The 144,179-nt window shown below is 37.6% G+C and overlaps 1 long non-coding RNA gene and 1 pseudogene across 1 annotated transcript; one reads left to right on the forward strand and one right to left on the reverse strand.

The window, feature by feature from the left end:
• The first annotated feature begins 4,776 nt into the window (after positions 1 to 4,776).
• LOC147584296 (large ribosomal subunit protein uL6 pseudogene) lies at positions 4,777 to 7,768 on the forward strand (annotated as a pseudogene).
• Positions 7,769 to 66,378: 58,610 nt separating this feature from the next.
• Positions 66,379 to 105,757, reverse strand: LOC147584297 (uncharacterized). Its single transcript, XR_015248179.1, has 3 exons — positions 105,581 to 105,757; positions 82,077 to 82,397; positions 66,379 to 66,774 (listed from the first exon to the last, which is right to left on the reverse strand). It is a non-coding gene; the product is annotated as an uncharacterized LOC147584297 (long non-coding RNA).
• Between the last annotated feature and the right edge of the window lie 38,422 nt (positions 105,758 to 144,179).

A 144,179-nucleotide genomic window follows, 5' to 3' on the forward strand; every position in this document is an offset into this window, starting at 1 on the left:
GCTTTGAAAACCAGAGGGCCTGAATTTCACAGATTCTTACAACCAGCAGTACTTAAAACCTGGAATTAAAAAAACAAAAACAAAAACAAAACAATTGGCAGGCTAGGCTCTGGAAGAACCACAAGGGCAAGAGAAAACTGAGTCCCCATACTTAAAGAGACAGTACAACAAATAGGCCAGCAGAGATACAGCATAGAATCAGACTTTGAAAGTCAGCTGGAGCATACAGGAGAGAGGGTTATTTACTAATCTCAGAGCAAGTCCTGGAGGGGGACAGAAGTTGCTGGAGACCTCCAGGAACAAAGGGACTGGCAGGTGCCATTTCCCTCCCACACCCCCTAGGGCAAACATATGGGCACCTACGGGACCCAATACCTAACTTCCTAGCACTGCTGCCCTGCCTTTCCACACTGTGCTTCCACCAATCCACCCCTCCCAACAGCCTGCCTCAGTCCAGGGGGCTGCAGAACCCCTCCTGCAGAGGACCAGCTGTACTCAAAGCTAGCTAGCACTGCTGCCCCACCCTACTGCCCCCATGCTGGGCTTTGGTAGATCCACTATCTCCAATACACCTTTGGCTAGAGTACATACAGGGCAGTGTCACAGGCCTGGCAGTGTGCAAGCAGCTGCTATAGTGACCAGCACCACTTCAAAGTGATTCCTGCCCCCAAAGAAGGAAAGTTAACCACACACCAGTCAGATGGAGGCCCCAGCAGTGGGCTGGAAGCAGACACTAGTCTGACAGCAGGTCCTGCCCACCAATGAAAACTTCTCAGGGGATAACACAGGAAAAGTACACTGCGGTTTGGTGCTACTGCATTCTGGCAAATGCCTGTTCGGATTCAACTCAAGCCCAAGGTGGCCCAGATTGGCCCACTGACACCACTGGAACCAAATATTGCCCACGACAAGCAAAGAGCCATTGCAAATGACTGGTCTAAAGGAAAAAAGTGGCTCAGCCACAACAGCAGGGTGCATATATCACACAAAGGAGACACCAAGTGGCAGATTCTGATGAACAGGAGATACTGCACAGCAGGACACTACAGGGCCTCTTCTTCATAAGGACATTACTTTCAAGTGCAGATATATCTGTCTTTCCTAACACACACAAGCAGACACAGAGAATTAGACAAAATGAGGAAGCAGAGGAATATGTCCCAAAAGAAAGAAAAGAACAAAATTGCAGCAAGAGATCTAAGTGAAATGAAGATACATAATATGCCTGATAGAGAATTTAAAGTAATGATTATAAAGGTATTTACTGGACTTGAGAAAAGGGTGAAAGACATCAGTGAGACCCTTAACAATGAGATAAAAGAGAACCAATCAGAGATGAAGAACACAATAAGTGAAATTAAAAATACACTAGATGGAATAAATAGTAGATAAGATGAAACAGAAGAATGAATCAGTGAGCTAGAGGACAGAATAATGGAGAGTAATCAGGCTGAGCAGATGAGTGAAAAAATAATTATGCAAAATGAGAATAGACTTAGGGAACTCAATGCCACCATGAAGCAGAATATTCTCATTAGAGGGATCTCAGAAGAAAAGGAGAGAGAAAAGGGGCCAGAAAAGTTATTTGAAGAAATACTAGCTAAAATCTTCCCTAATCTGGGGAAAGAATCAGAAATCCAGATCAGGAAGCACAGAGATCCTCCTACAAAATCAACCCAAAGAGGCCCACACTAAAACACAGTAATTAAGATGGGAAAAAGTGGTGACAAGAGAGGAATTTTGAAACAGCAAGAGAAAAGAAAGAAATTACATACAAGGGAATCAGCAGATTTTTTAGCAGAAACTTTGCAGGCCAGAGGAGAATGGCATGATATATTCAAAATGCTGAAAGGAAAAAATCTGCAGCCAATACTCTATCCAACAAGGCTATCATTCAGAATAGAAAGACGGATAATGAGTTTCCAGACAAACATAAGTTAAAGGAATTCATGACCACTAAATCAGCCTTACAAGAAAAGTTAAAGGGGATTCTTTGAGTGGAAAGGAAAGACCATAAGCAAGAGTAAGGAAGGTAGGAAGCACAAAATCAGTAAAAACAAGTACATCTGTAAAAATCAGATTCACAAAATAAAAGGATATAAAGTATGGTACCATATTCCTAAAACATGGAGAGGAGAGGAATAAAGAATGGGTTCAATCTTAAGCAACCATCAACTTAATATAGACTGCTATATGCAGAAGATGTTATATGCAAACTGAATAGTCACCAGAAATCAAAAACCAGTAATAGATATGCAAAATTAAAGAGAAAGAAATCCATGTATGTAACTAAAGAAAGTCAACTAATCTTGAGAGAAGAGAGCAAAAGAAGAAAGGAATGGAGAAAAACTACAAAAACAACCATAAAACAAGTAACAAAATGACAATAAATGCATACCTATCAATGATTACTTTGAAGGTAAATGGACCAAACTCTCCAATCAAAAGACAGAGCGTGATAGAATGGATAGAAAACAAGACCCATCTCTATGCTGCCTACAAGAGACTTATTTCACACCTTAAAGACATATGCAGATTGAAAGTGAAGGAGTGGAGAAGCATTTATCATGCAAATGGATGTGAAAAAAAAAGCCAGAGTAGCAAAACTTATATAGGACAAAATAGACTTTTTTTAAAAAATTTTTTTAACGTTTATTTATTTTTGAGACAGAGAGACAGAGCATGAACGGGGGAGGGCCAGAGAGAGAGGGAGACACAGAATCTGAAACAGGCTCCAGGCTCTGAGCTGTCAGCACAGAGCCTGACGTGGGACTCGAACTCATGGGCCGCGAGATCATGACCTGAGCCGAAGTCGGACGCTTAACCGCCTGAGCCACCCAGGCGCCCCCAAAATAGACTTTAAAACAAAGACTGTAGCAAGAGACAAAGAAGGACACTATATAGTCATAAAGGGAACAATCCAACAATAACAATTGTAAGTATTTATGCAGCCATGATGGGAGCATCCAAATACTTAAAGCAGTTAATAACAAACATAAAGGAAGTAATCAATAGTAATAAATAATAGGAGAATTTAACACCCCTAAAAAACCAATAGAACAGATTAATGAAACGAGGAGTTGGTTATTTGAAAAGATCAACAAAATTGATAAACCTTTAGCCAGACTCAAAAAAAAAAAAAAAAAAAAAAAAAAGAGAGAGGACACAAACAAAACCAGAAAGAGGAGAAATAACAACTGACACCACAGAAACACAAAGGATTATAAGAGAATATTTTGAAAATTATATGCCAGAAAATTGGACAACCTAGAAGAAATGAATAAATTCCTAAAAACATACAACCTCCCAAATTTGAATCAGGAAGAAATAGAAAAATTTGAACAGACCAATGACCACCAATGAAATTGGATCAATAATCCCCAAACTCCCAACAAACCAAAGTCCAGGACCAGATGCTTCACGTGTGAATTCTACCAAAAATTTAAAGATAAGTTAGTACCTATTCTCAAACTATTCCAAAAAATAGAAAAGGAAGAAAAATTTGGAAATTCATTCTACAAGGCCTGCATTACCCTGATATCAAAACCAGATAAAGAAAAAAAGAGAACTACAGAACAATATCTCTGATGAACATAGATACAAAAATCCTCAACAAAATACTAGCAAACCAAACCCAACAATACATTTAAAAAAATTATTCGCCATGATTAGGGATACCTGGATGACTCAGTCAGTTAAGCATCTGACTCATGATTTCATTTCAGGTCATGATCCCAGGGTTATGGGATCAGATCTCCTTTGGGCTCCATGCTGAGTGTGGAGCCTGCTTAAGATTCTCTCCCTTCCTCCCTCTTCCCCTCTCTCCTGCTCATGTTTGCTCTCTCTGTCTCTCAAATAAAATTTAAAAAATCATTTACCATGGTCAAGTGGGATTTATTCTTGGGATGCAAGTATGTCTCAATATTTGTAAATCAATGAATGTAATACATCACATCAATAAGAGAAAGGCATGTGATCATTTCTATAGATGCAGAAAAATTATTTGACAAAATACAACATCCATTCATGATAAAAACCCTCAACAAAGTGGGTTTAAAGGGAACATACTTCAACATAATAAAGGCCGTATATGAAAAACCCACAGCTAATATCATACTCAATGGTGAAAAACAGAGCTTTCCCCCTAAGATCAGAAACAAGACAAGAGTGTCCTCTCTCACCACTTTTATTCAACATAGTACTGGAAGTCCTAGCCACAGCAATCAGAATGAAAAAAGGAATAAAAGGCATCCAAGTTAGTAAGGAAGAAGTAAGACTTTCACTACTTGCAGATGACATGATATGATATGTTGAGAACCCTAAAGATTTCACCAAAAACTACTAGAACTGATAAATGAATTTAATAAAGTCCAGGATACAAAATTAGTGTACAGAAATCTGTTGCATTTCTATTCACTAATAATGATGCAAAAAAAGAAAAATTAAGAAAGCAATCCCATTTACAATTGCACAGAAAATAATAAAACACCTTGAAAGAAATTGAAGATGACACAAACACATAGAAAGATATTCCATGCCCATGGATTGGAAGAACAAATATTGTTAAAATATTTAACAAATATTGTTAAAATGGTAGTATTACTCAAAGCAACCTACAGATTTAATGCAATTCCTATCAAAATACCAGCAGCATTTTTCCTAGAACTAAAAAAAAAAAAAAAAAAAAAAAATCCTAAAATTTGTATGGAATGACAGAAACCCTGAAGAGTCAAAACAATCTTGATAACGAAAAATAAAGTTGGAGACGCCTGGGTGGCTCAGTCAGTTAAGCGTCCAACTTCTGCTCAGGTCATGATCTCGTGGTTTGTGGGTTTGAGCCCCACATCGGGCTCTGTGCTGACAGCTCAGAGCCTGGAGCCTGCTTCGGATTCTGTGTCTCGCTCTCTCTCTGCCTCTCCCCTGCTCACGCTCTGTCTCTCTCTGTCTCAAAATAAATAAAACATTAAAAAAAAATTTTTTTAAAGAAAAATAAAGTTGGAGGCATCACAATTCGAGATTTCAAGTTATACTACAAGGCTGTAGTAATCAAAACAGTATGGTACTGGCACAAAAATAGACACATGGATCAATAAAACAGCATAGAAAAACTAGAAACAGGGGTGCCTGGGTGGCCTAGCTGGTTAAGCGACCGACTTTGGCTCAGGTCATGATCTCACAGTCCGTGAGTTTGAGCCCCGCGTCGGGCTCTGTGCTGACAGCTCAGAGCCTGGAGCCTGTTTCAGATTCTGTGTCTCCCTCTCTCTGACCCTCCCCCGTTCATGCTCTGTCTCTCTCTGTCTCAAAAATAAATAAACATTAAAAAAATTAAAAAAAAAAAAGAAAAACTGGAAACAAACCACAATTATCAGATAAATTAATCTCCAACAAAAGAGGCAAGAATATGCAATGAGAAAAAAGCAGTCTCTTCAACAAATGGTGTTGAGAAAACTGGACAGCTACATGCAGAAGAATGAAACTGGACCACTTTATTTCACCATACACAAATAATGGTCAAAATGGATTAAAGACCTAAATGTAAGATGTGAAACCATAAAAATCCTAGAAGAGAGCATAGGCAGTAATTTCTCAGATATCAGTCATAGCAACATTTTTCTAGATATGTCTCCTGAAGCAAGGGAAATGAAAGCAAAAGTAAATTATTGGGACTACATCAAAATAAAAAGCTTCTGTACAGCAAAGGAAACAGTCAACAGAAGACAACAAAAACTAAAAGACAACCTACTGAGTGGGAGAAGATATTTGCAAATGATATATCTGATAAAGGGTTAATATCAAAAATTTATAAAGAACTTACAAAACTCAACACCCAAAAAATAATCCAATTAAAAAATCAGCAGAAGACATGAACAGATACTTCTCCAAAGAAGCCATCCAGATGGCTAACAGACACATGAAAAGATACTCAATAGCACTCATCATCAGGAAAATGCACATCAAAACCACAATGAGATATCACCTCACACCTGTCAGAATAGCTAAAATAAAAAAAACACAAGTAACAAGTACTGGCAAGGATGTGGAGAAAAAGGAACCCTCATGCACTGTTAGTTGGAATGCAAACTGATGCAGCCACTGTGGAAAAACAGTATGGCGGTTCCTCAAAAAATTAAAAATAGAACTACTCTATAGTCCAATAATCCCACTCTGGGTATTTACCCAAAGAATACAAAAGCACTGATTCTAAAGGATACATGCACCCTTATGTTCATTGCAGCATTATTTAAAATAGCCAAATTATGGAAGCAACCCAATGTCCATCGACAGATGAATGGATAAAGAAGATATAGATATAGATATAGACATAGATATAGATATAGATATAGATAGATATATAGATACACACACAATGGAATATTATCCAGCCATAAAAAAATGAAATCTTGCTATCTGCAACCACATGGATGGAGCTAGCGAGTATAATGCCCAGTGAAATGTCAGGGAAAGACAAATATGATTTCACTCAATACGTGGAATATAAGAAGCCAAACAAAAGATCAAAGGGAAAAAGAGAGATAAATCAAGAAACAAACTCAACTGCAGAGAACAAACTGATGGTTACAAGAACGAGGCGGGTGGAAGGATGGGTGAAATAGGTGAAGGAGATTAAGAATACACTTACTGTTTTGGCAGCATCTGAGAGAATGAAGACCATTCTCATCAATCAAACGATTGACATTCCAGAAAATGCTGACATCACTCTTAAGGGACCCACTGTTTTGTAAAGGGTCCTAGAGGAACCCTGTGAAGGGACTTCAGTCACATCATTGTAGAGCTTGGTGTTCTTGGAAAGAAAAAGAGAAGGCTCCAAGTTGACAAATGGTGGGGAAATAGAAAAGAATTGGCTATTGTTGTTTGCACTATCTATAGTCATGCACAGAACATGATGAAGGGTGTTTACACTAGGTTTCCATTACAAGATGAGGTCTGTGTATGTCACTTCCCCCATCAATGCTGTTATTCAGGAGAATGGTTCTCTTATTGAAATTTGAAATTTCTTGGGTGAAAAATACATCCACAGGGTTGAGATGAAACCAGGTATTGCTCGTTCAGTATCTCAAGCCCAAAAAGAAGAGTTAATTCTTGAAGGAAATGACATTGAACTTGTAACTCACAAAGTCACAACAGTTAAAAATAAGGATATCAGAAAATTTGGGGATGATATCTATGTTTTTTTCCTTTCTTTAATTTTATTTTTAATTTTTTAAAAATTTACATCCAAATTAATAAGCATATAGTGAAACAATGATTTCCGGAGTAGATTCCTTAATGCCCCTTAACCATTTAGCCCATTCCCCCTCCCACAACCCCTCCAGCAACCCTCAGTTTGTTCTCCATATTTATGAGTCTCTTCTGTTTTGTCCCCCTCCCTGTTTTATATTATTTTTGTTTCCCTTCCCTTATGTTCATCTGTTTTGTCTCTTAAAGTCTTCATATGAGTGAAGTCATATGATTTGTGTCTTTCTCTGACTGACTAATTTCACTTAGCATAATACCTTCCAGTTCCATCCACGTAGTTGCAAATAGCAAGATATCATTCTTTTTGATTGCCTTGTGATACATTTTTTTTAAGTTTACTTATTTAATTTGAGAGAGACAGAGACTGTGCAAGTGGGGGAGGAGCAGAGAGAGAGGGTAAGAGAGGATCCCAAGCAGGCTCCATGCTGCCAGTGCAGGGCCACATGCGGGATTCGAGCTCACAAAACCCTGAGATCATGACTTGAGCCAAAACTGAGAGACGCTTAACTGAGCCACCAGCTGCCCCAAGACTTAGTGATATTTAAAAGATGCAATGAGGGGCGCCTGGGTGGCTCAGTCAGTTAAGCGGCCTGACTTCCGCGCAGGTCATGATCTCAGGGTCAGTGAGTTGGAGCCCCGCGTCGGGCTCTGTGCTGACAGCTCAGAGCCTGGAGCCTGTTTCAGATTCTGTGTCTCCCTCTCTCTGACCCTCCCCCGTTCATGCTCTGTCTCTCTCTGTCTCAAAAATAAACTTTAAAAAAAAATAAAAAATAAAAGATGCAATGAAAGCTGTATTGATTTGGGGGGGGGGAAGAATATACTTATCATGATGAGCCCTGAGTAATGTATAGAGTTGTTGAATTACTATAATGTACACCTGAAACTAATATAACACTGTATATTAAGTATACTTGAATTAAAATTAAAACATTAAAAAAGTAGATGTATTTCATTGATATGTTGTATTTTAAAATGAAAAAACAAAATACAGTATCTACTAAATGCATCTGCTCCAAAAGTTGACATTGAAAATATAGCTACAAATATGAAATAAAAATGGAATTTAAAAAAAAGGAGGAGAGGGAGAAGCCCAGGAAGAAGAAGAAAAGAAAAAATGTTAAGGATTATTATTGGGTGATTTTGTAATCATTTTGAAATTCAAAATATTTTTAAATTGAATTTTCTGTGTCTTAGGTCTTTTAAAGATTACACCATATTTGCAGTCAACTGATAATATATGGAGTTTTTTAGTATGAGGTTTCTAATGTATTAATATTCTTTACTTTTTAGATAAAAAACTCGAATGCATGATTAGGGGAATATATTTTACATTTTGATGAAAGAATAAATTATGTGGACTGAATGAAACTTTGGGGGCTCATGACTTAAGTATTATTTAAAAGTCTTCTCTAGAATTACTTTAATTGGTTATGAGTTCTCAGAAATAAAGTATAGCCTTGAAAATATAATCACTAAGCTATCAATTTTAAATATTTATTTTAATTATTTAAAGAAAAACTGATCTCTTTGTCTCAAAATCCTTCACTTAATCAAGCAGAAGCACTCCTATTTTATATGCTAGGTACAATAGCAGGTAGGTGTGGTGGACATCACTGCTACTCCACAGTCTTTCCAACTCTCGTCCCCTTCTGGCACATGAAATCATTATGTTTTTCTACCTCCTTGAAGTTAGGTGCAGTCATGTGTCTTGCTTTGGCTAATGTGCAGAAGAGAAGTGTACCACTTGTAGGTGGCATTAAAGAGCCTGTTCATTACTCTTTATGTTTTCTCATCCTTTTTTTTGTGTTGACCTAGGAGGGTGCATGTTTCATAGAGTAAATGCTTCAGACAGTCATCCATGGAAGACAGGTTTCCAGGACCTGCAGACTTAGGGTGAGCAAGAGATAAAGTTTGTTCCATTTTTCACGGAGACTTGAGAGTTGTTTGTTACTACAGCATAATCAAGACCCTCTGATTATAGTTGGTAAATCAAAAAAGGTGGTTAAAACAAAGAATCTTAAACATACTGCATATGTAATTCTAATTAGTTTTAGTTTATAATAAGTAGGTGTGTATAAAATAATAAATATTTTTGTTGTTGTTATCCAACAGCTTTCCTTTGAATATGAATTTGTCAACCTGAGTTCCATGCTGTCTTTCGCTCATTACCACGTAGATCATGCTTTGTATGTGATTTTCCCTGGAACAAAGAGGTAAGGACCAGGGAGATGCATTCTGAGTGAATACTCTCCTGGCTTTTTACATTGACCCCTTGCAAACATTTTGCACTTGTCTCTCTCCTTTAGGGTTTAGGTAAAGGGGATTATGAGGTACAAACTTCCAGTTATAAAATAAATAAGTCATGAGGATGAAAATACAGCATAGAAAACATAGGTAATAATATTGTAATAACATTGTGTGGTGACAGATGGTAACTACACCTATCATTGTAAGAATTATGTAATGTATAGAATTGTCAAATCACTGTGTTTTACACCTGAAACTAATATAACATTGTATGTCAACTATACTTCAATTAAAAAAAAAAAAACAGACACTTAAAAATATAAGCCTACTTTGACGGCACTTTTTACAGAGACTTACCTTTATCAAGTCTTTCTAAAACACTCTCCTTAGTTTTCATATGAATATCTGTCATTTTCACACTCTTGTTCATCAGTATATGTGGTATTTAATGAAATTGCTTAACTTTAATAACAAGTATTAATGGTAGAAAATATTAGGAATCAACACAACTGTTTCTTAACAAGCACATAATTCATTCAGCTAGAGTAGAAGACTAAAGAATACTAGAGAATAACCTACTGATCATGAGTTTTGCTGCAGAGAGCACCGGTCCAGGCTTTACATTGGAGCCTAGAGAATCAGTATATTGGACACAAATCTGGTACATCTTCTCAGGAATTCTAAATTACCTTCTTCCTTCTCCCTCTTAGGTGGCACCCACTCACACCAAGGTACCTTTCCTCTTGGGAAAGAAACTGAAGAGGTTTTCTCATAGTCTGGCTAGGAAATAGTGGAGCGAAAGTTCTAACCTAGACAGACTGATTCCTAACCAGGGTGAGAGAGGACAGGAAAATACTGAAATGGAGTTTGAGGCACATGATAGAAATAAGACAGCCTGGGTAGGAATGCTGATGCCAGATCAGAGGCTCTCTAAACAATTGCTCAGAAATTAAGCAGCCTCCAGGTAAAGTAAATCAGAGTGTAAACCTGCTCCTTTTGAAAGAGGAACTATTTCTGCTTTTTAAAATAATTTCTGCAGATGGCTGGAGTTTTCAAATGTTATTTCACTTATCCAGCCATTCAACAAATATTTAATAAATACCTGCTGGGCCATGGGAGATTTTAGGCACTGTGGATATACAGATATAATTAAGGTAAAGCCCAAACATTAAGAAATTTATAGACTGATAGAGAAGACTGGCAAGTACTCAAAAAACTAGAATAAAATAACAATAAGCATGGGGTGTGAGCAGCACAGAGGAGTGTATCAAACGCCTTGCCTGCGGCTAGAGGAGTGGAGAGACATCCCAGAGACAATGAAGAAGAGTAGAGTCCTGAGCACTGGACATCATTTTTCTAGGAGACAAGGGGGGGAAAGGACATTTTAGGCAGAAAGAATAGCACACAGCAGGAAATGGAATCATGAGTATAGTGCATTCCAGAAACAGCTGATAACATGGTGGATTTAGAGTATGGCCAGAGGAACCATATAATTCACCCACAAAACCAGGATGATACTTCTGAGAGTGAAATGGGGGTGCTTTTCATAATTGCTCTGGGACAACAGGAACAAACAGGCATTGTCCCAGGTAAACTAGGATGTTTGGTCACCCCAAGGGAGGAGGCCACAGAATAGAAAGGGTTTAGGAATCACTTAGACTTGAATTTGAAACAAGTCTTGGATGGTCAGAGGCAGAGTGACTGTGTTCAGTCAGTTACTTGGCTGACAATTTCCTCTCATCTGTAAAATGGAAATAATTTCTTCCTTGTAGGTTTGTGCTATGACTGTATGCGATAACACATATAATGCAGCTAGTATAAGCTAGATTATACTATGTGCCCAATAAATGTTTCCCCGGTGTCTACACTATCCCCACCATAGGACAGAGAAGGAGGATGAGGCTGGAGGGTTAGGCAAGTATTAGATTTCCATAGATCTTTTATATCATGCTAAGGAGTTTAAATTTCAACCTGGAAAAAATAAGCAGAGGATTTATCCAATCATATTTGTGCTTTAGAAATTTGAGTCTGGCTGCAATGTTTAAGATATATAGCAAGGCAGTGAGTCATACTGAGGAGCTCCTGATGACCTCTGGCACTACAAAACTTTGAGATCTTCATATTTTTGGATGAGACTTAACCTCTGCAGATGTTGGAAAATGGGGGTGGGTACAGCCTATCACTGTCTGGAGGAGTGGGAGGGAGAGCCAGCAATGGTGGTTTAGAATGGGAAGTTCTGACAACTCCCTAAAATCAGGTTCTCAGTGTAGTTCCAGACCTGCAGCATCCGGGAACTTGAATTTGCTAGAAAAGCAAATTCTAAACACTAAGTAGACCTACTGCATCAGCACGTCGGCGGTGGGAGGGTCCAATGATCTGTGTTTTAAACAGCCTGCTGGGAGATTCGGATAGATATGAAAGTTTAGTAAATCTAATTCAAAGTATCCTGCAAGGCTAAAAATTAAATAGGAGATCGAGGTCTGTGAATCAAGAATAGTAATGAATATGTCCCTAAACTAAGGGAGAAACAGAGGTAGGCATTGAAGCCAAAATATAAAGCCAGGGATTTGGAGTACCAGGGAGATAAAAAGAAGGCACCCCTAATTGAGAAAATAAACAAGCAGTTGAGATGGTCTTTGGGAAACACCTGGAATAAGTATTATAGCTTATTTTAGTTTCCTGCTGTAACAAAGCACCACAAACAGGGTGGCTTGAACAACAGAAAATTATTCTCTTATACCTCTGGAGGCTGGAAGCCAGAAACCAAGGGCTGCCTGGGTGGCCTGGTTAAGCATCCGACTTCGGCTCAGGTCATGATCATGACCTCGCGATTCTGCGTCTGGCTCTGTGCTGACAGCTCAGAGCCCGGAGCCTGCTTCAGATCTGTGCCTCCCTCTCTCTGCCCCTCCCCTGCTCAAGCTCTGTCTCTCTGACCCTCTCTCTCAAAAATAAATAAACATTAAAAAATTAAAATAAAAAAAAAGAAGCCAGAAACCAAGGTGTCAGGAGGGCTATGCTGTCTCTGAAGCTCTAGCTAGAGCCCTTCCCTGCCTCGTTCTAGTTTCTGGTCGTGCTCCACCCTTGGTGCTCCATGACTTGCAGGTGCAACACTCTGACCATGGCCTTCTCTGTGTGTGTCTCTCCCTCCACGTCTCTTCTTACAGCTCACAGTCATCTTGGATTGGAGTCCATTCTGATAACCTCATCTTAACTAATTACATATGCAGCATTACTATTTCCAAATCAAGTCACATTCTGAGATACTAGAAATTAACACTTAAACATATTTTGGAGGCAGAACTGGGACATAAACCAACCCATAACCCATAAACCAGCTCTTATAAGCTGGCCCTGCATAGTTTGGGTCCCCTGAGAATGACCCTGAAACAGAGATTCATGTTTAAATAGTTTATTTGGCAAGTCCAAGAAAATACCTTTGAGAAATGGGAAGGTGGGGCAGGGAAAAAGAAGGCATTCAAGAAAGTGTGTGGGCAACTGGGGCTTAATCCGTTAGAGAACTCTGGGAAACATACAGAACCTATGCCTCGAACACAAAACAAAACCCATGCCTCAGAGGGGACTCAGGTGTTTTTATAGCCCCAGATGAGGGTATTCAGGGGTGCCATGAACTCTTAGGCATTTCCAATCTGCTACAAGTAAAGGAAGAATAGGTCTTACTGGCCAGGAAGGCCCTTAGGTAAAGAGATGCTGGCAGTTGTCAGTCAGGCCAACATACGCAGAAATGGTCAAGACTGAGGGCGGAAGTAACACAGGCATCTGCTATAAGTGGAAGGTCTGGCTTTAGAAAAGTAGGATAAAATAAGGAAATAAATAAATGCAAACCTCACACATAAGTCAGGAAATTAATGGGTCAGGAAGTCTATACAATATAAAATGGACAATTTGACTTTTAAAATTTCTCACTGAGTTGAGTTGATTTTGTTTACTCTAGACCAAGGCTTTATAGCCACTGAACTGTAAAACAACAACAACAACAACAAACAAAATAGGGAAGGAAGGAAGGAAGGGAGAAAGATTTTATATGATTTTAATTATTGTAAAATTACTGATGAGACTATTTGGAGCTTTTCAAGATAGTTCATTTTTCCAGGGTTGGGAGAATTAAACAACAACAACAACAAAAGGAAAAATAGGGAAAGAGATTCTCACAGCTTCCTACACCTCAGAAGGACACACCTGGACAGAGAGAATCTAAATAACCTGCCCATGATCGTTTAATGAAGTATAGAAATGTCTGGAAACAACGTTTTCTGCTTTGGCTTCTTCTTTGCTTCTTTAGCTCCTCAGTTGTGTCTAACTTATCTGGAAGACTAATATAAACTGAACTGGTATGTGGTGCTCTTTTCTAAAGTGGCACAGTAGATTTCTTGGTATTAAGGGGTTTTTTTTTTTTAAGTTTATTTATTTATTTTGAAAGAGAGAGAGAGAGCACTAGTGTACATGCATGTGTGAACCGGGGGTGGGGTGGGGGGAAGAGTAAGGGGGGGGGAGAGTTGGGGAGAGAGAGAGAGAGAGAGAGAGAGAGAGAGAGAGAGAGAGAAAGAAAGAGGACAATCCCAAGCAGGCTCTGCAATGTCAGTGGGGCTCCATCTCATAACCGTGAGATCAAGACCTCAGCCGAAATCAAGAGTCAGATGCTCAACAGACTGAGACACAGGCACCTATTAATGTTTATTTTTAAGGTGGACACCTCACATTTTTACATAGGTAGAAGTTAATGCCACCATTATCTTATTAAAAAAAAGGAAACTGAGGTTCAGAGTTTTTTTGCTTAAGGTCATACAGCAAGTTTTTAATAGAATCAGGATTACAATTCAAGATTTTTTTTCTCTTTTATCTGCATTCTTGTCAACTAAATACAACTATTGTCTGGTTATTTAGGAAATATATATACATTATGATCCAGCCATGGAGATTGCTTTCATAAAATATACTTCACTGGAGTTAGAGGCACTCCAACATAATTTGACCTTCTCATATTTGAACTGGGTGCCAGGAAAGTGGCAAATGTCAAAAAAGGTGTTTTTCTTCTTCACATATTGTGCTTTGTAACTCAAACATTTTGCATACAGAATGATGTTTCTTACCAATATAGTAATATAAAATCCAGTGTGGTTAAATCATAATAACTTCAAATGACAACATAATTGAAGTTGTATGCAAAAAAGTTTAGCTAACAAAGAATAATTTTCAACACCAGAATAGCTAGCTGGTCCTGGAATAGTCAACGGAGGAAAGAGAATCCAATTATTACATTCCCAACATAGTATTTAATGGAGAATCAAAGCTTTATAGGCTCATAATTTATAATCATCTCATGAAAAAAAATCATGAAAATTATACTTGTGAGAAAATTTCAGTAAAGTTACACAAATAGATACAGATTTTATATTTTCTTTTGGCAATGATTAAAGTTAGAAGGAAAATTTTGTGTGAATCTCTGGATTCTTATAGATACAGTTTCAAATCCTGTCTCCCACCTATTAGTAGGTGGGATTGCCCTGTGTTTTGTCATCTGTATTCTCAAACTTTTATCCCCATCTGCTAATGTAATGCCTGCCATACATCAAATGCCATTAAAAACTCATACTCTAAATAAAACTACTTGTAAGGATTATCAAGATAAATGACAAAGTCTGATATGTTAAGTAGATACTCAATAAAAAATATTTTTATTCCCAGTCCTGGTATGTGTTCTTTGTGCTATAGCATGGTACATGTTGGGAGAACTATGGAAAGACAGAGACTTTGGAATTAGACAGACTGGGATTTATAAATCACAAATGTGCTACTTTGCAATGTAGTGGCTATGGACACATAAATTAACTTCTCACAAGCTCAGTTGTTTCTTCTCTACAATAAAAAAACAGGAGCAGTAAGCCTTCAATGTTGAGAATCAAATTAGCTTATTTATATATGTGGTTCTTTGATTTTAGTTTTTTCATCTCTAAAATGGGAATTCTGGGGTGCCTGGGTGGCTCCGTCGGTTAAGCGCCGACTTTGGCTCAGGTCATGATCTCGCGGTCCATGAGTTCAAGCCCCACATCCGGCTCTGTGCTGACATCTCAGAGCCTGGAGCCTGCTTCAGATTCTGCGTCTCCCTCTCTCTGCTCCTTCCCCACTTGTGCTCTGTCTCTCTCTGTCTCTCAAAAATAAATAAACATTAAAAAAATAAATAAATAAAATAAAATGGGAATTCCATTCTTTACTATCTTAAAATGTTGTTATGAAGGCCAATTTAAATAATGTATTTGAAAGTGAGTTTTTTAGAAGTCTAATTATTATAAAAATGTTAATTTTTATCACTAAAATTTTATTAAAATTATTAAATATTGTATCATTATTATCACTAAAATCTTTTTTTTTTTTTTAATTTTTTTTTCAACGTTTATTTATTTTTGGGACAGAGAGAGACAGAGCATGAACGGGGGAGGAGCAGAGAGAGAGGGAGACACAGAATCGGAAACAGGCTCCAGGCTCTGAGCCATCAGCCCAGAGCCTGATGCGGGGCTCGAACTCACGGACCGCGAGATCGTGACCTGGCTGAAGTCGGACGCTTAACCGACTGCGCCACCCAGGCGCCCCATCACTAAAATCTTTAAAGTTAAAATATAATCTAAACATAATTTCTGATGAATAGTAATTTCTCCTATGAAGTGTATGCTTAACTTCCAAATTTAATCAGATCATGGAGTTGTTGAATATTATACCTTATGATTCAATATTTAAAACTTATTTGTAAGGGGCACACTGGGTGGCTCAGTCAGTTAATCGTCCAACTCTTGGTTTCAGCTCAGGCCATGATCTCCTGGTTCATGGGTTTGAGCCCCGAATGTGTAGAGCCTGCCTGGGATTCTCTCTCGCTCCCTCTCTGCCCCTTCTCCCCACCCTGTGGTCACGTCTTCTCTCTTTCTCGCTCTCTCTCTTAAATATATAAAAATTTAAAACTTTTTTGTGAATATTTAAGTTTCTAGCAAACCAAATATATCTATCTGCTAATGATTATTAACATTATGATTTTATTTTTATTTAAAAAAATTTTTTTAACGTTTATTTATTTTTGAGACAGAGAGAGACAGAGCATGAACGGGGGAGGGTCAGACAGAGGCAGACACAGAATCTGAAACAGGCTCCAGGCTCTGAGCTGTCAGCACAGAGCCCGACGTGGGGCTGGAACTCAGGGACCGCAGATCATGACCTGAGCCGAAGTCGGCCGCCTAACCGACTGAGCCACCCAGGCGCCCCTATTTTTATTTTTAAAAGTTTCCTTTAATCAGTCAGCTCTACTCTATGTTAAATAATGATTTAATTGGTAAAGTGCCATTTTACAGTACTTTTTAAGGTCTCGCTGCTTTTTGAAATCATAACAGTGTAAAATGTTTTCCTGTAATGAAATTAACAAATTAGAAATATTGATTAATTCCAGTGGATGAAGCCCCACAGGTAATTTCTGAATTGCAAGGTCCCTGCCCTGATGACACTTATATATGAAGTAAGATAAAAGACAGACGAGACTAACATTGTCAGCAAAATATACATAAAGGAATGTAGTCTAGTGGGATATTAAAGCAAAGAGGGTAGGAAAGGGTGGCGGGTGGGTAGTGGGCTGTGTAAAAAAGGAGAGCTGAGAATGGCCTGGCATGTTCAGAGACTTGGGCCTTGGAAGTTATAGTTAGGCAATGGTGATGAGAAGAAACAGGAAATAAGTTGCTTGTGGGAGTCCGTGTTTCCCAGGCTTAAGAGGCAATGAATAGACACTTAGGATTTTTAGCTGAAGAATTACCAACTAAAAGTGAAGTTCTGGGGGATTAACTTGTCAGTGGCTTCTAGAGCTGAATAGAGTGGAGAAAGAGAACAGCTTCGAGGAATGTCAATAATTTGGGTATAACCTGAGTATGATGACAATCGTGGATTAAAGGTCAAGAAGCGAGTTACTACAGAATATTAAGACCTGTACTTATCAGGTGATCCAACAGGAATATAAGTTTGTCAGACAGGGGAGAAAGTTTGGAATTTCTTTGAGGGTGGCGGCTCGAGTGGGTAAAGGCATTGTGGATGATGTGATCCACTCCGGTATAGAATCGTGTCTAATCTCATGGGGCATCAAATTATAATAGTCTTCTAACAGACTAGGGCTGGAGTCGCAGAAGTGGACTAGTTCTGTGAAGGAGAAAGCATGGGCTTGTACAGCTAACCCTGGTTTCAGATATGAAGCTCAGGGAAATAGACTTGGTATGCCATAAATTTCCCCTTGATATTGTAGTCCCCTTGTATTGAAAGCTTTTCTCTAAGAGCCCCTTTTGTTCAAATTACCAGGTAAACTTTCTAGTTATGAAAGTCATTTCTAGTTATTTCAACCTTCACACGTCAACCAACACACTTATACTCTGTTAAGTTGAACACCAAGAAAAGTTGTCGGTTTTCACATTTATTGTAATGGAATGTTCTTTGCAATGCTTTAGCTATGGCCACCTAAATGTCAACATTGTTAACAACACTGTCTCTAAATTAGATACCTCCGGGAAAGCTCTTTTAGTTGGAAGACTTTGCATGTTATAATACTTCCTATATTTGAATGTATTATTAGTAAGAGGTAGCTAGCTTCCAAAGTATATGTACTTCCAGTCTCGGAAAGATATTTCCATTATTTTCATCATCTGGGTTTAAATTCAGCTTTGTATTTAAAAGTTTTATGATTGATTCGGAAAATGAGTGAACACAACCCAAAAGAATTTTAGGATTTTAGTGTTTAAAATACCTTTGCCAGTCTTGGAGTTGATTTTAATAAAAACACAACTGCAGACAATTGTCTATATTAAAAACATTAAAAAACATTCAGCTGTTTCCAGCTGTTTTGTCAGTTTAAGGGATCAGGATTTCTTCTTCCCTGCAAAAATGGAGCTTTGGGTTTAGGGCTTTATCCCCCTATGCTCCTGTGGTATCTCTTTCTCATGGTATCCACCTTAGAAAGTTATGTGAGAAGATTTTGGGGCCATGTGTTTGTGTGGTGCAAGGCAATTGAGAATATGGGTTCCTTTTTCCCTTCGGCTTTACACAAGTCATTTACATATTGAGCTCCCACAGTCATCTCCATTAGTCTTCCTCACTTCCTCTCAGTGCCTCCTCCAGGTGGGTTCTTAAGTCACTGAGGAAAATATTTCCTATCGTTAGCTGTGTTCCCCTTTGAGACATCCAAAAGCTACTGGACAAGAGGCAGTTCTTTTGTGCCTATTGAATTTCTTAAAAGAACAAAACAAAACAAAACAAAACAAAACAAAAAAACCCTTCTTACCTTTTTTTGTCATTAAGCTAGGAGAGAAGTCCAAGAGAAATTTATTTGTGCTCTCAAAGTCATACGATTCTTTAAAGTTATGATTGTTCACAGGAGCCTGGGCGGCTCAGTTGGTTAAGCGTCAGACTCTTGGTTTTGGCTCAGGTTATGATCTCACGGTTTGTGGGTTGGAGCGTTGCATCTGGCTCTGCACTGTCAGTGCTTGGGACTTTGTCTCCCTCTCTCTCTGCCCCTCCCTTGCTCATGCTTTCTCTCAAAGTAAATAAACTTTTAAAAAGATAAAAAAATAATATTATGATTGTTTAAAGTTATGTGCATTCTTCGTTAGCAGCTCACATTTACAGTTTCTAGTATTATTGTTATCCCAATAACAATGTTAGAATAAAAATTTGCACGTGTAAAACCTAATACTTTTCAGTTTTTCAGGCATTAAGTGAGAATAGGATTTCTTATCCACACTCATACAAACATCCACAACGAGTAGCAACTAATCCAAGTTTTAGGAACTCAGTAAGGATTTATTTCCCAAATAAAAATAAATGAGTGGTTGCTGATTTTCTTCCTTTTTACATACGTGGACAGACTTTAAGATCTATAATTGAAATAGAATCTATATTTAAAGTTAACATAACAAAATACTATATCTCTACTCTCTATGTATCTATTTCAACATGTACATTTACTTGCAGCTATAACTACATATACACGTGTGTTGTATCCAAACATATTTAATTTATTAGCACTGAATTTATTCTCCCAGTCTTCCCAGTATTCAGGCAGCAACATGGTTTAAAGGTTAATTATAGTTTCCTTGATATCGAAAACTGAACATTTAACTGAAATTTAGAATTAGAGTTACATCTAGAGTCTTCATTGATGTCTCCTTTCTAATTACGGCAAAATGTAAATTGCAAGATAACAACTGAATGTTTCATTCTGTCGTGCTTCACACTGCCTCAAGAGTATGTGTGCTGAGTTGGTATAAGAACGTTGATAAATATTAGCCAATAACTTGTCCAGCTGCTAATGTAAAGCATCTGCTCAAGCGCAAAACTCTCCTTCCTGGAAGTAAAGACGTGCAGGTAGGGTGGGCAGGTGAAATTTCTGCAACAGCAGCGCCCTTCAGGCCCAGGCAGCAGGAGGACACTGCAGAGAATGCCTCGCTCTTCCATTAGAATTGCTTTGGAGCTTATCCAAAAATGAAGACAATTGATCAATACTGCCCTAAACAATTATTTTTAACAAGAATATTGTAAGTTTTCAATCTGAAAATGACATATAAAGTATGTATCTGCATTCTGATTCTCCTCAAGCACTCTTACGTGCTACTGGCCTCAACGATGAAAAAACAGGAGTTGATTCGTAACATCACTGTGTATCGGAGCAGCCAAAAGAAGTTGCTAAATCCAGTCCCAAATTAAATTAATGGAACGATTTTTCTAAAGTACGTTCTTGATCACTGGAGATTGCACCCATGTGAGATCACTCGCATGATTTGAGTCCTTTACGTGCACTTGAACTTGAGAACCTCTGCAGGAGTTTTTGCCAGTCCTGGAAGGTTTGCGACTTTTCAGCACCGTGCTGTAGTATGTCTCCTTCTCCACCTGTAATAATTACTGTTATTTTCAAGCTATTGTAAATTGAGCACGGCATCATTTATTTGAGAAAGCTCTCCTGGCTTGTGTCACTTTAGCCCATTGTTCTTTCTGGCAGGTAAGACTAATCCTATAGCTTTTTAACTTCAAGCCTAAAAGAGGAAAGCAGCACAGCCTGCCATGGCCAAGACATAAATGAATCTAGTTCATCTAACTCAAAGTGCCATGTTGCCTTTAACATAATCCAAGTCATGAATGCTACCTTGTGTTCCTGGGCTTCCCTTCTATTTAGAGTAACTCTCAATTTCACACACTAACACTCTGTGCCAAAATCGAGTCTGTGACTGAATCGTGGAAAAGATGTAATTATTGCTTAGTTAGGTGCCTGCTCCATTGGATGGCCATGAGTCACTTTTGTCCTTTTCTTTCTTTCATTCTTTCTTTCTTTTTTTTTGTCACAAGGCTCCTGTCCTTTAGATTCCTTCTCTCTGTGTAAAGGGCAAAGTCTCTCTAGACTGTTCCCACAGTGTCCTCAGTCCAATAGGTTACAAAGGTACTAACACTAAAAAAAAAAAAAAAAAAAAAAAAGTGGTACCCTTGGGAAAATCCATTTCTTCTGGGGTTGTTCCTGTTCCAATGAATGAGGACTTCTTTGAGCTTACAAATACGTTTAGCAACATCTCCATACAAATGATTACAGGTTATTTCATTCAGAGTCCAGGGAAAAAGCCTTCCCTTCCTGGATATGCATGAGGTGATGAATACACTCTTTTGGAACAAGGAAGCTTTATTTAAAAGACTCTTTGTATGCTGCTGAGTACCCTAATGAGCTATCCAGGGTGGAGCATCAGTGTGGGAGCCATCAGAGAAGGCCCCTACTCTCTGTTCACTAGCCCTGCTCTCCTTTGTTGTTGACTCACCAGTACTCGTCACTCCCCTGAGTAGAAGAAAAAAAGTGACTTTCATTTTATAGCCCAAACCACCAAAGTCATCAGTTTTATATATGGCAAACACTGGACATAGGAACCTGATCTCTTGCTGCTTACGCCTATGAGGGAATCTCTCCTGGTAGGGATTTTGCGACTCCAAAAACAGATGCAGAAAATCTCAGTCTGAAAGCGTGAGGGACATGCTTGTGTGTGAAGTTCACCCTGTTTAATGAACCTTACACCACCGGTGAATCTGTTTAGATAGAGTTGGCCAGAATGGATCTATACAAATAAAGTGAATAGTTAAGACAATGATCTAGATCACTTGGGCCCCAACTGCCTATTTCAGGAGTCATTGCAGAGTTTGCGTTAGAAAGATAATGCCTCAATTCTTCACTTCATGTGACATTTGCAGATTTGGTTTTAATGGAAATGTTTTCTTATCCTAATAGTCATGGACTTAAATTCACACTGCAGTTTGTTTATTTGAGACACAATTTATAATCACACATCTCTAAATTTACAATATTTTAGTAACATAGAGCCTGTGGAGAAAAAAAAATCCAAAATTAAATCAGCTTCTAGATGAAGGTGAAATAAGTCTCTTGCTTAAAATATACAGATATTTAAGGTCAGGTGTGAGGGTTTTTTTTTTTTCCACCCGATTTATGTCAATTGTTGCCTTCAGTCTCCATTTGCCTTTTTGTGTGTAATAATGATCTAACCTGCTCCAAAACACTACTACATCTACAGACACCCAAGAAATATGTATCTGAGGCCACACGAGTACAGATAATGTATTTTTGTAGAATGTCATTTGTGCCAAAGTATCATGAAACCCCGCGTGGTTGATTTGATTAGAAGAAAGACAAGTAAGCATGTTACCCTGTTTCCTTCAGCTGGCAGCTGCCGATGTGGGCAATTCCAGGCAGAGAGTATCCTCAGTCCTTGAACATAATTTTACTCATGGAACTGAGAAGCTCAGTGACTTTGTGTGACACTCAACCATGCCTTCATGTTTTTGCTCCCCCTGCCTATATAATACTTTTCCTTTTAAGTGACAGGCTGAAAACTTGTGGCAGAGAGTAGAAATGAGTGAGAAAAGTTGTCTACAGGTAAACCCAAAAACTCACAACACAATTCTCATACTTTTGAAAAAGAAAATTACAGTTCTTCTCTCAAAATTAGGCAGCCAGGGTGAATTGCAGAATGTTTTATAATATACGACTAAAACCTGTACCTTCTGAGACGAGAAGAAAAAAGCTTGTTTCCTCTGGCCCATTAGCAGCCCCTCGAATTTTGGCACTCTGTTCTGTTTGTTTTTAATTGAAACCTCAGTTATAATGAACCCATTGTGAGTAAGGGTGGAATGCCACTCACTATCTGAACGCAGATCAGTTTGCCTGGAGTTTAAATGCAGGAGTATATTATGAAAGAGCAAATATTACATGCAGCTGACACCTTCCATACTAGTCCTTAGTAACCACGTGTCCACTATATAAAATTGGAGTTGGTGATTTAAATCTCTGTACTTAAAAAGGCAGCTCCCAAAACAAATGAAAATAGCGTTTGAGGGTGCAGTGATGGAAACAATATGGAAATCGGCTAAGAAAGTAAACTCCTGTTGTGTATTCCTGTGCTTGTGTCCAAGGTGCTAATTACACTAAAGACAAGAATTAACAGGGAGAAAATATAGACGAGAAAGAGCTGTGACACCTAATTGTATTTACATAGATAAAGAGAGACTAGATGGGAGAAGAAAAGAAACAATGAGGAAAAAGTTCTCCATTTAGTCTCTAATTAGTTAAGAAACATTTAAATTAATAACACAATCTGAGTAATGCAGCTTATGTGGCATATATCACATTTTCAATTAATTCTTGAAATAGTTACTGGTGTCCTACTTTGTTTCAATTTTGGTAAATTGGCTTACAGTCACTTTTTGATGGGTGTCCCATAAAGTAAAAATTAGTAGCATCTCATCTGCCATTAACTACTCTTCTTGTAGCAAAACAATGTTAACATATATAAAAGAAAAGACTTAAAATAAATATTGAAAGTGGCCCTATTAATTTATAAGTTTAACAATGGCATCAGAGGGGAAGAGAGGGGAATAAGTTTTATTAGCTTCCTTGTATAGACCTGTAGTAGAAAACCCCTTGATTGTCCATGTTTGATATAAAAGTGGTCACTCGGTGTTCATTATTCCTCATTGATATGATATAATCGTCATCTCTGGTATTTTGGAGTTCAGAGGAAAGGTCTGAGATTATAGTACTGCCTTTAAATGGCTAGCTTTTGTGCTAGAATTATGTAAAAATTTGCAATCTGCTGATTACGCTATTAGGGAGCTGCAGCCTCATTGACCTGATGTCATAGTTACCTTCGGAATTCTTAATGTCTCAAGGCAGACTATTACATGATCAAGGCCTGTACTAATGAAAATTCTCTCATGTGATTGTGGCTGGATATCTTTGTGCGTGCGTGCACGCACGTACGTGCGTGCATTTAATTTTGAGTGATTCGGAAAAAAACACTTTTGCGTGACCTACTTTTAAAAAGCCGTGATCTTTCAGCCTAGTGAGTCCAGCTACGTTTTTGTCTTTATTTTTTATTTTGTATGCCTTCCCATGAAAAGTATCCACTAAACCATGCATAGGTAACGGTTACAGAGGACCAGATATAAGCTAAATGGTGGTCATGTGTAACACTCAGGCAAATGATCTTGACACAGGAAAGTGAATTGAGGAAGTAGTTAGAAAAATCATCAGTTTATTTCTAAGTTTTCTTTCCTAAAAGGAAGTATTACGACTCGAGTATAAAAGCATATTTTTGTTAAATTGATGAAAAATGAATCAGAAATATTTCTTTTGATTTACAACTCTGTCATCAATGCATGCAAGTCCATGAGTACATTCTTTTAAAATTTTTCCTCTGAGGACTGGCTAATTATCTGTTACTCAACACCCTTTGCCCCCGTTTTTGCATTAATTTGTCTGTCCTAACAATATACCAGTATGGTTTAATCACATATATTTAACCTTCTCAGCCTTTTGTGAAGGACATATTTATGTCTCAGAAAACCAAAATGATTCCACTTTGTTCTGACAGAATAACCTCCATTTCCTTCAACTGCCTGTTTTTAGGTGATATTCTTAGCAAGGGATTTTATTTACTAAATGACATTTCTGCTAACCTGGAAAGGAAGATCTCCATTCTTCAGATACTATCATTACCAAGCTTTAAAAAGACTTGATTGTACCATGTTAGGGAAACAGTGTCAGATTTTCCAACAAACTTTCTCCCCCTGTAATAACCGAGCATAAAAATGAACTTCAAGGGATTGAAATGACTACAAGGCAAATTAATGCAATCAAGTCTTTAGTAACAACTCTGTCCATATCTGTTAAATATTTTCAAACTATTCTAAAAAAAACACACCCAGAAGGCAAACTAACAGTGAATAGAAACAAAATGGTCAGCAGCGTGTGTCGCATGTTATTTGAATGGAAAGTAATTTATCGCGTCTGAAATAAAAGCTGTTTATTCTTGTGTTTCACTGTCTGTAACAATCTTTACCATTTATCTGTGAAAAAGTGAGAAACTGTACCGTTATTAGCATATGAATACTTGACACATCAAATTGGCTGTACAATAACAGAAGGACATTTGCTATTGGTGTATGCACACAGACAAAGCAGCCATTTTGAAAAAAAAATGGAATGGTGTGGGTGGTTTAACCCTTTACTTATCCTAGGTTTCCCACTCCTGATTTTGACTGGAACAGTTTGGCAGTTAGAATCAGAATATTTTTATAACAGAAAAAAGTAATCAGGGGCCATTATGCTTACGATAATTATATTGATGCATTCACTCTACTAGAAAAAATAGAGCAGAATGACAAAGGAATTTGAGAGAGAGAGATTGTGGTGTGGTGTGTGTGTGTGTGTGTGTGTGTGTGTGTGTGTACATGCACGCGCAGGGTGGGGGAAGGGAGTGGAGTTTGGCAGTGTATAGCGGGTACAGAAATGAAACAATGCCTACGTACAGTTTTATTTCATGGCAACAACATAGTGGTCCTTGGGTCAGAGGTGTGAAACTATTTCTCAAAGAAGCTGCATACATAATTGAGGCCCTCTGAAGGGTTCCCAGTTGAAGTTGCCAGGCTACATTCATTTCAAAAGCAGAGCCATTTGTTATCAAATTTAAATTAACTCTGTGCACACTGAACTTGAATTTTAGAGCCCTGCTTACTTACAATTCTTAAAATAGTTGAGAAAGGAGAAAACACGGATCTGGGAAATAGAAATAAGACGGTCCCCTCAAGGAACTGCGGTAGTTCTCATGGAGGCCTGCCGTGTAACAATCTTTCACAGATTAAATTGAGAAGATCTATTTGGAATGATGAGAAACAAATCTGTATTTTCACATGCTGTTTTTTGTAGACTCAGGTTTATTGCAGAATCTTTACATTTGCACATATGCATTTCAGCGAGGTTTTTACCTTTGTTAGGGTACTAACCCCATTCCCTCCTTCCACCCCCCAGATTAATTACTCTTCACTGTGAGAATTAGAGTAGGATAATTTATAAAATTGTACAATACTCAGACTCTTTGAATATAATATACCAGCTTCCATTCTTCTCTGTAATGGAATACAGTTATTCTTTTCCTAATCTGCATGGCTTTATGCATATTTGAAACAAAGTTTGCAAAACTCACTAGTTGAGTTTTTTGGGCAACTTTTCAAATTGTTGATATATTCATTCAAACAAAAAACTAAAAAAGCCCAGTGGAATGTGTAAAATGTCCTGCTTTGGGATCTTTCTGTAACTACATAGAGGAGAAACTTGCCCCAAAAACAATGTGTGCAAGGTTTTTTTCACAGGATGCACACAGATCTAATAACCCATTAGTCTGTGGTAAAAATGTTTACAGTTTAAGCTATCTCGATTATCAGAATTTTTTCCATCACATTAAACTTGGCAAAATTAATTTTGGGACAAACTTTTATTCCTGCTAAGTTTAATACATAGAACTAAGCCGTCCATTCTAAATAATCCATGTATTTTTCCTCTCTTTTGAAATACAAATGTAAAGGTTTTAATCGCCATCCCCTCATCCTTATAAGACACTGATTTGTTATACTCAAGCACCCTGTTTTCATTGTTACAGTGAAACTTTAACTTTTTAGTCTGAATGCGTAGTAAACTTTGCTTTCAAGGAAATAACAAATAAACACAAAAATGAAAAATCATTAAAGGCTGTGATGTTAAATGTAGTCTTCCTAATACCTACTTGAAAGACCCCTATAAGCATAAAGAACATGTTTTATTCCCATTATAAAAATTAGTACTTGTAAAGTACTATGATAGCCATAGAAAACAGAAGCTGATCATTCTAACGACAATGTTCACGATACAAGAATAGTTGATATGTAATATGAAAGTAAAGAAAAAAGGGCATTATGCAATTTTAAATTACTCTAAAAATTATTGAATGAGCACATACAGAAAGTGGATATTAGTCTAGCTTCTTTCCTTCCACTGATATGTGTCATTTTAAAGCCACAAACCATTTGCTTATTTAAAGTTCTCTGCGGCCAATAATACTACAAGGTTAGTAAGTCCCACCAAGTGCTCTTTGAGAATCTTGTTTACTTACTGGATGTAGTCATGTTCCATGCTTATGTATCCATGACAACACAGCAACATAGCAGAACAGTGCTAATTTTATTTCCTTCCTCCCTCCTTTCTCTTTCTTTCTTCTTTCTTTCTTTCTTTCTTTCTTTCTTTCTTTCTTTCTTTCTTTCTTTCCTTTCTTTCCTTTCTTTCCTTTTATTTTTTCCCCAACTGCAATATGAGATTAAAAGTAAGAAGCTAAGGGGCACCTGAGTGGCTATGTCTGTTGACTGTCCAACTTTGGCTCAGGTCATGATCTCGCGGTTCATGGGTTCAAGCCCCGCGTGGGGCTTCGTTGTGACAGCTCAGAACCTGGAGCCTGTTTCAATTTCTGTGTCCCCCTCTCACTCTGCTCCTTCCCCACTTGCCCTCTGTCTCTCTCTCTCTGTCTCTCTCTCTCTCAAAAATAAACATTACATTTTTTTTAACAAAGTAAGAAGCTAAGTCTTATAAAATAGCAAAAGCTTTTCGAAAGTTAAACTTTATGGGAACACATAACAGTTGCTTGTGGTGACACATTTCTATTATTTCAAGCCTCTACTTCTGTCTACCCATTGATCATAATAGTACCAAATGGTAGAAAAATTAGAATAGATAAAACTTTGCAAATTCTCTTAGATTTTTTTTATAATACAGATAATGTGATTTGCCTGTGTCAAGACTGAATAATTAGCAATATCAATTTTGTATCCAGACTTGTATACTTTTGTCTTTTTTGAATGCTCCAAATTATTTCTCTAATGTAAAATTCTTTTAAATGAAAGTGTGTTCTACTCCAGGGGACTATCAATGTATTTGTGTCTTAACATTTAGAAGTTCTTTACTACCAACAGTTTGCACTATTGATATATTAGGTTTTTATTAGAATATTTTAATGAATATGCATAACAGAAACTTTTGAAAAATAAAGTACACATTTTCTTCTTTCCACCTTGTTTTTGTTTTTGCTTGTTGAAAGGGTAAGCTTATTATTCTACAGAATTATCTTAAAATTTAAAGTTATCTCAGTGAATCGAAATACTATGTAAATAACAACCCCCTTTGATGGTTAGAATTACTCACTGGGTCTAACAAGACTGTATTGTATTTGAGGTTCTATTTTGGACTTTTTCAAAATATGCTAACTTTTTCTAAGTCCAAAATGAAAATTTAAGTTCAAATGGTTATTAATGTTTCATTTGATAATTTTATCATAGAAATTTTATCATCATAGAAATAAACTTGAAGATAACCAGATACAAAATACCCCAAGTCTAAAGGTTCATCTATTTGGTACCCTTGTTATTTTGACACTCGATATCTTCAGAAATTACCCAGTAGTAGAAAAACTACTCTGATATGACTGAAAATGTTCTCATCACCATTCACTACAATAGAAATTAAGTTTTAAAAGCACAACGAAAAATAATTCTCTTTTCCTTCCCCTTTCTCTTCTTTCTCTCCCTTACTCTCTCCCATCTTTTACTTCTTTCTCAATCTGTTTCCTGCTTGTTTCTCCTTTCTGGAGTCTCTTATGCTAAGCCAGTGAACTCACACACATCATGCTCTGAAGAAACTGTGGCACACATATGGCAGTGAACTGGTTTGGTAAACATATGTCTTCACGGGCATTGGATGTCTTGCCAGGAATGAGATATTCCATTTTGGGGAATGAGGGTGGGAAATGCTTAACCACCTACAGATGTTTTGCAGCAAAAGCTAAAGAATTGCAGTCAAAGAGCTGCAAAATGTGTAATTTGGAATTTTTCCAGGTTTCTTTTTTTAATAAGAAAAAAGTTAACAGCTTTCCTATTCATCTCTTTTGAGAAAATTTACAGTCGTTTCCCAGTTCTGCCCCATTCTGAAGTAAGGACAAAAGGCTGAAACCGAAGCTGTCCATCTGCTCCATAACAGTAATGTTATAATGGGTGCTGTCCATTTTTATGCTATTGCTCATGTGTGCCCAGGGGACTGGAACTATTTAATTCACTGATTTCACAGCTCTGTTGTGTGTCACAAAAGGTTAAAAAAAATCCAACACACTTTTTAGCACCCTGTTTACAAGGACTCCCTGTAAATCTAACTGAAGTAACAGATTCCCACCCTGCCCCCCATGCCAGCCCCCCTATTTTTCCTTCTAATTTAGTGCATTCAGATCACAGGTAATAGATGGAACTCACACCATTAACCCGTCCTTTACAAAAAGTGGATATTTCAAATCTGCTGTGAATGTTACTTTGAAATGCTCACAAATTCCAGAAGTAGATTTGAAAAGAAAGATGTTTGTCTTTAAGATCTTGGGATTAAACAACTCTGTTTTCCCAGAAGTCCAAGAATTAATGCTCTAGATTAGCAGAGAGTTAATGAAAACCTGCAGAGGAAGACTGACGACTTCTATTCCTCTCCACTGGGCAGGAGGCTGAGCAGTCCCACACACAGCTGGTGTGTGCTGGTGTTTTGCCAAGGCCGTAATGAATCCTGTGCGCTCTGGGGCATTTTCTTGGAGAGACAGAGGTGGCGGGGCAATACCCACTTGGGTCCATTCCGTGGTCTTCTCAGAGCCGGGGTATGGGATGTTAAAAGAGAAAACATGGACGTGAAGTCAAGGATCTCTCTCCCTATTCCCACCAAAAAGAGCCTCAATGAGAATGCTTCAGAATATCATATACTTCCTGCAGCCCATTTGTGAGAATACGTTTCTTTATTATTTTTGATAGTTAAAATATTAGCTGTAGATAATGTACTATCTAGATGCAGTTGTCCCTTTCATTTTTTGTATCATTAACCCAACTCACTTTCGACGATGGCAACTATGAAGGTGCCTGTATAGATTCTTGGGAAAGCTAGTTTGTGAGTGAACAAGTGTAAAGGGCAGTTGGGTTCCCCTCGTATGCCATTTAAAAATACAGGTAAAAATCAAATTTTTTCAATTTGTTTTTCAATAATGACAGCAAAGATTTATTTTGTGTTCATAGGTTATATGAAAATAATCGATGCTGCAGGCACCTGAAAATTAGAAATTAGAAGTGCTCTCTGACTTTAGAAAAATTCCCTAACTTAGTATGTTTGTTAACACTTTGCAAATTCACTTTGTTCATTCCTTCATTCCTTTTTATGTTCATCCAAACATTTTTTGAGAATCTACCGTGTGTTAAGCCCTGATTCAGAGAGACATTAACAGGTATTTCAATAGACAGGTTCTGTTGTTAAATAGGTTTAGGAAACACTGCCTACTATATTTTCCTTCTTTGAGCTATAATAGACATCTTCATGTACCAGGAAGGCCTCTTCCACTCAAGTGGATCTGAGAAATCCTTTATTTTATTCATATTTTCCCATGTTTCCCATGTTTCCTCTAAGCCCTCTTTCCAATACAAAACAAAGTAATACCAGCTGGAATCCTACAGTACCGAAAGTGGTAGTTTGGCCACCATCCGTGTTACACAGAGAACAGGACTATTCTTGTTTCATTCATTTCCAATGGAAATTCTAGTAGTCTTGTTAACCAGACAAACGTTACTAGGAATGAAAGGCCGTTATGCTTCTGGAACACGGGTTCCTTAAAGAATCAAAGTTCTGGATTGCCAAGGCAATTTCTTTTTGCTTCAAATATATCTTTCTTATAGGCAATATAAATAGAATTAAACTAGTTTATAATGCTTCTATTTATTTTCCTGTAGAATAAACTCATCACAGTTAGTGTATTAGAAAGTCTAGAATCCTAAAACTATGGGGCACATTGAGGGAGAGAACAGTATAAATGACTGAACTGATTTTTACATGTATTTCATAAACCGATTCAACCAGGTAGACAAAGGTAAAGTTTATTTCTTGAAAAAATTGTTATGATATTTTCTGCTAAGACACATTCTTTCAACAACATATTAAATCTCTCTTGAAAATGCAGAGATGTATTCAATTGTTAGAACTTGAGGTTTGGGCAATGAATTTAAAAAAAAGTCCTAAATAAGTCTAGTCAATACATCTAGATACAGGCTAAGATAATCGTATACTACCAGTCTTTTATTTTAAATTTGAAAGTTTTGTTTTTACTCTATAATAGCTAATGTTACAACGAAATATGTCTTCTTTGTGGAGAGCTACTTTTTCTGGACCACACAAATGAGTGCTCAGGATAAGTGACAGTTTGGTCTGTCAATTCAATTTATGATGCTATGCTGTAAGGAAATTAAAACATATATTTAATAGAACATGACAGTAACAATGATATTCTACAGATCTATGCCATTTATGAAAAAAGAGGGATCCAACTAAAGAAGTTTATGAATCTCCAAGAAAAAAAAAAGGATCTCATCAGAGAACTATTACTATTATCTTTCTGATATTCTACTGAAAGTGAAACACATTCACCAATTTTCCAAAGGCAATTTCTTTTCACTTCAAATAAATCTTCCTTATAGGCAATATAAATAGAATTAAACTAGTTTATAATGTTTCCATTTGTTTTCCTGCAGAATAAACTCATTACAGTTAGTCTATTAGAAAATGATATTAAAGGATTTAATTGCCTGTGCATATTAAATATGCTTAAAATTTATGAAAATAAACATTTAGAAATTGAATAAATATTTTGCAATAATATAAATGTGAATGTGGATTTACTACAAATCCATAAGGTTGTGTGGATACACAGAACAATAACATACAGTATGTACCTCTATGAGATACGTGAAAATTCTAGAGTATAGAATCTAGACCAAACAAGGGCAAAAATTCATTCTGGATAAGGCATGTGGGATTGCTAATAGATCATAAATAACAATTCAGTTTACTTAGACAATATCTTTGTATAAAATGTCACATTTATGAGAATGAGAGGAAATTTACAACAACAGACATGGTGTTCTGTTAACCTGCACACTCATCCCCAAGAGAGAATGTGTGCTTGAATATGTGTCTTCACACTTTCAGAATAACATGTATCAGACGTGCCTGACTGACAGCTGCCAATTATTAGAAGTTTCTGTGAAATGAAGAATTGAGTTTACAATATAACGCTAATTAGGAACAAACAAAACTAATGATTAAGTAAACTTAATCAAGTCCCAAAGTCCTGGAGGTGCTATGAAACCTATCCTTGCCTTAGTTCTGGTTTCTCAAAAGCTTCTGGGAGGATCCTTTCAGGTTTTAGATTTTATTGCCAGGCAAAGAGTAAGAAGGAAGACCCGAAACCATTTTTGAAGACAGGTAAGCACTTTTATACAAACTTCGTGTTTATTCTCACACAACATCCATGCAGGACTGTTTAATACATTTTTGAGAATGGAACAAAGCTGCCAGAATGAAATGAGTCCAATTTAAAAGAATAAATCCAGGCTTAACTTTGTAAGGCAATTTTTTTTTCAAAACAGTTTTCTTCAGTTTGAGTGGGAAAATGAGTGATTAGCAGAATTGGAATTTTCTGTGTATTGTGTACTAGAGAAAAAAGGAAGAAACTTTAAAAAATATATACTTGGGGAAATTTTGGACTACAAAAGGAAATCTCAGTTAGAATGGAGTTGGGAGGCAGGCAAGGGGAACTCTCACACCCTACCACCCTGCCACAATTGCAGACCCAACAAGAAGAGAAAGGACCTTGCATGTGGACACAACTTTACTATCCCAGCCTGAGGATGGAAGATTTCTTCCTCCCCTGGCAACAGCCTAGCCAATGGGAGACAGTTACAGCTCCACCAATGAGAAGCCACTATACTTAGAACTCCCAGCTTACTCCAATGGACTTTTTGCTTATAATTGTCCTGCCCAACTCCCCCTTTCCCCTGTGAAAGAGTGTTCCTCTATTATGCTCTGGTGTAGTTTGCTTTTCCTGGATCTTTATTCTCTGTTGCTCTTGTAGAAGCCAGTAAAATATCTGGCAGTTTTATTTTTAAAGTTAACATTACTTAGCGATCAGAGGTAGGATGCAGAGAAGAGCCCCAAAAGATTCCGGGCTAGTTAGTAAACAGGTGCTGCTACCCACAGAGCTGATGGGACTCACTGCCTTCTTTCTGGCCTTGGGGTTAGACGGTAAGTTTTCTCCTGGATTTTGAGTTTCATGCTTTATGTCTGAGCTCTCCAGGCTTTATTCGGTGTTGGTTTTAAAACCTTCATTTTTTCCGGGCGCCTGGGTGGCGCAGTCGGTTAAGCGTCCGACTTCAGCCAGGTCACGATCTCGCGGTCCGTGAGTTCGAGCCCCTCGTCAGGCTCTGGGCTGATGGCTCGGAGCCTGGAGCCTGTTTCCGATTCTATGTCTCCCTCTCTCTCTGCCCCTCCCTCGTTCATGCTCTGTCTCTCTCTGTCCCAAAAATAAATAAAAACGTTAAAAAAAAAAAAAAAACCTTCATTTTTTCTTTTAATCTGTAAGAGTACTCATCTGGCTTTCTGTCTGACTCCTTTTCAGAGCTGGACTGTTCCTTCTGGAACTATGCTGGACTTCGGTCTGATTCCTTCTGGAACCAGGCTGTTCCTGTAGAAACTGTGTTCTTAGTGAGTGTTTCCTTTTGGTCTAGAGAGAAACCGCTAATAAGTCAAAATGATTTGAGGGCACCCCTCTCCACTGTTTTATGTTTAAAAGATATGGTCCCTCCACATGCACAATGAAAACTAAGTGGACTGACTTAACCAAAAGTACTTGAGAACTTCATTGGCCATCGTGGGGAATTTTCAATCTCTCCAAACTTGTTTTTCTTGAAATTAACTTGGAAGCTGCAGCTTCAAAACAAAAAACCTGAATGGGATGCCTATTTTAAATGGTACTTTGAAGCTTCCAGATGTTTTTTGGATTCTACGTTTGCCTTTTTGCAGAATAGTGTTTCTAAAGTAAATGAGGCAAACAATTGAAAGAAGTCACAATGGCTTCTGAGGTCTCTGTCCCCTCCCTCCCCCATCTTCTTTATCTGCAGACACTGGCAGCCACCTTGTGCTCAGGCCCCACCTTTGGTGCCATCTTTTTCTCTTCTCTCTGCTTTTCCCCCATCTCCTCCGTACCCACCAGGCCCCCATTCTAATGCTTTTGTCAAATTTCCCTTTTACTCTGAAACTCCCTTTACACCCTCTGCTCCTGAACCTATTAAAACCACCCCTTTAAAGTTAAGTGTTCTGAGAATCTTTTTTTTTTTTTTTTAAATTTTTTTTTTCAACGTTTATTTATTTTTGGGACAGAGAGAGACACAGCATGAACGGGGGAGGGGCAGAGAGAGAGGGAGACACAGAATTGGAAACAGGCTCCAGGCTCTGAGCCATCAGCCCAGAGCCCGACGCGGGGCTCGAACTCACGGACCGCGAGATCGTGACCTGGCTGAAGTCGGACGCTTAACCGACTGCGCCAGCCAGGCGCCCCAAGTGTTCTGAGAATCTTAATAAAACCCAAGTTTCTTATGTTCCCTGGACTAAGGACAAATTGCAAACCATAGTTAAAAAGTTTCTTAAAGTGTCTGAGGACCCCCATGATCTTGCTGAAGAATTTAACATAGTTATTCAAGCTTATCAAGCTGGTTTCTCAGATTTATATCAATTAGTCGTCGTGCTTATTGGTGTGGGCCAGGACGAACATTGGATGAAATTAGCCCAATGGGAGCATCCTCAAAGGAATTTAGAGAAACAGACCCCTTACTTTTGTCAAGAGACTAGAAACCTTGCTTCAAATCTCCACCACGCATTACAGTAGCTTTCCCTAAGTCTTTTGGTTGGTTGGAACAAAATTCAGACTCGCACACAAAAGCCCAATGAATCTGCTCATGATTATTAGAATTGACTCCAAATTGTCTTTAAAAAATTGTGGTCTGTCTTTAATGTCGAATCCACCTGGGTAGCATTTAACTCTGTGTTTATTAATGGGCCAAACCAAGAGTTTTCTCTTTTAATTAAAAGGACTAGGATGGAAAAAAAAAATAGTAAGATAAAATAAAATAACCAGGATGGAAAGACTGCTGAAGTTCTCAATTTTCAACTCCAACAAATGAAGGTCTCTAAACAAAACCCAAACCTTCTGGTTTCAGGTATTATTACAAAGACGGCTTTAAATAAAAAAGATTCTTGGGGCACCTGGGTGGCTCAGTCGGTTAAGCCTCCGACCTCAGCTCAGGTCGTGATCTCGCGGTCTGTGAGTTCGAGCCCCGCGTCGGGCTCTATGCTGACCGCTCAGAGCCTGGAGCCTGTTTTGGATTTTGTGTCTCCCTCCCTCTGACCCTCCCCCATTCATGCTCTGTCTCTCTCTGTCTCAAAAATAAATAAACGTTAAAAAAAATTAAAAAGATTCTTGCAAATTTAAGCACCTCCGGCACCATCAACTCTCTAGCCAATTTTTCTAATGTTCTAATTCCCATTGACAGGGCTACGAGGAACAACAGGGGCTATTCCCAATTTTCCTTTTTTTTTTTTTTTTTAAGTTTATTTGCTTTTGAGAGAGAGTGAATGAGGGCACGCAAGGGAGGGGTAGAGAGAGAGTGGGAGAGAGAGGGAGAGAGAGAGAATCCCAAGCAGGCCCTGCGCTGTCAGCACGGAGCCCAATGTGGAGCTCAATCTCACCAACTGTGAGATAGTGTTCTGAGCCAAGATAGAGTCACACACTTAGCCGACTGAGCCACCTAGGCGCCTCCCAATTCTCCCTCTTCATCAGCTTAGAGAAAGCACCCTCCAGATGGGGAATTAACTTCTCTCTTGTCTGAATTGACGCTGAAGCGATATTCTGGGTGCTTAGCCCCATTGCTATAAAGCAGCCCCTGCCTCAGAGTCCTAAAACGCTTCAAACAGTAGGGGTCTCTAATAAACCTCGACAGGTTCTTGTCTCTGAACCTATTTCCTTTAGTCTAGGCCCTTTGAGAGCTACTCACCCCTTTTCTCCTTAATTATTTTAAGTTTATTTATTTTGAGAGAGAAAGAAAGAAAGCACAAGCACAGAAGGGGCAGAAAGAGAATCCTGAGCAGGCTCCATGCCATCAGCATGGGCTAGGGGCTCAATCCCACATAGTGTGCTATCATGACCTGAGCTGAAACCAAGAGTCAGATGCTTAACCCCCTGAGCCGCTCACGTATTCTCCTTTTCTTCTTAATTACTCCATCCCTGTTCAGTTACTGGGCTAGGATTTTTAAAAAATGTTTATTATTTTTGAGAGACAGCATGAGTAGGGGAGGGACAGAGAGCAACACACAGAATCTGAAGCAGGCCAGCACAGAGCTGCCTGCACAGAGCCCAACGCAGAGTTCGAACCCACAAACCGTGAGATCATGACCTGAGCTGAAGTTGGACGCTTAACTGAGCTGCCCTTTTTCTTCTTGATTACTCCACCCCTATTCATTTATTGGACCAAGATTTCTTAGAAATGTATCATGCCAGACTTTCTTCCAGAAGGGGGAAATAATTCTAGAATTCAACAACAGTAATCAAAATAGCCAACTAGGGGAATTAAATGACCATTTGACATGTTTCATTCATTCTGTGTCTGATGGCACTATAGTGGAGTCTGGGGACACTGATCAGTTTTTCCTCTTGGATCACCTACCATACTCTTCATATGCAAAATCCTAATTGATATTGGTAGAATCCTCAGTGCACGTCCCATCAAGAATCAAATAGATCTCTCAAAACTCTTCCTATAATTAATCAATGTCCTATAAAAGCTCTTGAGGGCATAATAGAAAATTACAAGACTTAGGGCCTCATTAATGCCCACACTAGTCCCTGTACCGCCCCTATTTCACCCGTGAGAAAATCCAGTGGCTGAGGATGAAGGTTTGTCCAGTATTTGTGGCAATGAATAGCACTGTTATCCTTTGGCACCCTGATACTCCTAACCCCCCATATGCTACTAACACCCGTTTCCACTGAAAGCAAATTTTTTACTGTAATTGATCTATGCAGTGGATTTTTCCTGTTCCACTTGATAACAATAACCATTATCTTTTTGCCTTCACACTTGACAAGACCAGAAATATACCTGGACAGTAAGTAATTCCCCAAGGTTTTACAGAGAGTCCTTCTTTTCACAAACTTTAAAACCTGATTTGGATGTTACAAAGTTATCTGCAGGTTTTGCCTTGTTAGAATACACAGATAATTTGCTTCTCTGCTCTCCTCCTCAAACCTCTTCACAAGAAGAGAGCATCCACTTGTTAAAACTTTTGACTTTAAAGGAACAGAAAGTCTCCAAAGAAAGAGTGCAGTTAGCTCAAGCTCAGGTTCGATACTTAGGGCATCTGATCTTGGAATAAGGGCTACATTTGGACCCACATGAAACCCCTCATCATTCTTTAAAACTGACAGATTACTTTTGAGTCAATTTATAGGAAACTCATTTAGCCAATGCACATTTTTCATGGCTTCCTGATGGTTCTTATTTAAAGGATGAAAATAGTAAATATCACGCTGGATGTGCTTTTGCAACTCCGTGTAAAGTTGTTGAGGCAGTACTGATTGCCAGAACTGGCTACTTCAGCCTAACAGGCTGAGTTACATGCTCTTACTCAGGCTCATAGTTTAGCCAAGGGAAAAAATGCAAGCATTTATACTGATAGTTGGCATGCGTCTTGGAATATTATGGAAACAATGAGGTGTTCTTACCTCCAATGAAAATAATTTTCAGAATGGCTCCTATGTTCAAAATTTATGAGATGTTATACTTTGGCCAGCTGTTCTGGCTATTATTAAGCTTTCTGGGCATTCCAGACTCGACTCTCTGGGGGCCACAATGGTCTACTCTGCTGATATTTCCACCAGAAATGCTTCTCTCAGGGGGGCCTATAGCCAAACCTCTGGCATGATCCAAAGGGATAGTCTCCCAAATTATAAATTGTCCCCAGAGAAGGAAAAACAATATGAAAATCTAATAATTTTTGCCTTGATTAAAAGAAGAACAACTGAGCCAAATGACAATCTGGCCTTACTAGAAATCCTAAAATTCCCACTACTTAGACCTGTACATGCACTAAACTATTGGTCTACTAACAAAATGATCGCTTTCATGTATCCCACCAGTATTGGTGGGAAAAAGCTAACTGGATATCACGAAGTGGTGATATCCCTTGTCCCACCTGTCCGAAGTATAATCTGGGGAAACCTGTTTGTACAAACGGATTTCATACAGCTTCCCCATCTCGTGGATATAAATGTTTTAGTCCTGCTCTGTCTGTTTTCTCACAGGCCCAAAGCTTTCTCTTGTAGACAGGCCAACGCTTCTTATGTTAGAAAAGATTACCCCTACCTGGGGAGCCCTCTCAAACTTCATAGTGATCAGGAACCCATTTTACCAGTCAGATGCTTCAACAGGTCTGTGATATTTGCCTGGTTTTTAAAACACTTTAATTGTGCATTCCATCCTTAATCCTCTGAGTTTGTTGCATGCACTAACAGCTCTTTTACAACTTAACTGGCAAAATTTGTAGAGACGCTCCAAATAGGTTGGCTGAAAGCATAGCCTTTGGTCCTTCTAACTCTCAGATCTACCCCCTTGGGACCTGAGGCTGCCACCCTTTGAGATAGTCACTCTTGAGATTGTCAAGTCCCAATGCCCTTGGCCCCTGCCTCTTCTGATCCATAGTTAGTAAAAGGAGATATACTTCAATATTGTAAAATTGCTAATTGCTTCTGTTAAAGATATCTGTACTTTGGTAGAACATTGTTACACAGTGCACTCTGGGGAGATGATGACCTTAAGTATAAGGGGATTTATCTATTGGAAAAGACAACTCCAGAAAGGGTATTCAACCTCTCTGGGAAGGCCTCATCAGGAACTGCTAGCCAATCTTTGTGCTGCTAAACTCTAGGGACAGACTCCAGGATTCACATGATGCATCTAAAGAAAGCACCCAACACTGACTGGACCTGCATATCATCTGGTGACCTGAAAGTAAAGATTTCCTGGAATTGAAGCAGATGACATCTGATGAGATGTTTTTCCCAAGATGTTCAGACCAGGTCTGGATATCTTATTCTCACTATTGTTTTCTCTTTTTTCTGTGGAAAAACCATGTCTCTGTATGCATTTCCCAGGCCCTTGTGAAAAGGGGAAACCCCTTTTTTTGATTATGGCCTTTCAGAAACAGCCTCATTGTGATCCTGGGACAAGGTAATTGTCACTTGCTTTTTCTGAAGGTGTAGAAGGTTCACAATTCACAAAAGTCTTGTTTCATCTGAACTATTAAATGATTTTGGATTCTTACCCAAATTCATGGTCTCTGAATTTGCAACCTTACAGGATGTATTATCGATAAGATATTTGGTTCCAAACAGTTATTTGAGATAATACATTTTAAGACATCTTAGAGGTTTTGCTATTCTGCAAAAAGTTCATCAGCTACCGCTTCATCTTTATACCTGAACTATATCTTCCTAAAAGAACTCAGTTAATTTTTTCATTGAGCTCTTGGCAGCATTCAGTCATCTGCTTTCATGGTTGCTTTAAGTGAAAGCTTCAGGAGGCATATATGACTCTGGATTTGCTTTTATAAGGAGAACCTTTCTCCCCTAAGTTGGAATAAGTGCCAATAAATATTTCACTTGACTACTTTCAGACCTAGAGCCCTGGTTTAGAGTCATCATACAACTTGGAATTGTTAAATTTCTTGTGTTTTGTGTAATTATTTTAACTTTTGTATTTTGTTGACTGTTGAACTTTTTGAAAAAAATGTGGCTCAGTGGTTTGAGATAATCTCCAACACTTATGATCTTGGGAAGAGACAGACTTGAGGTTGAAGTACTTGATAGTTTCTCCCTCCTAACTTTCCTTGTTACTTAAATGTGGCTTTCCTTGGTTTCCAACTGGTATATACTTTCCCTCTGACGTAGAACATGGTGACTATAAAAGGTCCTTCGTGTTACTTAAGAACATACCACTACATGTAAAGAAACTGGCTATTCATTAGTGATTCTTTCAAAGAAAATCTTTATCAAAAGGGGGATATGTGAAAAATAATAAAAGGAAACATTTAGAATGGAGTCAGGAGGCAGGCAGTGGGAGTTCTCATGCCCTAGCATACTTCAACAATTACAGACCCAACAAGAAGAGAGGGATCTTGCATGTGGATACTACTTTACTGTCTCAGCAAGAGGAAGAAACGTTTCTTCCTCCCCAGGCAATGGCCTAGTCAATGGGAGACAGTTAATAGCTCCACCAATGAGAAGCCACTATACTTAGAACTCTCAGCTTACTCCAGTGGAATATTTGTTTATGACAGCCCTTCCCAACTCCCCCTTTTTTCGATAAAAGGATGTTCCTCTCCTTTGTTCTCTGGACTTGCCTATGGTTTGGCTCTAGTTTGTTTCTCCTATATTGTAATTCTCAGCTCTTCTCAAATAAACTGATCTTTGGCTGGGGTTTATTTTCAACAGCCTTCATGGGACTTACAGTCTGAGAAGAAGACAAAAAGCAAATAATCAAAATAAATGCTTGTGTGTGTGTGTGTGTGAAAATTAAGGCATCCTGAAAGGATAGAGTGACAGAGGTATTCTTTTAAATAGGTTGCCCAAAGAACAGCTTTCTGAAGAAATTACTTTTGAGGAAAGATATAAATGAAAGAAAGAAGCAATAAAATACCTGGGGAAAGAGTTTTCTAAGCAAGGGATCAGCAAGTGCAAAGGCCCTGAGATGGGGACATCCTGCTGTGTTCCAGGAGTAGCAAGGAGGTCAGTCTGCTTGGAGAGTAATAAAGTTGATTAAAATGAAGTAGGGGAGGCAGCTAAAGTTAGATCACAGAAGGTTGTATAGGTTGTGCTAAGGACTTAAGATTTATTCTAGGTTTGATGGGAAGGCAGTGGAAGGTTGCAGTCAGGGTTATGATATTTGCATTAAAAACATCACTCTGAAAAAAAAATCATTCTGGCTGCTTTTTGGAGAATAAATGGTAGGAGTGCATGACTGGAAGCAGGGAGACAATTTCAGTGGCTCTCACAGTAACTCAGGTGGAAAATGCGGGGACTTTGATTTAGACTGTCAACATTGATGTCTCAGTGGCAAGGCACAAGTTTAAAAGGACACAATGAACCTCTTTCAATCCTGTCAGTATGGCTTTGCAGCTGCATGTGTGACCTCATTTGAAAATAATGTCAAAAGTCTAAATTTGACTTTTTTGGGACTATGAGTCCCGGGTCATAAGGACCTTCTACTTACCCCCTTGATGACCCTAAAACTGGCAATGTTAGCCTCATGGAAGTGGTTGCACCTCTATCTCCATGCCAGGACAGTTTTGGAGATGCTGGTATAGCCTGGACTCATGACATTACCACACTCAACAAGTCTACTCTCAGAACCTCTGTTTCCAGTGCAAAGGCCCTGTTGATCTTTCTTGGTGGTGACATGAATCTCTTTTCACAGACAGGATACAGACTGCCCTCAAGAACTTTTCATGACTTCCTGTGCCCTTCTTTTTTTTCCTTTGCCTGCGCTTTCAGACAAAGTTGGTAGCTATGGTCAAACTTTGTGGAGGAAGGGAAGGATTAAACTACTCCAGACCCATATTTTCTGACTACAAAGTCTGTCTTCTCCATACAGCCAGCTTGAAGGAGCTTAGAGAGAAGCTGAAAGACTCTTGCTTCAGTCTTTTCAAAATCTCCCATAAAAGACAAGTAAAACCCTTAAAAAAAAAAAAAAGGAAAAGAGCAGTTTTATATATACATTTCTATGCTTTTCTAAAGGTTTTGTTATATTAATTTTTGGTATTTTTTGAGTCACTTACTGTGATGTGGAATTTTTTCCCTTCCCACTTGCCTCCAAGGACATAATATTATTGCAGGCTTTCTACTAAAAAGATAAAATTACTGCCACAAGTAGTGCGAAGTCACAGAGAGATCATATTCCAGATGGAATAGTTTCTGAACAAAGAGGATGCTTTTTAAAGATTCGACTAAATGTGACTTTGCAAGGGCCAGTGTAGGCAGTCTAGACGCTAAAATTACCCAGCCCATCTATGGATGGGAGGGGCTGTAGCTCTCCGGGAGGACCTCTAGTTACACACAGGGCAGTCTGCTGACAGCTGGAAAGAGCTTACTCTGAGGGTCAGATGGCAGAAACATTAGTTTCCTCTCCTGTCCTATCACCTTGATTCTCAGTGACTTTCATATGTGAAATATCATATGGAAAATAAAAAGGTGTTTTTATCTTGTAGTATCAGTGTTTCAAAGTATTTGCATTTTTATTGCAATAAAACATATAAATTGTAAAGCACTATGCAAATGGAAGTTGTTAGGATTGTTACTGCCTCATTTTTTCATAAAATCCTGGGAAGGGCAGGTGTTAATACAACCCCTATCATATAAGGCGGAAATTAGGATGAGATCAGAAGATGTTAGCTCCATGTCCTTCTAGTGAATGATTTGAGGATTCCACAGAGCCAGTTAAACACTCGTTGTATTAACTCTCTTCTCACCATAAACCAGGTTTGATAATAGATCTAATTAAGAATAGAAGGATGAGGGAAGTGACATGATCAAGTTTGCATTTGCATGGATACAGAGAATACATTGTAGGAGAACAAAAAGCTGGTGGTAGGAGAACCAGTTGAAGTAGGTCAGGAGAGAGAAAATGGTGGGCCTGGGTGAGGTTGGTCCTGTAAGTCAAGGGGCAACAATGTTTCAAGCATAGTGTCAAAAGCTCAAATAAAAGGAGGATGGAAAGGGTCCACTGGGCTTATCTGCAAGGTTCCTTGTCAAGAGCAATTTGTAACGAACTGGTGGGAAGCAGAAATCTTTGTGTTAAGCGCTAAATGCAAAGTGAGAAAGGGGACCCTCAAACTCTGAACTAAGAAAACCCCATAGCTCAGTTAATTCCAAGATTAATAACCAGGATTCATTTTGTATTTTTTCAAATAGGTGAACCAACTTTCAGCCTTTCTTGGACTCTTTCGTTTTTGTTAGAAGTCCTCTTTATTCCCCCCTTGTGGTTTAGTGACATTGTTTCTTCTCTAAAAGAAAAATCAGAGGAAAAATCCGCAAGCAAAACCTTGTCTTTAAGCCTACATAGAAATCCAAAGCAGTAGAATTTGCACTGGGTCTTCAAACATAAACTTATAGACATATATTTCCATAGCTACAAGTCAGCCCTGACATGATAGTTGAACTGAATTCAGTTCTACTGAGGGAATCACCTGGCTAGACAGTGGCAAGAAACTTTGTAACTTCAGAGAGTGTGAAACCTCCTGGCCAAAGTCTAGACTGTCTAAATCATTCTGAAACTAGCTATTGTAATTACTGACTAGATGGTTTGAGGAGATCATCTTGGTAAACCAAAGAATCCATTGTTTAAATTTATACTTTTTGAAGGATTGCTTTGGAATCATAAAGGCAAAACATTGTTAAAGATAGCTTTTTTAAAAAATAAAACTATTCAGTAAAAGGTTAAGGCCTATGCTGAAGATGATTTGTTTTCCTTGATAACACAAAGCTTTTAAGAAGACACTTTTCCTATGAAGACTATTATGGCACAACTGAAAAGTCCTGTCTCCCTACATACATTACCATCATAGTTCATGAAATACTTTGGTGTGCTTACTCTTTTATACGTCCATGCCCCTCCACTCTGTCGTAAGCCTCTTGGGAACAGGGACTGTTATCATATTCATCTTTATATCCCCAATAACTAGGAAATAATTGGGACTTAATACATGCATTGAATGAATGAATGATTTTTTATTATCTACCCAAATATATCTGTTAGTCTCATTTTGAATTTCCATTGGTACAATAAGAATTGGAATTTTTCTGTTTTCTTATAGAGATGACTATTTTCCCCACAATGCATTTGGAATATTATTACTAAGACAATGGAAAAGAAAATGTCACGATTCATTTGAAATGCAAAGAGCAAATAAACAGCAGTTAAATAACAGACACTAAATGTTGCACATATGTCAGGTAATAACACGAATGCTTTTCCTAGAATTTGAAACATTGATGAGTGAGATTGTTATGGCATTAGAATTTTTTTAGACTAAAAAGGATCCTGATGCAAATTAATATTATATGCATTAGAAGAAAGGAGAGAGCAGTGAATTGGTTGAATCAGTTCTACTGACAGAAGACTCCATAACTTCAAAGCTTGCTATTTGACACTTTATAAGACAGAGTAGAAAGGATGTGGCTGGGAGAGAGAATGAGGACAGTTTTCTTTGGTTGCAATGGTTATACTTTTCATTACTTCCTATCTCCTTGGGGGTTACAGTGGACCCCTCAGGAAGGACTTAATACTTTGCTAAAACAAAACATAGTTCAATAAATAACAACACACATATACACCATTGGGTAAATTCATTGAACTGGACATTTATCTGTCCAACTCAATCTCCAGTCATAACAAAAGGGGCAGTGAAACTTTTCAAAGTGATTCTGATATATTTAACAACGGTGCATTGAAGAATGAAACTTCATTTATGCTTTCTAAAAAATTGTAATAGGGCAAGATGTATTTCATTTAATGTATAACATTAAGACACAAAATTTGGACAGTGTGCACACAGAAATTCTTGTGGAACTTAAAATATATGGAATGACAGTCTTTAGCATGATTTTGTAGGATACCAAGTGCTGTGCAATAATACTTAGGAGACTTCACTAAAAATGTCAAGTAGTGACAGTGGTCATTCAATTTTTTATGTTATCATACATTTATTGAGTGCTAGGCCCTGATATCACTCCTCTAGTGATAATAAGCAAAGAGGCAGTTTTAAAGAAATAACTTGTATTGTTTTCCATAGAAAACCATGCAGATCTGTTTATTGGAATTTATCTACTTATTAGAATTCTAAGTGAACTTTTCTGTCTATAACATCTGCCAGGAAATCTTACAAGAATAAGTTAAATTGTGGAATTTCTGACCCTTGTTCTTGGATGATATGCTGTGATGTCAATAATATTTGCAGCTACTATGTGAACAGCTTTTCCTACAGAGATTCTTAAGTCAGAATCTGAGAGTGAGGAGAAGGTTCTTTTTCTCCTGATCATGTAAGCACATCAAAATGAAGTCGCTGTGATGAATGTTCCATCCTTAAAATAAATGTGCTTGGAAAAGAGCTACCTCAAGGGGATGGCTTTCTGCATATATTGCTACTTTCAGAGCAAAATAATTAGACTCCCTTCCATATCCTCCCCACCCAAAAAATGGAAAACGAGATCATATTGAGTGCCATTTAAAAATTGAAGGGTTGACTGTATGATTTTATTTGATCTCATATATCTTTCCATATTTATATATCTATCCCTGACCTCATCTAACCTCCAGACTCAAAGGCCACCTGCCTGCTTGACAGATCCACTAGAAGTTAATAGGCATCTCAACCTTAGCGTGTCCAACACTTAAGGCTTTGTCCCTGCCCCTTCCAACAATTTCCTTTCCCATAGCCCTCTCCCTTGTAGCAAAGTGTACCACTGCCCATCCAGCCAGCAAGCCAGACAAAAAACCTAGGAATCATTCCTCACTTCTTAATTCCTTTTGTGCAGACAGTTCTTCAGAAGTCTTATTAGTGTTGCCTTCAAAACACATTCTGACTGGGTCCCCTTTCAGCTCCTCCACAGCTACCACCTCGGTCTCAACCACCATCATCTCTCTGGGAGGCAAAGGCCTCCTAAAACTGATCTCTCTCCTTCCATATTTGCTGCTTTGTAGTCTATCCTCTACTCAGTACATAATCTTTTGAAGATCTAAATTGGAGTGTACATTCAGTAAATAAGACCCTCTCATGGCTTTCCACTGCCAGTTCCTTCCACAGTCTGCAGTGCTGTATGCGATTGGTACCTTGCCTGCCTCCCTAACTTCAGTTCATTCCACTTTTCTCTCTCATGACATTCCGAATGTCATGGGCCAACCTGTGAACACACCAAGCTCACGCCTCCTTAAGGCAGTTGAATCGCCTCTAATATTCCAGATCTTCACATTTGGTTGGGTTTTTTTGATGGGGTGATGATTGGGGGTCAGCTCAAATGTGACCTCCTCAGATGTCTTCCATGACCACCTAATCTAAATCTTAACCTGAATCCATTACCTAATCCATTACCCTATTGTTTTTTTTCATAGCTCATATCACAATATGATACTTTGTTTTTTAGTGGATTGTCCAACTCTCTCAAGGAAAAAATATCCTCCATGAAAACAGGCATTTGGTCTGCTACCTCAACCACAATATCCATAGCAGCTGGAACAGTGTTGGTCCCTAGTTACCACTTGTTCATATTTGTTGAATGAATAAATACATGAATGCAGCCCAGAAGTTTTATAAGTATATTTCAGAATTTAGCAATGAGTAACACTATACTAAAAGTAACAGCAGGCTGAGCTTTTGTGCAGTCATTAATTATTAATGTGTCAACTGCGAAGGGCCTAATAAATCCAGGTGATAGCACTTCATTGGTCAAAATACATTGTACTCTCTGTGGGAACTGAATCCCTGAAGAATTGTAATCCAAAAGCTCAAACTTTTTGAGGTTGTAGGTTGAGATGAACTCTTAAAAAAAAAAAATGTAGAGATCGGTTAAGAGAGGCTGACAAGGGTGCAAATGTATAGAGTGAATGGAGTATGAGCTTCAAACTTCTGATGATGAAGGATAAGCAGGGAGGTGGAAATGCATCAAGTGAGAAGAGCAACCCTTAAGAGACTTTTTACTTGGCTTGACCTGAATTGAGATGAGTTTTGATTACAGTAAAGGTTTAAGGATAAAGTTAGGAATTAACTTATGTGATAATAATGTCTTATAAGTGCAGTAAGCATTAGGATGAGTTTTCTTCTTTCTTTTTCTTTAAGTGTTTGTTTATTTTAAGAGAGAGAAAGTGCATAGGTGGGGGGAAGGAATAGAAAGAGAGAGAGAAAGAAAGAAAGAATCTCAAGCAGGCTCCGCACTGTCAGCACAGAGCCTGATGCAGGACTCAGTCTCACAAACCGTGAGATCATGACCTGAGCCCAAATCAAGAGTCAGACACTTAACTGATTGAGGCACCCAGGGATCCCAAGAGTTTTGTTTTTTAAAGAATGTCACCTTTGATCATGGTAGGTAACCCACAGAAACAGAAAAAATAATAGTCATAGAGAGTATGGAAAACAAAATCTCCAAAAGCAATATACACAGTGTATAAATTTGGGAAAAAAAATGGAAAAAAATATGAGAGCCTGAAAAGGTCCAAAAAAATAGAAAACAGAAGATGGTGACCTGGACTCATAAGAGTTGATACCAAGTTTAGAGTTAAAGACACACTCAGTCGCCCCTAATTATCCATGGCAACATGGCAAGTGGTAACCCCGGGACGCCTCTCCTCATCACCCAGCAGTCAGAATGCAATGTGTGAATTTGGAATAGAAACTCATTTCGCTCTCACAAAACATAATTATGAGGTAAATTTTCTGGAAAAACAATGCATGTAATAGATTCCAAAGTCAAGTGGAAGTGATTTTTAAATTATTTGCTATTTTGGGTTATTCAAAATAACCAAATGTTGATTTTATAGCTATATCATCACATATTTGAAATGAATGAGAGAATAAATGAATTTATATACAGTGAAACATTAGATTGGGGTGGTAATTGGCTGCAAATAGAAAAGTAGGGCAGTTTGATATATAAGCTCTCATTTCTAGCATAACTTTATGTTTTAAAATTTATAAATATTATCTATATAACATATGCACACATATGGAATCAAATGGATTTCAGACTAGAATGCACCTGACATAATCTAGTGCAGTCTTTCATCATCACAGGCATAAATTCTCAGTTTTATCTTAAACATGTACTCAAACATGATCAAAATTTATTGTGTACAGGGTGACTAAGGAACTTTAACCAGGGAGGTTGTGGGTTTTGCTCAAGGTCACACTATTGGCTTAGGGTAGAAGTGGCATGGCTCTTGACTCCTAGGGTCACAGTCTCCTAAGAAGAGTACATCCCCCCATCCATCATTGGATAATTCAAACCAATTTAGTTAGAAGTGTTTAAATAGATAGATTCTCTATCAGGTGATTATCTTTCTTACTTGAATTACCTTTCCACTGTCTTCTGGAAGCACCTGTTAGGAAAGAAAACAAGTTTGGACAATTTTCTCCAACACTCTACTTATAATAATTTAATAAAAATCCTGATATTTGAAGGAAGTAGACTTAAATTCCAGATGTATGTTTATTCTTTGGGCCCACATAACTATGGAGAACTTGTATCCTTAACAAAATTATACTGTAACTACAGCATCCTTAAATTAAAGAAATATATTTAAAATATGCTGCAAGAATTTGTCACTTTTTCATATTTTTTAACCAAAAATATATATCTTTATTTCTTTTAGGAACTCTGGAACACAGAAACGACTGTTGACACCTGATTTCCCTTTGGCAGATGACCAGATAGAATCAGCATTAACAACGTGCAGAAAATGCCAAACGCGGGGTAAATGACAAATGTGCCAGATGATTTAATATCGAGTAAAGATAAAAGGTTAACAGAAACGATCTTTTCCTCTTAGTTTGCAAAATAAGTCAAAAATGCTTTTTGCCTTTGTAAAATACTTTACAAAGCATGGCTTTAAAATGAAGGTACTGGCTTTTTAGTGGCTTTTATATATGTTGTGTAAAAGCACTATTATACACTTGATAGTCACAAAGCAGTTCAGATTAGTGTATGTCTAATAGTAAAAGGGGATATTTAAGCCCAAGATTTGAGGAAAAAGTAAATAATGAGCATCAGATAATGTATTTCTTCTACAATTTTGAGCATTCATAATCAAGCCTAAGAGTATTTTAGGAATAGGCTCCTAACCAGTCTTCCTTGCTCTTACTTGTCACCAAGGGAACTTGGTGGCAAAAGAGGACAGAAGAGCTTGAATGCAGCATCATGCTGGCTGACAAAGCATACTGGCTATGGCTTCTGCACTCATTTTATCTTCTATTTATTGAGAATATCTTTTTGTTTTAGTTTATTTATTTATTTTGAGAGAGAGAGTGTGTGTGTGTGTGCACCCAAGTGGGGAGGGGCACAGAGAGAAGTGGAGAGAGAGAAACCCAAGCAGACTCTGCACTGTCATTGCAGAGCCTGATAGGGGGCTCAAACTCACGAACCATGAGATCATGACCTGAGCCGAAGTCAGAAGCTTTAATAGACTGAGCCACTCAGATGCCCCCATCTTTATTGAGAATATCTTAATAGGTTTCTTTTAATTTCAGAAATAACAAATAGCCAAGGCAGATTAACTTCAAAAATATAGAAAGGCACAAAGGAAAAATGAACATTTTAAAAACAAAAAACCATTTGGGGCGCCTGGGTGGCGCAGTCGGTTAAGCGTCCGACTTCAGCCAGGTCACGATCTCGCGGTCCGTGAGTTCGAGCCCCGCGTCGGGCTCTGGGCTGATGGCTCAGAGCCTGGAGCCTGTTTCCAATTCTGTATCTCCCTCTCTCTCTGCCCCTCCCCCGTTCATGCTCTGTCTCTCTCTGTCCCAAAAATAAATAAACATTGGAAAAAAAAAATTTAAAAAAAAAAAAAAATAAAATAAAAACAAAAAACCATCATCAATCTGACTACCAGAATATGATCCCTGTTAAGATCTAGGTATCGCTGGGCGCCTGGGTGGCTCAGTCAGTTAAGCATCTGCCTTCAGCTCAGGTCATAATCTCATGGCTTGTGAGCCTGAGCTGCGCATTGGGCTCTGTGCTGACAGCTCAGAGCCTGGAGCCTGCTTCTGATTCTGTGTCTCCCTCTGTCTCTGCCCCTCCTCTTCTCGTGCTCTGTCTCTCTCTCTCTCAAAATAAATAAACATTGGGGAAAAAAATTTAAAGATCCAGGTATATCATGGGGCATGGTTTGTGCTCAGGTCATGATCTCATGGTTTGTGAGTTTGAGCCCAGCATGGGGCTGTTTGCTCTCCTGTTCAGCAGAGCCCGCTTCAGATCCTCTGTCCCCTCTGTCCCCGTCTCTCTTTGCCCCCCCCACTCATGCGCACTCTCTCTCTCTGTGTCTCAAAAATTAACATTTTTTAAAAAATGAAAGACCTTGGTATGTCATGACCATTAGGTTATACCATATATTCTGTTTTTACTTTTCTTATCAGTCATGTTATAACCAATTTCCCATTTCAATAAATATTCTTCTGCAACATCCTTTAAATGGCTGCATGCTATTCTATGAATATATATTACTTAGTTAACCAGTCTCCAGTAATTAGAGTTCTAGACTTTTATTTTTTGCTATTATTGATAATATTAGCACATTAATTTTTATTCTTCGGTATCCTTTTTTTTTTTTCAAATAACAATATCATGTAAAGGAAGAATAAGGAAGTATCATTTATTTTTACGAATAGAAACAGTCATTAGAATAAAGGATTATAGAAGTTATGTAAAGTGTCTTTTAACAGATCAGCACAGTGATATAATATTGAAGTAATCATTAAACTAGGTCTGGTTTTTGGGCGCCTGGGTGGCTCAGTCAGACATCTGACTTCGACTCAGGTCATGGTCTCACAGTTTGTGGGTTTGAGCCTCATGTCAGACTCTTTGTTGACAGCTCAGAGCCTGGAGCCTGCTTTGGATTCTGTGTGGGTCTCTCTCTCTCTCTCTCTCTCTCTAACCCTCCCCCACTCATGCTTTGTCTCTCTCTCTCTCTCAAAAATAAAAAACATTAAAAAAAATTAAAAACAATAAATTAGGTCTGGTTTTACTAAAAGAAACTGGTGTATGTATATTTTTAGACTCCTGAGTTATGGTTCTACCATATAATCATAATATTAGAAAAATCACATTTTTGTGGAAGTTTTTATTGTCAGAGATAGCTGTAAAGTTTATACAGAATCTTCATTAGCAGTCTGTTGAATACGGAAACACTGTAGTTGGGGCTTTCAGTTATAGTTAAATTGGCAAAAAGTTATAAATCCATATGATCTCCTAGTAACAGAGGGAAGTAATAGGAACCATATTTTGAAGCTATTCTTGTATCCAGTCATATATTTTAAAATATATTGCAATGTTTAGTAAAAATGAAGCCTTTGGAAAATTTTGACCAGGAAAAGGAATAGAGAATGCTTACCTACAACATCTGTAAATGGTGGCTTAATGTAATGATATAGTAGAGCTCTATTCAAATGTGGGTTTAAGGAATAAAGATAAGACCCAAGTAAATACATTTTCTGAAATACAGTGACAACACTGGTAAACTGGTTTTAACATGGAATAACTAAATTTGTTAACAAACAAGATTCTTTCTAATGAGTTTATTTTATGCAAAATTATGTGCTATGCTTTTCTTATCCCCCCAAAACAAGGCTTCACTTTACTATGCAGTCTTCATGGACATTATACTATATGAACTAACAAACACACGCTAAGAATTTTTGCAAATCTGTAAAACCTTTCTTTACTTCCTTGATGAGTTCCACTGAGGTCACTTTATAAACTAAACATTATGAGTGGGGAGGATGTTCCTGTATTAGAGTTATGAAATAGGTTAATAATTTCATATTAGATGATATTGCTCTTCCAGGCAGGTATGTTTCCCAGCCAGTAACATAAAATCAAGAAACTCATCCAAACCAAGAACATATTTTGTTGCTATCTTTTAAGAAAGGAAATATTATTTCTTTTCCCTAGAATTACTTTCTTGACTCACAGCTGTAGTAACTTCCATTTTTCTTTCCCCAAACCTAATACAAATTCCACACATCTTCTGGATCAGAACATAAGCCTTTTGAAAAATCTATATAAACCAGCTGTTTACAAATTTTCTTTTTTTTTTTTATTGGTTAGCTTCAAGTGAGTTTTTACATAGACCCAGAAATGCAGACAAAATTCTCTATAGCCACTCCAGCACACTGTGTGACACAATATTGTAAAAAAGGTACATATTGTTTTCAGATCAGATTCTTTAAAGCAGATGCACATTAACGATGATCTGATAGTAAATACCCAAAGCTGTACATTATCACATCTTTGAACACTTTGTGCACATTATACAGATCATACAAATAGACTGTGCACTTTGAGATTAACATGACCAGCAGATAATGATGTCTGCAGCACTACAATATGAAAAATATTAAAAAATATTCCTGTTGTGTTTACTCTCAATTTGGAGTTATGGTGCTAGTATCAATTTAAAAATCCTATATATTTTGCTACCAGAAATATATCTTCATAAGCAATATTTCTGGTATTCTAATAAGACACTCAAACACCTGATCAGCACATATGTATACGTATATAAATTTATATATATGTCATGGTAAAGTTATTAAACTCATTGATTTTGCAAAAAAAAGAAATATTTATTTATCTTGAGAAAGAGCTGAGGAGGGACAGAGAGAGAGAGAGAGAGAGAGAGAGGAGAGAGATACAATTCCAAACAGGCTCTGTGCTGTCAGCACAGAGCCCCATGCAGGGTTTGAACTCATGAACTGCGAGATCATGACCTGAACCAAGAATAAGAGTCCCAGGCTTAACCGACTGAGCCACCAGGCATCCCCGATTTTGCAAAAATGTTTAAATTATAATAATTTCTTAGATTATATGCACAGTAATCTTTTTTCCAAGCCTGTTCCCAATCTTTATGCTGTAATCACATAAATAGAATCGCATGTGATGCACAATAAAATACTAGCTATAAAATCTGAAACAATTCTTAGTTCTTGATAGTACTGTAGTGTAACACAAAAGTAATGCATTCTTTGTTCCCTCTTCTCTGAAAACCACAAAAGTCTATTAGCCCTCTTAGTACATATACCGGAAGCAATATTGGTAATTTTTAACAAGAAGTATTCCAAAAGTGTAATGACATAATTGGAGGGATTTTGTATGAAAAAAAGTAAGGAACTTAACTGCTAATGAGTAACTCTCTTAGATTCTCATTAAACCAAAGTTTACATAGATATGAAAATGAATAAATGTGTGAATGACCATAGCAGCCATGTAGTTTAGAATTATCAGTGTGGAGTCGGATAATCTGAACATGGGTTGTAGGTGGAGAAGAGAGTAAAGGGAGTGTATGTATGTTGTTTGTCCTCTGCTGTAATCCTAGGTGTTGGTGCATTTCGTCCTGGTTCATCCTCATGATGAGGCAGGCAGATATCATGTGCTCCATTTGACAGTTGGGCAAGCAGAGGCTCAGTGGTTGGATGTAACTCATTCCTAGGTGATATTGCTAGGATGGGCACCTGAATTTACAGGCAGGAACCCTCCTTGGCCCATCACATTCCATATTCTCTGGCTCTAACACTTAGAATTGAGCTTTTTGCATATTAGTTTCCTCATGTGTGGGAGAGGAATAAGAAACCTGCATTACCTATCTCTCAAGGCGTTTTTAGAATCAAATGCAATATGAAACAACTTTGAAAACCATGTGGGGCACTCCAAGAATAAGAATAAACAGAATAAACAGCTAAGCTAGGTTTCATTAGCAATACAAGCCACAGACCATATTCCATCACAATTCCTTCCCCTTTTGTCATCTTTCTATTTGTTCTTCCAGCCCGTCTCCCCGAATTCATCTGTTCCCCTCACTGAAAATCCTTCTTTCTGCGAGTTTAAAGTTGCCTGATAAGAGCCCTGAGCTGAGACCCTAGAATGTACTTTCTCTTCCCCTGTTTAGCCTTCATTTTCTTTATGACTGTTGAGACAAGGGCCATTTTCAACTTGTAGAGGCCCAGTACTTGGCTGTGGTCCCCTTTCTCCATCTTCAAAACCAGCAACAGCAGGTTAAGTGTTTCCCATGTCACCTTTCTTCTCTGCCACTTTTAGGGACTCATGTGGTAAGATTGGTCCCAGGATAATCTCCCCATTGCAAACCTTAATCACATCTGCACAGTCTCTTTTGCCATGTAAGGTCACTTAGTCATAATTTCCAGTGATTAGGGCATGGGCATCTTTGTGGGATCATTATTCAGCCTGTGGCACAAGTCCTAATGATATTACTCAAACCAAAGAATCAGCTATGCCAAAGGCCAGCTCTGTGCCTAAACTTCTTCAACTGTTGAGAGGATAACTCCCATTTCCCCTTCAATCCACCTTGAGTCAGGTATTTTGTCACTTGCAACTTAAGAAGCCCTAACCACTACATAATTTGACTGAACCTCAGGCTTTTTTTATTGTGTATATTTATATCCCAAAGAGCTGCTATTTGAAAGCATACACTCTAGGGAATGTTGTTGATTTTTTTTCCCCCAACTCCTTGATTTTATAGAAGAAACCAAGACCCAAAGAAGAAAACTAATTTTCTCAAGGTCCCAAAGCTGTTCATTTCAGAATCAACAATGAATCTCCAAATTCCAGGCTGTCACTACAATGTTTGAATTGATGAAAATTTTCACCTTCATCAGAGATGTCTTACTTCCCCTGCAATGGCCACCTCAACACCTCCTTCCATGACAGCATGCCCAGTCCCTATCTGTGCCCCAACAACTGCCATCTGGATTTTACTTCCAATTGCAACTTCTCCTTTTCTATCTAGCTAGAGAAAGTCAAATGACTACTTGACTGTTGGACTGATTATTTATTTCCTCATTCATTTCTCCTTTTTTAAAGAACAATATGGGGCACCTGGGCGGCTGGTCGGTTAAGCATCCGACTTTGGCTCAGGTCGTGATTTCATGGTCTGTGAGTTCGAGCCCCGCGTCAGGCTCTGTGCTGACGGCTCAGAGCCTGGAGCCTGCTTTGATTTCTGTGTCTCCCTCTTGCTCTGCCCCTCCCCTGCTCATGCTTTGTCTCTCAAAAATAAATAAACATTAATACAACAAAAGTACTTAGCTGGCACTAATAAACTAAATTGCCATCTCATATTTGTTAGATATTAATCAAATCTCCACATGTTACTATGTCTTTTTTAAAAAATGTCAGAAATTTTTAATAACAATATTGTCATCTTCCTGTAGACAAGTGTCTGTTACTGTTTTAGTTTCTGATGACCTGGGCCAAGGTGACCTTGTTCAGCTTCTAGCTGGGAAAGTATCTGTTTTCCTGGCAAGGATATAAAAATGCACAATGGAAAAGGATTTCTAATTTCTGGGACTGAGAACAGCTTAGTCTCACAGCCACTCATGACTTGCTCAAGAGGTGTCTGTGATGTTTGATTCTGTTCCCAGATATCAGCAATGGATTAAAGAAGTGAAATAATACATTACCACTAAATGAACTTAGGAATTTTTGGAGTTACAGTCTATTAAAATATTATGCCTGCAAATTTCACTTTCTACATGTTGTTTATTTTTTGAAAGGACAGAAGCAAAATGCATTCCCTGGTGTTTCTCTCTCTTCTTAACCTCTTCTTTGCTCTTCATCCTGCCAACCTAAGTGCATCCTGACACTGGGCTCCCTCCCAATCTGGCAAACTCAGAACCCAAAAGCCTCCGTATCATCCTCTCCAGTGATATTTGAAGGCTACTTCAGGGTAAGGTTTGTGAGGACCAGATGGTCCCACAATGGGAGAAGGAAGGTGTGCTCCCTTCAGATCTTTCCAACAAATTGCTGTGCCTTCCATGCCCAGGCCAGAACCCACTGTCAGAGTGTACTTATTTTTAACTTGTTTACTCAGAGCTACTGCCTCGGTTTCAAAAAGCCAGGTTTTGGGGCGCCTGGGTGGCACAGTCGGTTAAGCGTCCGACTTCAGCCAGGTCACGGTCTCGCGGTCCGTGAGTTCGAGCCCCGCGTCAGGCTCTGGGTTGATGGCTCAGAGCCCGGAGCCTGTTTCCGATTCTGTGTCTCCCTCTCTCTCTGCCCCTCCCCCGTTCATGCTCTGTCTCTCTCTGTCCCAAAAATAAATAAACGTTGAAAAAAAATTAAAAAAAAAAAAAGCCAGGTTTTTCCCTTGAAATGGAGATGACATGTATAAGTTATCACTGATTTCCGAGACCTTGCTTTTCCCACTGCTGCTTAATTAAAATCATAAGTTAAGTATTGTTTTATTTCCATTTGTTTTCAGTTTTAGTAGAGAAAAAATCGTGTGTGTGTGTGTGTGTGTGTGTCTGTTTTCTATCTTCTCACGGTAATAAGAGGTGAAATCCACAAACTGTTTAAGTTTAAATTCTTATCCCATCTCCTAACTGCATGGTTCTAAACAGGTTATTCAACTTCTGTATTCCTAAGTTATCTCAACTGTAAAGGGGAATAATAAGAATGCCTTCCACCTGAGTTGTCGTGAAGATGACGTGAGAATACACACAGGATGCTTGGACCAGCATCTACTTTGTAGTAGCACTCAGTAAGTGTTGGCTATTTGTTGTGGTGGTGGTGGTGATGGTGGTTTTCTAAGAGGAAAGTTCTGTGTCTGTTGTGAACCAAGGAAGGACATAAACGCTGAATGGAAGCAGAGGAAATAATAGTAGGGAAAAAAAAAAGACGTGTGTAGGTCACCAGGAAGAAAATGAAAGAAGCTTATGACCACTATTTTTTCCTCTAAACCACAGAAGCTGTAGTACATCCTTCCAATAAGCCCCCTGTCTTTAGGCTTTTCCATACAAGGGGATTAGATTCTCTAGGTGGAGAATACTAAATTGAGGAATTCTCTGGTGAAGAGGGCTTCTGAGGACTAATTTGTTTACTTCATTACTATACTTAACACTATTTCTATGGGAAATACATTCCAGATTACAAAGAAACCAAGCTAGAAAAGAACTTTTCAGATGAGACCCCTCAGTAAACTAGGGAAGTCAACAGAGGACATTTTTGTTTGAGAAGAAAAGAATGTCGGTGCCATTTAGATGGTCATGGTCTTGTCACCATCATGCTAGATGTTTTCTGCTGCTTTTTATATGTAAAAAAAGAAATGAACATAAATTTTAAAATTTCAAAAAAAAGGTGGAAGTAATGTCTTCACTAAAAATTTGCAAATGAAATATTTCATTATATTCATCTTTTTATGCAATAATAAAATTTCAAACAGGAATTCTTAAAGTATATAATGAATTTGGCATTATAATGAAATTCAAATAATATTTCCAATTTTAAAGACATTAGAAAAGAAGAGAAATCAAAATGGTGATTATCAATCATTGCTGAATAATCTGAGGAAATAATTATTCCAAAAGTACAGTTGCAGCTGGCAGTAAATGCTATATGTTATAATTATTCTTTATTTTTTCAGATTTTACTATTAGAAAAAATATAATTTAACTTGGTTAACATATCTTGATATTTACATAATAGAAAAATAGTATTTTTCACAAAGAAAGACTTAGCTGAGAGACCAAAAGTTCAATCTTTTTAATTATTTACAATTTTACACAAATGATGAGAAAACACTATGGAATATTGGGGTAAAATATCTTTTTAAGCCAGTAGCTCATGAGGAGTCTCAATCAATCATTTTTCATATTATTGAAACATGTTTACTTATTACATCCCATTGGGTAAATGCAGATGGCATGGGATAGATTGTTTTTCTAGAATGGGAACACTAAATAAACAAACAACAAGTCCGTCGTAGCAGAATCCCTTTGCCAAGATGCAATGCAGTTGCTGTGTTCCTCTTTAACGATGGTTCTTCCACTGTAGCAGCCAGCCCCCACGATGGCCTCCAGTGATCCTTGTCTTTGGGTATTGACACCCTTCTGTTGATTCATCCCATACTGAATGGAGTTGGCTGTGTAGCAAACCGGATATTGTGAAAATGACAGGGTATAACTTCTAAGTGTAGAAACAACATTAAAGCTTCTATCCTGTTCTCTTGTATCACTTGCTCTGGGAAAAGTTGGCTGTTACAATGTGAGGTCACTCAAGAAGCCCTATGATGAGACTGTTATGCCAGAGAGCTCTTCAGACTTGAAAAACTTTGAGCCGTAGGGGCGCCTGGGTGGCGCAGTCGGTTAAGCATCCAACTTCAGCCAGGTCACGATCTCACGGTCCGTGAGTTCGAGCCCCGCGTCGGGCTCTGGGCTGATGGCTCAGAGCCTGGAGCCTGTTTCCGATTCTGTGTCTCCCTCTCTCTCTGCCCCTCCCCCATTCATGCTCTGTCTCTCTCTGTCTCAAAATAAATAAACGTTAAAAAAAAGAAAAAAAAAATTTAAAAAAAAAAAAAAGAAAAGAAAAACTTTGAGCCGTAACCACCATCTAAACCACTTCTGAATTTCTGCTAAGTTTGGGGAGATTTGTTACACAGCAAGAGAAAACTAATATTCTCTTTCTTCAGAACACCTTAATTATGTCATGTTATGAAGGCCATGGTTTCTTGAAGCTACTTTTTATACTATTAGTAACATCTGCCAGCTTGCAATGTTGCTTGGGTTTTATAATGTCAGATGTCTTCCACCAATTTCTAATTCCCTGTTGGCCTTCAGCCTCTATTTCCTCTATTTCTTTGAAGAAAGGAAGGAACTTTAGGTGAAAGCTCCAGAACAACCATTTGCAACATTTGATCATCAGTATGGGCCAAAATTATTCACCAGAACTAAATTAATGGAGTAACTAAACAACAACAGAGGGAAGTACCATTAAGGCAAAACACAAAATGGTATATGAATGCTCACCAACTGAAAGCTTAGAATGATACCCATCATATATATTGGCTTACTGGCTATGAGGAAAAAACTGAATATATTTATATTATATTTGTATCAATCAGGAAACATGGATTTTGCTGTAATGTAAATAATCCTCAAATCTCAGAGATTTTATAAAACAAAGATTATTTCTTGCTCACTCTACTTATCCATGGGTTTACTTGGAAGTTTACTCTGTATCATCCTCACTTAAGTCTAAGATAAAAGCTCTTGGAACATTTCCAGTCACCATGGCAAAGAGAAAAAGCTATAGCAATTTATACTCACTTTTGCTCAAATTCCATTGGGCATAGCTAACTTCAAAGAGGAAAAGGAAATATAATTCTGCTGTGTGCACAGGAAGAATATTTGGCCAACAGCACACATGCCACCATATGTATTCAAATTAATATCAAGTATTACTGACATGAATATACAGTACTATAATAAACCACTATATACACAGTGCTGTATGAGACAGACTTACAATGTGACTTTTTTTCTGGCAAAGGTGGGAGTGGGTAAGCTGGGAATAAAATGCAGTGGTGAGAATATAGAAGGAACAAAAAAGGTTACAATAAACTTTATTGTAATAAAAGGATAATTAATTTTATTTGTTATTTTGTATTAAAGACAAATGTTTTAGAGCACAGAGAAGAGGAAAGAATGATAGTAACTAAATGTTTGAAGAATCAAGGAGTGAATGGATGAATGTATGAAGCCCTAGAATTTTAGTATCTCATTAATGATCCTGGGTGGTTCTAAGACCCTGAAGTTGACCCAATCCCTGTAATAGTCTCTTTGATTAATTCGCTACCATTCCTAGAATGCTCAGTACTATGAGTGACTTGGATCAGTCTGGAGTCCTTGAATTTATGGGAAATTGTGTGAAGTCTGGACTGTACTGAGTTTGGCACATAGTGAGCTTGGCCATTTCTCATCTCTTTGAAGTCCCTTCATTTTAAGTTGTGGACTTTTTTCTTCCATTGCAAAATTTGTGAGAGAATCATAACCCTGGCCACACAGGATATTTACCATTAGCTCATGAATACAATTACAAGAGAAATGTATTTTCTTTGTATGTTCATTATATTGAGATAGATGCTAATTCTTTTTTTTTTAAGTTTTTTTTTTTTTTTAAGTTTATTTATTTTGAGAGAGAGGGGGCGGCAAGCATGAGGGGGAATGGCAGAAAGATTGGAAGAGAGAGAATCCTAAGCATGCTCTGCACTGTCACTACAGAGCCTGATTCGGGGCTCGAACTCATGAACTGTGAGATCATAACCTGAGCCGAAATCAAAAGTTGGGCACTTAACCAACTAAGGCACCCAGGTGCCCCTGTTCCTTTTTAAATAACATTCTGTTCTTGTTTTTTGGATGCATTATTTTCTCATATATCTGAAGGTATAGAACTATAGATAATTTTGAATTTTTTCTCTATTCTTTGGGTCACTGTCTTTCCCTCTGAGTTTAGATTTTTTTGTCCTCATCTGTCATGTTGAAGACTTTTCTTCTGTGTCTGGTAATTCTTAGTTACCAATCATATTTTAAGAATGAGACTTAAGCTGAATGAAAGCTCAGAGCACGGTCAGAGTTTGCGGACGATAAAGTTCACTGTAGGGAGATTGACTAGTAAGGCAGCATTTTCCTAGGTGAACCCCAGATTTCAATTTGTATGAGTCTTTCCTTGGGGTCCTTTCAATTTTTTCAGAGAGGTGTCGAAGTCTCCTACCTAGAAAGGCCTGTTCCTTGCTGTCAACATTTTGAAAGCAGAGCCAGAGAAGGGGATGGAGGTTTTACAATTTAGTACTAAACTTTCATTTATTTTAGTCCTGTGTTTTAGCCTCAGCCTCTGCTATGCCTGAGATCCTTAAAACTAGTGGCCAGTATAGTCCATTTTCTTTGGAGAATAATCCCCTCTTTCCTACAGGGTAGTATGTGTGTTGTGTGCGTGTATTGTGTGTATATATATGTGTTTGTGTAGGCGGGGGTGGGAGGGGGGTTCATCTTGTCTATAGTCAAACTTTCTACCCCTCCTCTGGTTTTTAGCCCTGCACTTCATCCTTGCTTCTATATTCAGCCCTTCAGGACTTTTTGACCCAACCTCCTGGCTTTGTCCCTCTGATCTGCCTATACTTCTCTACCTGCTTCTTTTCTAAATAGTTGTTGAAATCCCATGTCCTCTGTTTTTTTTCTTTATCCTTTTCTTGTAGGCAGATACCTTTGTTTTTCTTTTGCTATCATTTTGGCAGAGGTTGTAGAAGGAGAAGAGATGAGTGCATGTAATTAATTCACCATTTTTAACCAAGAGCTCCTTAAGATTTTTTCTCTAAAGCACCAAGGCAATCAGACTTTTCACAAGAGCCCTTGATCCTTACATTCTTTTTCTCCCATCATTTGGCAAAGTAGAAAAACAAATTTACTCTTTGATCTAGTAACATGGCTGAAAAAATCTAAATAAATAATTGTCTGCTATAAAGCATTTTCTCTTCAGCTGTTTAATAGTACACCCTATGTACACCCTCCACAATATTATTCTATGATTACATATTTTAAGATTTTTTTGAAAGAAGTGTAAAATATCAAACAGGTTTAAAATGCTATTAGCCACTGAGTAAATGTTATATGGTGTTTAAACTCCCCCTTTTTTTTAATGGGCCACCAAAAGGTAAAAATAGAAAAGAATTTTGTGAGTAACCTGATTTTTTTCCCATCAATCTTTTCCAGTCTTTCTGGGACCATTTAAAACAATTAGTATTTCAAAATGTCAAATTTTAGCATTTCTTCAATGTATATGTTTATCAAATTTTCATTTAATAATTCTGTTATTCTTTCTGCCTGTCATCTTTTTTTGTACGTAAGATTAAAGCATTGCATGTATGTAAATTCCGATTGCTCTGTTATTTATTTTGTGATTAAAAAGTATTTCCATAAAATATTTAGAAATATTCCAAGTGTGTATGTAAATTAGACTGTTAGACTGATCACAACTGCCAGACTGGTACCCTTTCAAAGTAAGTTATTTATCTATAATTTCAAATGTCCTAACAGAAGCAGTCTCAGGGTTTTCAGCAACTTACAGTTATTGATATTATTGGAAAATATTTTTAGACTGTATTCTAGAATATATACACAAGGTTTCATCTCTGGGAAATTATAATTTAAAGTATGACTAGACAGGGATGCCTGAGTGGCTCAGTGGGTTGAGCGTCTAACTCTTGATTTCTGCTCAGGTTCTGATCTCATGGCTGGTGGGTTCAAGCCCCACATGGGGCTCTGTACTAACAGCCTGGAGACTGCTTTGGATTCTGCGTCTCCATCTCTCTCTGCCACTCACTCTCTCTGTCTCTGTCTCTCTCAAAAATAAACATTAAAATTTTTTTTTAAGTATGACTAGACAAAGAAATGTGAAATGATATAGAATTGCTAAGATGAGGAAGGAATGTTCTCAGAAGGAAAAAACCACCCAAAGGCAACAATTGAGGATGTAGAAAGGGTTTACCAAGCTGGTTGCAACTTCTCTTAAGAGACAGGACTGTCAATTGAGAAAATGCCAAGGATGAAAAGCTGAATATTGATCATTTCAGTCGTTGATCATTTCCTCCCACTCTTTGACCCAGAAAAGCAAATTAAAACTTTGAAAGAAAAGGAATGAAAAAGTGATGTTCTAATGGTGGGACTCCTTTCCTTGGACAGGGAACCTAGGTAAACGGTTACTCATTGTTTTTTCATCTCTGAAGTAAGGCTGGTAAATTACATAGGTGAACACTTTTAACACATCACTACCACAACAAATGGTAAGTGTTAAATGAGTTAAGTAAAAGAAAAACTTAGCCAAAACGAAATGAATCCATTTCAAGGTAAACAACAGGTTTCCATTTCCAATGAACCTAAGACACTGCAAGGGGACCAGACAACATTATCCGCATACAATGAAACCACCTGTTATTCTAGAGTCTAAATTGAGAAATCCAGAAAGTCTCCAGTCTCTCAGTTCAGGATGCTTTAGATTTAACAACAAATAAGAGTTTCAAATCTCAAGATGCTAAAGAAAGTGTTTATGATGTAATAAGTAGCTGATTATAATATTGGGAAAAGATTTGTTCTGATAACTATTTTCATGCTTTGGATTTACTTTTTAACATAAAATACTGGTATTTTATAATATCGTACCTAAAGTTTTGCTTCCAAAGTTGTGATAAAGTCTCAAAAGGTAGAATCAAATGAGGATGTAAGATGAAGCAAAATGAAGGATAATAAAAAATAAAAACAGTCAATGTGAAAGGCAGTGTCTTATCTATATATTAATAATATTGAGGTTAGGACTTCAGGAGCAAGATAACTAAATTTTGGGATTATGCTCCAGAATACATAGACATAGTCACAATGAAGTACAGACCTAGGATTTGGATGCAGAGTCTTTTTCACATTGCAATATTGGGCAACTACCTGACCAGGGATCCCCTCCCCTTCTCCACTCACATGGATGCACACAAAGGAACAGTTGGAAACAGAGCAGGGCTGCCAGTGTCCCACAAATAGGATGGCAAATTTCCCAAGAATTGCACGTAGAGTTAGAGGAAACCAAGGATGGAGAATGCCTTAAAAAAGAAAATCCACAAAGAGATATCTGACCCTAACCTCGGCTACAGGAGCTAGAGAGAAGAGAAACAAAGACCTAGTTATACAGACGACGTTAAAACAAACACATGTACAACATTGATAAGCATTTTGCTTAAAGGAAGAAAAGAACAGGAAGGGCTGAAAGTCTCCACACAGACCAATCTGTTTGATGAAAACATATTTCCTTTTTTCTTCTGCTCTCCTCTAGAAGACAGTGTACAAAGTGCTCATTTATATTTTCTTTGTTTTCATCCCAAAGCTGGAAGATCAAAGAGTTAATAAAACCTCCTTGCTATAGAAGGTCATTACAAAACTAAATGCAGCAATTCAAAGTGGAAAATAGAATGAATGCCAAGGAGATGTTTAACGAAGTAACATTCTACATGTATTCTTTGAAGAACATTTGCAGACTCGTTTGATTGCTTTAGAGCTCACAGGGCACAATGCGTCCTGTGCGGAGCCAACAGTGACTGATGGTTGCGTTCTGCGGCACTGAGGCCAAGCCACTCGGAATCACAAGTATATTTGAGAGTGAATTACCTAATATGGTGGAAATATTCATGAGTATTTTACATAGCAAAATGGTATTAAAAACTTCCACATTTTTCCCCCTTTAAGACTAAATGTCCAAATATAAGACATGAGTCTATTCATTTGAAAAATAATTTGAAGCCCTATTTTCCCAAGAACGGACAGGTTGGATGGCAAGATAAGGGATTAGCTTGATGTTTCCCATTAGCTTTTGAGATCCTTTTTTTTTTTTTTTCTTTTTCTGTTTCTTTTTCTTATTTTTTGGTCCTTTTTTGGCACTTACATTCTTAGAATGGGAGCAAATATGGAATATAGAGAGGTAGCCTGTGGAATTATCAATATTGTCATAGGATTCATTTGACAGAGACAGGCTGGTACATTGCACTTGCCTTACCGTGTGACATAAGGCAAGAATTTGCTATTCACTGTAGCCCTTGAATCTTGGCTTTGAGACCCATTGGTTTTTTTCCTAGAAAAGATGCACAACAGTCTAGAACATCAGAAATCACCAGCCTGCTGGTGGACCCATGACTATGTGGTGAACCCATGACTATGTGGTGACACGGAGGCCAATGGTAGAGATTATTTAGAGTCTCCGAGGTATAATCAGACTTTTTTTTTTTTTTAGTGTTTAAAAACTTGGGAAATACATGTTGTTTTTCTTTTCAAGACGATAAGGTTCTTCTCTAGGATAATTTGGGAAAACTGGCAAAGCAGGTGTTCAGATAATGATTCCACTCAGAAGAGGAGTGTAATTAAATAACAACATAGGAACATAAAGATATCTGAGATTAAGTTTAAGCCATTAAACTTTTTAATTATTTGGAGCGAATAATTGACCTATTTTACCATAAAATGAAACTTTTGAAGTACTGTTGAATGTTGTCCTGATGCCAGTAGTCTTTTTTTTCCCCCCTTTTTGCATCAGTGGTGCATGTCACCTTCCTGCGAGGCAACCAGTTTGCAGATCTGGCCAGAGGGAAAATTACTGGGCAACAGAATGAAAAGGAGGCATAAGTCAGCTCAGCTCTCTGAACCCTAGAAAAGGCAACTTCCCTCTAGCTCATGAAAGAGGACGATTGTGCTCAGTACCACTTATCCGGTGCCAACAATCTGGTAAGCCCTCTATTCAGCGCCACACCAAGGCTCTAGCAAGGTGACCCAGAGTTTCGGGCTGAGGTCAGGGAAAGGTCAATGCCTGAAAAATGGAACTAGTCAAAAGGAAAGAATCCTAGGAATGGGTGAGGTTAGTCACCCACAAGAGTAGCCCGATCCACAAAATGGCATAGAAAAGCATTTTTTATGGAATTTAAAGTTCTAAATAATCTCTCTGGCCTCGGCAAGCTGGGGCTAGATGCTCTGAAGTATGCTTATAGTAAAGCATTCTGTCATGAAAATTCCCATGGACTTCGTCCATCTCTTCATTTCTACTTTTCCGTTTCTTCAGTTCCCTCCTCCCCGCCACTCCAACCTTCGAAACTAAAGACCAGACAATAGGCATGAAGACACTATCACCTTGTTATTAGAAACCCTCTCTAAAAGCTAGTCAGCTTTCCCTTCTCCAGTATCTTTCTGGTGCCTCCCTATAAAGGCAGAGTCAAATACATGCCTACATGATGACGTTAGTTGTGCACGGTATGCCATGAGTACCCATTTTAAATAAGCACTTTCAAGGTAAATGGAACCTTGATGTTTGGAATATTCATTTGTCCTTTCAGAACTGTCCTTCCCTCACGTTATACATATGAGTGCTTCTAGGGTGCCTGTTATGAGCAGAGGTTATCAGGATGAAGGAACGTGGGCTTAGGGTTATTTATTTTCAGGTTAAAAAAAAAAGACATTTCTTCCCCTAGATGGCAAAATGAAAACATTTTACAAATAAATCCACAAATAAAACTTGATCACTTTAAAGATGTGAAAAGACTAGGTATACTTTGAAAAGGAGTTTTATTCTAAAGAAGCAACCAGAAGCTGATATGCGTAACTAAAATGTTTACTATTCATCTGCTTTCTTTTTCTAAGAAATCCCAAATCATGAAGTTAGAAGGTATTTCATTACTTCTCTTTAGTATGTGGAAGGATGGAGAGAGAAATTTCAAGTTCTTTTTGTTTTATATTTGTTGTCAAGAATTCATATAAGAAAGTCAATTTTATACAAAATAATTTCATAAAATTACTTTATTTTTTTTTTTAATTTTTTTTTCAACGTTTATTTATTTTTGGGACAGAGAGAGACAGAGCATGAACGGGGGAGGGGCAGAGAGAGAGGGAGACACAGAATCGGAAACAGGCTCCAGGCTCTGAGCCATCAGCCCAGAGCCTGACGCGGGGCTCGAACTCACGGACCGCGAGATCGTGACCTGGCTGAAGTCGGACGCTTAACCGACTTGCGCCACCCAGGCGCCCCTCATAAAATTACTTTAAAGAGAGTCAATTTCCATAGATCAATTTCAGTAGGTCATAGAATATAAGCCTTTTAATATGAGCTCCTTAGTTTTATTAGTACATTATAAATTATTTATCTTGGAAAAAATACATTAAAAACAGAATTAGAATGTCTTTGGTTTATATAGCTCACAGCATTAAGTTAAAATAGTATAATACATGTTATACAGTGAGAAATGTAAATGTGGCCTAAAAGAACATTTTTGAGTCAGTTTCACATTAAACATTGAATAGAAAAGTTGACTTATCTTAAAATAAAGCAAGTCACTATATCACTCTGCTACAAGCAAATGTTTCGTTTGTAAATAAGGATGAACTGACAGTGCTTGAAAGTGTAGTTCATCAAAATCACAACAAGAAACCAAATATTATGAATGTGTAAAATTCCATGTTTATTTAATATCCATTACATAGCCGGTTCATTGAAACCAGACTTTGTAAAGACAAATAACATTTCTGATGAACATAAACAATATCATATAGTTGAAATTCATCCTGTATTTTCACATGAATAAAGATGTCATTATGCAAGAGTTTCAACAATAAAGACCTTGCTGTGAATTGGCATGGCATGCTTCAAGGCAGCACCAGCCTCCGTCAGCTCAAGAGGGGACATTAGCAGCTCTGCGCCAAGGAGCTCAGTGATCCCATGTTCACACTCAACTGTTGTGGAACCTTTCCCTGATATCAGAGTTGGTGTCCCGTGTGGTCTGTGTCATGGGTACTTCCTCAGAGGACACATCCAAAGCTCAGGCTGGGTATTCCTAATACAAAAAAAAAAAGAAAGAAAGAAAAAAAAGGCAGAAAACCAATGGCAATATGCAGATAATGCACTTCTCTAGTGAAGGAGAAGTAGAAGTATTATACTCAATAATATCAATGATTATCTTTATAGTTGCACGTATTTATTGAAGTTTACTGTGTGCCAGGTACAATACTAAGCCCTTAACATTCACTGTTGTATAAAACAGATGAACATAAAGGAAGGGAAGCAAAAATAACATAAAAACATGGAGGGGGACAAAACACAAGAGACTCTTAAATATGGAGAACAAACAGAGGGTTACAGTAGGGATTGTGGAAGGGGGGATGGGCTAAATGGATAAAGGGCATTAAGGAATCTACCCCTGAAATCATTGTTGCACTATATGCTAACTAGAATGTAAATTAAAAAAAAGTTTTTTCAATAAAAAAATAAAAAATATTATGTCAAAAAAATAAGAAAAAAAAAGATTTATATCTAAGAAATATTCACTATAGCATTATTTACAATGGTAAACAAATGGAAACATTCCACAGGGGCAATAGTTTGGGAATTAGAAATATGTCAAATTCATAATCAGAACACTATGTAGCCATTAAAATCATGATATGAGGTAATGTCTGTAATTGTCATGTTAAGTAAAAAGAATACAAAAGTTCACAGACTATATAATGTGATATTTGGTTAAAAAAATCCTATATATCTGTGCAGTTAAATTCTGAAATGAAATTTAAAAAAATTCACTGTTGTATAAAATAGTCACAAGAATACTTTAAAGTAAACACTTCAGTTATTTGTGTTTTATAAACAGGGAAGCTAAGCTCGACAGAAGTCAAGAAACTTGAACGCAGTTTCACAGTAAATAGTAGAACCAGAATGTCCTTTGTGGCATCAAACATGGCTCAGGGAAGACCAGTAGCTTCCTGTGTCTGACATTGTAGATGAGCTGATAGCTTCTTCCAAGCTATTTGTAGCCCTTTTCCACCTTGCTTTCTCTATTATGGAGGCTAAAATTCCTCACATTCTACAAAGACCTTTTTATGTCTTTCTGATAATATTTTTTCTTCTAATTTTTACATTCTGAACCACAACACAGGTCTTCCTGCTCCTAGGAGTGACCATGTGATAGATTCTGGCTAAGATGTATGGTGAAGTTGCTAGCTAGGTTTTGCAGAATGTTTTTTTTTTTAAAGAGACAAACTCAGTGGTATGGTAGGTCTCTAGCTAAGAGGGTAAACCCCATGTTAAGTATTCTATACAACATATGTACACCACACACACGCATGCACACACACAGAGCAAGGAAAACAGACTCCTGGTCCTTTCACCCCTCCACCCTTCTTCTTTACCTATCCTGGATTATCCATCTTCAGATTGGTTGATACATAAAAGAAAAAACAATCCTTCTGGTAAGCCATGTTAATTTGGTCCTTGTGGCTGACTATACTGATCACCTAAAACTGCTTTATAAAGTTTTGTGACTTACTGGGGGAAATAGTCACTAATATTTGTTAAATAAAAGTGTAAATGATTGAGCTGTATATCTTAATTGAGGTATATTCTGTTCTGTATTTCTACAATTAAATTAATGCTGGGTGAATTTCCTTTTATTTAAATACTAAACACAAGCACATCTGAAATAGCTATCAGTTCTTTTTGCTCTAAGTGTGTAGGTTAAAAAATAAGACAAGCCCTCTGGGCTATGTGCACAGAAAGAATAGCTATAGCCCTGATCAGAGGGTGCCAAAGTCTAGAATTGAATTCATTGTTGGGCCCAACAGAAAAGGAAAGGAGAAAATCAAGGGGAGAAAAGAAGACATTTTTGGAAAAGGTGAGACACTCAGATTAAAAAAAAATTCTGTGAAATTGAACAAAACCCACTTTCGCACCCCCTCCCCCTGTTAATGATTGGAATCCCATTTCCAACACTCATTGGGTGTATGACCAGAGATAAGGTTGTTTCACCTCTGTGAGATTACCAGTTGTTTTCATATATAAAGTCAACATTTTGCAGCCCTTCTCATAGGATTGTTTTGGGATTAACTAAAACAATGAATATAACTTGTCTGGTGCTGTGCCTGACTCATAGAATACAGTTAACAGATTTTAATTCTGCCCCCCACCCAGCTCCCCATTACCCATCCCCTTTGACAGAAAGATGACTTCAAAGACTTCTGTCTAATCTCTGAAAGCATTATTTTTCTTCACAGTCTAGTCCCTATACAAAGATAACATTTGGTTGGACATAGATATTAGTGAAAAAAATGCCTCCAAGAGGGATATAAGCTTCCTGAAGGCAGTAACCATGTCTTATTAATGTTTAATTCTTCAAGAAGTTGAGTTTCTAAAGAATGTCCAGTTAAGGTATTTAAAGAGAAAATAACTTTTGAAGCCCCCATATGACCGTTTAATGATTTATCAAGTCTAAAGCCTCCTCTTTTTCAAGGTGTAATCTTGTCAGCATTTACTACCCATTGAGCACAATACTTGAAGACTTGTAAAGTAATTCTGAACAAAGGTAAACCCATATTGTCCATAATAATAGGAAGTCATGAAAAAACAAAAAATATAGTATAATGGTTGTTTACTGTGAACTATTCCCTATGCTAGGCTCCTTTATACATCATCACTAATCATGTTCACAACTATGCAAAATAGGTGTCATTAGCCCCATATTATGAAAGGAAAGCCAGCCATCAAAGACTTGATTGGCACTAATAAATGAATGCAGAGTGCCTTCATCACAGTTTGACTTCAGATCTCTCATATTCCAATGTTGGAGCTCTTCACACTCTACCTACTGCATCCCAGAAAAACATGCAGACTATGAATTTCTAGAAAAAAGAAAAAAGTAAAGGAAATCAGACATCCAGTTTGGTGGAAAACAAGGTTTGGAGACCTTAATTATTCAGATCTATAATGTCAAAATTATTAATTGCTAATAAAAATCAATAATAGGGTAGGTCTATTTTTAATTTTTTGAGGAACCTCCACAACCCCAATGTTTATAGCAGCACTCTCAACAATAGCCAAATTATGGAAAGAGCCTAAATGTCCATCAACTGATGAATGGATAAAGAAATTGTGGTTTATATACACAATGGAGTACTACGTGGCAATGAGAAAGAATGAAATATGGCCCTTTGTAGCAACATGGATGGAACTGGAGAGTGTTATGCTAAGTGAAATAAGCCATACAGAGAAAGATACCATATGGTTTCACTCTTATGTGGATCCTGAGAAACTTAACAGAAACCCATGGGGGAGGGGAAGGAAAAAAAAAGAGGTTAGAGTGGAAGAGAGCCAAAGCATAAGAGACTCTTAAAAACTGAGAACAAACTGAGGGTTGATGGGGGGTGGGAGGGAGGGGAAGGTGGGTGATGGGTATTGAGGAGGGCACCTTTTGGGATGAGCACTGGGTGTTGTATGGAAACCAATTTGACAATAAACTTCATATATTGAAAAAAATTTTTAAAAATAATAAAAAAAATAAAAAAAAATCAATAATGCCCAATAATACTATTAATAATATAAAAAAAGTCTCATTTAATCTTCACAACATTCTGTGAGACAGATGTTATTGCCTCCTTACCTGAATAGATGTTGACATTTAGAGAGAGCAATGGCTTTTCCAAATAACAGATCTTGGACTTAAATTCTGACTTCATCACCTAGTCTAGTCCAGTCCATCACCATCACCTTTCCAGTATACCACCACATTCTGCCTGCCATGCTACTTTGCCTGAATTTCAGTGAAAAAAGGACAAAAGATATGGCAACATGGAGTAAACACCGTCTTTGGCACTTCCAAAGGGCCTTTACTAGATCTAAATGCTTTCTGCTGACAAGGCTTTTTTTTTTTTTTTTTTTTTTAATGTCTTCTGAGAAGGCATTCTGATAAAGTATGGATTCAACAGAACAAGTCTTCCCACTGAGCAAGTATTAAAGCGATTTTCTGAAGGTCTTTAGTTCATGCTTGGTTTTCAGTATGTCCTTTTCCTTCTTAACATCTGTTTTCAAATGAGCAGTGAGGAATCACTTTAAGGACTAGAATAGCTCTGGAATATTTAACAGATGCTGGAACTCATGTCTTGGGCGCCAGTTCAGATCCAAAGATATATGGTTCTCTCCTCTTCTAACCTATGACTTTAAGCAGTAAGAGCAGACCAATGTGTTTAAACTAGTATATTGTACCATAAAACCATTGTTTCCTATTTTGATTTAGAGATGCTGGTGAGGAATCAACTAGGATTGTTACCACTGAGAACTTGCACGGCAGTAACCATCATTCACTCTAGTGACACATGGTGTGTCTCTTGTGCTTTTTGAAGCAGGACAGCTGGATATAAGCAATCAGGTGAGGTGGGATAGCATACATTCCTTTAAAAAATCTTTCTGAGTTTGGAAAAGGTGGAACTAGGGTGAACAGCAGATAGAGCAGCAAGCAGTAGCTAACCAAGAAGAAAGATGATAATTCAAGCTGGGACTAAATTAAAATGAATAGAAAGAAAGCCCAAATGAGCCAATAGCTAAACATGGGAGTGAAAAAGACTTAAATGCCAAACATATCAACCTTGAAGACTAGAGGACCCTGGACAATACAGGTGACAATCAAAGCCAAAGGCACTCAGCACTCAGTTATTCTTTCTTTTTAAGGTTATGTATTTATTTTAATAAGGAGAGTGTGCATGCTAGCAGGGGAGGGGCAGAGAGGGAGGAAGAGTGAGAGAATTCCAAGCAGGCCCCATACTGTTTCTGCATAGCCTGACGTAGGGCTCAGTGTGGGTCTGGAACCCATGAGCTGTGAGATCATGACCTGAACGGAAATCTAGAGTCAGACGCTCAACCACTGAGCCACTGAGGTGCCCCAAGTTTTTGATGCCCCTTAAGTGTTAAAAACACTGTCTTCCAATTTGACAATAAATTTCATATTTAAAAAAAAAATTAAAATTAAATTAAAAAAAATAAAAAATAAATAAAAACATTGTCTTCAGATATTATTAAGGAAAGATACCTGAATCAGAAAGACTCAATTATATTTATAGATAACATTCTGACTCCTGGAGTGAGCCAAAGATGTAAAGGCATCCTTCAAAACCTAGTGTTTGCAAAGGCTTCTTTCTGTTTGTGCTCTACATTACATAGTTCTTTTATTCCTTCTTGAACCCCTATTTACTATTGTGATATACCATATTAGCAAAAGCAAACACTTTTGTTTCACTCTTCTAACATATATCTATTAATTTAGCCTTCACAACAAACCTCTGAGATAGGATCTATTATTATCCCCATTTTACAGATGAAGAAACAGCACAGAGAGGTCTGGCAGGTTCCCAAAGTCATGCAGGTAGTTAGTGAAACCAGGCCATCTTCTCCAAGTCCTTGCTCTTAACCACTACACAAAGATGCCTTGCTTAACTCTTTCTTTAATGCAGTTAAAATATTTGACAGTCCTCTAAGAATAAAATTTCACTACAAACAAACTTATAGGTAACTTCCAGGTATTAGTGGGTCCATAACTGACCTGAAAAATCAAATTGTTTTTATTAAACTATGATTTAATTTCTAGTCCCTTTTGGTATGCAATTATATTGCATAAAATATAGGAATAAAATATATTGTTTTACTTACGTGATGATAATAATCATTAGAGAAATCTGAAAATTTCAGGAAGAACCTAAAAATTATAATTTTTTAAAAGGCTGAGTTCAAAAAGCCAAGCTAAAGCTAATGGGGCACCTCTTTGAGATGTGTTTAGTTTACAAATAACAAAAGACTCCTATATTCCTACCATCATTTGTGGGCATTGTAAACATTGTATTAATGAAAATGCTAGTTCTGTTGGTGGCATTTTAAACAAGGAAGAGGCGGCTGTACTTTAGAGCTGAACATACACATAATTGGAAAAGGTGATGATGAACTAAACCATATTTACACAAACATTTGAAGTAATCGCTCGTGAGTCCTGTAGAATAGTTTTCACCTTTTAAAATGATCACACACAGTACCCTATTGGTTCATTTCTTGGCATCTTATTCATGCTGTAAAGCTCCCTGCTGGATAGGAAATCTAGTCTCCATCACCACCTTTTTTTCAAATTAAGTTTCTCTCTCTTGCTGGGTGTATGAATGAAGTAAAATCTAAGGATTTTTCAATTTGTTTCATAATTTTTTGAAATGGGAATTTCAACCAGTGGCCATCAGAACGACAAACTCCAAAACTTTATGTCACAGTAGCAAAGGATGTGCATAGGGGAGTGTGTGTGTGTGTGTGTGTGTGTGGTTTATTTATGTGCCCAGCCAGAGACTATTGCAGTGATGACAAAAATTGGAGAATAGAGACTGGTAAATATGCTCTCTGTGGAGAAAAAAATGCAAATTTAAAATGAGTTGGACTTTCCCTCTACTACATATTTATTTACCAAAGTCATAGAAAACCCGAACTCATTTCAGGCTTCTTGAAAAGTAAACCAAAAAATGATTAAGCATCTCTGATAAAAGTGTGCATATATGGCTAGAATGCTAAATATCACAGATGGAAAAAAAAAAAAAGCAACTTCCTATACTTTCAAAAAAATCCCCCCAAAACCTATTCTGACCAAAAATCATTTCCAAGCAATCTAGTAAGTAAAGTGTGAATGTATTAACCTGATGGTTTTCTGAAGTTTTCCTGAAAGTTGCACGTGTAAAGTTTCCATCTCTTACCTTTCTAGAAGCATGAACTGTCCATCTGTGTATCCTAGACACAACAGTATCCAAGATGACACCAGCATAAAGTATAATGAAGTAGTGTTTCTCAAAATGTGATGCAAGAACTCCTCGAGTTCCATGAAAATCCTACACATAGCCTGTGGATGGTCTTTGTAAGGTTAATCAAATATCAGTGGCAATGGCAACACTCTTTGTGCTGGCATGAGCTAATAATCTACTTATGATATATACTAAAATTAGATGTCAGTTCATTATTGCCTCATCAAAAAGAGCACTAATTCTGATGAATTACTTTGATGGGTACGGCTGAGGTAGGAGCAGTAGGGTGTGGATTCTTTAGTTTTATCCGAGTAGTGTAAGGATTCAAGTATTTTTCGACTCATGTTCTTGGGATACCCATTTTTGTAGCCTCCTGAGATTTCCTAAATTGTTGTTTTACTGATCCTGAATCCAAAGAGAAAAAAGTTGACACCTTCTAAAAGAGATAGGTTTCAAATGACTATATGGGGTACAATTTACATTGGAATGATTTCTCTTAATTTTGAGCATTAACCATTCCCATTGTTGTAGTACCTCCCCAAAGGAAGAATGGTTCATAGTCTTCAGACTGCCTTTTGGCACAGTAATGTATTCTCAATCTCACAGTAGTAGCCTGAAGGGCAGGAATTGTGGCCTCTTTTCTTCCTTCTTTGTATCCCTAGCACCTAAGAGTGTGCTCCATAGAATCAATTTGAATCAATGCCTGGAGACACCTAAAGTAGATGATTTGGTGTATAGTTATACTCGATTACCTAAATGTAAAATTACTATCGTATAGAAAGTAAAAAACATAATCCTAATGCTTTTCAAAAATGTACAACCACTTCATGACATGCCAAGATGGCTCCTGATATAGAGTCCTTCTGTGACAAGCTCACTACCCCACATAATCATTTGCAGAAACACTGGCCCCCACTTTCATGTCGCCTCCCCACCTTACGTATGTAATTCTATATGAGTTTAAAAACCTCTTCGTCCCAAGATTTAGATCCACTAACCTTAGGTTTCGCTAACCAATTCCATGTGGTTTTATAATAGCATCTATTCTACAGTGCTCAACATCTTACAACATGCTTTTTCATGAGCACCTGTGTTTTGGAGAAAGTGACCAGTCTGTCACCATGCAGGCCCCCTAATGTCAGCTCACTTCTCTTTTGGCACCTTTCTGGCCCACCAGAGATTGTGGAAGAGGGATACTGTGAAAAGACTATTTAAGTCCACTCATGAAAGCAATTTAAGTGATGTATTGGATTAAAGTGTTATCACTATCTTAGCCAGTTAGGCTCCTGAATGGACTGGAGGAGAGAAAACCTTTCTGATGTACTTTGACTTCAAATTTTAAGTCCGAGTTATTTACCTCCCGAACTTACAATCTCCAACTTTCCTATTTCTACACTTCTGAATAATTGTTCCCTCTTTCTGGAATGTTCTTCCTGGCTCCTCTGGGATAGCAACTCAAATCTTCTGGGACTATATCCAATGTGATCTCCTCTGGGAAATGTTTCCCAGTTTTGTCATTTGTCACAAGCACATTTGTCAACATGTGCTTGTGATTGGTTTTTCTTACATATTTTCTTGGGCAAACTCTAAGGCCTGTGTCTAATTCATGTTCATGTCTATATAATATTGAAGAGAGTGTCTGATTAGTACTTAGTAGATACTCAGCAAACATTATGTTAAGTGTAAATAATTAATGACTGCAACCACCTCTCAGAGATTTCAATTCCTTCTTCCTGGAATGGAATGTAGAATTAAGCCATGAAAAAGGAAGTGACCTTAAAATTTGTTATTTTTTTTTATTATTATTAAAGAAACTACTCTTTAAGGAGGGATGGAAGAAAGAAAAATTTCTCCTTGGGTCTTACTCGGAGAGGTCACATCTTTGTTCTTTCAAAGTCGGCAAACATCAAACAGTTATTATTCAGGCTAATTTAATTTTCATGGTACTGGGCTATTTTATTATAATTAGCTTCTTATACTACTAATAAGGAAGAGAAAAACATATACAAGGTGAAAGCATCTGTCTTCACAAAACCAAATGCCAACAATTCCAAGATCTTCACTCTTTCCATGGTGGTTATATATCTGAGCTTGTCAATGTTAGACTTTAAGCTCCTGGTCATTTCCTCAAGCAAATATGATGAAACCAAAGGATCAAATAACGTTTTCAATTTATAATGTCTCACTACAAATTTTTAATTTTTTATAAATGAATTATTAAAGCTGCAAATGATAGTGGCTTCCTTTGAAGAATTATTTAAAGCTCTCTTTAAGTACTTAAAAGATAATAAAGAATAAGAAAATTCTGTGATTGGTTAAAGGGCAAAGGTATGTGTGCTATTGATGACGGCAGGAAACAGTCTGCCAGGTGACTTCAATTCAGCTGAATCACGTGACCCATATTTGTTGAGTAGAGGAATCAAGAAGTAGGCCAGTTAAAGAGGCTTGACAAAGATTGGAGACCCTTGGGTCAGAAACCCTGCAAGCAAAGAGAAGTGATTTTTTTTTTTTTTTTTACTGAAAAGGATCAATACCTTATACATCTAACTAAGCTGTCTTCTCCATCAGCTAGAGTATGCCTTTTAGTCTTCTTGAGACTCAGTGCCCTCATTTGTAAATGGGACCACTGTAACATCCTTGATAAATGATGAGGACAGGCAGACCTGAGATAACAACCCTTTCTGAACTCACCTAGAAAGGGGAAAGCTAAGAGAGAGAACCCTACTGGGAATTATACTTCGAACGGGAGGCTGAATGTTGGAGTAGATTCCACACAGCTATGGGATGACTTGGTTTTGGTAAGTAAATAGCTCTTTCTGTCTGATTCCTCACTGATGGAATGGGGAGGTTTTTCAGGAAGTATAAAACAATTGAAACCTATAAGTAAGAGCAAAGTCATAAAAACCATCTGCAGTCGCATAAATTAACGGGACTCACTCTGACATGAATTGCTAAAGAGGCATTGTGGAATCTTCACATGTAGTGTGGCTTCTAGTCTACTCTCCTACCCCTGTTTCAGGGAGGATTGTGAGAGAGAAGTTATAACGACTGGGTACCTGAGATGAATCCTGAATGGCGCAGGGTGCATGACATGATGCTCCTGGCGTCAGGACAGAATGCTCCTGAGACCATGTCATGCACAGCAGTCTCATGAGTGAGCCAAGGGGTTGTAGAGATGGGTTCCAGGCCTTTGTGAGAATGGTTTGCAAGTGATCCCCAATTTCAAATGGCGATCATTTTCACTCTGCTCAGGTACTCTGCATCAGAAACGAATCTGCTCAGGAATTCTTAGAAGACAATCAAAGAGGGTGCAGCAGCTTCTTCCTTCTCTGGGGAGTTATGCTGAGCAGCCTCCCTTCCACATATATTGTGCTGTGCGTGGAATGGCGGGGGGCGGGGTCCCTTGGAATTCTTCAGAGACTGAAGCCTCTCTAAAGGCTATTTGGCTGGGCTCTCAGAATCAAGAATGAACACGTTAGAGTCAGAAGTGGGTCTGAAAATGGGAATCCTCAATTTGGGAGAGTATTAGTAACTTAGAAAAGGTGGTGAATTTATTTTTACCTCATTAAACAACCTGAATGTTATTTAGACATTAAGAGAGAGAATCAGTGTAATTGTTTCCCATTTCAGCCCTTGGACTTTCTATTTCATTAATAGATGTTAGTTACTTCTTTAGACACCCAATATATAACACAGATGCCTATTAGTCCCAACATCTGAATAAAGGAAACTGAGGCAGAGCAAAGTTAAGGAATTCGTTCTCATCTGACTGGAATTCTTAAATATATTAAATGCCTTACTCTGTTTCACCTCTTTCCATATACAGCATAGATTTTAACACCTAAATGATTAATTCACCAGCTTGACTCTGCTACCCACCTCCTCTCTTCCCCCGCTTTCCCACTGGGAGACTGGCTTCGGTTCGTAGATAATATATGGACAAGAGGACAAGAGGAAAGCTTTTATTTATTTATTTTTTTATAAGTCAGTAGTTCGGTGACCGCTCTGTCATTCTGAAATTCTGTTCCTTGTGCTCCAGAATGTCTACTCAGCTGGAGTGGCCAGTACCTTAAGAGGCCGTGAGTCTCTGTCAATAGAAGGAACTTGCTCCTCTATCCCCCTCAGACCTCACAGAAATACTTTGTCAAGAATCTCTGGATTTCACAAAGACATGTAGATTTCTTATCTCAAACTGCAAGTTTCACTATAGTATTTTTAAGATCTTTAAGACCCATAATTTCCCTGAATTCAAATCTCTTTCTAGTAGCATTTAGGTTTGTATTTCGAGACCCTATACGTGTGAAAAGATATATATTGCTTAGGAAATTAGTCATTAGGTTTACAAGTATTTACGACTTGTAAATTTAAAACAAAACATATTTTGATTTACTCAGACGCTAGCCTCAAAAGAGAAAAAACACAAGTTTAGCTTTTAATTTAATCTTAAAAAGTTTTATACTGGGGAATTTTTTTCTCCACTTTGGTTCTCAGCTAGCCCATGTCTCACAAATATAGTTTAATTTTCCTAATATTTACAGTTCCTCTGAAATAATCTTATCAAGTCACTCCTGTCATTCATTGTTTTTCAAGCTCAAAGTTAATGTGTAGTATTCACAAAGCGATAGGGGAAAGGACATTTTATTTTATTTATTTTAAAAAATTTTTTTAACATTTATTCATTTTTGAGAGACAGAGAGAGACAGAACATGAGTGGAGGAGGGGCAGAGAGAGAGAGAGGGAGACACAGAGTCTGAACCAGGCTCCAGGCCCTGATCTGTTAGCAGAGCCCAACACAGGGCTTGAACTCATGAACCACAAGACCGTGACCTGAGCCAAAGTTGGATGCTGAACCAACTGGGTCAGCCAGGTGCCCCGAAAGGCCATTTTATTTTATTTTATTTTTTTAATGTTTATTTATTTTTGAGAGAGGGAGAGATGCAGAGTGTGAGTGCGGGAGGGGCAGAGAGAGACAGGGAGACACAGAATCTGAAGCAGACTCCAAGCTGTCAGCACAGAACCCAATATGGGATTCAAACTCATGAACCGCGAGATCTTGACCTGAGCCGAAGTCAGATGCTTAACTGAGTGAGCCACCCAGGTGCCCCCGAAAAGCCATTTTAAGTAAAATGATTCAAATTAGTAATTTTCTGGAAATGATTCAAAAACAGAAGTGACATTTACTTGGCAAATGGCCTGTGGACTACAGACTGTCCTGACTGGGATTTTCTGCCCTCTCAAGGCTTTGAGTTTCCCACCTATCCAGTGAGTCAGTCTCCAGCTCCCCAGCACCTTTGTGACTTTTACTGTTTCAATGACTATAGCCTTTATGTAATATTTGCATTGCTGTCTTCTCTGAACTAATGTTTACTTAATTTTTGTCCTGAATTAACTTAAAATTTTTTTTAACTTAACTAAATGTATCTTAAAAGAAAGTTTTGTGTCTCCGCCATAAGTAAATGGACAAAATTTATTTAGTGGAAACCATACAGTGTTATTAAATTCTAGCTCCACAGGGTTGTCTGCTGAAGACTGAGCCTGAGGCTTGCTTTCTGTTTCTTAAAAAGCAAGAGAAAAGTGGTAGAGAGTTCTTTGTCTGCCCCAGTCTGAGACTTTCTTCCTGATATAATTAGAAGTCTCAAAAAACCTGAAATAATGCAAACTTTCTTATTGTGTTCTTTGGTATCGATATGCCTGCTAAAATTATCTTGTATACACCAGTGGTCCATATATATCCCTCAACCTGGGAAACATAGAGTTGAGTGTTGTCCAAGACCTCTGCCAGCTATAGCTTTTTTTTCTTTTTTTAATGTTTAATCTATTTTTGAAGCAGAGAGAGAGCGTGAACGGGTGAGGGGCAGAGAAAGAGGGAGACACAGACTCCAAAGCGGGCTCCAGGCTCTGAGCTGTCAGCACAGAGCCCGATACAGGGCTCGGACTCACAAACTGTGAGATCATGACCTGAGCAGAAGTCAGACTCTTAACCGACTGAGCCACCCAGGTGCCCTGCTATCACACTTGATTATACTGTAAACCAGGAATTTCAGTTTGTAGACATGTAAAAGACACAGAGGTACGTTTCTCTTCCGGTGCTTCGAAAGCTGAGACACAAACCTCTTGTAGAAAGAACCGACTCTTCTCTCTACTCCATGACTCTGGCTAACTTGTTCACACATGAGAAGGTAATGAGGAAATGTGGGTGGATAAGAGCAGGAATTAGGATTCAGCTGGCCCGTCTGATTTGGCTGTTGCCCCTTATCTAACCATCAAATTGAAAAATGTCATTAAATCAGTTGAAACTTTTTTGAGCAGTGCTGAAGGTCAAATTCTGGGATCAGTTTAACAAAGGTACTCTATTTTGATAAGAGAATTGATGCCGTTTTGATAATATTGCCAAGCTTAATTTTCTTTACCTTGTTCTGACTGCCCAGTGACCATTTACATGATGGAAGTAAATGTTTTAAAAACTGAAATGAGGGGTGCCTGGGTGTCTCAGTCGGTTAAGCATCTGACTTTTGATTTTAGCTGAGGTCATGGTCCCAGGGTCAAGGGATCTAGCCCAGAGTTGGGCTCCATACTGGGTGTGGAGCCTGCTTGGGATTCTTTTCTCTCCTTCTCTCCCTGCCCCTCCCCTGCTCACACTCGCCCTTTACGAAAACCAGTGAAAACTGAAATGAATAGCCATTTCTGTTTAGAGTTTTGTTTGTGTTTGTTTTTTTGCTATAATTTTGTACACTTAGAGTAAAACCTCAGTTCAAGAACTTTCTTTCCTCCTTTGCGGAGTGCTGCTAGAGTCACACAAATGACCAAAACTTAGAACCGTTTTGTTACCCAGCACAAAGTAAAATGAATTATTAAAGTTGACTCATATAGAAAGTAGCCATGGAAAATTAGTGGAGAAATTCATTGTTATTTTTTGACTTCTATTACCAACATAAAACACCATAATGGCAATTGAGATATCATTATTTTTCAGTAATCCCTTGTACCTGGCAGGAACTCCAAGGAGTTCTTCCTTCTGCCTGAGACCTAGAGGTGGTAGTTTTTATAAGATTAAAGTTAGTGCTAGTCATTTCAGATACTCACTTCCAAGTAGAAGGTGGGGGCTTACCCTCACCATAAGTAGCCTCAAAAATGCACCTGGCTCCTGCCACCATGAGAGAAAATTTCCAGTTAGTGCAACTGCTGCTCCTTTCTACTTACCTACTTAATTCCTACGTCACTTTGCTTAGAAAACAGTACAGGAAATAAAAGGCCAGGCTCATAATTTGCACAGCAAATTACCCACAGCATCTGCAGAACCAGACCCTGGGTTGGAATCTTGAAATTCAGTGGCTTGGAGTCTTGAAGAGCAGTGGCCTGGGAATCAGGAGACCTGGGTTCTGGGTCAGCTTCACCACTAACCATGTGATACTGAGAAACCCTATTGTCTTTAGTGATGTTCAGTGTCACTTTCTCCAAAAGAAAGGGTGAGAAGAGACCTATGTAGCCATTTCTTCCCTTCACATCCTATGATTCTATTTCCTATAGTGTTACAGTGATATCTAGCATTAAAAATAATGTTCAATTATCTGAGACTTTGAAGTAACAACCCAGCGTGGCATGAGATTTTAAAAAGAATAGGCAGCATAAACTCTCATCAACAAGTCACACACTTCATTAAGAAATTAATAATAGGGGCGCCTGGGTGGCGCAGTCGGTTAAGCGTCCGACTTCAGCCAGGTCACGATCTCGCGGTCCGTGAGTTCGAGCCCCGCGTCAGGCTCTGGGCTGATGGCTCAGAGCCTGGAGCCTGTTTCCGATTCTGTGTCTCCCTCTCTCTCTGCCCCTCCCCCGTTCATGCTCTGTCTTTCTCTGTCCCAAAAATAAATAAACGTTGAAAAAAAAAACTAAATAAATAAATAAATAAAAAGAAATTAATAATAGACCCACAATTAGACAGATATTGTATTTCTGATTTGCTGGTTAACTCATTGACTCTGCTATATATGGACCTTCAGAAAGCTAGGGAATGATAGATAGGGGCCTAATCATTAAGTAGTTGATCTTCAAACATACCTGCATTAATATTTTATCGATTGCATTTCATTTTAATTGTAGTGTGGTTAAAATTCCAACGAGATAAATATTTTCCTTTATGTGAGAACCCCAGAGAACAGTAGCTTTGAAACATTTATCATAAAAATAAACACAGACTGTTACCCAACAAATATGCATAAAAATGTCTGTGAATGACTAGATTAATAGAGGCCTTCATGTAAAACCAATGATCTACATTGAGCTTTACAGGAAGAGCATGTTTCCACAGATACAGAATATTCCCAACCTGGAGAGCTGGCTGAGAAAATGCAGCCAGAATATTACTCATTTAGTCTTTTCTACAACAGCTCCATCCTACAGCCTAAAACTGAAAGCCAAAGACTACATTTTCCAAATATTTGTCAAAAACAAGGGAATTGTGCTTATTTATTTTAAATTCAAACCCAAATGTGCTCATTTTTAATCCCACAGTTTTTAACTCTGATATTCATCTCTTTTCCATGAGCAGTAGTCTCACCTCAAGAAAAGAAGCATGTGATAGTCCTTTCAGTCAGCCAGAATCTCTCTGTTGAAATGCAACTATTCCAAGTCAATAAGTGGTAAACTTTGGTAGGAGTCTGACTCAACTTGGTATTAGAGTTACTCCTGAGAAAGGGTCTTCAGTTTGGTGGAGCTCCTTTCTTCTGATCATTCATTCAGCGAACTCTTGTGTCGGGCACATACTAATCTTCTCACGCACGTTACTTATCACACTGTATTTTTCCAATGGAATCAAATCTAAAACACCTAGTGACTGAATCCTGGAACCATACTCCGGAGGCCATATGTCAGCCTACTCCTATCAAGAGAGGGGGGGGGGAAAAGGAAGTCTGAAACTAGAAACCATGAGACAGTATTCTGTGCTCTCTTCTCACTTTCCTGAATTATGTATTTGTCCACACCTGGCTTTCTGCAGTGGGAGGAGGCAGCATAGGCAAAGAGTAAGAACACTGCCTCTATGACCAGACAAATTTGCCGTAGAATCCTTGCTTCCCCAATTACTGGATGTGGAACTTGGCAAGTTTTTAAAATCTCTTGAAGCCTAAGTTTCTTCTCTAAGTTGGAAATAATAATATCCTACTTGAAGTTGCTGCAGGGATAAAATGAGATAATGTGAGTAAAGCTCTTAGTACCGAGTCTGGAAATGATAAGCACTCTGGAATGTGCAGCTTCAATTTAATCTTGTCATTAGCGGAGCATAGAGATGACAGATGAACTAAGACTCATTAAGTGCCTAGTACTCCTTGGGCGAAGAGAGACTCTAGATATTCCCTCTCTACCTCCACCTCACCCAAGTTTCTTCTTTATGAATTTGAGAGCGAATTCTCTGGCTTGTGTGCCATCTTTCCCTTTATCTCCTCTTTCTAATTCCTTGTGATTAATTTTAGCAATAGCACTGGATATCAGCAAAACCGTCAACGGAGAAAAAGAAAAACAATACAAATTCAAATCATTACCTAAAATTTATTTATTAGTAGATATTTCTAAGTGGTGGAAGTAATGATGATTTTTATCCATTTGACTTTACTCTTTATATTTTCCAAAATTCTGCACTGATATATATTACTTTTATAAGAACAAAAAAAAAATGTATTTAAAAGTGTGTGTGCATGAGTGTGTGTGTGTGTGTGTGTGTGTGTGTGTGTGTAGCTGGGGGAAGTTACTTATAAAGGTCAGTAAAGATGTGGTTGCAGGGGATTGTCTGAAATAATTGGAGCACAACTGAGTAGTAAAACAAAATTATTTTAGAAGCAGCTCGGGACTTAGAGGACATTGGTTTAAATCTTAATATGATGATTTAGTAGCTGTATCACCTTTGTTGCTTAGCCTTTCTAAGCCTCATCTCTCTCATCCATTAAATGGGGTAGTAATCTCATTCTTCTGCAGTTTCTTGAAGGCTGAGCTTACATGTGAAAAAGGTATGATGTATGGGACTGAGTTAGAGTTCAGACTTATGACCTGAAGAGTATTTAAATGCTTTATTTAAAAAAAATAATTGACTAGAAAACTTAGACAAAAACTCCTGCACGAATTAAAATTATTTCATACATTTGAATGTTTCACCCATACCTGAAGTGTATAACATAGTAAAAACTAAACTTAATATTTTTTCTCACAGTCCCTTCCCCAAGTAGCTCCTTTTCTTAGATTTATTAGTGCTGTTGATGAAAAGATCAGCTTCATGGTTCCCCAAGCTAATAACATCAACTCATTCCAACTTCTGATTTTGCAATATTCAATCTGTTCCTTATTCCAGTTGAGGTTCCCTCTGAAATATTGGTTTGATTCCATTCTTTTCTCTCTCCTTCAGGGTTTCTCCACCTCAGCACTATGACATTCTGGGCTGGGTTATTCTTTGTGATGAGGATCTGTTCTGTACATTGTAGGATGTGTAGCTGTATCCCTGACCTCTGTTTTATGACAACCAAAAATGTCCCCCAGACATTACCAAGTATCCCCTGGGAGGCACAATCTCTCCCAGCTGAAACTCCTGCTCTGCTTTGCACATGTCCATAACAAGAGCACACCCACATCACGGGTCCACATGATACTAAAAGTTGTAAGAGCAACTTTTAAAAACATTTACCCCAAATTTAGTGTTTGAATCTAAAATTCTTACCATGAATTTCCATGTAACTTTCAGAGAGTTGCACAGGATACAGAAAACAATGTGTTGATATCTCTGATATTCTCTGAATAGCGTAGTGCTAAACATTGGCCTTGTTCAACGATGTTATGCATTATTAAGCGAAAAGGTCTCCCTCATCACTGAATCTTATTCTGAGAGTAACCATTTAAAGCCAAAATGTCTTCTTTATATTTTTGTTGTTACTTGCATCTAATATGTATTTTTTACATATCTTCTTGCTTATTTACGTTAGAACGCATATTCATTGCAGTGTAGAAGCAAAATGTAATCTGTAATCTCATAACGTCTTTCATCCACACCAACATAATCACTAGTGTGTTCATTAAATGTTAAATAATCAAGAACTATGTATTTTTATAATGCATAAATCCTTAGTAAATTATTATATAGATGTGTTAGAGTGTGTAAATGATGTTTAGGGGAACTGGTTGGGGTTTTCACTTATACTAAGAATGCATTATTATTTTTCCTATTTAAAATAATGAAATATTTGCTCTTGCAACAAAAAATTTTGCTTTCCCACACGTTTTCAGAAGTGGATTAGAATCACATATGTAGGAAGGAATACCTGCGGTTATATTACTTGAGCATTTACTATGTTGGCTTTGTGCTAAACATTTCATATACATTGTCTCTTGAAAATAAAGTACCTCAGCACAGATACCTGAGAGAATAAAGAATAGATACAAAAGAAAGGTAAAAGACTTCATTTTAAATTTTTTAGAAAATATATAACTAATTTTGGCTCTAATCCTGAGATTTAAAAAAAAAAAGAAAAAGTAGCTGTTCTCATTGTAAGCATGAAGGATTCCATTCCCTTGTTTTCCATTTACTCCTCCTTCATCGGAATCTGGCTTCTGTTCCATCATTTTACTAAAACTCTACTAGCCATATTCATCAACAGCCTTTTGTAGTAAACCTGATTGTATGTTACTTCTTCACTTTATTTAAAATACCTTAGACCATTTAGCTTTTTTAAATACCATATTCTCAAATGCACATCCCAAAGCTAGATTTCTTGCCTGATATGTAGACCCTGTATTTAACTATAAACTGAACATCAGTATCACAACTTAGATGTCTTACAGACAAGCCTATGATTCAATTATGCAAAACTGAATTCATCACATCTCCTTCACCCAAAATCTGCTTTTCCTCCTGTGTCTCCCATTTTAATAAATGGCTTCATGATTACCTCCATTTCTAGAGCCAGAAATAAGGTATGATCCATGGCTTTTCCCTCTCCTTTATCTCTTTCAGCCAATCAGTCATCAAATCCTATTGATTCTCTCTCTTCAGTAGCTCTTAAGCCCATCATATTTCCACCCTCCTGCTATCGTCTTAGTTCTGAATCTTACAGTCTTTTGACTGTTTTATGCAGTTATTTCCTAATTGGCCACCCAGATGGTCAACTAAATATTAAAATAAACTGCTTATTTTTCTGAATTGACCAAATACGTATGCTAGCATAGATAAAAGAAAACACCGGACATAGCTGTCAGACCATGCGTATTATGGGACTGGTGCAGCAAGACTGTGGGGAGGAGCCAGTGAGAATACCACTAAAGAACACGTGGGATCAGTTGCAGGTGGGTTATGGCAGCCTCCTAAATTTGATTACCGCGAGTCATACAGGAAATGCCAAGGACTGAAGTAAAACCAAGAACCAAAGATCAGTGACTTTTTAAACCAACCAAGGTAACCTACACACAGAACCCGGGAAGCAGCAGTTTCTTATCCAGGCCATTTTTAGCAGACTAGGTGCATACTTGCTGGATCTTAAACAATGACATATTAAAAGATGTCGTGCAGTAACGTTCTTGAGATACGTGGTCTCAAGCCCTATATGTGTATATAGAAGTTAGGAAGCCACTACCCTCCACTGTATATAAAAGTAGGAAATTATTGGATTGAGCCATACATAAATCAATTATCAGTAGAAGGTAATAACAGAGCTAGTTATTTGGGGAAAAGGTAAATTACAGGTATAATTTTATGTCTTCTGTATCTCCTCTAATCCAACTTCATTTTAGGATCTCTTAAGGCAAAAACTTTGCCTGTATCTGTCTCTGCTTATAATATCTGCTTAGGTTACATCAGTCATCCCCACAGTATAAGTTTGCTTACTTTGAAACAGTATTCTGTATAATTCTTGCCGCTTGACATTATATTAGAAAAAGTGTTGACATGATATGTTAGTCTTTGGAAAGGACAGTAAACACTTGTAAAAATAATTCGTTGCAGGTAAATAAGGTAGTTAGCAAAGGTTGCCATTTTAAAGTAAATACATGGAACTTGGATATTCTAAAAGGCTCTCCTAACTTTCCTCAGACATAGATTGAAATAGTATTTTGTTTTCCGATCAACATCAATTTCTTGCAAATAAGTGTCAGGCTCTGAGTTAAAAAACTACTTTCTTTTGATTTTATTTTTTACAAAAATTTGAGTGAAAGTAAATAAAATTTTTGTTGTCTAAATATTATAGATCTCTGAGTAAAACTTTGATATTATCATATTCCTTGCATAGTTGATGAATAAAAACACTGTACAAAGTAGAATTTGAAGATTGCATTGATTTTTCCAATTTTAAGTGATTTAACCTGTTGCAGGCAAAATAAACATGGGGATTTGCAATTCCTGTTTGGCTCTTCATTTTGAAGTGCTAAATAGTTTTATTTCTTTGTTCTGTCTATAGTCCCTAACTGATTTCATGAGTTCCACTGTCTCAGAGGCAACTCTGAATTCTCTTTCTAAAGATGAAGAGTTCTGGAACAGATTATATGAAATACTGTATAGTTTAGATTAATTAATGATTATAATAGACATTAATTAATAAATCCATTCTAATTATAATTACTTATAATAGTGAATTAGAAAAAGACTTTATGTTAGTGGATCAATGAGAGAAAAGGAGGGTCTGTAAGTTTGCTGGAGAATGGGTATGCGGTAATAGAGGATAGGGTTTATTAGCAATATCACCTAAATCGCTTGTCCATGGACATTTTTCACATATCTCTAAGACAAGATTTTTTTTCTGATAAGATTTACCATGTCCAAATGGTTCAGTGCTGACAGACTCTCTCAATACTTCCTCCAGATTACATGGGAAAACATCACAAGGAACAGCTTGTTAGCCCTACCTAATGATCTGATTTTCTGTGAACTAAAAAAAGTCTGTCTGCACAAACAAGGTGTTTGTGTCAGGACCTAAAAAATGAAGGTCCTGAATTGATCGATATGTACCTGGCTGATAATGCTATATATATATACCACATCAGTTTCTAGTGTTCTATTGTTTCCAGTAAACAATGCTCACATTTTTATCACGTTTTTATAGTTTGCAAAGTGATTTCACATACAGTACCACATTGGGCCCTACAGAAAATACAATGAGATGAGTAGGGTGGATTTTTGCCAATGTATACAGATGAAACACCTAGATATCTGGAATGTGGCCATAAAATACCATGGCCACTTTAAATCTCCCTTCAGGTAAGGAGTGCAGGAGAAATAGAAGTTGACTGAGCATCTCAACCACAAGCAGCCATCGCTGAACACCAAGAGATTATTCCACAGAGCAAAGAAATCTGCTCTTTTAGTTGTCTCTATACCAAAGGTTCGTTGGATTATTCTAGCAAGAGTCCCCAGTTCCAGGAATCTAAGTACAGGGTTTCCCCTGTATGTATCCACTTCCAGACAGCTTTTTTTGATTCTTACCAAAAAGTATGAAGGGAAGAAGGTGTATTCATCTGACTAGATTATATGGAACATCAGAAATTAGGTAGGGAGATAGCAGTGGTGGGACCTCTTAAAAACCTTTTGTTTGTTTTTTATTTATTTTATTTTACTGTTTTCTTTGTATTATTTTTTCTTCAAAACCCTTTGAATTCTTTTATCACCAAACTGGTCCTGGTTAAATTAAAATCCAGTGCTGAATGGTAACAAAAGAAAACAATCTCACAGACACTGTATCTGAAGAGCTCTTTTAACGTCTAAGCACAGTGGAGAAATAGCGTGAGGACTTGCCTAAAGCAATTGCATCTTCAAGGTTAAGACAAAGTCTTGGTCACTGACCCACATTAACAATAGCTGAAAAAATCAGAAGCTAAGTAATGAAGTGACAGAAAAAGAAGGAAGAACAGAGGAAAGAAGACATGAAAAAGAAAACCAGGAGAAATGAACAAAGTACAAAGTAGAACTTCTCTTACTTTTTTCTATTTTGAAAAAACATCAGAAAAATATTTAACCATAGCTGTTGTACACAGGTTTAAAATTCAAGCATTAGCTACATACTAACATAAGTTATGAGTTTAAATCCAAGATCAGTGGCACATTTTTCATTTTGCAAATTTTAATTTGGAAATCTATGAGATGTGAGGATTGACCCTGGCAAAATGATGGAGATTTTTAAAGACTAAAATGTACCTAAATCCCTAAACAGAATTGTTTTCTTTAACATATTTTTAATATCGTATCTCTAAAATTAGGATAAAAAAATCATAGTGGGACAAGATGAAAAAACGTTTCCATTTCAGGTAATGTAACACACGTGTTCTTCTGCATTCAGAAATACATTCTACTCACTGACTACATTTCATTTTCAATTTCATTGACATATGTTCAAGAAACCCAGTTTTAAGCATGTTCTTTTAGTAAAATGTCACTTTTGCACATGTATTCAGTTTGCTTCCAGTTTTTCCCCCCATATGTTTTTCTTTCAGTTTAGTCACTGAGAGTCTTAAAAACTATGGGGGACTATTTTTTCCTCTGTCCCTGAGATGGGCTCTCGTCAAACTCAAGTTATGCATCTAAAAATTCAGTTGTAAGTAAATAAACACAACATTCACTATAAATAAAATAGAACAGTTAAAAATAATAACCTGGAGTTATCTTAATCCTTGATTCTACACAAGGCATTCAGTCAGTTGTCCTCCATTCCAGGATAGAGTGATTTTGGAATATGGTGATTTTGTACCTTACAGTGTATTTTAATAAATTTTTGCTGAATTGAGTTGAAATTGATCATGTCACATAGGCTATCTACCTGAGACAGATATCTTTGGGTCATTCATGTTGTTTTGATAACAGTATCCCCAATTTCGCCTTCCCACTCCATTTTTATCACGTGCATGATAGCAAAAAAAGGGAGGATAAAATCTTTATAGAGATGGCATGGCAAAATAGACAATTATAAAACTGAAATACTTTCTAGATGAATCCCATTTACTCTAGAAGAAAATATATTGCAGTTTACCTCTACTGCAAACAATTGTCGAGTAATATTTTGACATTAGTTTTGTCACCTGTCCTAAGTCACATGGCTTGTGGCACTGTTCGAGGTAGAATGTAAAAGTTGTGATGCTCACGTTATTCCTAATTGTATTGGCTTTAGCAAGAGAAGATGGAAAATGGTTTTCCAGGGGTCATAAACATCAGGGAGGGGATGAAGAGGGCCATCCCAATCTCTACATACTTCATGGTCAACTAAATAAATGGTCCCAATTACCTGGATAATCCTGAAACCTATTGTTCAAATTCTGATTGGTGTATCCATTCTGATTGGTGTATCCATTCTGATTGGTGATTGGTTGCTGTATCCATTCTAATCAGTTCATTTACTTTTAACAGCTTTATTGAGGTAAAATGAACATATAACAAACTTCTTATTTTTAACTGTGTAATTATTTCATAAAGTTTATTTATTTATTTTGAGAGAGAGAGAGAGAGAGAGCGCACACAGGAGGGGAAGAGAGAAAGAGGGAGACAAGAGAAAATCTCAAGCAGGCTCCGCACAGTCAGTGCAGAGCCTGATGCAGGGCTCAAACCCATCAACCGTGAGATCACGACTGGAGCTGAAATCAAGAATCAGACACTTAACTGAGATGCCCAGGCACCCCTTAACTGTATAATTCTTTAAGTTTTTCCATTTGTATACAACTGTGAAACCATCACCATAGTCAAGACAATGAATACATCCATCACTCCTGAAAGTTTCCTTATACCTCTTTCTAATTCTCACCTCTTGATCACTCCTTCAGACAACTACCAGTCAGCTTTCTGTCACTATATATTAATTTGAATTTCCTAGACTATTATATAAATAATTTGTACTCTTTTTTTTCTAGCTTGTCTCAGCATATTTAGGTTGCAATCCTTCCATATTGCAAAATGTGTCAGTGATTCATTTTTTTATATTGCTGTGTAGTAGTCCATTGTTTTAATATACTATGGTGTTTATTCATTCACCTGTTGAAGGTAGAGCCATGCAGGTTAGACTTTAGATGCATGTACAGTTGTGATTGAGTTCTGCCTACTTTTTTAAGCCTAGTTCATCCTAATGTAAATCATATACGAAGTATTTCTGTGACAAAATATAAACACCTCAGGATTGGTAAACTATTACCCTTTTTTTCTTGAATTTAGGCTAGGTCTGTGTACTAAAACCATCGGTCATCTCTGTCAGTCAACCCTGAGGAAACAGTTTAGGAAAATAGCTGATCTGAGAGACTTCAAGTTACTTAAAGCTTTTTCCTGAGTTTCATGGATTCTTCCCTTACTTGCTCTTTTGTTTCCATCTGTTTGAGGAAATTATCCAAAACGTAAGCATTGGTAACTTTTTAAAAATAAAGATTAGGGGCGCCGGGGTGGCTCAGTCAGTTGGGTGTATGACTTCAGCTCGGGTCATGATCTTGGGGTTCATGAGTTCTAGCCCCGTGTCGGGCTCTGTGTTGCCAGCTCTGAGCCTGGAGCCTGCTTCGGATTCTGTGTCTCCCTCTCTCTCTGCCTCTCCCCACTTTCTCTCTCTCTCTCTCTCTCAAAGATAAATAAACGTTAAGAAAAAATTTAAAACAATAAATAAAAATTAAAAAATAAAAATATTAATTACAGCCTTATACCTGTAAGTCAGGAGTGAAAGATATATTTCATTAGGGGGAAAAACTTCTGTTTTATTTTATAATTTTAAGAGGTATTTTTAAAACTAAATAAAATTTCCTTTTGAAATTTGAAAAATCTGTTGATGTTAATCTTCTAATTGGTTGAAGGGCATAGGACTGAGATGGGGCAGATTTCTAATTTCATTGATTGGCACTGTAGGAAAATGCTCATATTTCGCAGGTATACCATTATTAATGCCCAATCCTGTAGTCCTTTTTCATGCAGAACTCCCACTGGGAGTACCACATGAGAAAGAAATGTAGGATGAGACCCGATTATTATAATTCACAAGACTAATTATGACTTTGAGTTTTCCTGGATAAGCTAATTCTTTCTGCACCCTGGGATCAGTAAGCACGAAAGTAGTCTCACAAGGATTTCGCTGCATTTAACATTACATATATTTATAAATAAATCCAAAGACATTAAATAGCCCTTCAATTCTCTGCTATTTTCTTTGTGTTGTGTTTTTTAAATGATAAGAAAAAATTAAGTAAGACAATGCCACAGGTGTAGTTTCACTAAAAAATAAAAATAACAAATAAGCTACACACCAATCATGTCTTTTTTGGCATTGACTCACTTGTTTTAAACAGACTGTTTATTTTTGTTGGCATCACTGGTGAATAAGACTAAACAGGGACATGGGGAAAGCAAGGATTAAAGAAAACTTGAAAGAAAGGAGAACCTCAGACAAATAAGAGTTGGAAGGAAAAGAGAGAAAGAGAAAGGCTGTTGTAAGATAAAAAGACTGGCAGGAGGGGCTCTGCTTAATTTTCATTTTTATTTGTGGAGGGCTTTGTGAGTGACATAAAATGATGAGATATTCTTGAATGATTTGGAATCTGTTCTTGATTTTTTGGTGTGACAAATCTCACAAACACTGATTCCAGAGTTTTCTGTGATGCCACTATCAACAAATCCCTCCAACGGCCTTTTTTATTCATTCACCCATTGTACATTTATCTGAGAGGGAATTTCTTTGTGTACTGAGTAATTTCCATGTTGTGAGGTTTCTTGTCTTCAGTTACCTCCAGTTTTATGCTTTAGTCAGAAAACTCACATAGCATTCAAAAAGGAAAACTCAAAGCAATATAGACTTTTGTGCCTCTTACAAAGAATTAGCGCTGTGTGCCCCTACCAATATAGCAATATATTATATAAGGTCAATACTCCTTTTCACATGCCTCTAATACAGATGCATTTTATGAGGTAGAGCAGCAAACACTGAATCACTCTAGTAGAGATACACAAAACAAGTAATTATCGCTAGTTGCAGAAAAATAATTATGCAGTTGTGTGATGAAAACCAGTTTTTAACTGGGAGGAGAAATTCTACCAAAAGAGCATGTGGAAAAGCTAAATGTTGTGTTCTGGAAAATAAGCCATTCTATAAAACTTCCTAATGCAGCTGTATCATCCAGAAGAGGTACCATGCTTTTTTTTTTTTTTTTTTTTTTTTTTTTATAATAGCACATTGCATACTGCATGTAATGCAGTGTGCTCGTGTACAAGGCACACATAATTACTGCTATTTTCTGTTGGCTTTTCTGTCAAAATGACCATTTTCTTTATTATCAATTCATCTAATATTTTAGTAAGAATACCCTTTATTGTCACTTAATGCTTACCAGGTAGTCCTTGATTATGATTCAATAGACACCTAGGATCACTAGCCATTCTTATTTGGAGTCAGCTATTACTATCATAAATGTTATTGCATATTCTCTGTGTCCAAGATATATACAAAAGCATTTAGTATCAAAAAAAAAAAAGCTAATGGGGCTTTATTTGTAATGCAGCATATTTTTCTTCACATTATATGGGACATCAACGAAATGTGTACGTTTCTACAGAAGGTACTTATCTCAAATATCTACGGTGAGTCCCCACTGCTCTGACATATACCTAGCCCCCATTGAAGCCAAGAGGATTTTGTTTCCCTAATGTTAAGCATGGCTGTTCTGGGCCCTTTAACTAAATCCACTACCATGAATGAACTTAGAGCAGAAACAGCAAGTGCAGCTACATTTAGGCTTATATCAGCATTTCCGTTTAACACATTTTAAAACTACATTTAAGAATGTGGAGGTTATGACATGAAGTGACAAAACCCAAGCATGTGAGCTGGATGAAACTATCTTTAGCCAGGCTTCCTGGGCCAATGTAGTGAAGTATATGGGCTAAAGAAAGAGGCTCGGCTTTGCCTCTGAATTTTCAGGAGTGTGAAGGCTCTTTTTAAAGTCTTCATATTAAACATATCTTATCTATACACCATAATGGCATCTGTGGCCAGCAAACAAGCCCGTGAAGCTTGAGGAAGTTTCCATCCTAATCCTTTTGATTGCTTCTTGCTGCTTCCTCCCCCTCCCCGCCCCCCACAGTTGCTTGTTGGACTCCATACATACCACTACAAAATGAAAAGAACAAGCAAACAAGACTTCCTTTGGGGCAATATCTGTGGTTGGTTTTAAGTGAAATATAACTTTTCTGAGCAAAGCTTTGAAACTGGTTTAGTAATTTGGGGCTAGGAAAGAACTGGTCAAGATAGGACCTTTAAAAATCTATTTTATAATATGATGACCAGTGCAAATAAATGACAAATACATCTGCATTTAGCATATCTGTACACATGTATCTATATACTCTTAGAAAATGTAGCAACCTTGATGCATGTACCTAGGGCTCTGTATTCATTTTAGCTTACTTATTATTACTAATATCTTTGGGACACCTATCAATTGTAAATCTGTCGTTATCTCTTCATTTCCTAATTAGTTCTAGAGCTTGATAGTAAATGCATATGTTGGTGTGGTATATCACTTTGCCTTTAATAATAAATTATTATACACCATATTCTAAATGTTTTGCTAGACTAATATTTTCCATCGACAATTTCAACGATGCAGTAAAATCAAATATATATTCTCAAATTGTGTATATTGGGGTTTTTAATAGATCCTAAATATCACTAAATATTTTGCTCTTTTACAAGTTATTTTATTTTAAAAGGGTAAAGTTTTCTTTTAAAACTTGGCAAAATAAACATTTGTTGCTAATCTCATCGCTTGTTTTGCTTTAAAGCATGTTAATGATTTTTCTGATTATTTAATATTAACAAGTGCTCTTTTAAAAAAGTAGATCTGCTCATTTGGGGTATTGGGTTTTAAATATAATTTAAGATTAGTGTGATTAAGTACTTTGAATTCTTAAATAATCATTTTAACCACTTCTAACAAATTTAAGTTGAATGCTTTTAAAAGTTCTTCCAAAACCATCGTCGGTTTTATTTTGTAAAATTTCCTTCAAAACTTAGTCTACCACTGTGAATGAATTGCTTTTAATAGAGAGATTGGGGGGAAAAAAGGAAAGGGAGATTTAGGAGAAGAAAAATGTCAAGTGAATCAATATGATTAATTAAATTAAATGTGGATTTATAAAACTCATATTCATAGATTTACACAATATATTCACAGTGACATTTAAAACATGTTTTGAAAATCCCTAAATAAAGTCCCATGTACATGAAGATATTTTCCATCTTTAAGAAATAAAAAAAAACCCTTAACAACATAATAGAATTATACAACTTTACTGCCATCTCCTATACATTTCAATAGTTTTTTGACAGAAAAACCACAACAATTTTAACATGTAAAAGTTTTAAAGAAAATTATATCCATTTTTGCTACTATCTAAGATGTTTATACTTAAGCCAATAGATAATCTTGACTACTAATGCAACACAAATAGTTTTTCTTGTTTTAAATTCACATCAAGGTCATTTTGATGTTAACCCATTAAGTCTACCTATATGGTGTTAACCCGTTAAGCTCGCTATGCTATTCTACTGGATGCCAAAATTGTTCAATTTAACAGGTCAAATATTTATGAAGAATGAATGTCAGTTTTTACAAGCTGTGAAATATGATGTGGAGGAAAGGAACTGGTTCTTAGGTTTCTGAAATTGCTTTTTAAAAATTCAGGTAATACAAAGATAAAAGTGGTGCCTTAAACCTACTTGTAGAATTAACATCTATGAATGATAAAAATGACAACAGGGACATTAGCATGGCACAACAGCTAAAATAAGAGATTTGGAGAGAGTATTCAGGTTCAGACAGTACTTAATAGTGTGATTTGTACGCAAATCAATTTGACTTAAGAAAATGAACAGTCTTTAGGTATTAGTTCTGAGTTATAATTACTTCCATCCTCCCAAAAGTCTGTTAATGTTGGTGTGTTTCTCCCCCCAATCCTGTATGTTTCATATTAGTCTAAAATTTTTTCTTCCAGTTTTCATGAAGAGTATAGTATGTTGCTTTCACAAAAAATTCAGTCACAGCCCAAGCTATTTTAACATATGACAATTTTTTCCCTGTAAAAAAGGCTCCAAGATAAAGATTTTTACATCACAGAAAAAAATGGAGGAAAATTGAGAGAATACTTTATTTCCTGTAGTAGCTTGCTATTGATGATGAAAAACAAGGAAACAAATGTAATTGGTAAAACAAACCCCAAGGGAAGTTTCAAGTATCTCAAACAGGGGAATATTCTTAGTTGTAAATAGCTCAGTTTTATTTCTAGAACCTAAAATATGTATCTCTGCCCCCCCCACCCCAATCTCGCTTCCAATTTCAATACTTCAGCCTTATCAGAGTAAACAAGCTATTGTTAGAATAGAAAACCCAGCTAGGTCTGAGGGCCTGCTGCCACTTCCCTCTCTTCCTAGCACAATCCAGTGCCAATAGCTTTTGGAAAAGGGAAGAAAGAAAGGTCTGCTACTGTGCTGTGTGGAAGCAAAGGGGCAGAGGGGCATCACTTCAATCTCTTGGCTCTGGTCCTTTCTCTCTCGCATCTCCAGAGAAAAGAGATGCTCTTCATTCACAAAACAAAACAAGAAAATCTCTGTAATTATTTTTGGCTCAGCTCCATTGAAATGCATTCTCCTGGAAGCATCTCTGTTTTAGATTAAAACAATGCTTAGAATATTCATTCTTTGCTCTTTCTTTCTCACTCACCCTGCACGCCACCCCCAACCACCACTCTCCCCCAGCCCACCTCATTTTTCTCTTGCTTGCTTATTTCCCAGTCTTGGTTTCTTTTGCTCTCTGTCACTGCCTTTGGTTGTATTTTCTTTTTCTCAATCATACCAAACTTAGGCCTCAGAGTTTGTTAGCATCGATACCTACAAGTGCAACCTAAGGTCTCCATGTTCAATGTCAGTTGGTCAAGACTCAAAACCTCTGCTAACCAGGAAGTTTCCCCAATCCTGTGTCCATATTTTATGATGGTTGATTTGTAATCTGATGTTTCAAAGCAAAAAGTAGGTGATTTCTAGCCTTTTCCTGTTCATTAAAATTGGGAATAAAATTTATTTTCTCTTTCCTCTAGCCCTCTTCAACACACAGTCCTCAAAAGATGGATGAAATCTTCATTGTCCTTAGTAGGTGGTGGTTATTGAATTCCAGGGGTAAGGTATGGAAAATTTTTTAAATCCAAATTCCATCATTTAGTCACTGACAAAATTGAGCTCAAGAAATCAGAATGTATCTATTAATTTTTTTTTTCTATCACCAACTTTACCTTTGGTTTTGTTTTCCTTAATAAGGGCAAACACTTACCATTTCTCTTTTTGTTAAGGGAAAAAAATTACAGCAAATGGAATATAGAATTCCTGCTTGTGTTGCATATTAATAAAAGTTATCTGCGCTATGAAACATAGGGTTCTCTTCTCTAAACAGTGGGTTCATTTGTGCCCTGATTTTTATTTATACTGACATATTTTGTGGAATTCCAACTTCTTATACTTTTCAATTCTTGGCAACTGTAGACAAAAGTTGCTGATTAACCTTTCGTAGACAGAGGTAGATCTGATACCTACTTTGATGAGCATTATGTGTTTTTCTATTTCTCACTTTCTCATTGGAATAATTAATTTGTGCTCATTTCAAATTCTTGGTTGTTAGCAAAGGCATCCAACCTTAGTACCTATCACCCATGGAATGTATCCTATTTAGGGGTGCCTTCTTGCTCCTTTGAACAATGAATGTTTTGTGTGGAGACTGTAATCACATATGAGTAAGAAGTAGCCTTCCTGCACTATCTTGACAAACAAAACAAAATCCTGACAGTTGCCCAGATGTGAAAGGTCTCTGGGATTTCCTATCTGCCCAGTAACACTAAAGTAATCTTGTAAACATGTATTTAAAAGAGTTTGAGAATCTATTTCTAAGCCCTCACAAGAACCCTGATTACTGAACTCTATTTGGTTTACCAAATAGAGAGAAAGAAAAGAAAAAAAAAGAAAAAGGAAAACCACACACACTGCAATTAATTACACTGTAAACATTTAATAAATATTCTTTCTTTCTATCCTTGCCCTTTTCAAAAGGAAAGGTGGTAATTTACATGTGCTATGCCTTTTTCTTCTCATTGTTTTATTTCTTTTCTTCCTGGCTTTCTTTAACTTGTGTAGAAAAGAGGTGGACATGTTTGAGGAGATAGAAATGTTTACCTAGTACATTTATTTTGTCATATAATAAAACAGCCTAGGCACCTTCTACTTTGTCTTAGAAGCTTTGTTAAACCACTAGTTCTGGAAGCTGCATTTTAATTACAAAATATTGTAAAGGAAATACAGTAGGAATACACAATCCTTGATTCTCAGCCAAATGAGAGGAAGTTTAATAGCAATGTATAGTTGCAGGAATGGTTATGTTGGGGATCCATATGCATTTTCAACTCACACATTCAGGCAGTGCAATAAAGCAGGGAAAAAACAGCTGATACACAAAAGGGACCGTCTAGACAGTACCCCATCAGTCTGGCTAAATTTGGTGCTGGCATTCCCAATGGGATTGTAATATAATTGTTCTGGTGTCTGCGTTCATTCCCCCTGTCAAACACCATTCCAAATATATATCCTTCTCCCCCCAGCCCTTTTCCTTCCATAAATGTGAAGCCCAAATTGTGCCATGCTAGAGAGAATGTTAGATGGCCCAACACCAAGAAAATGTTATAATTTAGCAAAATCACATTGTTCAATTTCTTAAAAAAAAAAATCCCTGTTACTTCCTAAATCCAAACAGAATTAATTCCACTCAAATTTTGATAATTTAAATTAGAACATGGAAAAATTTACATGCAAATACAAATAACCTTGAAATATTGAGCACTTCAGATGAAAGTAAATAGACCTTTTTACTCCTTTATATTTATTAACCTTTGTTAGAAAATTTAACAGAAATCAGAGATGTGAAAGTGTAATGATGGACATGGATCATAAATTCTAATGAAGGAAAGGCTAATGAAAAAATGTTAAGCAAAAGCACTGAAAAAATGTAAATTGTGTATTTTTTCTTTCTTGGGTTTAAAAGCCATAATATTTTTTGGTCTCTAGCCATCTTTTGAAAGTTAAATTTCTGTTAATTTATATATGAATGCTTCAATTTTTTTGGCTTTTTAAAGGAGAAACCAGAAATATTGATTCAGTGACTTGTGGTAATTATCAATTAATATTTTCTAAATATTCTGGTTTAAGACATCACGAAAATGAAAAGCACTACTTACAGAGTAAAATAAGCTAAACATCCTATCATTAAAATGAGTAATGCATACATTATTGATGAAAATGCTTATAATCTAAAAACTTCCACACCATTGAAATTTAGGTGGTCAGATTTATTTTCAAGAAAAATGCAGATTTTGGGATTGCCATATGAAACAATAACCAAATACACTCACTTTATTTTCTGTTCCAAAGTGTCACCTCTGGGCATTGTTTAGATATAAAATTGACCAGGAAATGTATTTTTTTAATTTTTTTTTAATTCCAAGAAAAATTATCTTGAGAAAGAGGCTGGGCTGTTTTGTTTTATTAATTATGGGTGTATATTTGTACTTCCTGTTTGGAGGTTAGTAATCCTTTCTCTGATCCTATAGAAAGAATTTGTCTCCCTTCTCAGCAGTTTTGAGATGCTAGGTAGACTAGGATCTCAAGTGAGTTAACAAAGTCCGCACCCTCATCAGGAACCACTCTAACTAGAGCAAATTCAAAGAAAATACTTCAGGCACTAGATCCTGGCTTTATCCAACTTTAGGAGGCTGAGAGAGTGGTACACCAACCAAGACTGGGCTAACGAGAAATGGCTGTTCCAGGAAGAAGCAAGACACAGGGCCTCAACCCGCACAAAGACAGAGCACAATTGCACAGAAAATCACCACCAAAGCAATCAGGAAATATTGAGATAAATTTTACAGAGGTCTTAAAATTCTCATGTAAAAATGAATGATGAAAGATTATAGAAGTCTTAAAATTCTCACGTGGAAAAATAAGATTAAGAGATTGTGTCTTCTCATTTTTAATTTTTAAAGGTAGCGACTTCATATTTTTTTCCTTCTTTGTATGATATTTTTCTTCCGACTTTGTACATGGGTATGAGAAACAGGTCGTTTAAAAAAGACAAAATAATGATATTTGAACAGTGATTGCCTAGAACAGGGTGGTTTGCTTGTGATTGTTTTTTAATCACTTTATTTTATTTTTTTACATTATGTACAGGCGGAAAGTGAAAGAAAGGCAGGTTGTAGGCCTCTCTGAGATGAAACAGTGTGGCAAAATCTGAGTTTTATACTTGATTCTCAAACTATTGAATAATATCCTATGAGACCTCTTAGGTCTTAACTGGATTAAAATGAATATATTTGTGCTCTGGCTCTTTTCAGCTAACTAATGTGCATGTGAATTGATAGTGTGCGAGGGAGCCGGTGAGAGCAAGTGTATGTGACACAGGGAAAGGATGCGGGCTCCGGGCTGAGAGTGACTATGAAGGAGCGTGCAGGACGGTGTGGGCTGCCTCCAAGAGTGAGAGCAATGAAAATTAGCAGGCCTTGGGGTCTGGTGCATTTTGTCGAGAGCCAGAAGAGAAGCTTAGCTGGGAGATGAGGAGGGAGGGGAAGCATGGTGAAGGGAGGGAGGGGAAGGGGGTGTGGCGTGTGCGTGTGCGTGTGTGTGCGCGCGTGTGTGTTGGCTCTGAGATGTCAGTTATGGCTGAGCCTTGGGTTTTTGTTTTGTCGGTTCCTAGCGTAAATAGGCTGGAATCTCAGGTTCAGGTTGGAGTGCGTGCAAAGGCATCATCGTTTGAGTTTCTTTTTCTGGCCCTTCGCTAGGGCTGCTGCTCGGAACATTGCCGCTGCTACAGAGCAGTGGGGGGAGCAGCAAGGGATGGGGGTCTGTCTGCAGCTGCCCCTCTCACACTTGAATAAAAGAACTTTTTTTCAGGGGTAGGGAAGCTGTGAATACCTTTCCCAATAAGAGATGAGGCATATTGAAAACTATATTAAATTACCCTGATTAACAATTTAGCCACGAACAGGGGAGCTTTGGGAGATCTCTATAGGCAGGACTGGGGGCTATTCATGCCAGCAGCTAAGAGGTCGAAAGGTTTCTGAAGTTCACAGGCTCAGAGCCTTTGTTATGCTAACAGACAATCTCAAATCAGCTGCCTAGTGGAGTGTGAAATATAAATGATTCCTTGAGAACTTCCAATAAGTTGTCACTCTTGCTCTCCAAATACCGGGACAGGCTGCTAATTTCTAGCAGGCCCTTTTGCAACATCGCTAGCCCTAAATGAATGCCTTTGTAGTTCAAATAATCTTTTCAAGGGAGCTGTCCTATCATCATAGCCCAAATGCATCTTGGTTTTGACTATTAAATGAAAATCAGGGCTCAGCAGTGCTTGACTTTTCCAAGTCGTCCGATGTTTGGGAAGGGTGGCGGCAGCTCTCATGCACAACAAGTTAGCACCCACTGCAGGAGGGCCAGGGCATTAATAACAGCTCGAGGCCCCAGGAGCTACCCCAACTCTCACCCCCACTCCCTACCAGGAACAATGCTCTGGGAGAGATTTACGTGGCTTCCCTCAGGCTAGACTACCTTCCTCTTTCAACCACACCAACATCTCTCTGATTTATGGACCCTCTGTCCAAGAGGACAGCCAGCTGACCTGCGAGCGTCTGACTGGTCACTTCGAAGCATCAGCTTTGGAGATGGATGTATTCATTCTTCAGGGCATGCAAGGCCAAGGGGAAGAGGGCAAGGTGTGTGTGTCCAGGCTGTGCCCCTGGTATCAGATGCTTGTGGATATTATTTTATCATTTTCCCATAAGGAAGATAGGAACATGGCTTCTGATCTTGGGTGTGACCCATTGAACATGTCCAGATGGATAGAAAGAGGTCCTGGCCCTCTGAGTCTGAATTACAAAGCTTTTTAAATGAGGAAAACCACTTCCCACTCCAAAACCAACACAAGTTGGAGGCAGTAGGAATGAGAATCTATCTGGGAAAGCATGTGCCCAAATTAAACATTCTACTAAGAAAGGACAAAGCTAATTTATACAAATAAAAAAAAACACATGAAAGAGAGGACAGAAACCAAGGAAATTAGAAATCTGTCTCCATCGGTCTTGCCAAAGGAAGGAATAAAACCTTAACAGTAATAATTTAGGTCCTAAAAATGTTGATATTTCTGACTCTATGTGCTCTACTTCTTTGCTGAAATACAAAAAAGTCCATGATATCACAGAAGTCTCTGTTTTTTTTTTTTCCAGACAGAGCAGGTTTGATTTTTGGCAGGGAATGGGGGGGAAAAAAACCAAATGGGCTGTATTTCTTAATATATTCCTAAGGTAGGTTTATAAACATATAAATGTACAAAAGCAATATATTTTAATATACCCTTAGGTAACTTCATAAATCTTGATGATGCAGCTCTACAGAAAAACCAAAAGCCTGATTCCCCTTCATCTTCTTCCTCTAACTACGATTTAAAATACTACACCAAAAGTGTTTGGGGGAGTTCATTTTGATTGGTATAGAAACTGGTGTAAGTAAACACTTTTTTTTTTTTTGCGTTGGGTATACCAAGACTTATCACTATATATTGATAATTAAATATAAAAAAGCAGTAGTATAACTTATACCAATTTTGAAATGACCTAGCTTACATGTTTAAATCTTATTTTTAAAAAAGCCAGGACACAAAATACAATAGGAAAGGACTCTGGGATTCAACTCAGAGAATCTGGCCGTCAGAATAGGAGAGAGTGTTTAGTAATCAGGTCATTATTTGTCTTTCAAATCCGTATTTGTTTCACTCAGTAAAACAATCTGCAAATAATATTGGCTAGAAAAATTAGTTCAGATTACTGACATTGAAGGAGTAAAAATAAAGTTTGTGGTTTCTTCTGCCAAATACCAGAATTAGATACTAATTTGTTACTGATCCCCTCACACCCTTTTCAGAGGGACTTAGGATCCTGGATATCCTTATTTCAGAGATAGCAGAATGATTGGCTTCGGATGCACTTCTAATTACACACAGAACTTCTAATTACACACAGAAAGGCAATAGCTCAAAGTTCAGTGGATCTGACACAACTTGCTTAAATTTAACTTTTCATCCCCTCTTCGTTTAAAAATTTTTAATTAATATGAAACTATAAGCATCTACATGTTATTGACACATGCTGGATATGCAGAAAAGAAACACCTTCTCTGTGCTTCCGAATACTTATTTTACCACTTCCAAGTGTCCTCTCTCTTTCCCGTCTTTAACACATCAAAACAGGGAAGAAAGCGCTTTTGTGTTATAACTACAGAGAAAACATTTGAGAATGTGTCAATGCTGTGAATACCAGCACCAGTTTGGGGGTTGGTTTGTTTTTCCCCCTGCCGTGGTATTTCTTTTCCCTTTGCTTTTGCAGTCTTTAAACTCTGACCACTTTGAGAAAAGCAATGGTTGAAATGAAAAGTTAGGACAAATTGTGTTAAACCTGTGTGTTGCCAGAATATGAGCATGATGAAAGCAGTGTTAGGACATTACAGACCCAGAGCAGGTCTCCACACACAGAAAATTAAAATAAAAAATAAAAAGCTGGTCTTTTTTCTTTTTTTTTACTTTCTTAAATACTTAAGACCTGAGAGAAAAGGAATCCCTATTTAAAAAAAAAAAAGACAAAAAACAAAAAACAACTTTCCAAGGTCGCCATTTCTCCAGATTGGGGGTATCTGAATGCGTGTGTTTGTGTATGTGCATGTGAGAGTGTGTTTGGAGAGAAAAGAAAGAATGGGGGAGGAGGAAGGGCAGATAACTTTACTGACATATTAATTCTTTAGATAGTAGTAAATGAATGGTCCAAATAGACATTTGTTTCCCTTAATAGGTTTTGTACAGGTCTCTTACAAGCTGTGGCATATGCTTCATTTATATGTATATTTATTTAGAAGGATTGAGAATAATAGGTGTAGTTTGTCTATAGTCGCAGTTATTATTTAAAGTCCAAAGAGGTTACAACTTTTTTCTACCCCAAACACGAATACAAAGGTCTCTTGTATGTGCTTCCTTGCATTACGTTCAAGGCCAATTAAAAATAAAGGTAATATTCTAACTCTCGAGCCTTGGGAGGAGAAAGGAGGCTAAAAGGCAAAATGACTCCAAGATGGCTGCCTCTTCCTTCTTCCCCCTCCTTTCTGCCTATTTTCCACATAGAAATTAATGTAATATTTTGTTTAGAAATCACATTGTAGGTCATTTGCAAATGAGGCAGCCTCGGAGGCACCAGTATCTGCCTAGAATACTCTCACGATGCCATCGAGGTATGGAGAGATTAAAATGCAAACATTCAAATGTATTTAGATTTGTACACAGTGGCTAGACTCACACACATACACACTTGAATGTATGAACAACACACACAGCTGCAAATGGAATAAAGGGCTGAAATCCTTCTTAATTCTTAGGACAGAGGGCAAAGGAGGGCGCCAGGCCACCTCCTTCCTCCCCAAAGGTTCGAAAATACCCTGTTCATGGTCTGGATTCGATTTTTTAAAAAAGATATATCTTACTGATGACTCTCTCATTAGGCAGACTTCTAAAGTCTGGGGAGACAAGATTTCCATAAATTATCTCTCTAGCTCATCTCATGCTGGTACAAAATGCAACGCTAAAATTGTTTTTTCTTTTTTACTTTTGCATTTTTTTAAAAGAGAGAATAGCAAGCTAACCAGCTTCCTTACTAACATGTTAAAGGATTAAGATCACTGGTAATTACTGCTATTAATTATAATAAATATATATTCTCAGTGATAAAATCCCACCCATAAAGCTGAACTAAAATCATGTCGAGAATAAATAAAAGTATATTTGGGGCTTTATAACAGATTTATAGCAGGTTACTCTCTAGACTGGAGTGCACTAGGCATAGAACAAAGCAAATGGTTTAGTTCCTATAGGAAATATATTAAAAAGGAAAAAAAAAGAAAAAAGCCCACAACCCTTTATCTAAAAGCCATCAGGGACAAGCACTCAATACAAGTTAACAAGCAGGAACTGATAAGATAACATTTATATGAGGTCAGAAGTCAAATGCCAGTCAAAGGCTTTTAACCTCTTGGGTCATAAACAGGAATAGTTAAAAGTGAGAGGTAGTTATTTATCGGATATTAAGGGTACCTGATCATTGCCAGAGAATCACCAATGATGAAACTAATTAGGATTTATAGAAAAAGAACTTTGTAGCTGTTCAAAGAAAATTAACCTACAAACCCATCATTCTGCAATTGGTAGAGAGAAAAACAAACAAAAAAACCCACCCTTCTTTTGAGGGGGAAAAGAAATCTAGCAATTTAAACAGATTTAGTAACAAAATCTCTCTCAGAAACAATATTTAAAGTTAATGTATATATTGATTAACATATGGTAAATGATAGACCTTGTAAATTCTGTATTAACCATCTTAAAACAAAAAGAAGCATCACATAATTTATTTTCAATTTTAGTTCTTTTTCTTTTATTCCCTCCTTAACACCTCCTAAATTAGACAGGATATAACTCCGATTTCACAATACTTCTTGCCCTCAGAATGCCGTCATTTATAAATTTAAAAATATATATGTATTCTAACAGCAATTATTTGAAAACATCAGAATATCGGAACTGCTTAATTAAAATTTTATCTTCATCTATCCAGAGAAACAGATGTCTCTTCCTTTATTTGCTGTCAGGATATTTTCCTTTGTTTTGATTTTTGTCCTTTTTGTCTTTTTTTTAGGTTCACATTCCAAACAGTTCTTGGTCTCAGAGTCCATGCTGGCTTATATTTTCAAAGCATACCACCCCCCCCCTTTTTTTTCTCTTTTGCAATAAAAGAAAGCAGATCTAGATATTTCTTTCTAGAGAGAGATAGAGGGATTGTTGTTAGGCCTGCTAAGGCCCACTGTTTCTTTAAACAGAGTCCACAATACACTAGGCGAACATTGTGGATTTAAAATGCTTTTAAATATTTATCAGAAGTATTTTATCATCATATTCAAATGACACCTGGAGTGCACTCACCTTTATTGACAATCTCTGTTCTGAAAGTCCATTTGCTTCCTTAAAGCCCCCCAAGCAGAACAAGGACTACCCGTTTTCATTCAGTTAATGTTTAGTAAAAAACCAAGCAACCTTAATCAGCATGCTGATTGCATCGTCAACTAACAAATAATTTACTACTCTGAGCATTGCATTCCATTAAAAGCTCATTAAATTTTCTGTTCTCCAATGGGAGGTTTAGCTTTTGAACTGCATGCTTTTGCTTCGAATGATCATTTATTCAATTTTTGCAAAATGTTGTGTTTTTTTTTTTTTTTCCTAAAGTATAGGTGAGCATTTCAATACCTATAGACTACAGGCATATGGAAACACAGTTCAGGGTTTGAGAATGTTCCATTTGATTTATAGACTCTGTTTAATAAAAATTCAACATAATCTCTTGCACTTTTAGAAAATCCTGAAATCACTGAGTATATCTGTGCTTATGTGTGACCCAAACATAGCCTCAGAAATATTAATACATAATATAAAATATCAAATCCCCTTTTTAGAGCTTCGACTTTCCTTTTCCACGTATTACAGCTATTGCTATTTTTAGGATTTTTATCCTTATAAATAGCTGTTTTCTATTGATTCAAAAAGGAGCGTGACACCACAAAGATCTTACCATATTTGATGCCAAACTTAATACCTTGGGTGTGTGTGGGGCGGGGTGGGGGGCTGGCTAGATACCCAAAGAAATCCACATTTTCCGGGGTTTACACATTTTTTACAAACTCACAATCCCCTGAATTATTTTCATGCCCAGACTCAACTAGGAAAGAGTATATTTATTATTTTTAATTTAGGCAAATGTAGGAAAATATCGGCCCCCAAATTAACATGCATCTTTGGATTGCTAATTGTGCTCATTGCAAATTTGGGTCATTTTGCATGAGTGACTCTAATGTAGGTCTGAGATTGCCATGCAGCGCAGTGGATTCCTGATTCCCCGCGCTAATCCTGAACTCGGTGATTGTGTCAGGTGCAGTTCTGTATGCTCTAGCAGCTGGCTCATCCTCATCAATGCAAATAAGGCAACTCCTACAATCAGAGCCTTGTGAGTGTGAGGCCTGATTGCTGAGGGCAGGCTAAAGCACTACACAGACTCTCACTTTCAAATCACGCTAAGTGACAAGACAACTGCAATGTCCCTCCAGTTCAAAATCAACCTTTTGAAAACAAAACAAGAAGAGGATGGCTACAAAGAAGAGGAAAACCCCAGTGTTTGGGAAATGGACTTGTTTAGATGGGCTTTATTTAGATACAGAGGTAATCTAAAGTGCATTTCAACAAATGATTCTCTAGCTCCTATTCTGTCCGAGATACTTTGTTTTAAGGGTTGCAGAGGTGAGGGAGATACAGTCCCTGCCTTCAGAGAACCCTACCGTTTGATGGCAGAAGATCATAAAGAGGAAGATAATAACATAATTGTTATTAAGGTGCAGTCACCAAAATCTTAAATGAAAGCCGTAAAACATATTTTTACAGGAAGTTTTTAGAGATCGCATTAAGGCATGGATGTCAAGAGCAAGACTTTTAGAAGCTTCGGGTTCAAATCCCAGCTTTGCCACATACTTGATCAAGTTATGTCACCTTTCCACAGCCTTAATGTCATCCTCTGCAAAGTGATGGTGACAGAAGGACCTACCTTCCAGGTGTCTTAGAAGAAGGAACTGCATAACATGCTTGCCACAGTGCTTGGCACATAGTACGTGCTCAGTAATGTCAGCTGCAATTATTATTTCCTCCCTGGCATACAAAGAAGGCGGGGGGGGGGGTGTCCAAAAATAATAATGTGCCACAGTTTGAAAAGCATTTGTTTGATCTGTCTCTAAATTCCCATTTTTCATGTAGCGCTAACCCTGCAGAAGTGAAAATATTGTAAATGTGAAAAAGCCCTGCATCTCTCAGTGGTGTCTGGACAACCCTGGCAACTCAGAACATGAAGGAGAGAACAAGAAATCCCTGTGCTTTTCCTTTTCTTCCTTTCCAAACACGTGTGCAGACTTCCCCTGCATTTCAGCCCCACCCTCTTTATTTTACTGCCTAATCTATAAAGGAGGATTAACAGCAGCACGCTGCTTTGGCACAGAGCAGATTCTGGGTGAGGACCTGTAGGTAGAGTCTAATGAATACAATTTTCTGGGACGGTGAGTGCATATTTTTAGCTACATGCTGGGCTCCAGCGTTGGCTCTTGAGACAGATGAACAGATCCTTTGATCAGACTTGGGTGTTGCTCCAAAAAGAACCTTTCTCAGGAAGTAGTTGGGGTAAAATGTCTTCTGTTTCCCTTATTCCTAATTTGTACTGTATAGATTCAGATTCCAGATAACTGGTCCCAGTAAGTTGCATTACAACACTGAGATACACCATTGTGAGGTGTAGTGGTCCTGGGCGCCAGTGCACAGATCCACTTTCTGGCAAAATAGGATGGCTGGTACCTCAAGTGTGTGGTTGCCATCCTTCCCCCCCTTGGAGAGTAAGCTAGAGTTAGTTAACCCTCCTGGGGGAGGCTTGGCCTAGACAACATCATAGACACCATATCCCCCCTGGAGTTACCAAACAATAAAACTGCTTTCTTTGCCAAATACAAAGAATGGTCTGGAGTTGGATATTAGCAAACAGCAAACCCTGTAAAGAAGAAAGGGAGGGAAGGAGGGAGGGAGAAGAAACAAAGGAGAATAGAAGGGAGGATGGAGGAAAAGAAGGAAAATTGCATGAAAAGAAGGCAGAAAACAAGGTCTTTTCTGCTTTCGTTTGCCAGGGACAAGGCAGCCATCCAATCTTGTCTTGATTTTAGTGCCATGGCGAGGATGGGGCAGCGGAGACGGGGTTTTGATGCAATGCCAAGCGGGGCAGGGATGAGGCGCCAGGTCTGTGGAAATGCTGAGACTTTAAGACCTTGGCACTGGGAGAGTGTGAGCAAGATGGTAAGTGATTTGATCTCTCACATTCCTACTCAGGACCCTCTCCTTCTCTTTCTAATAGGATTAACAGATATTTTCCTAAGCAGAAATCAAAATGTGTCAAATCATCTGAGACAGTCAATTTGTTCACAATGCCCACATTCTTGCCGTACGGATGCAGCACTATTCAAAAACAGTTTTATTTCAGGAGATACAATGCAGCAGAGAGGTAAACATTTATCTTCATAATCTTACACTCCTTTCAGACTGTTTAATTTTTCCCCGTGATTTTCCCCTCCTCTTTCACTCCACCCCCAAGCTCAGCTTCAAAACATTTAGTACAAAAAAGACATGACTTCCCCAGAGGATTCGGGTCTCAGTGATCCTGATGATGCAACGTGTGCTCTCCATTATCCCTGGGAGCTCCCCAGATCTGTTCCCGCACCCTGCCTCACTGCTTCTGTTGTCCCTGCGTCTGTGTCACTTACAAATCCGCTTCAAGCACCTGTGCAGGTTACCTCCGCCTCTTCCTCCTACCTCATTCCCAGTTAGCAGGACTCGTTCCCCACTCCACCCCACCCCCACTCTTTTTTCTCTTACTGCTGTTTTTGCTACTATCATTGTCCCCACCAGCACAGCCCTCTGCAGCTTCTCCTGAAGGAGACATTAAGTTGCCTTCCTTTGTGCTACCTTAAAACTCCAGCTGCCTTTGAACACAAGGACCAGTGTCACCTTTGGAACAATGAATGAAAGTAGTTGGATCGGGATTCCAACTTCACATTGTTGGCATTCCTGAAAATCTCATGCATTTTCATTCCTCCCCTCCTCCTTCTCCTTGAGACCCCCTAAGATAGCTGCAATTAGAAGCTCCGAAATGAATAGAAACAATAGCTACTGGTATATTTTATTCTTAGGGTGTGAATAATAGACATTTAGCGGGCAGAATAAAGTCTCATTTTTTCCCCTTTCTGTTACCATTTGTATATTCAGTACACATGTATAGGTAGTTTTTTTTTTTCTTTTTAAGTGGATTGCTGACAGCATTTTCTGCAATAACATATTTTCCATTGATGTATTTTAGGTGTCTGTTTAACCATAATGCTCTTTGTGATCATGGTGCCAAAATATAATGAATTGGCCCATTCTACCTAGAAAGGCCTCTCCACCAGTTTCTCTTGCCCCCTGTTAAAATCCTCTTCCTCCTGCAGGATCCAGCTCACACCATATCTCCTCCAGGAAATAGTCCCAGATCCTCCCAGGAGATTTCTTCTCCATCCCTCTCGCCACTTCCCATTTCAGGTCTTCTGCCTCTGCTCCGATCCGAGTTCACGTTATACTCCAGCTAGTGTTAGTGCCTGTTTGCAAAATTAGGCTATGGGGCTTGGAGGACAAAGATGTCCTCCTTTCTGGACTCTTGCCACTCCTAGAAGAGTGTCTGGCACAGTAGAAAGGAGCTATCACCTGAGGATGATGAACAGTGGATGACCGCCAAGCCTTCCCAGCCCGACAGAAGCCCACCCATTCCTGTCGGGGGTACTTCTGGAGGTGGGGAAATCAAGCCACTCCTGGCCCACTTCTCCCACCCCATTTCCACTTGTATTTGACAATGATTCTGAGACTTCCTCACATTAGAATTTTTAATATTTTTTCATCTAAGTGCTCATCTTTAGTAAATACATAACTAGATGGATTGTGAAGTGAGGGAATTAAAAAGTGCTATCTTATATCTGAACAAATAAATCATTTATATTAGCTCTTCTCCTTCTAGGCTGGTTTGGAATTGGCAACAAATACCGAGGCATCAGTACTCGTTGACATCCGGCATTCATTTATTTATTTATTTTTTTAAGTGCTCTGACAAGTTGTTTACCGTGAGCCAAATGTCAATTAGTGCTGGCCTGAAAAGGAGTTCCTGTGCTACATCTGTTTGTAGTTAGTCCTGGAGTCATCCTGATTATTTTGGCTTTTATTTGAATGAGGTATTTATCTTCCAAGACTCACCACCACCACCACCACCACCACAAAATCCCACTTAGTATTTTAACATTTGCTTAAAACCATACTTTGCTGGCAACCCTATCATTTTAGTGTTGAATTTTTTCTCCTGATAAGGCAAATGACACTTTAGCCTTAGTTAATGTAAAACAGGAAGGTGTTAATCTCATTTTCAACATGTCAGCTTTTCCAGGTAGAGTATTAATACGCAAGATCTCCTGCTGGCAGACTCAACAGAATCTTTCTGGCCGTGAAGTGAAGTCCAAACGTGGTAATTTTTGCTTTCCTTTATTGTATGTGCTCAGGTCTGCTTCATTCATTGCAAAAGATATATCAGTAGCTAAATGCATATAAAGAAACAAAGGGATGTTTGCAAACTATTGACTTAACTCTGTACTCAGACATTCTGATAGGTTTGCTGTAAAATATTCATACGCTACAAACATTTAGGTATGTTTGATAAGAAAAGCAACTAGAGGGATGCCTGGGTGGCTCAGTGGATTGTGCGTCCAAGTCTTGATTTCGGATCGGGTCATGATCTCACTGGTTCGTGGGATCCAGTCTCCACTGTCAGTACAGAGCTTGCTTGGGATTTTCTGTCTCCCTCTCTCTCTGCTCCTCCCCCATTAGTGTGCAGTCTTTCTCTTTCGCTCTCTCTCTTTCTCAAAATAAATAAATAAACTTAAAAATTTTGTTTAACAAATAAACAAACAGCAACTAGGTAAGGCATATTTAAAAGACCCTCTGAGATCTATAATTTTGCATTAGAGAACTACAGTCCAATGTTACCATTTGCTTTGTTTACTTTCTTAAAAACAATAATTGTAAAGATTTAAACAAGGAAAAGTGTGGACTGTGTTGCAGCAGGTGTTACAAAATTCCAAATCCCACAAGAAAATTTATATTCTTGAATAATGTGGGAATCGAACTTTTTATTTTCTTCTTCAGGGTGTAGGTGTGAAAGGGAACAAGGTTTTCTGGTATTCACTTGGTGTGGACAGTGTCAGAAAAAATTGTTCCCTACATAAATTTTTAGGAGTTTTGGGATTTGTCCTCCTTACCTTATTTCTGTGAATACCGTGGGGACTTTTTAAAGGGCAGTTTCAAAAAGGGGTCAGAGAGAGCAAAAAAGATATCATTAACTGTAGTGGATATAAAAGAATATTAAAAGTAAGCTTTCTTATTGATAAATATGATTAATAGGTTTTTAAAGAAAATGTCCCATGGTTCCAATTTAAGGAAGAATTAGAATTGGCATTTTAATGTGGCACAGGATTAAGATTTCATGTGTTTTTAAAAATCATAGATAAATGGATTATAGATATTGATGAGCTATTAATTCCTTTCAACTAAAAATGTGAGAGAAACAGAAAGAATAAAATGGGACGCCAGCATAGGCAAGTAAAACAGTGTTTATGGAGTGAGTAAAGGGTGGTGGTGGCTGTGGGAAGAAAAGGCACGGGCCTCGAAGGTGCCGAACCGCGAAGGCTTCTCCCGCATAAGAACTGATGTCAGAGGAGAAATATCAGCAATGATGACGCTTGAGAGGTTGATTTTTGCTAATGTCCTTCTGCTTCTTAATCACATGTTCCTGTTTCGTGGCTGGGACAAGCTTTATTATTCCCACTTTACAGATGCAGAATCACAGGGCAGAGAAACTGAGACTCCTCCGAAGTAAGCAAGCTCCAGGCCGAGGGTTTTTCTTCCTTTTTCTTTTCTTTTCTCTCTGTCTCTCTCTCTCTCTTTTTAAGGTTAAGATTGGGGCTTGAAAACTGTGAGAGGAAGGGAAGAAAGATGAACCAAAAGATGTAAAACAAAGAAGGGAAAGTCACTGAGGAATTCCGTGCTGTCAAATCTATCCAGAAAAATAAGGCAGAGAAAAAGTGAGATGATAAGATCCTTTTCTTTTATTCCTGTCCAAGTTAATAACATGTACAGTGCCTCTTTTTATTCATCTCTTGTCTGTACATATTTTCCCACACACCATTCTATAGTTATATAATTCATTTCCTTGCCCACTGGGTCAATACTTTATCACTTTACCAGTTTCTTTTTGTAATGGCTTTTTATACTCCTTGCCAGTAAAAGTGTACCCCCAGAAGAAGAGGATGACAAAAGGCAGAAGGTGGACAGGAAAAGCCTGGTAAGCAGGATCACTCTTAGAGTTACATCTCCATTGTTCTATTTCCCCAGTGGGCATTATTATGCATTTCCCCTTAAGCATGAGGCCATGTTATAGTCTGTGTTTAGCTTTTACTAGTTGCATGGATGAACTCACTTAAAAATATAGTAGGATTACATTCTTGTATTGTTCATTGCAGCTACATAACTGATATTTTATATATTGCATCTTAAATCTCCTTCTGGAAATGTAACACACTTATAACCTCTATAATTGGTGTCATTGTTGACATTTTTATTTTCCCTGAAAACAGATTTCTGAAGTTGTCTCCCCTTACCCACAGTTTCACTTTCTGTGGTTTCACTTACCCGTAGTGAACCACAAGTAGGCTGGAAGCGGATGATCCTCCTTGTGACAAATCAGTGGAAGGTCAAAAACAGCCTAACTTTACGGTCGCAGTGCCTACGTCACTCACCTCACGTCATCTCATCTGTCAGCATTCTATCATCTCACATCATCACAAGGAGGGTGAGTAAGTACAATAAGGTATTCCGAGAAAGGGAGAGAGAAAGAGACCACGTTCAAATCACTTCTACTAGAGTATGTCGTTATAATTGTTCAATTTTATTTTTAGTTATTGCTCTTAATCTCTTACTGTGTCTAATTTATAAATTAAATTTTGTCATAGGTATGTATGTATAGGAAGAAACATAGTATCTGTAGGGTCCGATACTATCTATGCTTTCAGGAATCTGCTGGGGGTCTTGGATCAAATCCCTGCTGACAAGAGGGACTACTTTGCAACTTTAATTAAAAATTTTAAGCTTCACAGGTTAGCAGGTTTGGGGTAAGATATGGAAATAGTGAGGGGCGCCTGGGTGGCTCAGTCGGTCGAGCATCCGACCTGGGCTCAGGTCATGATTTCACAATTCGTGAGTTCAGGCCCTGCATCTGGCTCTGTGCTGACAGCTCAGAGCCTGGAGCCTGCGTCCGATTCTCTGTCTCCCTCTCTCTCTGCCCCTCCCCCACACGCTCTCTGTCTCTGTCTGCCTCTCAAAAATAAAACTAAAAAAAAAAAAAAAAAAAATTTGGTTATAGTGGGAGAAAATAACCCATGTAAGCAGTTAAATGACTTGCATGGGATCACACAGCTGGCTGAGTCTGAATCAGACCCTTGGACTTTTATTCCAACTCTGCATGCTACACATTGTCTCCTACATTCAATTCTGTCAGTGCTAAGTGCTATAGAGGATCGCATTGGAATTCGCTGCTCATCGGCTTACTCTTTTATTAGGGTATGTGCCCAAAAGCTCTAGAAGGAAATTTTTTAAACATCTTTTGTAGGAAGGAGAAATTCTAAATTAAGCCTGCCCCCCCACCCAAACTTTACAAACAACCCTACCATGTATTTGTTATTATACAATAATATAGATGATGTGCTGATGTGCAAGCAAATTTTTAGTTACAAGTAGCAAAGAAAAAAAAAACCCAAAACACTGGTCTTATTTTTCTGCCTGTCAAAATTAAGTAGGGATGTAGGCATTTGAAGAAAAACAGGGGCACTAAAATGTTTTCCTTACTCAAAGCTGCCATCCCCAAATATTCTTTTTTTTTATGCTTATTTATTTATTTTGAGACTCTAGAGGGGCAGATAGAGGAGAGAGAATCCCAAGCAGGCTCTGCACACTGTCAGTGCAGAACCTGATGCAGGGCTCAGTCTCACAAACTGTGAGATCATGACCTGAGCTGAAATCAAATCAAATGCTCAGCTGACTGAGCCACCCAGGCACCCCCCACCCGCACCCCCCGCCAAGTATTCTCCCAATCAACCAATATTTAGTATTTAGTACTCATTTCTTGTCAGGCACTGTGTTTGTTAGAGTCATGAGAGTCAACAAAACAGACCTAATACCCACCCTACTGAATGAGCTAATTTGGATAACTATTCTACTTTCAAAACATAAGCAACTTATCAGCCAGTCTTATTTTGGTATGAATTACTTTGGATGAATAATTAATTTTCTTGATTCTTTGTTCTAGGTGGATATTAATTAGTAATAGCTGATTTTTATTGTTTATGGTAAGGATTCAGGGTAATATACCAAGGAGGAACAATTAAAGGTGAGAGGTAATTTTAGAGCATGGAGAATTTTGTGAGGGCATACCAGAATGTGACACCAGAGTAGAAAGTTTGTGGTTACCTTGTTCTGGATATGTAGAGAAAAGTAGGTAGGAGAGAGTGACCAAGGAAAGCTTCATCTCCTTTTTTGCCTAAGTTATTTTGGTAGCAATTTCTTGACCCAGGAATTTGTGACCATATAAACTTTAGTAGAGAATTCTGGATGTTACCAGCCTTGAGTGATATCTGCCAAATGTCACCTTCAAATGATCTTTCATGGTGATAGTTCTAGCCCCTAAAAGATAAAAAGGAAGACTGTTGTACGTAGTTGTGCAAACTGTATTCAAAGCCAGATAATTGGTATTTGAAGTGGGTTCAGAGCAGTTTTCTTGTCATTTTCCATCAAAGTACCCCCTAACTGGTGGTACAGGAGGAAGTTTGGGGTAGCAGAACTTCATCAATAGAACTACACGCGTTGTGGAAGAGAATAGGGCAACTGTTAAAGGTAACCTGAACCAGCAAGTCTGAAGTGTCTTTAAAATATTGTGGTTGTTTTCTTTGAAAATTTGAGTAATTGTTATATGCCTCCCCATAATAGGCCCATGTTTCTTTTACAAGAAAACAGTGCTTGAATTGACTTGCTATTAGTAAAATTGACTTTCTGGGAAGAAATGTCATGATTACCGTGTGGATCTCAGTCTGCCTACACATGCTTGCACACACATGGGTTTATCCAGAGGGTTTCACTGAGGATGATACTAAATGTGAGATTTCACTTGTCTGAGCAGTCACAATACCATGATTTGGTTGAAATGGGTGCACTTCACGTTTGTTTGTAAGGTGATTACCCATCTCAGGATTCCCATCAGTTTCTGGATCCCCAAATTTGTAAGGATTTTTCTATGATCTATATCTGACTGCCAGTGATATGGGCTCAGATGTTCAGGAGAGGTGGAAAATATGGGGCTCAGGTTTTCAGGTCAGAAAAACCAGCATGATGCACTGGGCAGGTGTAGAAATGAATCTGGGTAAAGCATTCTTGCCCTCCAGTTATCTTATGAGCTATTGATAGAGTTTTGCCAGATAAAGCAGTCTGGGTATGAAACTATGATGGACACATCTGAAAACTTTTCAAAGCTTTGTGAATGCTCCGCAGTTTGAGGTTTAGTGTTAGGTAAAGATTAGCTCCCCCTACAGTTTATAGTTTATAATGTACCCCTTTGGGTCTGGATTAGAGCATAGTCATGACTTGAGTTCCACAATTAGATACACCCATGTGAGCATTTGAATCAGATGCTAGTGATGCAAAAAAGGATAATTCAGGTAATTTCTCTTCCTCCCTCTCCTTCTTTCTTGTAATAGTAGCTGGGGCTACAAGGTAATACATGGCATAAGAGTCCACTTGTCCTTAGTGGCTGGAATTACTCCTTTATCAAATCCGTTCTGCAACATAATTTTGGATGCCAGTCTGGAAGCTTAACTCAAGCCTAGCTCTCCAGCCCTTTCAACAATTCAGTAAGCCACAAAATATCATTTTATTAAACTCCTTTTCTGCTCAACCAACTGAAGTCACCTTTGATTGCTTGCAACCGAAGGCCCTGATGAAAACAGACAGTAATTAGGAGAGATCAACTTTAGACAGAGTGGTCAGGGAGGTCTCTCTGAGAAGGTGATATTTGCACTGGGGTAGGAAGAATGTGAAGAAGCAAGTAATGTGAAAAGCTAGGGGGAAAGCTGGAGCCGAAGAAGAAAGTACAAAGGCTTCTGTACAGAGGTGGGGGTCCAGCAGAGAACAAAACAAACAAGCCCCCTGTCTTTGTGGAGTTTACCTCTAGTTGGGGTATTTACACAGTTAAATGTAGGCAGATAATAAGTAGTGTAATTTCAGATACCAATCGGTGTTATAAAGAAAACGAAAGAGAGAGTTATAGGCTGCAGACAAGAGACTATTTGGGATAGGGTGAGCAGGAAAGGCTTATCTGAGGAGGTCACGTTCCTCAGAGACATAGGAGATTTATGACTTAGAGAAAAAAATCCCTCGGGTACACTATTGGGACACCTTGCTCAGGGAAGTGAATTTCATAAGAGTTCTTAAAATAAAAACAAATATTGCAGTGCCATTTCTGCCCAGGTTAGGAATGTTGAGAGAATCCAACAGATGTGAAAATGCCCCTAGAGACCAAAGATTTTTAAATGTCAAATGTGATCCTCTTTTTGGTGATGTTCTCAACCTTATACTTGTCAAATACGTATGACTACATTTTTAGGGAGATAGTTCTTTAATTTATGAATATTCTTTTACAACTACAAATTGGCTTCAATTTTGTTTTGGGTAGTTGCTGTGTGAACAAATACTAAAAGCAAAATAAAGGCAATGCCGGTTCTTCATCACTTTCTCAGAAGCTCTTCTGGTTTGATGGACTGGGCTGTCAACAATGGAATAAAGCCAGTGCTTAACAGAGAGAAACCTCAGCTTCAAGCAGCAGTATTCCAAAATAATCTCTTGGTGAGTGAAGTTGCTGGTTTTATGTGAGCATGAAAAATTAATTATCAATGAAAAGGCATTTACTTTTTTCAGAGCCCATATATTTATTGACAAATAAATGTTCTTTATCTCCCCAGAGGAAAGAACCATTCTCTAAAATTGTTTAATCAATTTACCGACCTGAATCAAAGCTTTGAGGGAGAAAAGAAATGTACTTTCTTAGATCCCACAAAAGACTAAGCACGTGGGTCTTTGGTGTGTTTGTTTTTCAGTAGAGCAATTATCTGGAATATCTTCTCCCCACCAAACCATAAAATTTTCCCAGGAAAATGTAAACTGACTTACTAGTAAACATGACAAGTTGAATATATACATCTACTCTTATTTTCGTCCCAAACCCTAGAAATGGCACTAAGAAACTTCTCGGAAGCACAAACCAATAAGGACAGGGAGAACAGAAGAACAGAACAACAACAACAAAGAACAAGCAAGCAAATAAGCAAACAACCTAGAGGCTAGAAAGCAAGTGGATGAGCGGTAAAGAGAACTTAATGGACCTGAGAATACAGATCCAAAGCTGGCAAAGAGAAAAACTGTCAACTAACTTAATTTTACAGTAGAGACTGGCAATACTAGATGTCTCTGGAAATGGGACTTGAAGGAAGGTGGGTAAAATGGGAGGATACACTCAAAGTTAAAAAGCAGTCAGATCCATTAACTATGTCCCCAGTTCCCAGCATCCAAGAAAGCACTGCCTCCTCTCCTCCCCAGACCAACCCCCCATCCCAACCCTGGCAGAGGACTAGAGATCTAGTCTCTGAGGAGGGTGAGACGTAGGCTCTTGGCTAGGTGGGGGTTGAAGGTAAGGACAGGATACTGAAAGTGGGGGAAATAAGTAGAAATATGCATGCTAGATGCTGAAAACCCTAACTCTCTTTACCTTCCAAAATAGTAGTTGACAGACTTTTAACTTCAACTAGGAGATTGGAAGATCTTTCCCTACACAGTCTGATAAGCTCAGAAGAAAAGGTTTAAAGATACTGACATTCTAGGCTCTTCAAGTAAAAAGCCAAGCCAGATCACCCTCAAGTAAAACTGTTGGGAAGTTACTTTCCCACTTCTACTCCAACACCTCTTGACACACAGATGCCTGTTATCTTTATGATCTGAGAGAAATCTTTAACTTGAAAGGTAAAGAGACCAAAATAAAGCAAACAGATTAAAGCATCTTTTTTTTTTCTTTTTTTTTTGAAAGCATCTTAGAGGAAATACATGCCCTACCTGGAGAATCAAACTCCAAAAACAAACAAACAAACAAAAAAAAAACTTAAATCACATCATTAATATCCTTAAAAGTGTTAAAAAAAAAGATATTGCAATCATGAAACAAGAATAGGATACTATAACAAAATTAAAACATTCAGAGAACAAAATAAGCTATTGGAGTTAAATACACACACACACACACACACACACACACACACACACACACACGTATAATAGCAGATGAAAAAACAGATCAGAAGAATTAGAAGATAAAAATTTCTGAAGAAATTTCCCATAAAGTAAAACAAAAGAACAGATAAAAAAAAAAAAAAAGACTAGCCCAGGAAACCCTAAATCCAGATAATATTGAGAACAGAAAGAAACAAATAGGGGTGGGGGAAGGGGGATTTATATTAGACTTCTATTGCTGCATAACAAATTACCATGAACATAGCACCTTAACACATCATACATTTATTATCCCACAGTTTTCATGGATTAGGAGACCAGGTACTGTTTTTTTGTTTTTTTGTTTTTTTTTTTTTATTTTTTATTTATATATGAAATTTATTGTCAAATTGGTTTCCATACAACACCCAGTGCTCATCCCAAAAGGTGCCCTCCTCAATACCCATCACCCACCCTCTCCTCCCTCCCACCCCCCATCAACCCTCAGTTTGCTCTCAGTTCTCAACAGTCTCTTATGCTTTGGCTCTCTCCCACTCTAACCTCTTTTTTTTTCCTTCCCCTCCCCCATGGGTTCCTGTCAAGTTTCTCAGGATCTACATAAGAGTGAAACCATATGGTATCTGTCTTTCTCTGTATGGCTTATTTCACTTAGCATCACACTCTCCAGTTCCATCCACGTTGCTACAAAAGGCCATATTTCATTTTTTCTCATTGCCACGTAGTATTCCATTGTGTATATAAACCACAATTTCTTTATCCATTCATCAGTTGATGGACATTTAGGCTCTTTCCATAATTTGGCTATTGTTGAGAGTGCTGCTATGAACATTGGGGTACAAGTGCCCCTATGCATCAGTACTCCTGTGTCCCTTGGATAAATTCCTAACAGTGCTATTGCTGGGTCATAGGGTAGGTCTATTTTTAATTTTCTGAGGAACCTCCACACTGCTTTCCAGAGCGGCTGCACCAATTTGCATTCCCACCAACAGTGCAAGAGGGTTCCCGTTTCTCCACATCCTCTCCAGCATCTATAGTCTCCTGATTTGTTCATTTTGGCCACTCTGACTGGCGTGAGGTGATACCTGAGTGTGGTTTTGATTTGTATTTCCCTGATAAGGAGCGACGCTGAACATCTTTTCATGTGCCTGTTGGCCATCCGGATGTCTTCTTTAGAGAAGTGTCTATTCATGTTTTCTGCCCATTTCTTCACTGGGTTATTTGCTTTTCGGGTGTGGAGTTTGGTGAGCTCTTTATAGATTTTGGATACTAGCCCTTTGTCCGATATGTCATTTGCAAATATCTTTTCCCATTCCGTTGGTTGCCTTTTAGTTTTGTTGGTTGTTTCCTTTGCTGTACAGAAGCTTTTTATCTTCATAAGGTCCCAGTAATTCACTTTTGCTTTTAATTCCCTTGCCTTTGGGGATGTGTCGAGTAAGAGATTGCTACGGCTGAGGTCAGAGAGGTCTTTTCCTGCTTTCTCCTCTAAGGTTTTGATGGTTTCCTGAGGAGACCAGGTACTGTTAACTAGGTGTTCCGCTCATGGCCACACAAGGCTGTAACAAATGATAGGTGAGGGCTGGGTTCTCTTCAGAGGCTCATATGTTCTTTGTCAGAATTCATTTCATTATAGCATTGGAACCCCTGGCAGTGTGCTTTTTCAAGGCCAGCAGAAAAGAGACTTTTACCTCTAGACTCTCCTTTAAAAGGCTCACCTGCCAAGTCAGCCTCACTTAACATAATCTTTTGATTAATTTAAAGTCAGCTGATTAGGGATCTACATTACATTTGCCAAATCACTTTGCTTTGCTATATAACATTGCATAATCATGGGGGGGGGGGTGAAATTTCATCTCCTTTGCCATACTCTTTTGGCTAGAGGTAAATTAAAAGTTCTATCTATACTCAAGGAGATATAAAGGCGTGTATACTATTGAGTGGAGATCCTGGGGGCCAGTGTAGAATTCTACATACCACAGGAGGAGAGGGAATCACTAGAGGTATATAACACAAGACAATTATTCATACTTAAAACACTTAATTTTCTAGATTTAAATAATTGAATGAATGCCAGGAAAATGAAGATAAATCCACACCAGACTGTCAGAAAACTGTGGACCACAGAGAGGTCTGATAAGCTTCCAGAAGGGGCATGTCACAAACTGAAGATCAGAGAGGAAGAAGGCATCTAATTTCTAAATAGCGCTACTTAAATCTTGAAGGCAATAGAGCAATGTCTTCAAGATTATGAAGCAAAATGATTTCTACACTTTAATTCTATACTTAGAAAACTATCAATTTAGGACAGAATAAAGGTATTTTCAGACATGTAAGATCTCAATTATTTCCCGTGTGCCTTTTCTCAGAAGAATGCCTGAGGATTTGCTCCATCAGAAAGAAGAAAAAATTAAGAGGGAGAATATAGAAGAATTAGCAGAGTAAGGCAAAGAAAAACCAAAAATTATGGTAGAAGAAGATCCCAAACAACCATAATGCAGGATTGAGAAAACCACAACCAGAATGGGAAAATTCAGAAGACTTCAAGAAAGATTTCTTTTGTAAGATGAAATTGAGAATGCAGAATAAAATTGGTAGAATATTTCTAGCATCTTAACGTACTTGAGAGAAATTTAGGCAATTGACATAGAGTTTGGACTTGAATCAGTGATAAATAAGTCACAGAAAACTAGGAAAACAGCACAAAATGACTAATTCAAAAGTTGTACAGGAAAGGGAAAGGAATCCTGATTTACTACATAGCACAGCTATGAATAATATTTCCATAGTAATAATAATGTCAGCACAAAATTGAGCTAGAAATATATATGGAGAATAAGGAAGTGAAAGTTGTGCATGTGTTATAGGAGCATGAGGAAAGTAGTGAGCTAGAACTTCTACTTCTGTTGCACTAGATCTATAGGTAATACCCCAAACTGAAAACAAGACGAGGCTATGCAGCATGCTTTTTGGAGACATGGAGGTAAATAGTAAAACATCAACCAAAAATGTTGGAAGTACTTCTGGGAAAGAGGAAATAGAACAGGAAGAGAGAAGGCAGGAGACTACTATTTCTCTATAATAAGGCTGATAAATCTATTTTATATTTTAAACTGTTCATATAGGACTCCAATGAAAAATATAAAATAAATAAGCATAAATAGCCGTGATTAGATAAAGCAATTATCTGTATAACTGCTTTACTTTTCACACTAGATAGGTTGACTATTTACTTCTTTATTTAAGTTCACTCAAAGTAATGTTCATTTTGTTGTTTTAAAATCAAGTTTACCAGAACTTCGCATCAAGTAAACGTTTCCATTCAGAGCTTTCCCCTTAAGAAGTGAGACAGTCCAAAGTTGTTGTACTACTTGAAATATTTTTGGAACTGTTTTTAGAATTTCAAAGCCTGTGGCAAACTTCTTTAAATAACTTCAAAGGTGTCAATTCATGGATTTAATATTTTGAAAGAACCAGGAATCATTTGAAATCACATTAGATTTGACTGGTCAAGCCAACTAAAGCTATTTTGGTAAAAATTAAGGTTTAAAAATAAACTAATACCACTGATATTTTTGATGGTTTATGAATTAGCTGCAAAGTGGACTTTAAAAGGGAAAAGGATTCTAAAAGTATTTTGTCTTTGAAGCATAATATGAAGCTACATTTTTAAGAAGGGGCCCCCATAAAGAAGTTAAGGATATTCTTCATGAAGCACACAAACCAAGATATACATTAGAAACCTACAGAAGCAGGGGCACCTGGGATGCTCAGTCGGTTAAGCCTCCAATTTTTGGTTTCAGCTCAGGTCATGATCTCACAGTCATGAGATGGAGCTGTGTGCTGAGTGTGGAGCCTACTCAAGATTCTCTCTCTCTCTCTCTCTCTCTCTCTCTCTTTCTTTCACTTTCTTTCTCCTTCCCTCTGCCCCACGCCAGTTGAACTCACTTGCTCACACTTTCCCTCTATCTAAAAAAAAAAAAAGAAAAAAAGAAACCTACATAAGTGATTTTAAGAGAAAATAAAAGCCAAATGATGTAATATTGTTTACATATGGTAGGTGCTCCTCCTCCCTTCAAAATCCAAGTAGGATTGAGCCACCCACTGAAAGTAGCAGAGCACCTTACATAACTGTGATTTATTACCTTCTCTCATTGGAAGAGATACAACTGGAAGTAAAGCTATGTTTTTGAATGGACTTCTATCTATAAGGGAAGTGGAACAATTGCTGCCTCGTCAGCTCTGATATCGCTGCATTGATGAATCTGAGACATTTCTTCTTTTCTTCAATGAGGAATGACATGGCAAATGTGGTATCAAAGTCTTCCAGTCTTTCTCACAAATGCTTAATGGAACTCACCAATAGAGAACGTCTACTGCCCTGCTGATTTCAAGCACATTCTCAATTATGTGGCCCTTGTGACCATCCAGCTCTGGTCTCTACTGAACAAACTTTGCTAAATAGAACAAACTTTTCTACCCAGATGGAGAGGAGACTACTGGATTTCCATTATTCTTTCCTCCGGGGCAAAAGGAAAGACTACATTTCCTACCCCATCATGCAGATAGGTTAGCCAATGGAACTTGAGTGAAAGAAATATGTATCACTCCCAGGTTGGGCCCATGCTGCACCATGTACTTTTCCTTTCTACCATCTGGATGCAGAGGATGAGGAGGCATTAGGGGAAAGTGGATCCAGAAGGTGGAAGTAGCCTAGAATCCTTCATAAATACATGTAGTAGAGCCATTCCTGCCATTCTGAGCAACTGCCCTGGTCTGTTATATAAAAAAGAAATACTGTGCTTCAGCAAATTTGAGTATATTCAAGAAAATTTCAGAGTCTTTTTGTTACTATAGCCTAGTCTACACCAATGAAGAAACTGACTTTCTGCCTGGAATAAGGGACCTAGTTTCTGGGAGAGTGTATATATTAAAGAACCCCTCCTAAGCTAGAGCTTCCTACTTGAAATATGCAAAATGGAAATATGTTTGTTTTAGTTTTAGTTAATACAGTTCTTCTAATTAGTAAACTATTGCAAAATGAAAGACTACTTAGAAGTAAACTTTTATAAAGGAATAAACAGAAAATAAATGACTTAATGCACTGTTATCCAAGAAATAGAAGTAGGCTATAATCTCAAGAAAACATGACAGAAATATAATTAATGTAAAATAAAAGTGTAAATTAATGTGTTAAAGATAATCAGAAGAAAGAATATCCTTACATAGTGGGCTGGTTGGAGTAGGCTTTGTAGGCAGCAGAGAAAAGGTAAAGAAGCTTCTGGGGCAGTAGAGTTGCCTTGGTCAATGTAGTGTCTTTTTTAAGATGGAAGTGAGATCCTGAGGTCAAAGATAAGCAGGCAAAAAGGATACAGCCACACAAATGAATGGCTCTGCCTTAGAAATGAACAAGAACTTGTGGCTGGAGAGACAGCAGAGAATGAAGTAGGGGAGAAAGAGAAGATGACTAGTTAGAAGGGCAGAGTGGAATGGGAAAATTCAGTATGAGGTTATCTGCCCTGTCCTTGGGTTCCCCAAACCTTTAATAAAAGGTGATGTGAATAGGATCTGATTATTGCTATTTTATTTTTTATTCCAGAGTCCATGTTGTTTTTAAATATATGAACTTTTTAATTTTGGAACGGTTTTAGGTTTACAAAAAGAGTTATGAAGGTAGTACAGAGAATCCCCCAATACCCCACACACAATTTTCTTAATTACTAACATTTTATAGTAGGTACATTTCATGTAATTAATGAATAAATATTGATACCATATTATTAACAAAAGCCCATACTTTATTAAGATTTCATTAGTTTTGATCCAACATCCTTTTTCTGTTCCAGGATACCACACTGCATTTATTTGTCATGTCTCCTTAGGTTTTTGTTGGCTGTGACAGTTTTTTAGGGTTTCCTTGGTTTTGATAATATTGACAATTTTGTAGAGTACTGGTCAGCTGTTTTGTAGAATGTCTGTTAATTGGAATTTGTCTGATATTTTTCTCATGATTAGACTGGGATTATGGTTTTGAGGGAAAAGACAACAGAGGGGAAGTGTCATTCTCATCACATCCTGTCAAGGATACGTAATGTCAGTATAATCCCTAATGATGCTGACCTTGATCATATGGCTAAAGGGATGTTTGTCAGGTTTCTGTACTCTAAAGTTACTCTTTCCCCCCCTTTCCATGCTTCACTCTGTAATGAAGTCACTATAGCCCACACTTATAGTGTGGGGTGCTAAGCTCTCTCTCCTTAAAGGGTGAGTATCTACATAAATTATTTGGAATTCTACACAGGAGACTTAGCTACTTCCTCCTACTTATTATTTATTTTTTTGTTTTTCAAATATTTCATCATATATAATTATATATCTATATCTAGATGGACTCATGGCTATTTATTTTATACTGTCAGTTATAATCCAATACTATTATATTTGTTTCGTTGCTCAAACTTTTCCAGTTTGACCATTTTTCATTTAGATTTTGTGTTCCTTGACATATGCTTATTATGTTTTTTTTTAGCTCTACTTTTCTTTTTTCAGAATTTCCTTGCTTTTTGGGACTATAAGATGCTCCAGGTTCATTCTATATTTCCTGCCCCAGTTCTAGAACTGACTATTTCTGCAAGGAGTCTTGCTTCCTTTTATTGGAGTGGTATTAAAAACCAAGATCTAGTTTCTACATGTGCTCATTTCTGCTGCAGTGTTCTTGCTTCTAGATTCTCTTAGCTAACAGAACAAGGAAATATATGTGTGTATACTAACCTGGGTATATGTACATATCTATAAATATCTCTATATGTATCATCTATATATTAAACTGAACATTGTTCATATTGAACTTGCCAACCCTTATCTATTATAATATGGGTCATTCTAGCCTTTTCCCCTTGGTAATCCGCTATTTCTCACTGCAACGATGAGAAACCTGGCTCCCACCATCCATCATCCATTACTTAATTTTTCAATCCAGTATACTGGTATAGTGTTTTCATAATTTTAACCCATACCACCATAGAAAACAACTTGATCAACTAGAATACAGTGCTTATGCATAGTTGTTTTTGCCTTTGGTTTTACAAACTCAGTTCCAAAGTTCCTTAGGTCTGCAACTTATTCCCCAACTGCCTTTAGTGGTAATGTTTCATACATTTGTAGTGCAATTAGATTATGTCGTGGTCTGCATCCCATGGTGGGATCCCTTAACTTCCTGAATGGTATTTTAAAATTTGCATATATTAAGGTTCATTCTTTGTGCTATAAAGTTCTGTGGGTTTCACCACATGCATGGTATCACATAACTACTATTCCAATAGCATAAAGAAGAGTTTCGCTACCTTAAAATTCCCTTGTGCTTCTCTTAATCAACCTTCTCTCCTCTCAAACTGCTGGCAACCACTGAGCTTTTCACTATTTGTATAGTTTAGCCCTTTCCAGAAAGTTATGTAAATGGAATCATAGAGGTTGCCTTTTCAGAATGAATTCTTTCACTTAACAATATGCATTTAAGATTCATCTTTGTCTTTGTGTGGCTTGACAGTTCGTTTCTCTTTATTGTTGAATAGTATTTCATTTTATGGATGTACATCAGTTTCTTTATCCATTAACTATTGAAGGACATCTTGTGGCTTCAACTTCTTTGTGATTATGAATAAACATTCACACACAGATATTTGTATGAACATCAAATCAGTTGAGTAAGAAGCATGGTTTACTGAATTGTATGGCGAGACTATGTTTAGCTTTGTAACAAACTGGCGAGACTATGTTTAGCTTTGTACTAAACTGCCAAACTGATTTCCAAAGTGGCTCTGCCATTTTGTGTTGTGAATTCCTGTTCCACATCTTCACCAGCAATTGATATTGTCAGTGTTTTGGATCTTAGCCATCCTAATCGGTGTTTAGTAGTATCTCATTGCTGTTTAATTTGCATTTCAATAGTGACAAATGTTGTTGAGCATCTTCTTATGTGTGTGACATCTGAATGTCTTCTTTAGTCCAGTCTTCTTTTTAACCTAGCCTTTCCTTAGAAGGAGTGAAATATTATTGACAGAATTTCGTGTTTTTTAATTACAGTCATGTTTGAATTTATACTGACCCGTGCTTTCAGAATGTTCCATATTTCTGTCTCACCTTTTGACATAGTATCTTGGATTACTTATGGTAGCCTGATCTCCTTCTTTAATTGTAAATTTGTGTTAGTTTAAATCTCAGAGAGAAATCTTTTTTTTTATTGAAGTTTATTTTCTTTGAGAGAGTGAGAGACAAACACGGTGGGAATGGGGAAGGAGCAGAGACAGGGAGAGAGAGAGAATCCCAAGCAGGCTCGACATTGTTAGTGCAGAACCCAGTGTGGGGCTCCAACCCATGAACCAGGAGGTCATGCCCCCAGATGAAATCAAGGATCATATACTTAACAGACTGGGTCCCCTGGGCATCCCTCAGAGGGCAGTCTTATTTCTAAATTCTTTATTTTATTTCATTTTAATTTTTTTAATGCTTATTTATTTTTGAGAGAGAGAGAGAGCATGAGCAGGGGAGGGGCAGAGAGAGAGGGAGACACAGAATCTGAAGCAGGCTCCAGGTGAGCTGTCAGCCTACAGCCCAATGTGGGGCTCTAACCCATGAACCATGAAATCATGACTCCAGCTGAAATCAAGGGTCAGATACTTAACAGATTGAGTCCCCCCCGGCGCCCCTCAGAGGGCAATCTTATTTCCAAATTCTTTATTGTAATTTTTTAATGTTTATTTATTTTTGAGAGAGAGAGAGACAGTACAAGCAGAGGAGAGGCAGAGAAAGAGGGAGACACCGAATCTGAAGCTGGCTCCAGGCTCTGAGCTGTCAGCACACAGCCCAGAATGGGGCTCAAACCCACGAACTGGGAGATCATGATCTGAGCCAAAGTCCAGATGCTTAACCTGACTGAGCCTCCCAGGCACCCCTTCAGAGTCTTAAAGTGAGAGAGACAACTTCATTCGTTCCTCATAAAAGTCCTATACTTTTCTCTCCTTTAAAAATATCTTGGGGCGCCTGGGTGGCGCAGTCGGTTGGGCGTCCGACTTCAGCCAGGTCACGATCTCGCGGTCTGTGAGTTCGAGCCCCGCATCAGGCTCTGGGCTGATGGCTCGGAGCCTGGAGCCTGTTTCCGATTCTGTGTCTCCCTCTCTCTCTGCCCCTCCCCCGTTCATGCTCTGTCTCTCTCTGTCCCAAAAATAAATAAACACGTTGAAAAAAAAAATTAAAAAAAAAATCATGTTATTTAGCTATAGTCAAACTTCAAATATTTTAGAACTGGTTGACCTCCTTTTACTATCATAGGCTTCCTTTTACTATCCTAATATTTTCTTTAAAGTTTATTTTAGTGTAGTGGTTCCCAAAATTTGGTGTATATCAGAATCTCAGGCAGGCAAAAAAGAGCACAATAATGTGTGCTTATTAAATTAAAATAGGGCTTAAGTTTTTGTATTTTTATCAAGATCTCTAGGTGTTTTGGATAATGTTTTGATACTACTGGCCAAAGTTTGAGAACCATTGGTTTGGTGTTTGGAGCTGAAGGCCAGTCTAACCCTAAATAGAAAACACACAGTCAGCCTCTTTAGACACTGATATAATTTCAAAAGCCAATGCTACTATCTTGCTATGTCCCCAACCTAATACTTCCATAGGTTTGTTTGCATAATTTTTGTCTAGGGTTGAAATTAAACATCAGTAGAATATTTTTACAGTACAACATACCATGAAAAACTAGTTTATTCTGCAGATTTCACCAAAGAAGCCATTTAAAAACCATCTGGTTATGTTATACCAGTTAAGGTTTTTAAATTTTTAATTTTTTTAATTAAAAAAAATATTTTTAAAGGTTTATTGATTTATTTTGAGAGAGAGCGCACACAAGTAGGGGAGAGGCAGAGAGAGAGAATCCCAAGCAGGCTCCTCACTGTCAGTGCAGGGCTTGATGCAGGACTCAAACTCACAAACTGCAAAATCATGACCTGAGCCACCCAGGTGCCTCTATACCAGTTAAATTAAAACTATTAATAGATGTGCCCCCGAATTTGCATTTTAAGAAGTGCACTATAACATACAGGGTAGATAATCCATACATCTTTGCATATTACTGGTTCACTAACCCTCTCTACGATAAAAATTAAATGGAGTTACTTTTTTTTTTTTTACAACAAAGCATTAACCAAAAGTAAGACCAGCTTCAACAATGCAGCATTTTATAACTAGAAATTTTATAACTATTTCTCAAATATTTTTTTCTTTAAAACCTCAAGTCTTCACGTGGTTTATGTCCTTCCCAAGCTATGGCTAATATTCAATATCACTTAAGAGGCACAATTCCATTCCAAAGAAAAACTTCATCACATCAAAACATTATTTGCATATTCATAAGATTCCACCTTCAGGCACAGACATGAGCTCTTTTTCTTGCAAACTATTATATCAATAGAAATATACAAATAAGCATCAAGAAAAATGCCAATAAGGATATTAAATGAAAAAATGTTCACTCACCAGTGCACAGTTTATCAGGTGGAGAGTATGCTTGCTTGATTACAAAGTAAATTTTAAAGGGAAATAATTGTGCTCATTGTTCATATAAATGTATTTAATCGCCATTATTACTAATAATTGGTAATACTGATGAGTGTACTTCTGAGCAATTATTTGAATTTGCTAGAAAACATATAACATGACTTTTTGGAAAGTATATTTAAATTTTACCTGAGGGGCTATTTTTTTAATCAAAATAACACACCGAGGCATGGTTGAAAGCACTTTGCTTTTTCAAAGGTCTCTCTAAACTCAATTGTAATCCAGAAATGAGTGGTTTCCCATGAAAATACCAACTGCCTTAGCCTCTTTTGCCAGAAACTAGATTATGCTATTCATTTTACTAGTAACTAATGGTTACTCTTATGAAATAGTTTATTTCCTGAAATTTTTGCTCTGAGGATAATTTTATAATGACTACCAGGCAATTATAAATTTTTTCATCGTTTTAAGAAATTTAAATTCCTCTTCTTAATCTTATTTTCAGTATATTGAGATGTATCTAAAAATCTTTTCCTTAGTCAATCCATATCAGATCAATTCAGTCTTGCCTCCAAGTTAAAAGGGATCTTATTCCTTCCATTTAATACTAATCCTGAAAGCAAGAAATACACAAAAAACAACCAAAATCTTTAATGGCTTTGATTTGTTAATCACTGAAAAATTTCAAATATTCCTACTTAACCCCCACTGAAGCACTAACTGTTACAGTGTGGCATAAGTAAAGCATTTGAGCAAATCCTATTAGTGAAGGAGGACCTTTCTAAATCACTTTTTGTGTTAACACATAACTACTAATTTACGAGTTAGGAACAAAAGAGATCCCCCAGAGTTAAACAGAGTTGACCTCCTTAAAAATAATCGTGCTATTCCATTTCAACCATTCTCAATTGTCAGTTAGAGGTGAGGTTATGACAATTTCCATAAACTAAGGGTTTCTAAAGTTGTCGCTGGCTTAAGAAACCAAAGACAGCCTGCCGCAGTTTGCAAAAATGCTGAGTTGTGAGGCCCAAGTCGTTATTTATGGGTGTCTAGCCTTAGAACTTCTTTAACCTTCCACTTTAACCTCAGGGGCCACCCAAAGAAGCCGGTTTCAGGGTCAGCAAAGTCCTTTGGTTGTATTTTCATCAGAATTGAGGATCAGTAGGTGGGGATGCCATGCCCCAACCTTGGAATACATTAGAGAGCGAGAACACTTCTGCACCGCTTTTGAAGGCAGTTGCCACCAGGTGGTTAACTCGCTCCCTAGCCTCAGAGCACATTGTACTGACTTTATTCTTTATACAGGTTCCTTGTGAAGCAGTGGAGTAATTTTAAAATTCCATTTCTGACCCATAAGACCTTCGGTGATACTGTTCCTGCACCCTGCACAAGCCGCTTTCCCCATTCATGCGCTGCAGGTATGAGTCTATTGTTCACATCTATTAACTAGACGTACAGAAAAGGACTTTAAAGTTTCTCCATTACATATCTAGAACAGTTCTCTCAATCTTAAGTTCTCACATTCATGCTAAGACTTTGATAGATGCAGGCCACGAGTGAGAAAATAGTCTACATTTACCTTAATTAAATTTTTATTGTCATTCTCAAATACTGGTTTTAAAGGATTTGAATGTACCTGAACTGTAAATATTTTTTTTAATAAAATAACCAACCCAAATGCTATATATGAAGAGAAAAGTATCCAAACCTCTCATATGTATTTCAAAAGAAGCAAAGTCCTCTAATGAGAGTTATTGTTGAAACTGTGTTAGTATTTAGTTGTTAAACGAAGTCATAACACACTGCAGGTTTTTCCTGTACATCCTACGTTTCTCAGCAAGAATCCACCTTCTTTGTTCAACAACTTTATTCTTAATTCAGAATAGAAAAATGGCTTCACCATTGATAAGTAAATTAAAAGTTAGCTTTAGAGGAACAGTCGCTATTTCACAAATGAAACGGAGAGAGTAATTTTCATACTTGGGTATCAAAAGCTAAGTCCCAAGCCTGCCATTTGCTTGCCTAAAATGCAGAAAGTTACTTTATGAATATTCAGACATGAGATTTTAGTACAACGCTAAAAATCGGGTTTTGGAAAACCTGTTTGGGCCTTAGTACCGCATAAAAGGGGTTTTGGTATTTTGGTGCCAGAGAAAGACTGATTAGTTGAAGAGAAAATTAATGATTTCTGAAACAGACTAAGTGTATGTCTTTGTATGTATGTACAAATGTACATACATAGTTATCTGTTACATTAAAAGAAAATATTATTGACATTGATTACTATCCTCACATGCAGATGTGTGGATAAGTGGAGTTTGGTTTGTGGTTACAGTTTTTTTTGTAGATTCTGTTTCTATTTGAGTCTTTGCCTCATAGACCCTGTCTGTACCTACGGGCAGAGCATCTGACCACCAACACCAACATCTATGTGTCACCTCCAGGGTGGCCAGATTGGCAGAGAGACCCGAGCATATTCTTCATTCTGATAATCTGCTGTTCTCAAAATGTTCTCTGACTTTGTATATGAAAATATGAAGAAGCTATTTATACTTGTAACTTAAAGGACTAATATAACCAGATAAGTAGTTTTCCCAAGGCGGGGAAGAAAAAGGATTTCAGAGAATTGGTCACTGTTACATATTAAGTGTTTATGTCCCACCCACATTTACAACTTAAAACCCTAACCCCAAATGTGACTGCATTTGTAGATAGGGCTGTTATGGAAGGAATTAAGGTTAGATGAAGTCAGAGTGCAGGCCCTGATCCGATGGGACTGGTGTCCTAATAAGAGGAAAAGACACCAGAGAGCTCTCACTCTCCTCCATGTGAGGACACATCAAGAAGGTGGTTGTCTGCAAGGCAGAAATAAGGTCCTCACCAGAAACCAAACATGCTGGCACAGTATTCTTGGGCTTCCCAGCCTCCAAAACTGTGAGAAAATATATTTCTGTTGTTTAAACCACCCAGTCTATGGTGTTTTGCTATGGAAGCCTGAGCAGTATGAAGTATCACTGAAAATATATTCCTAGGCACCCTGGGAGACAAGAGAGCAGGAAAGAAAGGAGTAGATTTGATTCAACCAACCTAACTTTATTAGCCATTACTTGTCCCATTCACCCTTAAGCAAAGAGGCAGACCAAAGGTCCTTAACTGTAGGTAAAGAAAGCAGAGTTACACCACAAAATGACAAGTCATTTGAAAAGTTCTTTGGAAGTAGGTCTCCGACTTAGGCCTTTGTTATTGAGCTTTCTGACGTTTTCTAAGTCTAGAAGGGAAACAAAAAATATTGACATATTTTATACAAATTTACCCTGTAGTTTTTCAAAGTTTTATCGTTTAATTCATGCTTTGTTTTGTGTTGTATTTTCAATAAAGTAATAAGCCTCTTGCAAAGACCTCCTCAACACCAAAGTTAGGACCATTCAGAAAACTTGTGACCTTGTGGGTCTCTACGAACCCATCTCCCAACTGGAATAGCCCTCCTTCTACCTCCTGTGTCATAATTCCTTTACTTTCCTTTGTATGTTCAATGCATTTGTAAATACTAGTTAAAACCATGTTTTTATTTTGTTTTTAACTCTACAAAAAAAGTATCACATTGTATGTGTTCACCTCAGCTTTTTGTACCAAATTATTTAGGCAATGAGCACTCTTCTTTCATACCTTTTGTGAGGTTAAGTGGGGGTGAAGAGTGTTCAAAATGTCCTTGCATCTTGGGCCCTTGGTCACATTCCTAATGTTCCTTCAGGCATGGTGATCTTTCCCAGCTCAGCTAACAACCCTGTGTAAGTACAGCTACTCCCAGGCAGAAATGAAAACCATTAGGGAAGAAATTTTGGCACGTGAGTTTCAGTTTACCTAGTTTGCCACCAGTTTGCAGAATCTTGGTTGTAGCAGTCAGGTAAACACCCACCTGGTCTGCATATCCATCCATAACAGTGTCTGATGGGAACACTGAAGAAAAACAACACAATCCTGCGGTTATCTCAAATATAATTTAATACAACATCATTTATAATTCTTCCTATTGCAAGTCATGAAAATTCAACTGAAACTAACTTCAATAGTAAAGAGGATTTATTGGCTCACCTGATTGTAGAGTAATTGTGGGTTTTAGTACTGGTTTGATTCAGTGACTCCAGGATATCAAAACGAAGTTTGTTTTATTTTGTTCTCTCTTCTCTGCCTTCTACATTGCCATCTTCATCCTAAAGATAGTTTCTTTTTTGGGGTGACTGGGTGGCTCAGTCGGTTAAGCATCAGACTTTGGCTCAGGTCATGATCTCATGGTATGTGTGTCTGAGCCCTGTGTCAGGCTCTGTGCTGACAGCTCAGAACCTGGAGCTGGCTTTGGATTCTAGGTCTCTGTCTCTCTCTCTGCACCTCCCTGCTCTCTCTCTCTCTCACTCTCTCTCTCTCTCTCACTCTCTCTCAAAAATAAATAAACATTTAAAAAAATTTTTTTAAAGTTTCTTTTGTGGTGACAAAATGACTGTAGAAAGAGAGGCTAGCTTTTGGAAGCTACCACAGAAAAGTGAAGAAACTTCTTTCTTAGAAGCACCCAGAAAACCCTATCTCATTCCCTTTCATTTGAATAAGCAAACTCTTTATAATATTTTACTTCTTCCAATATTATTTTCAAAATGCCTATTATTAATTACTTACTAGCCCCAAATAGCTTTTCTTTTTTACATACTTGAACTTGTTGTCTCCAGAAACTGCATTCAGTAATGTATCTGTATGGGTTTTAACTGTTGTAACAGATGTACCGCACCTTTGCAAGGTGTTAATAATAGGGGAAACAGTGAAGGGAGGGGAGGAGTATACTTTTACAATTTTTCTGTAAATATAAAACTGCTCTAAAAATGAAGTCTATTTTTTAATGTTTATTTATTTTTGAGAGAGAGAAAACAAGTTGGGGGAAGGGCAGAAAGAAAGGGAGACACAGAATCCCAAGCAGGCTCCAGGCTCTGGGCTGTCAGGACACAGCCCGACGCAGGGCTCAAACTCGTGAACCTTGAGATCATGACCTGAGCCGAAGTGGGACGCCCAACCGACTGAGCCACCCAGGTGCCCCTAAAGCCTATTTTTAAAAAGTGTGCTCAGAATCCTCTGATCACTGGCCTTTGTGTTCTGCACACAATGGATGTTATATAATTCTATTTTCCACTGTCTGCTTTGGCATGAATTTCTAAATTTATTCCCAACTAACCACCCCCCCTTTCCCACCTTGGACAGCAAGATGGATATCATACTTCCTATAGAGCAGTATTGAATATCCTCCCAAGTTATGCCAATATGGGGTTAAAATGCATTACTCTTTCATTTCTAACATCAATAATTATCAATGAGACTGACAAATACACAATCTAATAAGGGATGTGTTTGAATTATCTCTCTTCCGATATTTTCTGAATATAATGATTGGTCCAAAATAAAGACTCATGGAAAGAATGAAGAATACATCCAAAATATTTGTAAATAATTCTTTGATTATTTTTCCATTGTTTTAGCTTTGCATATTCGAAGAATGTGGCATTTATATTTATTTTTAGTTGGAATATTTTTTAAGTAGAAGAATATCAATATCCTAGGGTAAAAATAGCTCTAGCTGAGAGCAAAGACTTCTGGGTGCTATGTAGTGCAGAGCCAATACAGTTATCATAAATTTTACTTCTAACAAAAGACATCAGGGTTAACAAAATTGTTTAATTTGCTTAGGCAGGATGAACCTTGTGCCTCTGCAAATTATTTCATGAGCTTTGTGTTGAATAATGCTCTAGAGAGATACTTTTTTCTCCATTTATACCCGAGTAGGAGTTAGCTTCTAGTTTATTTCAAGTACATAATATATGTGAAAAAGTGCTTGCAAATTAGAGGAATTATTGTAACACAAGTCTGCCTTAAGACATACAGGCTCTCAAGTTAAACAGGAATTACGTGCTTTAGCTAACAGATTTATGGAATGTAATGAAATTTTGCTACTGGGTAGTAAGAATAGACTGTGTAGTCTATTTCAATGGGGAATCAGAAAAAGTAAGTAGGAGACAGTGTTGAGAAAGAACAATGAAGTAGGAATCAGAAGCCCTATATGACCCTGAGCACTTGACTTCTCTAAACCTTAGTTTTTTAATCTGTAAAGTAGTAATTCTAAGCCATATTATTATTAAGATCAAATTATATAACAGATGTGAATGTGTTTTCTGCCTTTCAAAGAAGAGTATTAATTTAAATGTTATATATTAATTTAGAATGTTATTATGTAAGAGGTAGGGGCTATTCCACTAAATCATGCAAAATAAAGTAAAAGGAATATTCTTTGGGTATATTCTTTGTGTAAACTGTGTTATTTTTAAAAAGTCCTCACTAAGAGTCTCTATAAACCCATGTCAATGTTCTGAAAACTGTCTTAGGCAAAGTGTATGGAGCAAAGCTTCTCAACCCATGAGAATCACCCGATTGTAGCAAAAATACCAATGCCAGGATCCCATCCACCATGTGTATTTAACAACAACTAATAAAGTTCACATATAATTTTGAGGAAAATCTTCATTTAAGAATCACTGGTCTAGAGCACAGGTCAGCAGACTTTTCTGTAACATCTAAATATTTTAGCTTTTGTGGGCACATGAAGTATCTGTTTCATATTCTTTGTCATTATTTATCTTTCAAAGAAACCCTTAAAAATGTAAAGAACATTTTTTTCTTTTTAAATTTTTATCTAAATTCTATTTAGTTAAAATACAATGCAATATTGGTTTTAGGAGTAGAATTCAGTGATTCATCACTTACATACAACACCCAATGCCCATCACAAGTGCCCTCCTTAATACCCATTACCCATCTAGCCCATTTGCCACCGGCCTCCCTCCATCAACCCCTCAGTTTGTTCTTATCCTTAAGTAAAGAACATTTTTAACTCCCCAGCCATACAAAACAAGCCTGGGGCTGAATGAGATTTTAGGGAATGTATGAGCTCACATCATAGTTTGTAAATTAGTACATGATACGTATATAATGTATTGTAACTATATGGATGATTGTCCTTTTCATTAATATGAAATCCTTAAGTGTAGAGCCTTGTTTTGTTCATTTTTATATTCCAGGGACCCAGCACATTTCCTGGCATATCATAGTTACTCACTAACTGCTGGATGGACGAATGGAAGAGAAAAAGTCTATTAAAAAGATTAATATTAGAGACTCTAGCATTTGCAAAATCTATCCAATGTTAAGAGAGAGTTTCCCAATTAATTTCATCAATACAAAAAGGAAATAAATAAGGAAACAAACAAATACCAAAAACCCTATATCTCACGAAACTCTACAGGCTTAATATTAATATTTGTTGACAATGACTATGTTAAACAGATTTTGGCAAATAATATATTTTATTTGTTATTTGGAAGAAATGTGGTCCTGATTTGTGGAACTTCCAGTAAGATGGAGTTTCATTTCTTAGTTACAGTATCATTTTGGCCTCTAGCATGAGTGATGTACTTAAGGCTCTGGATTAGTACTGGTTATATTAACTTAGCTAAGTCTTCAGATGTGACTAGCAGTGACCGCATTGCTTAATTCAAAGCTGTTGATACTGAGAATGTGAACATGGTGGTGAAGGATGACAAATTACAGTGGGTTCATAGTCATCTAATTACCTTAAAGTAGGTCTACAACATTTAAAAAAAACTTATCTTCCAGTTTTATCAAAGTATAACTGACAAATAAAACTAAGTATATTTACAGTGTACAACATGATGTTTTAGTGTATGTATACATTGTGAACTGATTAGCACAAGCAAGCTATTTAACATATCCATCACTTCACGCAGTTATTTTTGTGTGTGTGGTGAGAACATTTAAGATCTTGGCAAAATTGAAGTGACAATATGATCATTGTTAACTATAGTCATTATGGTATAAGCTAGATCTTCAGAACTTATTCATCCTGCATAACTGAAACTTTGAACCCTTTGGCTAACATCTCCCCATTTCCCCTACCCCTCACAACCACCATTCTACTGTCTGTTTCTGAACGTTCAACTTGTTTAGATTCTACATACATGTGACATCATACAATGTCTTTCTGTGTTTCTTTCATCTATCACAGTACCCTCCAGGTTCATTCATGTTGTCACAAATGACTGGATTTCTTTCTTTTTTTAAGGCTGAATAATATTCCATAGTATGTATATGTCACATTTTCTTTATCCCTTCATCTGTAGGTAGCTGTTTAGTTTATTTCTGTATCACAGCTAATGTGAATAATACTACAATGAACATGAGAGTGCAGATAATATCTCTTCTGGCTACTGATTGTATTTCCTTTGGATATATACCTAGAAATGGGATTGCTTCATTGTATGGTAGTTCTATTTTTAATTTTTTTGAGGAACCTTCATACTTTTTTCTACAATATGAGTACTAATTCTCATTCCTACCAACAGTGAATAGGGTTCTTTTTTCTTCACATCCTTGCCAACATTTGTTCTTTTGTCTTTTTGATAGTACCCATTTTAGTGGGTGTGAGGCGATGTCTCATTGTGGTTTCGATTTGCATTTCCCTGATGATGAACAATCTTCCATATACCTGTTGACCATTTGTGTGTCTTCATTTGAGAATATCTATTCACTTTTTTGCTCACTTTTTAAATGGATTACTAGGGGTTTTTGTTGTTGTTGTTGTTGTTCTTGAATTGTATGCATTCCTTATATATTTTGGACTTTAACACCTTATCAGATGTATGGTTTGCAAGTATTTTTCCCCATTCAGTGGGATGCCTTTTCACTTTGTTGACTGTTTCTTTTGCTGTGCAGAGGCTTTTAACCATTTGTCATTTTTTTTTTTATTTTGTTGCCTGTGCTTTAGGAATCATATCGAAAAAAATCATTGCCCAGAAAATAGATTTGTTTTATGTAGTTCTGCCTCTTGGCCTTCTGGATATAAAGATCTGATATCTTATTTCAGATCGAGCGGAGCGTCCACCCTCTTGATCTGATTACTCCTTTGGCTGCTTTCTCAACTGAGGTGCAGTCTTCCTTAGTAAATCTTTGGTTGTTTTTTAGCTAACATTGCCTAGATTTCCCTTTACAACAGCTTACTCCATCTCATAGGCCAACATTTATCTGGGCACTTGACTACCACTCCTTAATTCAAGTGAACATTTCTTTCTGAATTACTGCAGTAGACTTCAATTTCCTACTTCCAAGGTCAACTGCACCAATTTGTCATATGCCTCTAATATGCCATGTTTATCCTGACTCAAGGCTGCTCCCCCATCTCAAATGTCCCCTGATGCTTAATAGTATCAGTTCAGGCATTGATAATATTGAACTTTACCTGAGCCTTCTACTCCTAGAAAAAGATACAATAAATCCCCCAACTCCAATTCTTTTGTGCTCCAGGAAAAGGCTTACTGCAAAGAGCCAGTCTTCTCCTTCTTAGACGCCCTCCTTGTTTACCTATGACAAGGCTAGAGACAGACCCTCCTCTTCTTGATCTTTGGTTCTTAAATGACTAGCTGAACTGTGTGTCCCCACCGGCCAATCTGTACAAAATGCTTCACTTGACAAACTTTAGTCAGGCTTCTCTTCTTCTGCTATATGCAGAACTTTGGACTCACCCTTGGGCTTTGGGGCAAAACAACCCTCCTTAACAACTTCTCCACATGATCAGCTGATTGTAAGAAAAGACCTTCCCTGATAATTGTCTGATGATACTTAACTCATCCCACTATCCCATACCTGATTCCTTCTAGCTTTTTCCCCCATCCCTATAAAAAGAAAAAAAATACTGCATGAACTGTAAGATCTTATAGTCTGCATATTCTCCCTATTGCAACAGTCACCTTCCCCTGATTGCAATAACCCTTTTGAATAAAATCTACTCCAAAAAGCTTTCCTATCCCTAAGATTAGGTTAGACACTCCCCACAGGGATTCTAAAACATTATGTCCTTATCCTAATTAGAGCACTCATCACAGTGAGGAACAGGGTTATATTCTTGCCTCCATTCTTCACTAGAATGTGAGCTTCCTGAGGGCAGTCACTATGCCCTGTTTACCTTATAGCCCTGATCCCTTGTAGAGTTTTAGAATGTTTTAGAGGTGTACTTAAGTCTTAAGTTCTTAATTACTTAAACTTCCCTGTGAAGATGGACAACTGATCTAAGAATCCATTTCTGACCATCATTTCCATGGATGAATGAATTGGGACAAGAGAAGAGAGGTCACAATGGAGATTATTCTTCTACTTCTGCATACGAATAACATTCACATCCAGAAGGGGTGATTTAGATTAGATAAAGGTTTGCCACCCTCCACTGTGTCCCTTATAAAACTATGTGGGAAAGCAATTTTGATTATTGTTGTAGAGGCCATCAGTTCTAGAAAAATATCCCAAAAGAAAATGGGTTTTTTTATTCCTTCTGGCTCAAAATAGTGACTTATACACTTCTGGAGATGGAAGGAATACCAGCTTCAATTTATCAAACACATAAAATGTTAACTGTGCCATTTTATTGAAAGTTTATGACATACATCACTAAGATATGATTTATATTATACCAGAAATGCTGCTTCCTCATTCCCCACTCCAGTCAAGAGATCTAACCTACCCTCAAGGACTCCAGCTGAAAGCTTCAAGGTAGATAATAAAGGCGGCTGGTTCCTATGTTCAGAAATAGTCCCTGACCTGAGTCACAATGTCTTTAGAATGCCAAATTTTGTTTTGTTTGCTTGTTTTTGTCAAGGGTGTTGTGTTCCTGTTATTTGATTCCTTCCCTAAATTCCTGATCCATTTTTAATCTTAATTAGATCCCTGACTTTCTGGTACTCAAAACATTTGCCGGGGAACCTGTCTGGTCCATCTCAGCTCTTTGTGGCAACTTAGTCTATGTCAAGCTTCACTGTCTGAGCCCTGAAACACTACCCATCAATTTCCAATCTGTCCATGAACCTCTGATCTATAGTTAATTCTGAACCTGGTGATGGTTTTGCTCCAACTCATACTGACGCACTGCATGCTGCTCTGCTTCTCCTTAGAAGGCCCTGCCATGCTCACTATGGCTCTCTGTTGGCCACTTGTCTTGTACTTTTGCATGCCGCTGCCCAATTCTAGAATTATACCATATAGTTCAGCAAACATCTGGAAACGATCCACCTATTTTAATTAGCTTAAACACAATGAAAGTAATAAATGTACACAGTTTTAAAAGTCATTTTCCTGACCTCCCTCCTGTAGACCTCCATTTTCTTGCTCTACTCTAGAGCCATGCCTCAGTTACCTTTCTAGGACTGCTCTTCTGATCAATTCCATGTGTTTTGAATCAATTATCTTCTTTCTGGGTTACTTTCTCATTTAGATGCAGCACACTCTCTAGTATCTTTTTTCCTCTCCCATTTTTTTCTTTAATATTAAGATTCTCTTTTAATCAACATTATGTATGTCCCCACTGTACAAAGAATAATAGTTTTATAGACATGTTAAGAAAAAACCACAGTCTCCTTGTTTGGGATCCTTAGATAACAGGGTTCAAGGGAAAAACTTATATTCTATACATTTTTTTGTAATGCAATCCTAGGAATCTAGTAGGAAAAAATAAAGTAAAGGAGTGAAACATGAGGAATGATTAGCAGGGTGTTCATTACCTAGCTGGTCTTGGCTTTGTGGTAAGTGCAGCAGATTGCTTGGCCTTATGGGATTGTCTTCAGAGAAGTCATGGGAGCAATGAAGAAGTTATCTTACAGTTCTTGTCAAAGAATGGTCAAGTTTACTTCACTAAATATCAATTCCTCAGCATTTTCAGATTGTGCCATCTAGTCTGTCCAAGCAGCTACTGGGGAAGCCAGAATCTAGGAATGCAGTGGTAACATCCAAAGTTTAAGCCACAGAGCACACAGTCAGCCTGTGAGTGGTTCTCTGCTAATGGCACTTGCCTACTAGCAAGCTGTACTTTGCAAGACCTACGAAGCAATAAGCTTCTGAGGGCACATGGGTACTGGGTAGATCCAGTGGATTCTTGCACTTCATTGGCACCAGAGATGAGCCCAGGGGAAGGAGGTAAAAGGCTCTTTCTTTTAAGGCATGAGGCAAGGAACTTTGGGGGTTACTTCTTTGTGCAACACAAGGAACCAGGAGTGAACATTGAATCAATCCTCAGAAGTGGATTAGGCAGAATGCCACAATGACATGATTCTTGTCATGGAGCTCACCAGGCACTTCCCCATCATCATCAAAACCTTTTCTCTGTGGCCTGTAATGATACATATGACATCAGGTGATCTAACTGAAGCATCAGCAGTAGCACCGAGCAGATTGCTGGTGATGTATCTCATGCCTGCATGCTAGTCTCTCTGTTGCCTCTCACAAAATGCAACCTCTTTTACCTTTTCAAGCTGATTATTTTATTTATTCGTTCGTTCATTCATTCATTCATTCATAAGTGTTTATTTTTGAGAGAGAGAGAGACCACAAGCAGGGGAGGGGCAGAGAGAGAGAGGATGACAGAGTATCTGAAGGAGGCTCTGTGCTGACAACTGCTAGATAGCAGTGGGGCTCAAACTCATGAACACCAAGATCATGACCTGAGCTGAAGTCAGATGCTCAGTTGACTGAACCACCCAGGTGTCCCTTTTTGTTTACTCTAATATTCTTGGTTTATAAATCCCCTCATAAAAAAACCTTCACAGTCGCCACAGAGAAAGTCACTGCAGAATCTTTTACTCCTTCTGTTGCCCAGTCTCTAACTTACTTTTTGCCAGCACCAGCATTGGCTTTTGCAGTTCCCCTGATTTTCTTTATTCTCTTTTTGCATTCCTTTGCTGTTTTCTTGAGATCTTTTTCTTCTTATATAGTCCTTGCAAGTCTGTGGGTTTTTTTTGTTTGTTTGTTTTGTTTTTTTACCCAAGGAACCATATAAATCATGCCAAAACCAGTTGTCTTGCCATCACCAACATGGGTTCTGAATCCAAATACAAAGATAACATCTCATATAGTCTTGTAAATTTTGACTGGTTTTTCCCAAATTTCTATCTTAGGTACTGTTGACCTTCCAGGATGAAGAGTATCAGTGGCTGAAGTAGTTTCTGTTGAAGTAGTCAGTTGGTCGAGAACTTTCTGGTCAGAATAGTTACCATGTCATTCATGATGGCAGCCAAGCTTCAAGCAGCCAGGGAGAAAAGGACTTAAGCTGATTAATTTAGTGTTTCCTTGCATTGTCTCTAAATGATACTGTTGAAATGCCAACTTCTGATTTTTAGTTTGGGCATTTTCTCTTAAATTTCCACTGAAAAAGATGAAGATTTAATTTTCTCTCTACCCCGGCTTATATCACATGAAAGCACCATTCAAACCTTTATTTCCCAACCCCCATTCTGCCAATACAATGTAATTTTGGCTAAAACAACAATGTTTACCTTATCATTTAAATACTACTGGGGGAGTGAGACCTCCAGAATGGCGGAGTTAAGGACCTCTGAAAATTCACTCCTCCCTAAGAGTAGTGAGAACATAGGCAAAAATGATCAAAATCAACTTTTTTAGAACTTGGAAAGTTAATTTTAAAGAATCCAAGGAGTTTTTATTCGAGAAAAACTGCTGAAACTTGGTTACAACAGTCAGTATTTTAACTTGCCCTATTCCCATCCTTCTCTTGACAGCTCCACAGTATCCTTGAAACCCAGCAGCCTAGCAGACACTGAAGGGGGCTGACCAGGTTTGAAGCTCCTTAAAATGTTCCATCCCCCAAAATTGTCACTATTTGACAAATCTGGAATTTGCTAGAAAAATCCTTACTCATAGGACTTGTCATTATTTGACTAGACTTTGAGCTTGTTCAAGCAGTCAGAGCCCTATTCTCAGGGTGCCTATCAAAAACCATCACAGTAAATTGTTTAACTTTGAAGCTATTTGAGGCAGGAATACCAGTTGAGGCAAACAAGATGATGGCCAAAAGACTTTAAAAGAATATCTGGGAAATGAGATGTTAATAGGGGAATTTGAAAAGCACCAACATATTTCTGGGAATCTAGAGGGCCATGCCTGTGCAGGACTATATACATGTCCAGAAAAAAAAACAAAACAAAAGTGAGAAAACCCTTCTTTCTCACCTCTGTGTAACCAAGAGGGCCTGTGCAATCAAGAAGTGAATGCGAAGGCAGGATGGTAAACTGTCAGAGTCCCAATATACATATAGAAACCATAAGCAAAAGATAGAAGACTTATTAGTTCAGGCACTCAAGGAAATCTGTGTCCAAACATCAGCTGACTACAAAGATAACCAAGGAAAGATATAAGTAACAAAAACAGAACAAGTTATATAGACTTCACAGAATTAGTACACAGAAGTCATTAAAAACAACAAAAAAGAGCAACAAAACAAAACAAAACTTTGTAATCATAATAAGCCCTGGAGGGGGTAGGTATCTGACTTCCAGAATTGCCACATTATATATTTTTAAATGTCCACATTTCAATTAAAATTATGAGGCATTCAAAAAACCCACAGAAAACATGGCCTTATACATAGGGAGAAAAATAGTTAATAGAAATTAACTACTAAATTAACTTCTACTAGAGAAGAACTTTAAATCACCTATTATAGGGACACCCAGGTGGCTCAGTTGGTTAAACGTCTGACTTTAGCTCAGGTCATGATCTTGCAGTCTGTGAGTTTGAGTCCCGCATCAGGCTCTGTGCTGACAGTTTAGAGCCTGGAACCTGCTTCGATTCTGTGTCTCCTTCTCTGGGTGCCCCTCCCCCACGGACGCGCTGTCTCTCTCTGTCTCTCAAAAATAAATAAACATGACAAAATTAAAAAAAAAATAAATCACCTATTATAAATATGTTTAAAGAACTAAGGGAAATCATGTCTAAATTAATAGAGCCTAAGAGACCCATGAGACACCAGGCATCTAACATATGTTTCAGAAGAAGAGGAGGAAGATAA

This window comes from Puma concolor, chromosome A1, assembly GCF_028749965.1.
Source record: "Puma concolor isolate L17-30 chromosome A1, mPumCon1.1.hap2, whole genome shotgun sequence".
NCBI classification, from domain to species: domain Eukaryota; kingdom Metazoa; phylum Chordata; class Mammalia; order Carnivora; family Felidae; genus Puma; species Puma concolor.